We start from the raw sequence: 111,491 nt of genomic DNA on the forward strand, positions 1-111,491 counted from the left end.
TAGATATGGGGTTATGCACCGAGTGTTTCCGTTTGTTGTCATCTTCCCTTTAGCCTCACCGCTGCCTCAAGTAACTCTAAAGTCCGCCCTCTACGGGAAGCTTGAAATTGAAATGAGGATCCTTGGGGATTCCATGTTACCAAAGACTTTCGTACTATTAATAGTGGCTTGATTCCCGTTTGAGGAGTGATCTTAGCATATATGTTCGCGCGTATAACGTTTCACAGATGACAGTGCATGTAGGCGGGGTACGGAGGAAGTAGCGCGCAAGCGAGTGGCAGCGCATGCGCAGACAACTCTCGCTCGCCGCCCGCCGCTTGCGCGCGCAGCTGTTCCAGCCGCAACTGGTTCTGACGCTTCCATTTTGTTCTAAAACAAATATACAAATGTATATATATATATATATATATATAATGATAATGTGACAATCATAATGTAAACACAAGGAACAAAACTGAAAAAAAAAATACAATACGAAACAAACAACACAACAGAGCAAGCGTATGTTTATTGACATTTGTTATATGACAGTGACATGTAAAAGTGTATAATTATTAATTTTGTGAAGAAGAATAAATACTAAGTAACTAGATATGTATTAACTGAAACATGTTAAGAACGGCGGATAGATTATTACATTATTTTATGTTCTCGTGTAAGTGACAATATTATGTTTTTAATGAGAAATAAATATCTTTAAACGTAACCTAACAAACATAAACTTGTTTGCCCACTACTCGGTTAAGTCGAGTTAGTTAGTCTTGCGATCCGGCTAAACTTAGCCGGATCGCAAGTATTGCAGGCAAGGCCATTCGAAAATCTCCATTTACTGACTGGATCACTTGGCGTTGCGTAGAGATGTCGATTCATTGTGTGTCTTTCTTCCGCATTTATCACGGGGAGTACTCCGAAGAGCTGTTTCACCCGATTCCTGCCGCCGAATTCCACTTTCGCACGACACGCCACAAGTTTGGATATTATCCCCCGCATCTGGATGTGTGGCGGTCATCCACAGGTTTTCAAGGAGCTTTCTTTCACGTAGTACAAACCTGTGGAATGAGCTTCATTGTGCGGTGTTTCCGGGACGATACACCATATAGGTACCTTCAAAAAAAGCGCGTAAAGGCCGCTCCTGTGATTCCTCTGGTGTTGCAAGAGAATGTGGGCGGCGGTGATCACTTAACACCAGGTGACCTCGTTTGTCCTTCTTTTCCATAAAAAAAAGGTGAACCAAGTCATCCTTTTCGAATAGATAGGGATGAAAACAAAATTTTAATCACACTTACGTGGGCGCTACATTGAACTACGAGGTCTAACGGCTACGGCGCGACGTGGAAAAAGTATTTGTCAGTGCCTACGTTAGCTCTCGGCTATTAGATTACCTACAGGATGTTCCGAAATAATTTATTTGTATGAATAAATTGAGCTGAATTTTTTTTTTTTTGAAAATTTTTTTTCATGATCATTTGAGATGATTTCATTTTTTTTATGATTATGATTATGGCTAAGTATCTCTATCCGTGTGTTCATTTAATGTCGCCGTTGAGCGCCACGTTGTATAAGGACCTATTATTTCAATTTATCATCTTGGGTTTTGTATTGGTTGACGTATTTTGGTAACGATGCTACGACCCCTACCTCCTATTTTGGTACCAGGTCTTCACTTGCGTCTCACTCAGGTTAAGCGCGTCTGCCACGTCGCCACGGTCCGCCACGCTCAAGTACTTCTGGCAGCGGAACTTCCGCTCGAGGTACGCCAGCTGCGCGTGTGTGAATGCGGTCCTGCGCCGGCGTGGCTTGCGGCCCGATCCTGACGAGCTACGGGTTACTTGTTGCCGATCTAATTACATAAACACATATTAAACTATCAATTTCAAATAAAGAAAAATTCGAGTCCAGCATCATCCATGAATTTTGGTATATTTTAATCCCAGAAGTGAGGAACATCACTTAAAGCGACATCTCAAGTCAATTTCCTAAAACGCAATTATTGGGGTTGAGCAGGTTATCAACTGTAAAGCAGATTCTGTAGATGAAGCCACAACCTAAGAGTTGAACAAGATATACCAAGATTTACGAATCATACGTCACTCGAACGGTTGACTCAGTTGGTAAGAGCGCGAAGAAAAATTACCTGTAAATTTTAAGTTACATTGTTCTTATTTATCACTTATTAGTAAAACATGAGCTTTCAAGAAAAATCGTAGTCCATGACAGCATCCAGCAGACACAATAAGAGGCTCTCGTTTACGAGATGACACATGAAAAGACGTCGCTACCCTCGCCTTATATCTTATATCTTAGGGAAGGTAAATTCTTGCCCCACGACGTGGCCACGAGCAATGCCATGTAAGCGAACATGATAAACCCTGCAACAGGAACTCAAGGAATCCACAATATTTTAAACGCCATCACGGGACAACTGTATTGCGTATTTATACGAATTATCTACATATTTCAGATAAAGGGGCTTGTTAGAGGCCCTAGAGAGAGATAGTGATGGTAGAAGCTAAGATAGCACTTAATTTCCACCATTTTCACAGTGATTGTCTCCTAAAATTGCAATATTTAATATCTCTTCAGTGAACATATGAGAAACGATCGCATGGTTGAATCCATAGAGAATCAAAGATTATTTAACCTCAAAAGCAAAAAATAAAACAATAAATACCAGCAGTATCCTGTGCATCATTTTGGGACCCTCCAGCGATAACTGATGCAGCAAAACCAGCCAGCAATTGGTTCTGAAAACTAGTCTTCGTTAGATCCATACTCCGTCCATATATGCTGTTAGAAATAGAGTCGGGCACAAAAGCTTCTTCATCTTTCCCTCGATCCGATCTATACAAGTGGAACAAGGATGGGTCATATATCTTCATAGGTTCATCAGTCCTTTCAAATTCATCGTCTTTGAACGGTGAATTGAAATCTGAATCTAGTCTATTAGTGTTGTATTCATTGTGAAAATCATTATCTGAATCTGTAGCTTTATCTTTTCGCTTATCTTCAGTGTCAAATTCATAATGTCTCTGAGGTGTAGAAGTTTCTGAACGGTTATCGCCGACAGATATTTCGTCATCAGAATTGTCTTGATTATGCGCAGTTGAATCACATCTACTGGCATTTTCCTCGTCCAATGCTTTAACTGTAACAAAGTTAATAATAATTAATGATTAATTTCTAATAGTTTTTGTTTTATACAGGTCATGCAGTCCTAGTTAGTGTATTACAGTTGTCCAAGTGATTAGAATTAAATTGCTGATTCAGTGATATAATTTCAGCATTTACCATTCTACCATGTGAAGTGTAGCGTCCTGTTTTCAAATACCATTATGCAAAAAACAATAAAATTTTGTTATCCAAAATATTTACGGTTGTTCCAGATCGATTTCACATGGGTACTTCTTAAAAATACCCTTTAGGTAGAACTTAAAGGCTGGCTCTTGTAATTCTTCTGGTTTTGCAAGAGAATATGGATGGCGGTAATCGCTAATCACCAGGTTACCAGCAGACAGCAATGTATTGAAATTCATAATCAATTTCGACAACACGTAAAGGGTTAATTATTAACAAATTTAGATTCATCAGTCCTCTCAAATTCATCGTCTTCTTTGAACTGTGAATTGATTTCTTAATCTAGTCTATTAATGTTGTATGTGTTGTGAAAATCAGCATTTGAATCTGTAGCTTTATCTTTTCGCTAATCTTAATTTAATTCTAATTATACAATAAGGCTACTGGAATCCCAAGCACTGGCAGTTATTTCGGTCAATGGATCAGCCTATCCAACGCGCAAAATGCTGCCAGTATTCTTGGTACACTTCCTCGTAGTGATTGTTTTAATTGAATGTAATCATAGTATTGTTAATGAAGTTAAAAGTTTGTTTTGTTAGATCATATTTCTATAAATCATAAAGAAAATCTTTAAGGTAGGTGATAATTAATGATTTGTGTGCTAAGATTTACTATTAACAATCCGAAGAAATAAATACAAAATCAAGTTTTCGTCTCTGCGTTTTTGGTTTTCAACAAAATACAATTGCGGGTGCTAACAGTCATAGTCATAACTAACCACGTTTCGTAAACAAAGCACAACACATCGTAAGACTTGACACTTTAACTAACAAACAGCTTTCACACAAAGGCGACCTCATAAAGTTTAAAAAACGACCATAGACACGAGTTTCTGCTCTAATTAATGCCCGGGGGCGTTCCGTTTCACTCGAGCAATTGAATGCGTTCACGAATCGTAGGTTTAGCGCGGGAAAATCTTCTATGGCGTTTGTGTCTTTTAATTTGCATGAAAATGCTGAGGAGTGGGCATTCACCATTCACGGGTCGCTTTTCAAACCGCGGAACTAAATCGCAGAGTCAGTAATGGTGGCTGGCGATTACTTGTTACCGGCGTGAGGGCCCGCTTTGAGTGTTTCTCGTTATAATTTCTGAATAAATATGTTTTAGCGAACCCTCTGAATGTCGGTTAGAGAGGTCTTAATGTTTTCACGTGAATTCCTCCAACCAAAACATTGAGATGAATACCTTTCCAGATATCTCTTTTGAATTGCTTGAACGAGCTTTCGTTGTGGAGTTTTATATGGGAGTCATTATTTTTATTGCGTGGATAAACAAGGAGGTTGTACGGTTCTATATACTTTACGGGCCACTAAATTATTATATAAGGTTTGCTTCATTATATTGTTATTATTTTTTTAATTTTGAAGAACAAATATACAAAGATGTAATTGAACTTAACTGTGAATAGGTATAAAGTACCAATAAAAGAGTTTTTCAAAAATTATAATACATGAGACATTTCGTTTGTTTCATTATTAACAATTGAATAGCAGTGTGTGTTCATTTAACAGATCAATTAAAGTTATAACTTAAATAATCCGCCGTCCGAAGCAAATTTATTAAAATTATATATATCATAACATAAGTGTTTAGATGTAAAGAAAATGTCACCTAAAATATTTGAACAATATGCAATTAAATATATAATTTACGTCAGAGGTTAATGTAAACATGAAAATGACTTGATCATTTAGCCGTTAGAACAAAAAGGTAATGCAGAAGAAATGCCTGGAACATTTGCAATGGAGATTATGTTAAGTTATTGAACAGAGGGGCCCGTTGTCGAACAGACTCATTTATTCCAAAGCACAAACAAAACAGAACGAAACGAAACGTGCCAGAAATTAAAAGATCGTGAATTTCGTCGGTTAGTTTGAATAAACAACTTATATTAGATCGATGTACCTTTTCTTGTTTTATTTTTACACAAAAAATTAAAGGAAATTAAAGTTACTTATAACCAATTACCAGTTCAATAGAACAATTGGAGTGGGAGGCTCCTTTGCACAGGATGCCAGCTAGATTATGAAGAAGGAAAGAAAGAAAGAAAAAAAGTTTATTCATGACGATATAGTACAATAAAACATAAAACAAAATTGAGAAATATTATTTTCTATACGTCACAAGGTACCAACTCAGCATATTTGCTGGTCTGAAAAAATGCACTGGTCTTCCGTTGGGTTTGGTTATGGGTACCAAAACGCCGCCTATTTCTGCCATGATGCAGTAATGTTTTTTTTTTATGGAATAGGAGGACAAACGAGCGTACGGGTCACCTGTTGTTAAGTAATCACCGCCGCCCACAATCTCTTGCAACACCGGAGGAATCACAGGAGCGTTGCCGGCCTTTAAGGAAGGTGTACGCGCTTTTTTTGCAGTAATGTGTAAGCATTACTGTTTTTCGGTCTGAAGGGCGCTGTAGCTAGTGAAATTACTGGGCAAATGAGACTTAACATCTTCTGTCTTAAGGTGACGAGCGCATTTGCGGTGCCGTTCGGAATTTTTGGGTTTTTCTAGAATCCTGAGCGACATTGCATTTTTAGGGGTTATACAATTACCATCAGCTGATTCTGATGATGTCCTGCCCATCTCGTACCTTATAGCCATAAAAAAAAACACTCAAAAAGTGAGAATGATTTAGACGAAGAGGAGTCAACTCTGATTTTATCAATCGCCCAGACATTATCAGCTGTTAGTGATTTAATTAATTAATTAATTTGATTTATTTACTTCTTGCAGCTTTTTTAAATCAAAGCAAAGACGCATGCAAAAGATAGATTATGTTGAAGATCTTGTAATTGCTAATGCATCAATAATTTTTCTGTCAAACCAAAGTAAGTGATTATTTTAAATAACTTAATTAAAATTACTCTGCGTATTAAATTGTACTTATAAATTGATAATTTAATACCTACATAGACGCTATTAGAACATTCGTGAAGCGTCACTCGAACGGTTATCTCATTTGGCAGAGCACTGGCACGGAACGCCAGAGGTCGTGGGTTCGAGTCTCGCAACGTTCATAAAATTTTGTTTTCAAATTTTATATTTTGTGTATTAATCTTAGAAGTGAGGGTGATCACTTAAAAAACATAACTAATTGACTGCTGAAATTTAAAATTAATTATGAAAACATTATTTAATTTATTAAAATAGTATTTATTCGCTGAAAAATTCATGTGAGGGGATAATATAAATAATTGTAAATAAGACACGTTTTGGAAAGCTGTCAAGTGGCCAATTTTGGGATTTGGCTACTGCAACATCTATCTGTCTATATCTATAGATATTCGAAAGATTTCAGTATCTTTAGATAACTGTACAATACACTGAGAGCCTTGTTAGATATATTTTGCTTTGTGAGCCAAAGTGTAACCATAAATATTATATATTGTACACACTGACCTCTACTATATACCACTGGACTGGTGGCTGTCAAAGTGCTTTTCGCCTATTTGATATTCGCCATTTTGGCGCTGTTAGCCATGTAGCGAGAGTCTGCGATACTAAAACTAGCGATGACAACCTCAGCAAACATCGATATATGGTGGGACACTATTTACAAAAAAAAAAATGTATTCTTTATATTCACGTTGATTCCTGAAGTATAAATAACACGGAATGCGAACGAAATTAATTTAAAATGCAAAAAAATACTTCAGAGTATTGTACGCTTCACTCGCAGCCATCTGTATTATACGTCAAAATTAGTTCTCTGGACGCTCGCGAGTGGCGCTTCAAATAGGCACAAAAAATTTGCTGTCAAACATATGGAACAGCCTTCCAGTGGTATTTATACAGGTCTGTGATTGTATATATTATCCCCCATATTCATAATAGTCTGCTAACTTAAAGCATTGCTAATTCTCACTCTGTCTTCTTCTATTGACCTAAGTCAGAATGAGAAAAAACACTAGGAGTGTTTTTTTAAATTAACACCCCGCTAATTGAAACAGAATTACGAAGATTTTCTTGCAGAAGTTTGTATGTGGCTTCGGTCATTTTCAAAACACTTCTGTCAAGACACTGTTTCAAGATTATCAGTCCTATGATACGTAGCTTCTAGCTTTGTATTGTAAATAAGACAAACTGATAGTCATAGGCAAGGTGGAGGGCAAAAGACCATGCGGACGCTCACCCAGCCGCTGATCGCAGGGCCGGATTTAAACTTAATGCCGCCCCTGGGCACCGGAAAAAAATCCGCCCCAATACTGGAATTTTACTTAAAGTAAAAATATGAAATACTAATTAAATTTCCTTAATTCCACAAAATAAAAAAAAATCGATTATTATTTTAAATCTCCAAGGAAATAAATTGATTAAATCTTTTTTATTATTAATTTTGACTAAACGTGCCAAAATTATAATTTACGAATAATGGAAGTGCCCTGCCCCTAGTGTAAATCCACCGCTGCTCACTGGCCTACCACGACTACCTACGACCACAATAAGGAAAGCCGAGGACCGAAAGGAGTGGAAGGATTTAGTGACCAACTATTGGAAACTTTTAAGTACGGACACGACCTTCAGAATTGTAGAATGCAGCCAAGAAGAAGAAGAAAAATACCTTGCTTAATATTAATGTAATGTACTATCGATAGATGTTTTAAAAGGCATAAAAAGCATTTATTTTCTCAAAATTTATTCCTTTAGAATTCTTTTTGATGTCATTTCTAATAACTACTAATTACTACTACCGCTTCGGAAACAAATGGCGCTCTGAGAGAGAAGAAGCGGCGCAGGAAACTCTCCCAGCATTCTTTTTTTGCGCTCTTTTTAATAAAAAATATTCAATATTGTACAGTCATTTCTATCGCTATAAAATAATCACAATCTAGTCTCAGGCTGTCCGATCATTTAGATATTCAGCAGTGGAGTAATAGGATTTACGACAGAGCCATTTTTTATAAAATATTTAAATTTATTTATAGATAATGCCTGAACAGTGGCTGGGACTTTATTATAGAAATGTATACATTTACCCTTAAAGCTATGATGTATATTATGAAGCCTACTAGAATTAGTTACAAGCAATCCCTGATTTCTAGTGTTATAATAATGAAAATCACTATTAAGAGCAAAAAGGTGACGATTTTTGTGAACGTATATTAAATTTTCATAAATGTACTGACAATGAACAGTCCACCAACAGTATACCAACTCAACCTATGCCGAAGATCATAAGAGATCTGGGCAGCTGCTTGCTACTAGAACTGAACAAAGTCGCTACTGGTGTTAAAGATATTCACCGAAATTCTATACGGAAAAATTGATTTCTGTTAAAACATTGCAAATACGTTGTCTAAGTATGTGTGTTTATGTCTGTTCCAGGTAACAAAAAAGTTTAATCAATGTAGTTCATTACATACAACCTCACCGAACTACAAATGTAAGAGCCGTAGTTAGGATCGAATTAATTATGAAATCTATGTATATTTAGTTGTGATTTCTAATAAACAAGAAGCAAGAAAGAAAGTTTCGAAAAATAATTTATTTATAATATTCAAAGCAATTAAAGCGGTAAGTATGAGAGAGGTGTGGGCTGTGGGGTTGAAGCAATTGGTTGTGTAAAGGTTGTGAGTTGAAAGTGAGTGTCATAGCTCTGGGCAAGTAAACAACAGCCGATGTAATATTAGCGAGAGCCCGCTGCGTGTACCACGATTGGCTCATTTTGGTACTACATTTATGTTATACTAAGAAAGCCGAAAGGTAGGATTGGTTATGAACATTGAGAAGACTAAAGCTATGAAAAACGATGTAAAACACCCAATTACTATTAACAACAACACCATTGAATATGTCAATGAATACGTTTATCTAGGCCAAATAATCTCGCCGTCAGACCTCACTTCAAAGGAAATAGAAAGGCGAATAGGCAATGCTTGGAAAAAGTACTGGAGTCTAAAAGAAGTGATGAAAAATAGTTAAATAAGCATGACCATCAAAAGGAAACTTTTCAACACCTGCATCCTCCCTGTCCTAACATACGGATGTCAAACATGGGCCCTTACAAAGGCACACGCTCGAAAATTAGAAGTCTGTCAAAACGCTACAGAGAGGAGCATGATGGGGAAAAGATTATCAGACAAAATAAGAACATCACCAATCAAAAAGCAAACGCAAACAAAGGATGTTTCTGTTATAATAAGGAAACTTAAATGGAAGTGGACGGGGCATACTATAAGAGGACGAGAGAAATGGTGTAAAACTATAATGAACTGGTATCCGAGAGACAGAAAAAGAAACCGAGGTAGACCATTTAGGCGAGATTAAAGCAGTTGCCGGTAGTACATGGACTAGAACAGCTGAAAACAGGAGTCAGTGGAGGCAGTTGGAGGAGGCCTATGTCTATAATAGACAAACAGACAAAACCCATAATTATTCAACTAATTAAAAAAAAAAATATATATAACTTATGAAGGAAAATACTGTCAAATTTAAATAATAATAATGCATGTAAAATTAGATTAAGTATTTTATCTGAATAAAGGCTATTTTATTTATTTATTTATTTATTTGATACTTTTCGAGATATGGACATAACGTAGAATGCTCCGCATATGTAGTGGAATCATTTATATGATGAATATGGATGTTTGCTTCCGAGTCATGGATGTTTATATGTATTTATTTATGTTTATGTAAGTATATTGTATTGTATATATAGTATATCGTTGTCCTGTACCCATAGTACAGGCTATGCCTAGTTTGGAGAAAGATAATTTGTGTAAGTGTGTCAATATTATTATTATTATAAGTTTACAGCTAAAGTGTCTAACGCAGAGGTCCTTGTCCGAATGCAGAAAAACATCGAGTGGGTGAGAACTATCAAACAGCGTAAGATCTCGTACCTCGGTCATATACTGCGCAATGATAGATACCGCCTGCTTCAAACTATTTTGATGGGGAAAATATGCTGTGAAAAGAGGTATTGAAGAAGAAAGAAGTCATGGCTCAGCAAATTAAGGGAATGGACTGGCATCAAGATAGTCCAAGAACTATTCCGCTTAGCCATGGACAAGGAGAAACTTAAAAAGCTGACTGCTGAAAAGCTTAAAATTATAATAAATAATATCTTAAAGCTAAAAGCTTTCACGCTTAAATTAGACTAGCTGCCCGGAAAGACTTAGATCTGTCCTAAGTTAATAGTAAAAATTAAATAAAAAATAATGTCACTTCCGAGTGATCCCGTTATTAATATCTCAACAATAAGCAATGATAACATACAAAAATAAGTTTCGTATACTTCAATACTTTATAAACTTGATGATACTCATTCTAATGCTTTCCGGCCGGGACCGCCGCAACCGCTAAGTCCCTGCATTTTAAATCTGTAATATCTTCCATAATATTCATTTAAGTTACATGCTGTAAAGGGCCGTATTGATATGAAATTAACAATGTATTTATCCATCATTTCTCGTAAAAATGTTGTGTTATGCCAGGTGGAACTATCGCCCACAGAAAAGAATAAAAAAGACGTGTGGCACTCGGGGACTGCCGCGGTGAAGCTATTGCATAGCATTTTTTTATCAACTTATGCAATTATAATTATTTATTTATTTTATTTATGCAGTATATTTTTTAATAATTTTAAAAAAAGCAAACGGGAACTGAGTAAAATTTAACTTGCAAGATTTGATTACAGACAGACAACGGGACAGGTGAAACTTAATAAAAATGCTTGTCATAATAACAAAAATTAAAAAAACGTCATACAAAAAATAAAGAAATTAAAAAAAAATCAAGATGTACCCCAGGCTCGAACCAGTTCTGGGACCTTCTGCACAACTGGTTCTACTACTAGCATATGTGATAACCGCTGTTCCACGGCAACTGTAAAAAGCGTGCCGAAATATCTTTATACATCTAGTAAGGAAGTGTTAGGTTATTTTCGTTACGGAATTTCTGGATTCGGTCCCCACGCTCAAGGCCCGCGATAGAAGCTATCCAATAGCTTAAAAATGGAGATGTAGAACTTATTAAGATGTTCAATACTGTAGTACCTACATTATATTGTTATCTATCTTATAGGGTTCAGACAGCGTTTGCAATGTAAGCGCAAAAATGTGTTAATTGACGACATCACATTAGAAACCTCTAAAATTATCAGCGCGTCTCTACTATATTATGCATGTATTATACATATAAAACTTCCTCTTGAATCACTCTATTTACTTAAAAAAAACCGTATCAAAATCCATTTCGTAGTTTAATGATTTCAGCACTATGTTTGCTGACAGATAGCAGGAAGCAACATTGTGTTATAGTATGTGGTGATATGAGTAGCGTTTCAAGTAAAATAATTGATTTAAAATCATTTTTTTTTAATATTAATAAAGTATACATAAGGAATTGTAAAATAAATAATCATATTAAAACTACGTTACATTGACGCAAACCGGTCAGACAGTGACCAACAGCATAACCCCGCCACATAGTATTCAATCAAAAAAAGGTAAGTATCAATATTGTAGTTCGTGGTACAATCGTTAGTCAGTTATTAAGAGTAAGCACTCGGCACTTGGTACTGGTCGGGGACAGTCGCTTGCAGCGATCATTTGTTAACTTCGTAGAACCAACCCTAACTACAAATTGGACAATACAGAGATCGCTGCGAACTTCGCAACAATAGATATGACAATTGATTAACTGAGATTTGTTATAAGTAATATGTATTACTACTATCTATGAATAATAAATAAAATCCATAGTGAACGATTGGCGAACAGACTTGGTTCTGCAGCATACGCGGTTAAAAAGATTAGACAAGGATATTGAATTGAATAATTAACTGACATAGATGCGGCTTTTTTTTTATGAAAATACGGCACGAGACGAGCAGGACGTTCAGACGATGGTAATTGATACGCCCTCCCATAACAATGCAGTGCCGCTCAGGATTCTTGAAAAGCCCAAAAATTATGAGCGGCACTACAATTGCGCTCGTCACCTTGAGACATAAGATGTTAAGTCTCGTTTGCCCAGTAATTTCACTAGCTACGGCGCCCTTCAGACCGAAACACATTACTGCTTCACGGCAGAAATAGGCGCCGTTGTGGTACCCATAATATAGCCAGCATCCTGTGCAAAGGAGCCTCCCACTGGTAACTGGAACTGTAAGACTAGTTTACTTTATTTATTTCCATAGTATTGTGCCCTGTGGTATATTGCTATGGGGCAACGCTGCCGATATTAATACAATATTTGTGCTACAGAAGAGGGCTATTCGCGCTATTTATAACCTAGGTCCTAAGGAATCATTGAGAGCTTTAAAGAAATAAACATCTTGAGTGTTGCTTCTCAATATATTCATGATAATGTAATAAATATTCATAGGCATATAAGTGAATTTGCTAGAAACTGTCATAACCATGTCACTACATAGCTGTGGAATGAACTTCCTTGTGCGGTGTTTCCGGGACGATACGACATGGGTACCTTCAAAAAAAACGTACGTAAAACGTGCATACACCTTCCTTAAAGGCCGGTAGCGCTCCTGTGATTCCTCTGGCGTTGGAAGAGATTGTCGGCGGCGGTGATCACTTAACAACAGGTGACCCGTACGCTCGTTTGTCATCCTATTCCATAAAAAAAAACATAATATTAACACCAGGAACGGTCATAAGTCGAGTTGGTAAGTCTTTTGTGGGGCGATGTATGTATATGCTTTCACAACCAGATCCCAGAAAATGTTCAAAACAAAAGTATTACGTTATTCAAAAGAATTGTTAAAAAACGTTCGTGTTGCAGGCTCTTTTGATTGTATCGAAATTTTATAAAAAAAAAACGAAGAAGCTGAGTTTCTTGCACCCGTCATTCTCAGGTCTGAGGCATTAATTTCCGAATAGGAGGAATACTTTTCTTTCAATAAGTCATTTCATATGATTTCATAAACAAAAGTATTACGATATTCAAAAGAATTGTAAAAAAACGTTTGTGTGGTATATGTTACTATAACATAAACGACTTTCTAAATGATACCACAAATTGGGAATGGATGGACCGCCCTCAGAATATAATAAGTTTAATTGTACAATATTACTTTGTAAACATATTTTTTTGATGAAAAAAAAGCGTGCTGAGTTTGTTGCGCCCATTCTTCTCAGGTCTGAGGCAATCGTTTTGGAACTGGTAGTTTTTGACTATAAGTGAGGTCACATCCTATTTTGAATAAATATGTTTGAATTTGAATGATTTTTTGTTGTTGTGTTGATTGATTGAACTGTTGATGAATGTGTCGATGTGATTCTACTACATAAACTCCGATACTAACGCTTATTCCGGCACTCAACCTAAATGACTTTTATGTAAAAAGGCGTAGTGTGTAGGCAAAAGTTTGACGGGAATAGAATTGAAATAAATATTTCTATTTACCAGTGACAATATTGAAACAACACTTAGTAAACGTCATGAAGCGATATCAGTTCGTAAACATGGGGAAAATAACTACTAGCAGTGGCGTAGCGTGACTTGGCGGATAAAAATTTGCTTGGAAGCCCTCATGAAAGGTAAAGATTTCTCACAATAGAAAAAAATTGGGTTGGCATAAAATGAAAACAAATATTTATTCATCATAATTATCACCTTTTACAAATTTTTTACAAACAATTCAAATCAATTGTAGTACACTCTCCTTACCTTTATTCGGCAAGCAACAAAAGTTTTTATTATTTTTTGCTTACGACGGGGGTCTCCGTGGTCCGGGGGTCCCATATAATTGATATTGCAAATACGGCGGTAGCTACGCCCCTGATTACCAGTCCATCTATTATATCCTATGATCTATGTTATTCTATAATAACAAATTGATTAACTTACATAATATGTACAATTTTAAGTGACCTGCGCGGATCCAGTCAAGCACTATGCATCTTCTATACAATCTGCTATAAACCTTATTTGTCAAAGTAGCTTTAATATATTCCTTAAATTTGTGCTCAGTGAATCCTAGTATACCGTCTGGTATTTATTATAAAATTTTATAACAAAACCTATGAAGGAGCCCTTATCTCTAGAAAATCATAGCCCTCGTCCATCCGATCCCTGAAAAAAGTGACAGCTTGAATCAAGCTAACACTACTGTTAGCTACGCCTACGCTGCTACGCCTACGCTAGGCCTACGCCTATTTAGGTCTATTTCTATAACTTCCCTTCCCTCTGAAATTATTGTAAGTATAATTAACTGTCAGCTCTTGGTGTACTTAGAGGCCAAGACCAAGCGATAGTTTTGCTTTCGCCATGGTCCGTCGGCTGGTGATCTTCTGGTACACCTATCACGTTTACGGGTGAAGACCACAAAACAAGGATTTCCTAAAAATGGTTTCATAAGTTCTTAGGTATAATATACACGTGAAATACCAACCTTACTTGGTAATATGGATTGAAGGTACTTTTAGTGCTGGTTTAAAACAATTAATATAACGGTAAATATATTATTTGTTGCCCGTGACGTTGTCGCCTGCACGGACAATATAACCATGCATCTACTAGTGTGGTAATTTGTAGGGTACAAATTCAAAATATTATGTTGTGCCAACCTCTTATTAATATCCATGTTAAATTGAATCTTTTCTGTAGTTTTTGTGTTTTGCTCGGACTTAAATAAATCCCTAATAAACAGAATGCTGTGAGAAATAATCTTTAAAATAAAACTAGATATTTTATAAATAAATTATTCAATTTTTTCAAGGCAAGACTATTTTTTAAATAAGGGACGAGATGTGAAGGACACTACAATTGCGCTCGTCACCTTTAGATTAAGATGTTAAGTCTTGTTTGCCGAGTAATTTCACTAGATACAGCCCCCTTCAGACTGAAACACAATAATGTTTACACATTACTACTTCAAGGCAGGGGCCATTGTGGTACCCATAATCTAGCCGGCATCCTGTACAAAGGAGCGTCCCACTGGTATATTTAATTCACATATTGATTATTTGAATTTCATTTTCTTTGGATGCATCTTCGCCAATATGAAACATTATTCAGCATATTTTAATCTAAATCCTAATTATCATTAGAATAAATAGAGTCTAATATTGCTCCTTAAGGTATTAATTACCGTGTTAGCTTCTGACCATAAATATATGAATAAAAAACCCGAAGTCAAGAGATAGTGAGGAGGTAGACTGGCACGTGCTCGTCGCGTGCACGCACATGCAAGCCACGTGCAAACACAAGAGGCGGCATGCTGGGTTGAAGAGCATATGCAGTGCCTTTGTCCTTTGATTGCGACTTGATCTCGCTAAGGGTTAAAGACGGTGCATTACAACGCCATTTACGTACAAACAAGTTTAATCAATTAACAATAATTGTGTTGGGGTTTTGATAACGAAATAATGCGTGCAAAGGGAGACATGCAATGAATGCACAAACCTGTGTTTTCTTGGGGCTTAATGCTCCAGAAATTATGGCACATATAATCGAAAGGCTTAAAAAATTGTTGTTGGTAAGTATTAAGTAGTTTTTTTTTATAAAAAGGATATTTCAACTTATCACGCATATGAATTTTTACTTCTGTACTTGATATTCGTTAAAAATCTTGGGGAATGGGAAGAAGTCTATGTTAATTATTTTGTTAATCATAATTTTTTAATTTTAGACATAAAATCGAAAATGAAAGATGTTTAAAACAACGTGTATGTACAACCGTTGTCCGGAACACCACTATCTTATTAGGGATCAAAAGAGCGTTGCCGATGAAAGAATGTGGTGGGATTGAATGGGCTTGGTTCATAGGGCTTTTTTTTAACTTATTTACCATAATATTTTGTAGGATCGTACAATAAAATTTATAATTAAATATCCAGAGGGCGGTCGCTCCATTCCAAGTCTGTGGTATCATTAAGAAAATAATTTATGTAACAGTAAATTTACCACACAAACGTTTTTTAAAAATTCTTTTAAATCTCGTAACACATCTGTTTTGAACATTTTTTGGGATCATGTTGTAAAATCATATACATCAGCCAATAAAAGACTTACTAACTCGACTAAACCTAGTATTATTTTGAATTTAGTAACACAAGATTAATTAAAAGATTAATCGACAAAAATTTATAGTCTTAAGGATTTTTTAAATTTTAAGTAAGTAAACTTTTTGTATGCTAATTTAAATTAGCCGAAGACACTACAATAAATTTATGATCTGATATATTTATTGAATATATACCGATATAATGTATATCGACGCAATAAATAAATTTCATTTCAAGATATTAACCCCTGAGGTGCAAAGCGCGTGGCGCTCATGCCCGTCTTAAGCCGCCGCGCGTTACCGACGCCAATTTCAGCAGGCTCGTGTTACAATAAAATTTATTGCTTTTGAAGTGTTTCGGCTTGTTTATAAAAACGAACGTCAATGCGTTTGAAGTATGTCATGCATTTATTATTATTTTTTTAGATTTACCTACAGATTACATTTCGATTTTTACTAATGAATGTAGTAATTTTTTATAACTAAAACATACTTCAAATTCAATGGAAAGTGATCTTTAACACACACATCTTCAGCCATTCGGCATATAAAGAGTTTGGTTGGGAGTTGTTAATGCGTACGCCATATAACACTAATCTTGCACCTTCAGATTTTGACCTTTTCCTGTCTCTTCAGGATTCTTAAGGGAGTAACATCAAGATAGGACTGCCAAAACAGTTGCTTATTTTCGACAGGTAGTTATGTGTTTGATCAGAAGTCCCAAAATTTCTACAGCACCATGATGTCTTAATCAAATCAAAATAACTTTATTCATGCAGGTCACGGAAATGACACTTATGAATGTCAAAAAAATATTTTTCTTATTGAATCTATCGCTACTTCGTAAAGGGTTGAGGTAATGAGAAGAAGTAGCAAGAAACTCATTGCCACTCTTTTATATCAATATTTACATTTGCATCGATTTACAAGTCATTACAATTACAATATAATATGTAAAATGATGCAACAAACATACGCAAACGTCAAATAGTAAATGCCTTACTCGAGTAAGACAAAAAAGTAAATGTAAATTAATACAAAAGTTATTGAGTACAGTAGCTGCATCATCCACACACACCGTAAATAAATAAAGGTATTCTGTGAGCATTTTATAAGCGATTATATAAATATTGTTAATTGATATACCAGTGGGAGGCTCCTTTGCACAGGAAGCCGGCTAGATTATGGGTACCACAACGGCGCCTATTTCTGCCGTGAAGCAGTAATGTGTAAGCATTACTGTGTTTCGGTCTGCAGGGCGCCGTAGCTAGTGAAATTACTGGGCAAATGAGACTTAACATCTTATGTCTCAAGGTGTCGAGTGCAATTGTAGTGCCGCTCAGAATTTTTGGGTTTTTTGAGAATCCTGAGCGGCACTGCATTGTAATGGGCATGGCGTATCAATTACCATCAGCCGAACGTCCTGCTCGTCTCGTCCCATTATCATAAAAAATATATATATATAGGGTTTGCTATACGATAGTATATATCCAATAGCAAACCCTAAGTGTAAAGTTGTGTATAGATACGGCGCGACTAGTATACTTTAGTTATTTCCATAGTATTATGTCCTATGGCAGGGGTGCTCAAACGGTCGATCGCGAACGACAGGTCGATCGCGAGTGCTTTTTAAGTCGATCTCGAGAAAAAAATCCGATATAGAAATATTCGCAGATTTTATTTTAGGTTACTAAAATCGGTAATTTCCGTACTATCTTATGAAAAGTATGCTCAGGACATGCAGTGTCACACTAGAACGCTTTGTTGAAGAGACAATAAACTCCCAATTTTGAATAATTATGAGTTTTTTCATTGATATTTTAGAGCAGCAAGACTAATATCTATGTCATCGTGACACTTTGCATAGACGACAATCCTTCATCACACATACTTGATGCCTCTCAGAGTCGATCAATCTTACTGTAACAATTTTGAGGTAGATCGCGAGCAGTTCAAACTTGAGCATCCCTGTCCTGTGGTATATTGCTATGGGACAACGCTGCCGATTAATTATTGTATTAATATACAATATTTGTGCTGCAGAAGAGGGCTATTCACGCTATTTATAACCTAGGTCCTAAAGAATCACTGAGAGCAAAATTCAAAGAAATTAACACCTTGACTGTTGCTTCTCAATATATTCTTGATAATGTAATGTATCTTCATAGGCACATAAGTGAATTTGCTAGAAACTGACATAATCATAATGTTAACACCAGGAACAAACATAAACTTATAATGCATACAACTCGGTTAAGTCGAGTTAGTAAGTCACTTGTGGGGCGATGCATATGCTTTTACAAGAAAATCCCAATAAATGTTTAAGAGAAATATATCACGAAATTTAATTGAATTTTTAAAAATCGTTTCTGTGGTAATGGTAACATAAATGACTTTCTTAGTAATACCACAGATTGGAAGTCCAGCTACCTACCTTCGGCAGGCTATTTTGATTGTATCGAAATTTTATAAAAAAAAAAAAACGAAAATAGACCGACGAGCTTCTTGCGCCCGTTCTTCTCGGGTCTGAGACATTAATTTCCGAATAGGTCGTAGTTTTTGACTTTTAATAACTAATTTCATATAAGTACTATTTTCCGTGTGTGATTATGATAGTACCGAATTACATTTAATTAATTCTATTCGAGGAGACACTCATGCACAAATCACACGAACACAATATGAAAAAAACATATTCTGAATATTTTTAGAATATATTTTTCAATACAACTATCTAATCACGGTTGTAATTCGCCCCCTGCGATACATGTTATCCTAGTAGCTACGTAATCAGTAAAGAAAGAATAAAAATAAATAAATTTAACAATAAACTGTATTTGCAAGATACAATTTTTAAAAATACGGTGAAACGCTTTAAAACCGTGGTTCGCGAAATTTAGATTCCCCAATAAATCAATAATATCAACAGTTTGCCGGTTACGCTTAAACCACTCTTGCACTCCAGTATTCCTAGCCAAATTAAGAATTAGTGATCATTCTCTATGTGACTGTGGACTTGATGAGGGAAATGTAGACCATTTATTCTTTAATTGCCCTTTTATGAAGTCTTCCTTGTACAACTTTATACCTCCTGAAATCCGCCCCACGTCCATGAAATGCCTCCTCACCTTTGTTTTCACTCCTTTTGTAAATACTTTATGTAAATATATTAAACAAAATAATATTAAGTTATAACTAACACAATAAATGTTTTATATAAGTAATATTATCAGAGTTTGTCCATTATAATATAACAGCATGTATATTTGTTTCAGGTATAATAAGAAAATAAATCTGTTTTGATTCTGGGCACCGGTCATTACTATAATCACTTGTGAATTCGTTTACACCGATCAAATGACACACTCTAAGCTTGTTGGTCTACTGAAACGTGACATTGGCGAGTTGTGGTGCCCCTTCAAAGAATAGAATAGAATAGAAGGTACAAATCTTTCATTTTACAAATGGGAGGCAACTTTGCACAGGAAGCCGGCTAGACTATGGGTTCCACAACGGTGCCTATTTCTGCCGTGTAGCAGTAATGTGTAAACATTAGTGTTTCGGTCTGAAGGGTGCCGTAGGTAGTGAAATTACTGGGCAAATGATCTTATGTCTCAAGGGTACGAGCGCAATTGTAGTGCCACTCAGAATTTTTGGGGTTTTTCAAGAATCCTGAGCATAATTATTGAAGAATTACTATCAGCTGAACGTCCTGCTCGTCTCGTCCCTTATTTTCATAAAAAAAGTCATTATATTAAAAATATTGCTTGATCGGCCTGGTCCTAGTTACCATTACACATTCGTCTATAACCATTACAGGACCGGTCCGAGTAACCATTTTAACTATTGTTATCAATTAATAGTACAGATCCGCGTACTCACAAGTAGAACCATTAATTAAAGTTATTTAACGTGTCATAGATTAATTTAGTGCCATAAGTAAATAAATATTTTACCATAAAAACCAATATATATATCTTACCTTTTCAGTAAAAAAACAAATCTCTTAAAAAAAAATCTTCGTGCTATTTTAGGTTTGTAGAGAAATTAATATTTTTTTTATGGAATAGGAGGACAAACGAGCGTACGGGTCACCTGTTGTTAAGTGATCACCGCCGCCCACAATCTCTTGCAACACCAGAGGAATCACAGGAGCGTTGCCGGCCTTAAAGGAAGGTGTACGCGCTTTTTTTGAAGGTACCCATGTCGTATCGTCCCGGAAACACCGCACAAGGAAGTTCATTCCACAGATTTGTAGTACGTGGAAGAAAGCCCCTTGTAAACCGCACTGTGGAGGAGCGCCACACATCCAGATGGTGAGGATGATATCCTAACTTGTGGCGTGTCGTGCGAAGGTGGAATTCGGCGGCAGGAATTAGGTTAAACAGCTCTTCGGAACACTCCCCGTGATAAATGTAATAAAGGTTTTAAATACAACCAATGAAATTATTATTATACCGCATAATTTTGTTAAATATCATTAAATTATGTTTATACATTTTGAGAGAAATTGTTTTTTTTTATTTGAAAACTTGTATATAGAATTAAAATTATACATTGATTTATGAACTAATTCTCTTCCATTGGTTGTGGTTTAGTAGGCATATGAGTTACAAGAGGCTTGGTAGCTGAACTATGATACAAATAGTCTAGTTGACCAGCTAACGTCAGGGTGTCGAATTTGCGTGATATCGGGCATCGTAAAAATTCACTCTGATATTTCCTTAACATCCCAAAAGATTTACAAAAAGTCTGCGACAATTCAAAAGTAAATAAAGATATCTTAAAGTTACAGTGTCGCAGGTGTAGACCGAGTGCTTGTTAGCTGTATGGACAAGGGGCTAGCAGGACCTCTCCAACAAATAAGGACCTCGCAACTTACTCAACCTCAACAACTGAAGTCCGAAGTGCTTTTAATATTGAAACTGTTTTTCTTAACGACACTCGTTAAGTAAGAGTTCTATGAGTTTCTCTATAACTTATATCACAATCTCGCCACATATATACATAGCTACAAATTGTCCAATTTGCTTTTTTTACGGCCAGGTTATCAGTTAACGAGCTATCTATAAAAATAAGTTATATTTTATTGAGAATTTCATATCGAAATTTCTCACTAATTCCTATTATTTAGTTAGATTCTTATTTATTTTTTTGTATTAATTTCAGTCTAGGAATTTTATTTTTATTTCCGGAATTATTTTTTAAGGATAATGAGTAAATTAACAATCGCTACGTACTATTTTCGTAGTACAAAGTAAGATACTGATCTTAGTGTTCATCACTGATTATCAAAATGCTATGATAAACATTGCTTGTAAAAAAAACCAAGTCTCGCAACTCAGTTCTTCTACCGTGAAAAGTTGTGAGATCCATGTAATACCAAGTCGGTCAATTTATGTTATTATTATTATAATTTATTTATGTACTTAAGGGTCCTTCTGTATTAAGTTATAGCGTAATTAGACCAGGATCGATAATTTTTGAAACCAAAAAAAATTACAGTAGGATGAAACCCATTGGTAAAGGACGAGCACCAAATTTAGTAGATTTTTTTTTTTTGGAAAAGAAATAAAAAACCAAAAACTTGGTTTTTTGACTTTTTCACCAAAATTTTGAGGTTATGTGAAAAAAGTGTAATTACAAAAGTTGTAGATCTCTTTATTACCTACAACTTTTCCAATTAACTTTTTGTCATAGGACTTGTAGTTTTGCCGGAAATCGAGATAAACCGTTTTTTACCCTAAAACACCCCCCCTTTTCCACTTCCCGACCTCAGACCGCCCGTAATTTATTTTTCCCTTAATTTTTGTTATATTCTCGTCCTTTTTCAATGGGTTTCATCCTACTATTATTTTGTTTCACTTTTTATCATTTTCAAAGGCTTCGGCACTGGTCTAAATTAGCTAACCTAACAACATCTTATCGCGCAACTAGACTTTGCGCGAGTGTGGCAGGCTACGCAAACATTTGAACACATTCGTATTTGAACACTTTGATGTGCGCTAAAAACCGTTACCGCATGGCAAATTGCAAATCTTTGAACGAAATTTGAATACATACTCAAAGTCTCGTGCCACAAATAGTAATCAAACCAGTATTCAAACAAATGCAGCTACTCGTATGTCTGGCGCCGGCATTAAAGTGCTATTTAACACCTAATCATTCTATCAGAAAGTTTCAACTAAATATCAGTAACATACATAATATTGTATGTATATATAACTAATAATAGTTTATTCACTAAAAATATTGTCTCAACTTAATAACATAATACCAACCTTTTATTGGTACATCTTTTCAAATGGTTGCACATACGATTATGAAGCTATACCTTCTAATTCTAATCTGAGTACTCTTTATTAGCTGTTAGTAAGTTTTCCTGTTATAATAAAATAAAATAAAAAATACATTTTGTTTTATTAATAACAAAAAAGAGATGATATTATAAATGTCACTCAAAATAGGAATACCATTACTGTTAGAAAGGAATAAGTAAGATAAAGTTCTACCTTTATCCTTTCTAACAGTTGTACTAATGCAGCTCATGCCCTTCGAACTGCCTGTAGAGCTTGAGGTGAAGAAGCGGCTGATGAAGAGGGAACGCGCCTGCTTCTTTCAGATTCGAGTTCATCTTCTGTCAACTCGGGAATATCAATACCACCCCTTATACATAACTTATGTAAAACACAGCAGCCTATAATTTATTTTAATTTCCTTCCAACTCTGATACGGGAATGAAATAGCATACATAGTGGTGGCTGGATGATCCTCTCACGGGGAAATCTGATGTTTTTTATTTATTTCTTTTATTTATTCTATATTTTTTTGAATCATAATTATTTTTTTTTTTTTGTATAATAGCTAATAAAATGCTCGCATAATGCCTTTATTTTATTAATTTATCTAATTTAATATAATATGTATTACTTGTGTTTTTAATAAAAAAATATGGATGGCCAAGTTAATCTTTAAATTTAAAACGTAAAGATTTTTAATATTGATATCACTATAATGCCGGCGCCAGACATAGCTTTAAGGATTTGCACATTTCTTCGAAGTCTTTGCAAGACTTTGAAGACACATATTGACACAACTTGCCAGATATACTTCGCAAAGACTTCTCCACAGTATGCTTATGGATAACAAACACGATGGACGGCGATTTCGTGGACGCAGTGTGCCTATATTATTTATGTGCATGAAATATTTATTGTTCTGACCCACGCGTTATTCCAGTAACTATGTATTACCTAGGATATTAAATACATTACCTAATGATCTAATAGATATATATCTGCAAAAGAAAAATTTCAATAATTTGAAATTTTTCTTTTGCAGATATATATCTTTAGCTTTACTAAGCTAAAAAAATACTATCTAGAAGCTAATAACCAGGGATACCTATGATGTATATTTTTAATAATACTACTACATGCTATATTAAGTCTTATGTAATTAAAACAATTATTGTAATACGAACTTACCGCTCGCACATAAACCTTAGAGGTTTTGCGAGTTTGTCTCTATTGTATATATATTAAGATAATTTTGTTCATTGAATAAATAAATAAATAAATTCACCAAGATAATATATTTGTGCTTTTGGTTTTCTGGGTTCCATATACATGGTTCCTCTTGCAACTACTCAACAAATTCAAGAACGCACAGGTGTTAATTTGTTCAGTTACTTCTCCAGTTCATTTTGAGCAATCAAGCACGTTTTTACGTGCACGCAGTATTTCATAAAACCGTTCCGTTCTACAACACCATTCGGTCACGAATAATCTCTATGGTTCCGAAATTCGTCGGTGTATCCGAAAACAAAATAGAGTAGGGTCACTACCGAATCTTCGTTTAAACATCGTTCCTTTACGAAGTTTCGTTTCGGAGAAAGAGAGTAGACTGAGATATTAACTTAAACTTGATTCATAATCTACCGTGATATGCTAAGATTGTAACTGTTTCTATAGTCTTTGCACTTCTTCTTTCAATCCTAATCAGTCACAAATATATCATTATCACATAACACAGCCTTATCCTGTGTACGTGCTCAAGTGGCCGCTCTCCACATAATAAGCTGCTAATTTGCAAATGTGCGCGCACCTTTACCATGTAGGTGCATATATTATTCACAATCCTTCAGTGTCTATCATGAATTTTTCATTAGGTATTGCCAGTTGAGAAAATACAAAAAGCCAATTATATGTACAACATGCATATATTATAAATATGGTAATACTTTCTAGAATGTATAATTAACTATCATAACATCAAATGATGCTCTTCAGGCCCGCTCCTCAGACCATAGATAACTTGATATAATATGGGGGTTAACGAACGGTTTATTAATAAATAGTTTTGTCACTCTTAAAGGATGACAAGTTTCATTTGATAATTGATAAACATTTTTCCCCAAAAAGATATTGCGACATCCTAAATGATAAGACTTTTTAATACAAGCACACGTAATGGTGGCCATATACGCTACGAGAAATCGTTGCGATCAGACGGTACAATAAGCGGCGCCGACGCACAGGTTTCAGTGATGGCTTCGACGGACGACGGTTTAGCAATTATTGGATTAATATTCGCCCTGAAGCAAAAAAAAGTGAAGCGGAAAAATCGTAGCATCTGGTGTAAAGAATGGCTAATGAAAAGAAGAGTCCATTCTCATGTCAATTTGTTGGCGGAATTATAGCTTTTTCCAAAAGACTGGCATAATTTTCTAAGAATGGATCACAATACGTACTTCTACTAAATTTGGTAGCACCAATTATCGAGAAGCAAGACACTATTCAAAAAAAGCGCGTACACCTTCTTAAAGGCCGGCAACGCTCCTGTGATTCCTCTGGTGTTGCAAGAGATTGTGGGCGGCGGTGATCGCTTAACAACAGGTGACCCGTACGCTCGTTTGTCCTATTCCAAAAAAAAAAAAACTATTATGAGAAATGCTATTCCACCCCACGACAGGCTTGTAGCTACTTTGAGGTTTTTATCAACAGGAAGAAATTATGAAGATTTAAAATTCTCTAGCATCATTTCATCTCACGCCTTGGGTCGCATAATACCGGAAACCTGTGAAGCAATATATAAGGTTCTCCGCAAAGACTATTTTAAGGTAAGAAATAAAAAACTACTAATTACTTTGAATGTAATGTTTATTAATTTGTAATTATAATGATGGTGGATAATACATTAAGTAAAATTAGACAAAAAAGTAGCCGCTGAATTTTGCACTTGTTGGGACTGATCTTGTTGAGAAGTTTGCATTATTGGGGTTTGGAGAATTGTCTGGGAGCCTGGATGTGTTTGGAAATCATAATTTGAATTCTGATAAGGTACTGGGCTAGGATTGTTTCCTACAGGGCTGGGAGTATGTGCAACGGGGCTGGGAACGTTGTAACCATAATTATTAAAACGCACACTGGTTGAATCCATCACTTGGTGTGAAATAGTAAAATTTTCCATCTCTGCCAGAAATAATGTTTCGTTAATTATTTTTTCGGCCAAAATACGTTGATGTTTTGTGAGGTCTCTCAGCTTAGCTGCGACGTTTGCTCCATAAATATCAAATCGATCATTAGTAATTGCAGGCCTTTTAATATGATTTTGAACAGACTGTAAAACTTGAGTAGTTAGGTTTTCATTTGCATTCCTTTTTGGCCAACTCCTATTAAACAATGTGTTTGTAATTGAACGAGTATCGGGAGTTGACTGTGAAGTTGTTTGTGTGGCTGGAGGTGACTGTTGAGTTGACTGCGTGGCTGGAGGTGACTGTGGAGTTGACTTTCAATTTCCTGAAACAATTAATATTTTTACAGTTCCCACGCTCGGAAGAAGAATGGAAGGATGTGGCCAAAGTGTTCGAAAAGAGATGGAACTTTCCGCACTGTCTAGGCGCGATGGATGGAAAGCATATAGCAATTTTTCTTACTGATGGATGTGGCTCAGAGTATTTCAACCATAAAAACCATCATAGCATGGTGTTATTGGCAATCGTTGATGGAAATTATCGATTTCTTTTATGTGATTTTGGAACAAATGGATGAATTTCAGATGGTGGCGTACTCACAAACACTAAGTTTTTTGAAAAATTTGATAATAATCAGATGTGTATTCCAACCGACACAGTTGTCGCAAATAGCACTAGAAAGTTGCCTTGTGTGTTTGTGGCTGACGATACGTTTCCACTAAGAACAGATTTAATTAAGCCATTTCGACAAGCAGACTTGACCACAAATAAAACCAGAATTCTAAATTACCGCGTATCACGAGCAAGGCGCATTGTCGAAAATGCGTTTGGGATCTTGGCATCTCGATTTAGAACTTTTCACACAAAAATTAGTCTTGATCCGAAAAGAATAGAGTCTGTCGTGATGGCCAGTTGTGCTTTACATAATTATTTAATGAAGACTTCAGAAAGTTCTTACTGTCAACAAGAATGCTTCGACGTAGAAAATGTTGATGACGGGTCAATAACCCAAGGATATGATACAATGAATTCAGCGATAGTTAATTTGCAACGAAGAAATTTTGGTAATACTTCGATTGCCGCAAAAAAAAGTCAGAGAAGAGTACATGGAATATTTTGCAAGTGAAGGCAGCGTTCCGTGGCAAAATAATTTTATACGTTAACTCTTTGAGGATAAACGATTTGATAAAAAGTTATTTACTTTTATTTATTATTTATACATGTAATAATATAAATAACTATGAAGCATTCTCAATATGGCCGGATTTACTTATCATATTCACATAACCATATTAGTGCTATTCTACTCTGCTGGCACCACAGTATAATAACACGCAAATGACTTACCTCGTTGTCTGTTGATTCGTCGTCCATATTAGAGCGTGAACGCCTTGGTTCTTCTTGGTCATCCAAAAACAGCAACATAGAGTAATACCATAGTTTTGGTTTATACACTTCTTGGGTTCCTGCTCCTGATTTTTTTTGAATCAGCGATCTTCTTACGCTCTTTTTTGTAAGTAGAGCGAATGTTGTTTATTTTTTTACAACAGCATCTTTGTCAGCCCTAGGGTCTACTGTTTTCAATTTTTCAACCAGCTTAGTATATGCTGAACGTTTTAAGTCACGATTGTGATACTCTTTGCCTTTAATATTCCAAAGACAAGGTTCACTGCGATATAACTCAATAAATTCTTCAAGCCATTCGCGATTAGTGTGAGACGCCATGACGCGTGCGCACGTCTACCCGAATGTCGATCGACGACAAAACTGAACACGAAAACGGAACGAGCGCATACACTTTTCGATCAGTTGGCACAGTTCGTCCGATTCCGATAAATCAATTGAAATTTTTGTATTGTTCCGTTCAACTGCACAGTGCTAAATATCGGACAAAACTGCACAGTTTTATAACATACACGTAGTGATTTATAGGTACCGTTCGAACGGCACAGTCTAATCGTAACGATTTCTCGTAGCGTATATGGCCACCATAAGATTCACCTGTCCACATGAAAGGCATAAGAGGCATTTATTTTCTCAAAATTGATTCCTTTAGAATTCTTTTTTATGTCATTTCTAATATACTAGATACTACTACCGCCTCGGAAACAAAAGTGCGCTCTGAGAGAGAAGAAGCGGCGCAAGAAACTCTCCCAGCATTCTTTTTTTGCGCTCTTTTTAATGAAATATACAATATTGTATTACTATTATTTTACGGAATAGGAGGATAAACGAGCGCAGGGTTCACCTGGTGTTAAGTGATAACCGCCGCCCATATTCTCTTGCAACACCAGAGGAATCACAGAAGCGTTGCCGGCCTTTAAGGAAGGTGTACGCGCTTTTTTTGAAGGTACCCATGTCGTATCGTCCCGAAAACACCGCACAAGAAAGCTCATTCCACAGTTTTGTAGTACGTGGAAGAAAGCTCCTTACAAACCGCACGGTGGAGGACCGCCATCCAGGTGGTAGGGATGATTTCGTAACTTGTGGCGTGTCGTGCGAAGGTGGAATTCGGCGGCAGGAATCAGGTTAAACAGCTTTTCGGAACACTCCCCGTGATAAATGCGGTAGAAGACACACAATGAAGCGACGTCTCTACGCAACGCCAAGTGATCCAGCCGTTCACAGAGCACTGGTTTCCCGACAATTCAAGCTGCTCTGCGTTGCAAGCGGTCAAATTGATCGAGCTGATACTGGGGTGTGCCAGACTAGAGATGACAGCAATACTCCATATGTGGCCGGACTTGCGCTTTGTAGAGCGCTAGAAATGTGGGCCGGCTTAAAGTGTTGCCATGCTCTATTAATGACACCCTGCTTCTTCGAAGCCAAATTGGCATTGCCCTCCAGATTCGATAAGGTCTGACATATTTTCTGGATGAACAAACTCAGGGAGTGTCAGACAGTATCGTGTTTATCATACGGGCCAAACCAACCGACCGTTCGAAGCTATGGACCCACAAATCCACACAGAAGATAAACAATATATTACCAAGTTCTGAAGGCTGCCTCTAAGATCATTCTGGTTTATACACCAACTTTAGTAGATCCTATCACAAAGTTCGTGGTAACTGTCCAAGCCGTAGGGTCGAAATACTATAAGACCCGATGCAAATCTAGAACTCTAGCTACGGCCACCTTTAGACCGAAACACAGTAATGCTTACACATTATTGCCTCACGTCAGAAATAGGCACCGTTGTGGTACGCATAGTCTAGTCGGCATCCTGTGCAAAGGAGCCTCCCACTGGTAAATGTCATCAGTACACCGTTCGGTTGGTCTGCCGACTCTTCGTTTAACTAATCTTACTAAAAACTTAGAATTTTAACTGAACTTACCTACTAATAATTTGATAATTCGTTCTGGTTAAAAAAGAGTTATGGAATAAATGAGTCTTTATTATTATGATTAAATATTAACTTAGTAAAGTAGCAATTATTGCCTACATGGAAGCCTTCTATTATACGTATTTGACGAGTGAGATAATATATGAATAATGATTTTATAACTACCCTCATCTTGTCAAAATGACAGCTGTCAACGATAATAGGTAGATCGCCGGAATACGTTGGATGAGGGCAGCGCAAGACCGGTCGTCTTGGAGATCTTTGGGGGAGGCCTTGTCCAGCAATGCATGTCTTCCGGCTAAAGATGATGATAATGATGATGACTGACGAAAAAAAAATTATATGGCTCTCGCGTTACTTGATTCAGGATTACTAAGTCTCGAAAATCCGCTTGAAAATGTGCCTTTTAAATGGAACAACTAGAAATAAACAGACTAAAAATTTAGTAAAGATAAAGAAAAAGGAGAAGACGAATTTATTACAAACAGTCAAATGGGTGTGCGAGAAACATCAAAGATCATGAAAAATGAGCGAGCATCGTTTATCACCTAACAGGCCACAAACATCATCAGCCGGAAGACGTCCGCTACTGGACGAAGGGCTCCCCCAAAGATTTCCACGACGGTCGGTCCTGCGCTGCCCTCACCCAACGTATTCCAGCGATCTTGACCAGATCGTCGTCCATCTTGTTGGTCGCCTACCAACTTTGCGTCTTCCGGTAGAATGCATTTGGGTTAAATAATAAATATTATGAGTGCGCTTGATTCTTTGGTGTGGTTCGATCCGATAAATACATAACAAAAAAAGCATAGAAATCGGTTATGATTTTCTTCATTCTAGTTACTAATAAAAATTTTGGGCCTCCGCTGCAGCAGTGGTCCTACTGTATATGTTTTTTTACTGTTTGTTTAATTGCCGGTTGAAATTTGTATTGCAAGCCTTACCTACTACTACTACCTGCGAGCTAAATTTAAACTTTTATATTATAACGCCCTGGACTTAAATTAAGCATTGGTCTCTGAGGCGCTCCAACTGGACCGCGCTACCTAAGAACAATAGCTTTTTATTATGGCAACTGTTAGATACTATTGTGCGTGGTATATTGACACTCAATGACATCTTTCAAATTTTGTAACGTACGCTTAGTGTTATTTAACATTGAAATTAATAAAATACACAATAAATACTGATGATATATGACACCAGTATCTTTCTTATTTCTTATAGTATTATTTTTACAAAGTTATACTACGCAACCTGGCATTTTAGTTTTAACTATTCGAGACTGGCTCGAGTTGGCAGTAGTAATAATTGCCGCACTCTGCGACTACTCCTGCGGTATCTAGTTGGAGCGCAGCGGACACCAATCCTTAATGTAAGTCCCTGGATTTCGTCTGCGCGTCAGTATTAAGGCTTTGACACTCGGGAACTAATTAATGAACAAAAACACTTTATTGCACTTAATTTTTTTAAAAGACAGTAAAAGTTATGGTAGCACACTAAGGCGACCTTATCGCTATCCAAAGATCTCTTCCAAGTGACCTAAAGATGTAGATTTGATATATAACTTGACATAATTAACGTAGTATCTATAGGATATATATACACACATATATACAGCATGTTACAAAACTACCCGTAAAGCCGAAAGGTGGATAAATGGGCCTTATAACGAGTCCATTCACAATATTTAAGAAGCGTAGTAACGCCGTATAACATACCCCAAAAAAATAAAAAACTAAAATATATTTTCACTGATGTGCAAAGCCTATTTCAGTAAAATTAAAGAGTAAATGGCAGAATGTACATTTCTACCTAATTCGCGGCACGACAAAAGTTTTAAAATAACGAAACAACCTAAACAAAGTCAAAGTCAAAAAATCTTTATTCGCTGTAAAACTTTATAAGTTATTTAGTGCAAGTCAGGATGAAGTACAAAAGTTACAATAGCATTCAAATGAGTATAACAATATTCATTAACAAAAATTAGAATTTCAACTATCTTTATCATTCAAATAATCTTTCACGCTATAATAGGCCTTAGATGTTAATTTATTTTTTACGATACATTTAAATTTTTTAATAGGTAACATTTTAATTTCATTTGGGAGTTTATTATAAAATACAACACAATCCACTTTAAAAGATTTAGCAATTTTACGGAGCCTAGTAGATGGAATTGCGAGTTTATGTTTGTTTCGAGTATTGACACTGTGTACATCACTATTCTTTTTAAATTGGCTAATATTTTTATGGGCGTATAGGAGGTTCTCGTATATGTACTGGCAGTACTTTTACAGTCATAATATTTATTTCACTAAACTTTTCTCTCAATGAATCCCTTGAACGCATTTTATAGACTGCTCGAATTGCTCTTTTCTGCAGTACAAATATGTTTTCAATATCTGCAGCCCTACCCCGCAATATAATTCTGTAAGACATGACACTATGAAAGTAGCTGAAATACACAAGTCTAGCCGTTTCAACATCTGTCAGCTGCCTAATTTTTTTTATCGCAAATACTGCAGAGCTAAGTCGATTACATAAATTTTTTATGTGAGCACCCCATTGTAGCTTAAAGTCTAATGTAATGCCTAGGAATGTTGTCGTTTCTACTACATCAAGTTTTTCATTATTAATTTTTATAGGTGTTGGTTGGTGCTTTATATTTGGAAGTGTAAACCTTACACATTTTGTTTTCCTTTCGTTTAAAAGTAAGTTATTAACATTAAACCAATTTACTACTTCAGCAATGTCGTCATCAACCTGACAGAAAGTTTTTTGCTGGCGTTTTATTTTAAATAACAAAGATGTATCGTCAGCAAACAGTATAATATCATGTTTATTTTGAATAAGGTATGGTAAATCATTGACGTAAACTAGGAACAAAAAAGGACCCAAGATTGAGCCCTGCGGTACACCCATCGGTATGATAGAGCCAGTTGATCTTTTCCCATTAACGTCTTCTCTTTGAATCCTATTACACATGTATGATTTTATTAAATCTAGTGAAACATCCCTAACACCATAGTGGTGAAATTTTTGAAGTAAGGTTTCATGATGATCGCAGTCGAATGCCTTGGATAAATCACAAAACACTCCTAACGCATCACATGAATCCTCCCAAGCATCCAAAATATTTCTTATTAACTCGATACTAGCATCTGTGGTTTAAAGACCTTGAGTAAAACCATATTGTTTATTATGCATGAGGTTATTATTGTAAAAATGGTTAATTAATTGCGTTAACATAATTTTTTCGAAAATCTTGCTAAAGGTTGGTGGTACTGATATGGGTCTAAAATTGGTGGGGTCAGCTTTATCTCCCGACTTAAATAGAGGAGTGATCTTGCTCTGTTTCATTTGGTTTGGAAATATACCGCAATCTACACACTTATTGAAAATAAAAGCTAAGTCTTTGGCTACAATTTCTATTACAGATTTCACTACGTTAACAGAGATTCCCCAGAGATCTTTACACGAACACTTACTTTTTCATAATAAACTTTAAACGAACACTTACTATTTCATAATAAACTTCAAATTTACAGAAACGGCTCAAAGTGTGTTCCACCTTACTCAATACACAACCTCGCTCGTGGGGATATGGCTTATGTGGCATTTCGCACCATCGTCGGTATTATGATGAGAAAACCGATCCAAACTGTTCCGTCTCGGCAACCGTTGGGCAATCGGGGGAAATACACTGTACTTCACATAACCTTTTTTGGAGTTTACTCCTTTAGAATAGATTTTCATATAAGGCGCCCGGTATGAGAAAAATATGGACAGTAAAATCTGCTCATCAAAATTTGATAGTAACGTTTTTTTCATTTAAATAAAAACAGACTTTGTCAGCTTACAAATAAGGTAACAATTAGCATTGTATTTTCCTGTCGGCCACCTATCGTTACTTTTGAAAATTATTTTTTTCCAACTTGACTTTTTATTAAGCCAATACAAAAGTATAATGACATCCTTGTATTGAGGTAGGAAACATTTACGAATGTAAAATATAAAAAGTATTAAAGTAGACAATTACTAGATAAAATAGGTTCGTAGGCCTTTCTGTTTAATAATCTGGTTCCTTGACATGACAGCTTACTAGAATTGACAAAATTTTTGGCTTTGATTATATTTTTACGGGGTATTTTGTAACACGTTGTATATTTACCTACAACTTATATGTATACTATAAGATATACGCATAAAAGAGGAGAAAAATCAATTCTTTTTAGGTATATTATTTTGAATGCATTGAGCACCTGAGCTTTTCTTATATAAATAGGTAGAGCATTTCACAGTCTGATACCGTCATCCGCAAATGAATTCATAAAAAGGGGGTAGTGTGATGAGAAACACATAAAATTCGGTTAGCTTCAGACCGCAGCTTGTGCTCATGAGAATCGCCCAAATAAACAAACCTTTTCTTAAATATTGGGGAGTTTTTGAGTCGAAAAGAATACAGTACAGAAATAATATACACTACGTGATCAGTGATCATATTTGCGTAACCCAAATATGAACCTAATTGCAAAATTATGAATATGCAAAAGTTTGTTGTTGAGTTGCTTGTAAACTAAGCTAAAGGTTGCTTGTAACTTTTGTATTATTGTGATAGTTATCGTATTAAATTTAATTATAGGATGTATTTTACAAAGTCGAAATTAATTTAATCAATTTTAGAATATTTAGTTTAGAGAATAGAGAAATATTTATGAACTTGAGCACCTACCTGTAACGCTTGCACCTGGTCTCAGAACATCACCCAACAGATCTTTTATGAGAAAGGATTTGTGACTGTCCTGCATTCCAGACTCCATTTTTTTTTTTCAAATTAATCTAAACACATTTTATTTTATTATAATTATTGTTCTCAAATTATGAGCTAATGATTTTAGTTACACTTTAATTATGAGTCATTGCAACACTTAACTGGTTAAAGATGTAAATGTAGGACACTGATCCGACATAGAAAAAGAAAAATAATGACTGCACTTTCCCGCGCTTCTATCATAACTGTCAGCCATGTTCAAATCGCTGAAGCGGGAAAATCTTTTCATTTAGCAACGCCCTACCCCTAACGAACATTACATACATTTTCTTGTGGTTTTCACCCAAAATACTGCTTAAACGGGGTTTAAATCGCGTTTAGCATGCGCGGGAATTGGTGGGCGGAGTCTGTGGCTCCACCCCGCGTCATCCGTCGAATGAGGGACGGATAAAGTTTAGCGCACGACTGATTCCTAAAGTACACATTGAAACGGGGGTTATTGAGTTGATTTTTAAAAGACCGTTTTGAATGTAAATCGAAAAGTTAAGCGAGGTAAAGAGGCTGCCTGCGGATCTCCAATTAAATTGATAGTTCTGCTTTAGAGAGCGCGCTTTGTTATGAGATGACAGGGTGAAGTGACAATTAATATTAAAATATCGGTTGACTTGCAATGGAAACATAATTCGAAGAACTTTGATATTACCTACCTATTGTGGCACTTACAATGAATAGATTCAAGTTAAGTATTACATTTGCTTTATTAGGTTGATATGATTTCTGTTCACATTTGGTACCTACCTACCTATATAATATGTAAAAAAAAATATATTTAAAGAAAAACGAAAAGTAAAGCTTTCATCAACTTTTTTTATTATATTATAGGTTCTATTCTAATCAGTTTATCAATTCAATCTACTTACACTTGTTATTAATCTCACTTAAATCACAGTAAGATAGGCGGAGAGAAAGAAAAAATTTTAGTAGATACTATGAATGGTCAAAATAAAGTTTATTATTTCTGAAAAATTCTCCTCTAGCGCATACCTATACTCTTTATAATTAGGACAAACAAATTTTGTTAACATTTATGCCACTTTTTCGTAGTGACCTCGTAATAAGGTTTAGATACTTACCTACATACCTATTGATTGTGTGCGGAAATAGTTCAAATATGTTTTTTGTTATTCTCATCACTCTGCCGAATGCTGCTTAAATGTTTCTAGTTACAACATCCGCCCTGTACCATCTGAGTTTGTTAATTGCCAAATGGTCTGCATGGAAAACAGAAAACTTTCTTTTGAGATTGTGAAGAAACCAACTAACGACGATGTCCCGTTTCATCATTATTTAGTTTAAGTGCATATGATTGTCATTTTCGAGTTAATCGCAATGCATGTTTACAACCGGGCCCCCAAGGACCTCGAGGCCTTAGGCGGTGGCCCACGTCGCCGCCTCTGGCCGGATCGGGTCTGTATACAGGTTTGCCCATGAGGTATACGTTTATCACCATCAAAAATTAATTTGTCTGTCTGGCTGTACCAAAACAGTGATCGCGCGGCGCAAGATGATGCGGCATTATCTTACGCAGTTCGACAATACCTTCCGGCGACCAAAGGGTCGTGTGTCAATCACTACTTTTACCAGTGGAATCCTTTGCACAGGATGCCGGCTAGCTTGTGGGTACCACAACGGCGCCTATTCCTGCCGTGAATCAGTAATGTGTAAGCATTACTGAGTTTCAGTCTGGACGGCGCCGTAGCTAGTGATATTACAGGACAAATGAGACTTAACATCTTATGTCTCAAGGTGATGAACGCAGTTGTAGTGCCGCTCAGAATTTTGGGTATTCGTCCTGCTGGTCTCGTCCCTTATTTTAAGCACACGCGCGCAACTTTGGATGGCTTCGGCTATCTTAAAAAACCATAACCTGGACTTGCTGCTTTATTTTGGTATATAACAACAATAGGTCCATATTTCTTCGCATGTTACTTTATCCCAAGCCAAATTTGTCGCCGCTTCGTTGAACCAACAAGCATGACAGTGCACCAAGTGACTTGGTTTGTTTTTGAGCCGGAAGAGCACAGCTTATTAAGGATTTATATATTAAGGATTGGTCTCCGCTGCGCTCCAACTAGATACCGCACTACGTAGGAACAATATCTTCTTGTGTGCGTGGCATCTTAACACTAATGGCATCTTTCAAATTTTGTAACATACGCTTCGTGTTATATTACATTGAAATTAATAAAATACAAAATACTTACTGATGATAGATATGTGATCTTTGTGTCTTTCTTATTTTTTGTTGTATTATTTTTACAAAATTTTACTATGCAACTTACGTCAACGTCACACATTGTTCGAGACTGGCTCGAGTACGCATAGTTTACCGCACTTTGTAATTACGCTTGCGATAACTAGTTGGAGCGCAGCGGAGACCAATCCTTAATCTAAGGAGCACAACTTTTCATATCAGAATGTGTGTGTAGGCCTGATTGTATTTGACTCTGGTCTATGTATAAGATGGCCGAATTTAATGGCCATATAATATTATATAGTTGCCAGGGCCGGATTCAAACTAAATGCCGCCCCTGGGCACCTGGAAAAAATCCGCCCCAATACTGGAATTTTACTTAAACTTATAGTTTATATATTATATTTTTCAAAACTAAAATAACTTATTTATTGTAGAAATTTTATCAAAAAGAATACTTATTAAATTTCTTTAATTCCAGAAAATAAAAACATCGATTATTATTTTAAATCTCCAGGGAAGTAATTAATTAAATCGTTTTTATTATTAATTTTTACTAAACGTGCCAAAATTATAATTTACAAATAATGGATAAATTGAATTTCTTGAATTATCAATATAATTTAAATTATCAATTATCAATTTAAGTAAACCAAAAATTATTTAATTAATTAATTATATTAAGCAATCTTGATAAGACTAAAAAAAAATATTTTCACTTTCAAAATTTGCCGCCCTAAAACATTTGCCGCCCTGGGCACTTGCCCCAACTGCCCCTAGTGTAAATCCACCGCTGATAGTTGCTCAAATAATACCTTTACTTATTACCAGTGTATACGAATTGATTCACCTACTTCACTCGTTACTCTTTTGAGTTTTTTTGAAATAACACTTCTTTTTTTTTAATACACACGAGTTAGTCTAAACATTTTAATAATTTTGGTGTATCACTTTACATACATTGTAACTTAATATATATAATATAATGTAAAATACTGGAACTGTAAATATAGAAAAGAGTGGATTGCCAATTTTTTTCTTACTCATCGGAGTTAGATGAGAGTGGCAATTATCAATCCTCCTCTTTCCGATTGGCAAAGCTCATTGGAGTTTCTAACCACTTCATTACAGCTCAACTTTTCCGAAGTGGTGGTAAAATCGTAAGTAACATTCGTAAGTATCATTTGACCTATTTCTTTCATGCCTGTCTGTTGCGATCATACGGCCGCAGAGGACTTTATCGATGGTTTTATTGTTCACAGCGTTGGACAGACGACTATCTCAAAATTCATCAATGACACAGAACCGACGTTAAAAAACACTTAAATTATTAAAACGCATGTAATTGTAACTGTTTTTATGAACACAGATCATTATAAAGTTTTAAGTAGAAGTTGAAGTAATGACAACTATGACAAATACTATCTTTGACTCATTTCATATGCTGCCCCCTGAAAACGAGATCTGCGGGCCTACCATGAACTCTTATTGCGATTCAACTGACAACCTATTTCATATTTCGTACCACGCCGTGATTAGAGCTATCTAATTTAGGTTGACGTCAAATCAATTGATTTAATCGCAATGATGTCAATTGAATGTCAAAAATGATGTCAATTGAATCGCAAACTGATTAGTTCGTTCATTCATTCGTACCATGAGGTAATATTTCAACGTAAACTGGATACCTTATGTGTCAAAGTGAGTGATTCGAAAAAAGTTACTACCTACTTCCTTAGAGGAAAGTGAATCGTGTTGTTAATAACTTTTAAAAAATAGTGAAAACATACAGAAAAGGATAATTTTATTGATGAAAGAAGAAATGAGAATACTTTATTGGACTTTTTTGTAAAACAAATTACTGAAAATAAATACCAAAAATGAAAATACAGACGAGGCAGTAAGGGCCCGGGCCTGTATGCAAGAACGAATTAAAAAAAATGTACTCTGTGCTCCTGTCAAATCAATTATCAAACATCAATGGAGGTGAACGTAGTGTTTAAATTCTCTTTGAATGGAGGTGCGTTCATAACTCGTTATTTTTACGAAAACACCTAAGCAAACATTTAATTTGTAATTCAAAGACCTATATTTATTTATATTACTATTATTTAATAAGTAAAAAAAAGGGCTTAATGGTTTATAATTTGACGCTATAAAGCGTCAGACATCGCTTATTAGAAGTTGATGGTAGGCCCTCTGGAAAGGTCTTGAAACGTCGGGTTAACTAAAATAAAAATGTAACTTTTACGCAAAAATCTAATGTTAAAACAGTTACAATTTACACGTGTTTTAATCCTTTAAAAGTGTAACACTCGCGTTAATCAGGAAATACTATGTTTTGTTTCATGCTTCGTAGCTAAAATGAAAGTTTGCAGCAGACCGGAATTATGCGAAGCTGTCCAATACTTAGGCTGAGATCTATAGAGCCTACTTAGACTTTGCTCAGACTTTACTTGCGAGAAACTTCGTCGAGTGTTTTAAATGGCAAAGTCGAGTTTTGCATTGGGCTGTCTTAGCTTAAGCTATGCATAATTTCAGCTGTCAAATGACTAACGGCCGTTTTCAATAACCTGTCTATCCTTAGTTTAACTTACTAGAGGTAGAAAAAATCTATATTTTTACGCTTATGTAATTTTCAATAACCTATCGACATAATGCATTGGACTAATGGCCGTTTCCAATAACCTAACTATCCTTAGTTTACCTTACTAGAGGTAGACAAATCTATCCTTTTACGCTTACTTACATTCCAATAACCTATCGACAGATAGCATTGGACTATAACTATATTAGAAATTACTATGGATAGATAAGATCTTGTCATTAAACGGTGTTAGCAATGTATCCGTTACCAGAGATACGTTATAGAAAACGGACGTATAACTATATTGGACATAACTATGGATAGATAAGATCTTGTCATTAAACGGTGTTAGCAATGTATCCGTAACCAGAGATACGTTATTGAAAACGGCCGTATATAAATACCAAATTAAAGTCTGTTCTAAGCTTAAAGTCGAGCAAGTTTTACGTAAGTTCAGACTTCTACGTACGCTCAAGTCGGTGTCAGCCAAGGTATGTTTGTACATACATACATTAGTTATTATTATAATTTAGTTATAGGCGAGATGAGCTTGAGTCGCACGCGCGACGTGAGGAGGCGAGACACGAGAGCGGGGCCGCGGCGGAAGGACACCGATTCCAAAAATAACAATAATCGTGACTAGAATTAGATTAATTAATTAGATTGTATAAAAAAAAATGCCAGTAGAGACTACCGGTAGAAGTGAAAACTTACAACTTTTAGTATTCAATATTGAACTTTTAGTGCGTCTTAAGGTGACGAGCTCAATTATTGTAGTGCCACTTAGAATTTTTGGATTTTTCAAGAATCCTGAGCGTCGCTGCATTATAAGTGCTCGTCTTATCCCTTATTTTCATAAAAAAAAACAAGGTTTTATATCAAATCATGGTAGCCACCTGCGCCAAACGGCGATTTCATACTCAAACGTCTACTATTACTACGTTTTTAGGGTGAATTGACTTTCTTTGCACTCCTTCTCCCTTAAACTAAACTTCTCCAAAGTGATAACAGATAGTTCATAGCTTTGACATTCCTAACTGTTGTTGCTGACTTAGATTTACTAATTTTGATTTGATTTATAGCATTTAAAATTGAGTAGCAGTTACTTTAAGTTCAAAAATTCTACTAGGAAAAGGTAAGATATGAAACAAAACACCAAAGAAATTACAAAATTTATTTAGTACTTAGAAATATATCGCAACTTCCAAATATTTTCACATAAACAACAAAATTATTCTTTTTAACACTTATTATTACCAAAATTTTTACAATTCAACAACTACCGCGAAACAGATACATTATTATTATACAAAGTGAATAAATCTACGAAGCTTAGATTCTTGTTTGCGAAAATATTTAGAAGAAGCCAAATTAAATTAATATCTTAAATAGTTAACAAGCATTTCCTCCCTACGCTTCACAATATATCTAAGGATCAGATCTTAGATCATCTATACGTCGAGATAGACTGTGACAGCTGTCAAAACATCAAAAAAAACATTGAGGTTACCTCCTGAAATCCTTCCAAACCTTTGTTTTCACTCCTTTTGTAAATATTTTACGTAAATATATTAAACAAAATAATATTAAGTTATAACTAACACAATAAATGTTTTATATAAGTAATATTATCAGTGTTTGTCCATTATAATCTAACAGCATGTATATTTGTTTCAGGTATAATAAGAAAATAAATCTGTTTTGATTCTGGGCACCGGTCATTACTATAATCACTTGTAAATTCGTTTACACCGATCAAATGACACACTCTAAGCTTGTTGGTCTACTGAAACGATACATTGGCGAGTTGTGGTGCCTTCCACAGAAGCCACTAGAAAGAATAGAATAGAATACACAAAGTGACATACAAATCGCGAGTGTAAGACGTAGCTTGTCACGCACACTAAAGTAATTAACTTGGCCTGTATTCATCGGTTGTCTGGACGTATAAATGATCTAAGGATCTGATATTACTGTGACGTTTTAGGTACCTATGATCGCTATTTGAAAAATTATGATTCATTTATTAACATTAATAAGATAATGAAAATTTACTTTTTGTGTATTTAATAGTAACGCAAATATAGAAAAATTATTTCTCGTGTTTGTTCTAGTACAGATACTTGACCCTTAGATAAAATATTGTATTGAAAGAAGTGGCCAGTAAGCTTCTTGTGCGTTTTTCTCACGGGAAATTTATTAAAAATTTATTGTTAATTAATAAAATATTAGTTATTGACATTTAATAATACTTTCCATACAGGCAGAGTTGAAGCGAGAATTGGTCAACATGTTACTCAAATAATTATAAATTAATAAATCATATTCGTTTTGTTATGGAAGACGTACAATAAACAGCTAAACTTACAATCACGCTCAAAAATTGTCCGAAGCAAAACTCTGCCTACGCGTCTTAATTGACAGTCTGCCTAATGGCAGTGTTTTCGTTCAGTTGTGTTTAGACCGCGCTTTGAATACAACACCACGCAATGATAAAGTGTTCAGTGAAAATCTGTTCAAATAACAGGATATCCAAACTATAGTCGTATTTCAGATAATTGTGTAACAAGCTTGAAGTTTTTAATAATTTTTCTTATTTCATTTGCTAAAACAAAACGTTCTTGCCTCGTGTTCGCGTCTGTCTCTTTCGCACCATAAACTCTAAATTAAATCCTAATGAGTGTATACAATAGACTTTGAACATTAATGCTACCGAGTAAGGTGTTCGTTCGAAAGATTATTTCAATGTTACAGTTACAATATCCGAGCGGTGTTCTGTGTATACGTACATAGAACATCGCTCGGATATTTTGTGACGATTTACTAGGCAATTAGGAGTCTAGTAGTTGTTGTTCTTGTTGATTTATTTATTTAGAGCATTGGTAACAAGACCATCATCTTATATCAAAATACAATAAAAGAATAATGAAATAATTTTTTCAATATACTCGAAAACAAAAAAAACCCCGCAGTTCTTTTCGGAGTCTTTTTTTATGAAAAAGCGTACGGGTCACCTGCTGTTAAGTGAAATAAAAGGAGTAAAGTAAGTTAAGTTTAAGTTTTTTTAAGGTCTAGTTGATTTTTGTACGTCAATGATACAATATGTTTTTTTTTGGTTGAACTGGAAACGTAGAGTTTGACACGGCGATACATGACACACTGTAACAGAGTTAGTGCGGCGTGAACTGCACCATCAGCTTGATGTCCTTCACCAGGATCTCCAGGAAGCCTCGGTCCACCTCCGATTGTTTCTGACAATTAATAAGAAATAAATTAAAAATCGTATATTATTTTTAAAAATAATGAAATATATAATTATTGCACACCACGAAATAAATTTATTCATTTTAATACTAAACAAATCTTATATATTTATAATACTATTATTACATTAAATTAAAACTATCGTTAGGGGGAAGCGTACCAAAAATACTGGCAGCATTTCCGCGTTGGATAGCTAGGCTGATCCCTTAACCGAAATAGCTGCCAGCGCTTGGGTTGGGCCAGTAGCCTTATTGAGGCGCGAAGCTAGTACTTTGAACATCGCCCTTCAGACCGAAACACAGTAATGCTTACACATTACTACTTCACGGCAGAAAAAGGTGCCGTTGTGGTACCCATAATCTAGCCGGCATCCTGTGCAAAAGAGCCTCCCACTGGATTTTTATTTTATTTACAAAACTTAGACACGAGTGCGGTGCCTACTTTCTAGTTTGACGTCACCGCTTCGGTTTGCATTCTCCATGCTTCCAGTCGGTTCGCATTCTCCATGCTTCCAGTTCGGTTCGGTTTGCATTTATATTTGACAATACCTTGAGTACCGCTTGTATAGTGACGTCACCAAGAGGCGGCTAGTTTCCATGTATAATATCGCGGCGATGTGAGTTACCTTGGCGAGGTCGAGCAGTTCGTCGGTGAAGCGGTCATTGAACATGGCGATGAGAGCGCTGCGCAACTCGGCCGCCGCCTCCGCGCCTACTGACGTCACACTCAGCACCTCGCTCCGGCTCACGTTGGAGTTGTCACACCACTCTGTACGAGTAACGAGGTAATAGTTATTTTTGGAACTATTGTATAATAAGGGGTATCAGAACTAGAATTTGATAATAGTATCCCATGAGTGTTTTAATACCTTATTATCAACAGTTGCATACAAGACTTTATCTACACCCATAATATGAATCCTGTGTTGTAATGAAATTCAGTACAACATTACAACACTTGTTTGGATGATGTAATGGTTATTAGGACATCGGATGTTTTAATGTTGGCAATAAGCTAACTGTTTTAGAATCTTTAATAGAGGATTTAAGGCATGGGTGTACATAATAGTTATTAATGCAACTGTTGTGTAATAAGAGGTATTAAAACACGAATGTGGGTTTATCTGATTTTTAATTTAAATGATAATAGTATCACATGAGTTTTTTAATACCTAATTATCAACAGAAATTGCATACAAGACTTTATCTACAACCATAATATGAATCCTATATAAAAGATTATGAAACTAACATTAAAAAAGCCAGTCCTATTAACCATAATATCAACCAAAGGAGTGTTATTGTGAAAACGGATGAAAAATTCATTACAACACTCGTTTTGATGATGTAATGGTTATTAGGACATTGGGTGTTTTAATGTTGGCAAGCTGTTTTAGAATCTTTTAGAACTGTAGTCTACAAAACTTTCGACAGCGAGTTATTTGTAATAATTTTGATCTAATTGTCTTAACTCAAAAAAATGGCTGAACAGTAGCGTTTTTGATTCCGAAATCCTTGTTGATCGATATGTGGTTTACAGAAGGGATCGCGAAACTTCTGCCTTAGCGAAACATAAAAGTCGGGTGGAGGAATTCTCATAGCTGTATCTAAACTGCTCCAGTCTCAACGGCAGCTTGAATGGGAAAGTAATAATGAGGATTTATGGGTCTCAGTCAGTATAGGAGGAATAAAAAACTTAATTTATGTGGCATTTATCTTCCACCACCTGTTAGCAAGACAACAATTGAAGCATTTATTGAAAATGTCAATATGGTTCTAGATTCCCTTCCCGAATCGTATGAAGACTCCACCTTAATACTAGGCGATTTAAATTTGAAATCAATCACGTGGTTTTCTGAAGACGGTAGCACAAATATTATCAACAATGGAAACTCTGCCATTAATAGGTTATTTATTGATTTTCTCCAAGTGAGTGGTTTCACTCAATGTAATGGTGTGCTAAACTTTAAGGGCAATTCTCTCGACCTCGTATTGGGCAATGAACATACAGTAACAGTAACTGAATGCGTATCTCCATTGCGGGATGTAGACCCATATCACCCTCCGCTTCATATTAATATCCGTACTAGCTTACCAAAATACAACAGTTTCCTGAAATCTCGATACAGATACAATTTCTTCAACAACAACTTTACAAATATTATAAATAACCTCAACCAAGTGAATTGGCTTGAAGAACTGAACAAATGCAAGAATGTTAATATAATGATTGAAAAATTTTATATAATTCTAGAATCTGTAATTAATAAGCACGTGCCTAAAACCAAACCACGCAGCTGTAAATATCCTGTTTGGTTTCCACCTAATCTCATACGCCTGCTTAGGCTGAAAAATAAATGTCACAAAAGATTTAAAAAAATACAATAACCCAATGGATAGAATTGAATTCCAATATTTAAGAAAAGATTGTGACCACTTAATAACTACCTCGTACAATAATTACATTTGCTCAATCGAACAAAAAATAGCTAATAATCCCAAATACTTCTGGACTCATATTAAGAACTTGCGTAGGAGCACTAATAACTATCCCTCCACAATGAATTTAGGTACAATTACAGCCTCTAACACTCAAAATATCACTGATCTTTTTGCATCTCATTTTTCTTCCGTCTACGACAATAGCTCAACTTAAATAATAGAATAACCCTAACTAACAGTGAACCTAAGACATATGTTGGAAATATATATCTTACTGCTGGTGCCGTCTCTAAAAAACTAAAAAGACTTGATTGTTCCAAAGGTAGCCTGGACAATATCCCTCCACTCTTCTTTAATAGGTGTTCTGAAGTTCTCTCGGTTCCGCTAGCAATCATTTATAATTACTCCTTGAGCACCGGTACTTTTCCAGACAAATGGAAAGAAGCAAAAGTTGTGCCTATATTTAAAAAAGGGTCCAATAACTCTGTGTCTAATTATCGACCAATTTCAATTTTAAGCGTAGCGTCAAAAGTTTTCGAAAGCCTAGTAGATGAGCATATCACTACAGCTATTAAAAACAACTTTACTCCTCGTCAACATGGTTTTATCAAAGGTAAATCAACGAATGCTAATTTATTTAGCTTCACCAATGAAGTAATTAATGCACTAGACAACAATCAGCATGCAAATGCAATATACACAGACTTTTCAAAGGCTTTTGATAAAGTTAACCACAACTTGCTACTACCACAGTTAAAGAATTTTGGGATAACAGATAAAAAGTGTTAAACTGGTGTGAAACTTATCTTTGTAAGCGACCCAACACTGTTGTTATTAATGGATTTATCTTATTTTCAAAACCTTACCTTGCAACATCTGGAGTTCCTCAGGGATCAGTGCTCGGACCGTTATTTTTCAATGTCTTTATTAACAGCATAAGTAACATATTTCAATTTTCAAAAGTATATTTATTTGCCGATGATCTCAAACCTGTAGTACTCACCCGCGTAGCGCAACGGCACGCTGGTGCGCAGGTAGAGCCTGGCGCGCGCCCACAGCACGTGCAGCGCGGCCTGCAGCACGTGCTCGCAGTACGCCAGCTCCTGGCGCCGCGCGCGGTGTGATAGTGTCAGCAGGTAGCCTGTAGTACTCACCGTGTCAGCAGGTAGCCTGTAGTACTCACCCGCGTAGCGCAACGGCACGCTGGTGCGCAGGTAGAGCCTGGCGCGCCCCCACAGCACGTGCAGCGCGGCCTGCAGCACGTGCTCGCAGTACGCCAGCTCCTGGCGCCGCGCGCGGTGTGATAGTGTCAGCAGGTAGCCTGTAGTACTCACCCGCGTAGCGCAACGGCACGCTGGTGCGCAGGTAGAGCCTGGCGCGCGCCCACAGCACGTGCAGCGCGGCCTGCAGCACGTGCTCGCAGTACGCCAGCTCCTGGCGCCGCGCGCGGTGTGATAGTGTCAGCAGGTAGCCTGTAGTACTCACCCGCGTAGCGCAACGGCACGCTGGTGCGCAGGTAGAGCCTGGCGCGCGCCCACAGCACGTGCAGCGCGGCCTGCAGCACGTGCTCGCAGTACGCCAGCTCCTGGCGCCGCGCGCGGTGTGATAGTGTCAGCAGGTAGCCTGTAGTACTCACCCGCGTAGCGCAACGGCACGCTGGTGCGCAGGTAGAGCCTGGCGCGCGCCCACAGCACGTGCAGCGCGGCCTGCAGCACGTGCTCGCAGTACGCCAGCTCCTGGCGCCGCGCGCGGTGTGATAGTGTCAGCAGGTAGCCTGTAGTACTCACCCGCGTAGCGCAACGGCACGCTGGTGCGCAGGTAGAGCCTGGCGCGCGCCCACAGCACGTGCAGCGCGGCCTGCAGCACGTGCTCGCAGTACGCCAGCTCCTGGCGCCGCGCGCGGTGTGATAGTGTCAGCAGGTAGCCTGTAGTACTCACCCGCGTAGCGCAACGGCACGCTGGTGCGCAGGTAGAGCCTGGCGCGCGCCCACAGCACGTGCAGCGCGCCCTGCAGCACGTGCTCGCAGTACGCCAGCTCCTGGCGCCGCGCGCGGTGTGATAGTGTCAGCAGGTAGCCTGTAGTACTCACCCGCGTAGCGCAACGGCACGCTGGTGCGCAGGTAGAGACTGGCGCGCGCCCACAGCACGTGCAGCGCGGCCTGCAGCACGTGCTCGCAGTACGCCAGCTCCTGGCGCCGCGCGCGGTGTGATACTGTCAGCAGGTAGCCTGTAGTACTCACCCGCGTAGCGCAACGGCACGCTGGTGCGCAGGTAGAGCCTGGCGCGCGCCCACAGCACGTGCAGCGCGGCATGCAGCACGTGCTCGCAGTACGCCAGCTCCTGGCGCCGCGCGCGGTGTGATAGTGTCAGCAGGTAGCCTGTAGTACTCACCCGCGTAGCGCAACGGCACGCTGGTGCGCAGGTAGAGCCTGGCGCGCGCCCACAGCACGTACAGCGCGGCCTGCAGCACGTGCTCGCAGTACGCCAGCTCCTGGCGCCGCGCGCGGTGTGATAGTGTCAGCAGGTAGCCTGTAGTACTCACCCGCGTAGCGCAACGGCACGCTGGTGCGCAGGTAGAGCCTGGCGCGCGCCCACAGCACGTGCAGCGCGGCCTGCAGCACGTGCTCGCAGTACGCCAGCTCCTGGCGCCGCGCGCGGTGTGATAGTGTCAGCAGGTAGCCTGTAGTACTCACCCGCGTAGCGCAACGGCACGCTGGTGCGCAGGTAGAGCCTGGCGCGCGCCCACAGCACGTGCAGCGCGGCCTGCAGCACGTGCTCGCAGTACGCCAGCTCCTGGCGCCGCGCGCGGTGTGATAGTGTCAGCAGGTAGCCTGTAGTACTCACCCGCGTAGCGCAACGGCACGCTGGTGCGCAGGTAGAGCCTGGCGCGCGCCCACAGCACGTGCAGCGCGGCCTGCAGCACGTGCTCGCAGTACGCCAGCTCCTGGCGCCGCGCGCGGTGTCGCTGCCGCAGGAGCGACACGGCGGCGGCTCGCGCCTCCAGCGGGGACGACGGCGTCGCCTCCTCGCCCAGAAGATTCTTTATTTCTGTATAATAATAATTGTTATATTTTTTTTTAATGACAATGAGACGAGCAGGAATTCGGCTGATGGTAATTGATACGCCCTACCCATTACAATGCAGTGCCGCTCAGGATTCTTGAAAAACCGAAAAATTCCGAGCGGCACTATAATTGCACTCGTCACTTTGAGACCAAAGATTTGCCCAGTAATTTCACTAGCTACGGCGCCCTTCCGACCGAAACACAGTAATGTTTACACCTTACTGCTTCACGCCGTTGTGGTACCCATAATCTAGCCGGATTCCTGTGCAAAGGAGCTGGTGAATTTATTCAGGAATATCCGCATAGTCGCCTTCTTTGGACACGTATCGAGACGAAGCAGCTAGTCCATAGAACGCCTTATCGTCCAGGGTAAAGTAGAAGGAATTAGACCGCTCGAAAGTTAACCTATGCAACCAATCAGATCAAGTCTGCTGTGGGCGGCCCCTTGCATGAGTGCCCTACAATGAACTCTATCAGAGAGAGAGATGGCGAAAAATTGTGAGGCGCGTATATTCTGCCCCTATTGAAACTCCTTGACAATCACAACCGTTCTGTCAAGAGAGTATTGAACGAGAAGATTCAGGAATCATAGTGCTATGCACATAAAGTTTACAATAACATGATAACAAACAGATGTCCATTAATTTACTAGTAAGAAAAGATAAGACATGGTTTTGAAGTGAATAGCTTAAATAAGATAATAAGTAAAGTTTTTAAGTGGGTTTACTTGTGACAAGTTATACTGGATCAAAATATTTTTTTAAATTGATGAAAATAATATTTCAATATCAGTGTCACAATGTTAGTTACCTTACACCTCCGAAACGGCTTTACTGCTAATTTTATATGCATATTCAGTAGGTCTGAGAATCGGATAATATCTATTTTTCAACCCCCTAAATGTTAAGAGTGGTCCGGTCCACCCCTAAATATTTTTTTATTTTTTGGGCGGCATTTTTTGTTTTAATTTCTTATGATACAGCATTAAAAAATACATACAACCCTAAATTTTCAACCCTCTATGATCAACCCCTATGTTTGCATCGCAATTTTTATATTATTCTGTTCCATCCACAAATCCGCTATAGGGTTGCAAGATGGCAATGGATCAATACTTACAATAATTGTAGTAAGATAAATTTGGTAGGTCTGAGAATCTACTTTTTAAACCCCATAAATTATTTTATTACTTCATATGGCAATACAACGTTTGCTGGGTCAGCTAGTTTCAATAAAACACTTGATCTGACACTAGTTGCAATATTACTCTTTTTACTGTCCTTATAGAATATATTATAAAAAAGTAGCTGACCCCGCTAGCATAATATCGCCATATAAATAAAAAAAACGCAAAATATTAACTTTCTTTCACCCACAACCAACCAGTGGAATAAGTTTCCTTGTGCGGTGTTCCCGGGACGATACAATATGGATACCTTCAAAAAAAGCGCGTACACTGCGATTCCTCTGGAGTTGTAAGACAATATGGGCGCCGTAGATCACTTATCACCAGGTGACTCGTACGCTTAAAAATTTCATAAAAAAGGTATTTAAATTTTAAAGGCTGACCCAGCGGCGTCATGTCAGTGACGGCGGCGATCGCGGGCGGCTTGTCGAGCGCTCGCAGGCGGGCCGGCAGCTCTCGCAGCAGACGCACCATGGACGCGCCCAGCCGGCTCGACGACGAGCTCCACTCGGCCTCGGACGTGTTCCGCGCGAACAGCAAAAGGTTACACACTATCTGTATACAATATCAAACATTAACGAACACACGATACATTGATATATTGTACACAGACAAATTGAATTTGTGTGTCACTTTTTTTATAAAAATAAGGGACGAGACGAGCAGGACGTTCAGCTGATGGTTATTGATACGCCCTGCCTATAACAATGCAGTGCCGCATAAAATTCTTGAAAAACCCAAAAATTCTGAGAGCCACTGCAATGGCGCTCGTCACCTTGAAACATAAGATTTTAAGTTAATTTGCCCAGTAATTTCACTAGCTCCACGCCCTTCAGACCGAAACACAGTAATGCTTTCACATTACTGCTTCACGGCAGAAATAGGCGCCGTTGTGATACCCATTATCTGACCAGCATCCTGTGCAAAGGAGTCTCCCACTGGTAATGGATGGTACCTTGTAGCAGTGCGGGTTGTCGGGGGCGTGCATGCGGTCGAGCAGCGTGCACATGAGCGCATGTAGCCGTTGCAGCGCCGCGCCCGCCCGCTGCAGCGCCGAGTCAGCAAGGACACCGGCAAGGACCTCGCGCTCCGCCGTTCGCGCCACCACCGACGTGAGCGCCGCGGCCTCGCACAGCAGCCCCTCGGGCGAGCTCGGGTGCGTCGCTCTGCGGACACACTCACACTTAGGCTAGGGTTACTATGGATACGAGTTCTGACAAAAAATTGTTCTGACGAGTTCTGACGGATTCGTCAGAAGAACAAACACCTGGTATCCAATAACAGTGTTTACACTGGCAACGACGAACGCGTCAGAACATGCACGACGTCGTCAGAACCACTCGAGCGTTCAAACGCATTTGATTTTTTCGCACGACCTGCGTCTGTGAATTTCGAGTGATTAGGTTTCCACCATAGATAACGATAAATTGATCAGTCTCGTGTATGAGAACAGGGATATGAGAGACAAAAATTATCACAACAGAGATATTTCTCGGCAAAAATGGGGGAAAGTTGCTACAGAACTCAGCAGTAGGTACTATTTTTTATTTTGATGTGGGGTTTACATTAATTAGGTACATGAGCAATTAGAATTAATGTTTACATTTTATTTATCAAGAACATGACTTGTAGAGCTATAGATTATTACAGTAGGTTGTATTGAAACGGAATTTCACCTGCTGGACTAACAAAATAATTTTTCAAGGTTTCTCTAGTCTCATTCGCGCTTCTTCCGTAGTGCATATATTATCTCCGTGAAACTGGCACATTGTGTAGGGACTCAAAGTCCACCTCGGGAATATCAACGGAAGTAAGAACTTCTTTATCGATGTCAAATCAAATTCATCAAATTCGTCCATCTTCGCTGGACGGCAGAAACGAACTGAATATCAGAATAACAGAAAACGCGCACAGTGTAAACGGTTTATTCTGACGAGGATTTCGGACGTACTCGTCAGAACAAATTTTCGTCAGGACTCGCATCCATAGTAACCCTACCCTTAGTTACGTATTCAACGACTATTTTCTGCACTGACCTAATATAATAGTATAAATACCACTGGACAGGCTATTCCATATGTTTGACAGCAATTTTTTTTCGTGCTTATTTGAAGCGCTACTGCGAGCATCCAGACAACTAATTTTGACGCATAACACAAATGGCTAAGAAAGAAGCGTATAATATACTCTGAAGTATATTTGCATTTTGAATTAATATCGGTCGTTTTCCGTGTTACTTATACGTCAGGAATCAACGTAATTAAATACACATTTTTTTTTTGTAAATATTTATAATTTTCTTATCGATATTTGCTTAGCTGAGATCGCTATACTGGTTTTGGTACCGCAGACTCTCGGTACAAGGCCAACAGCGCCAAAATGGCGAATATCAAACAGGCACAAAAGCACTTTGACAGCCGCCAGTCCAGTGGTATACAGAACAGGTCAGTGATTTTCTGCAACTGAAAGTCTGTAGCCAATATTTCTATTCAAAGCCACCGTGGTTTTAGGCTCTTTTGAGCCTGTAATTTTTACATAATCGGAAAAAAATCAATACCTCACCAGGACCAGCTAATGATAATAGTAATAATAATAGGTAGCTATTAATAATAATAATACTGTAAACATCATATCGCGGCGCGTACATAATATACACAATTTCAATTTATATTGGATTTATTATTAAAGTTTTATTTTTACATTTAGTGTTTTATTTCATCTTTTGGTCCTTCGAGCCACCGGAAGCGAATATTAAGTAAGACCTGGTAGCCATATAACACAATATCGAACCTGAGCACCAAGTCGACACATTCCAAGTGGCTGAGCAGGAAGTGTGTGATGTGCATCGCGCAGCTGTGGTTCTGTGTGCCCAGTGTCGTCAGCAGTGCGTCGCACAGCGCCAATGCGGGCACTAATATCTGACGGAACCTAAAATCAACATAAGATCGTTTTAAAATAAAAGTATAACTCCCAGAATTAAAAAAATCATGAACCGGTCATGGCACCTCCAACAGGAGCCGAAATATACATAAACCTTTTTTTTTTTATATGAGAGGGGGCAAACGGGCAAGAGGCTCACGGGATGGGGAGAGGTGAGGCAACCGCCCATGGACATCCGCAACAACAGGTGTGTCAAGAAATGCGTTGCCGGCCTTTAAGGTGGGAGTATGCTTTTTTCTTGAAGGTCAATAAGTTGTATCTGTTCGGGAAGACCGATGCCGGTAGTTGATTCCAAAGTGGCTGTGTGAGGCAAGAAATTTCGAACAAAACGCGCGGTTGTGGAATGCCAAACGTCTACGTGATGCGGATGGTACTTTGCACGTAATGTCCGATGGTGGAATCAACCCGAACAGCTCCTCTGAGCACTCCCCGTGATAAATGCGGTAGAATATGCAGAGAGAACCCACATCTCTACGCAATGCTAGAGAATGAAGCCGATCGGAGATGACTTGACCGTCGATGATTCGAGCCGCTCTTCGTTGTATGCGGTCAAATGGAAGAAGCTGGTACTGGGGAGCACCCGCCCAGAGGTGAGATCAGTACTCCATGTGAGGCCGAATTTGCGCCTTATAAAGTTGCAGGCGGTGGCTTTTAGTGAAGTACTGTCTCGCCTTACTGAGAAGGGGAGAGGCGTACAAAATGGCATAGGCGGGTAATAAAATATTTTAATATTACTAAATAAGTTCCAGAATGTTTTGAAATCTCAAAATTCTTGTTACATTTTTATTCGTTGATTTCTAAAATTGGAGGTTATGAAGTGGACAAAATGGCATACACCTTGTTCGGGTAAAATAGCATACTATGTCATTTAACCCACCTTTTTATATTTCTAGGAATCATGCCTCGCAACTATTGTAGAAAAACAGACAGACAGCGTTGGGATAATCTCCATGGAAAAGGCTATTCAGGCTATAAATAATAATGAAGCCCGAAGAAGATTCAACGGCAGCTGATAATCTATGCATACCATAAGCAGGTCCATCTCAGGTAGTAGCAGGCAGTTCTACGTCCCTGGTAATTGCAAGTACATCAGCTGCATAAAACCCAAGTCCAGTCTCAGTTGCCGAGTCTACAGGCTCAGTTACTGCAGGACCTATGATACCTACGTCATCAAGGATACTCCAAGACGTGAATATCAATGTTCCTGTTTGCGTGCCATCTCCAGTCCCTAAAGGAATATATGTGACTGGACAAAGCAAAAGAAAACCACGCAAGAAACCCTTAGTATTGTTACTAACTTCAATGCGAAATATAGAAGAAACAAAAGCAAAATCCGCTCCTCTACCTCCTCCAAACAAAAAGACAAGAAAGGTTACAAAAGTTTTAGACTTTAGTTCTGATAGCGAAAATGATTTTTCTTCTTTAAATGCTTACACAGTAACCATAGACGATGACGAAGGTTGTCCGTGTATTTATTGTAATGACCTCTTCTCAAGATCCAAGCCAAAAGAGGTCTGGCTCCGGTGCTTGAGCTGTAAAAGATGGGCTCATGCATCTTGTGCAGATGTTCCGAAAAAGACAAAGCGTTACACGTGTGAACTCTGCATGTCGAGTCGATGCATGCAATCGACTGATTTTGTTCCTAATTTAGTATGTCATTTTGTCCACAGCACGTGTGTCATTTTACCCGCCGAGGGCGGACAAAACGGATTTTTCTAAGTTTTTAAAAATATTTTTTAATATTATTGTTTTTGAACTCAGATGATTGATCTCCATAATTATAAGTAGGTAATGAACCAAAGAATACATAATTACTTAAAGTGTTGAATATTAGAAATAAATAAATATGATTATGACTGATTTTATAACTAGTATGTCATTTTGTACGCCTCTCCCCTACACCAAGCTTTTTAGAGGCCAGTTTGGCCTTCTCTTCCAAGTGACCACGAAACTGAACGTCGCTCGATATATCGACGCCAAGTATGCCAATACAGGCTGTGGCAGTTAGAGGAGTGATCTCGAATCGAGGGGATACGACAAAGGGAGACTTTTTATTGGTGAACGCACAAACTTGGGGTGTCTTCTTGGGGTTGAATTGGACTAAATTATGTCGGCCCCATTCCGAGACTTTGCAAAGCATAGTCTCGATTTCAGACACAAGTTTGTTCCGGTTCTCGTCGACGCTATCCCGGGACATGTTGGCACGGCCGGTGTAGGAAGCATTACCTGTGCTGTCGTCTGCATAGCAATGAATATTGCTGATTTGCAGCATATCATTGATATGCAGAAGAAACAGCGCAGGGGATAGCACGCAGCCTTGCGGGACACCAGCGTTTATGGGTTTTAAGTCGGAGCATGCACCGTTGATAACAACCTTGAGGCTCCGATCAGCAAAAAGCTAGTGACCCATTTGCACAACTTCTCGGGAAGCCCATAGGATGGCAGTTTCGCTATAAGCGCTTTATGCCACACCCGATCGAAGGCCCTCGCTATGTCCAAACTCACCGCCAACGCCTCTCCCTTCGACTTAACCGCTTGCGCCCAATTATGGGTGAGGTATGCAAGAAGATCACCAGTTGAGCGACCCTGACGGAAACCGTACTGGCAGTCGCTGATAAGCTGGTGCCCCTCTAGGTATCGCAAGAGCTGGCAGTTGATGATCGACTCCATTACTTTGGAGAAAATTGAGGTAATGGCAATGGGGCGGTAGTTGGACGGATCTGAGCGTACACCTTTCTTAGGGATCGGGTGCACTAAAGCCGCCTTCCATAATTTCGGGACTACGCCTATGAGTAGGAGAGCCGGAAAAGACGGGTAAGGACCGGCACCAGTTCCGGAGCACATGTCCGCAGCACTATCGGGGGAATGCCATCGGGCCCGCTCGATTTGTGAATGTCCAAGGTGAGAAGCGCATTAAGCACGGCACCATGCCGGATTTTTACCTCCGGCATATATGATTCGCACCGCGGAATATGCGGTGGTGGTGCACCTTGGTCATCCAGAGTCGAGTTGGACGCGAAGTGGGCCAGCGAGTCATCATCCCTGTGCAGTGGCGGAATGGCTGGCTGGCAGAAGTTTCCTTGGACAGCCTTGGCGAGCGACCAGAACGCACGAGTTCCCGAGGGAAGGCGTGCAAATCTCTCGCCAATTCTGCCAATGTGCTTCGACTTCGCGTCAGCAATAACTCTTTTGAAGGACCTGGAGGCATGATTGAAGTGTTTTTAAGTTCGCTGGAATTCACACCCTTAGATACCACCGCGTTGACCCAAGCCTGATAGCACTCCTGCTTTCGGCGAGAGGCCATTTTGCAGGAGCGGTTAAACCATGGTTGGAACTTGCCACCGATAGGCACAGAGGAGGATGGAATGAAGAGTTCCATACCTTCCATACATTGTGTCACTCAAGCCATACCTGTTAGCCACAGACGGTACGAATTCGGTGTCTTTATGATTCGCATATCCAGTGTGGACATCGGGGTGACAGTCCAGCGCCTTCAGGTTGGCGAGACACGATAGAGCCCCCTGGGCCAAAACAGTCTCGGCGCCGAACCTGGTCCCCGCTATCTTGATTAATAGCGTTATTTTGGATTCGTACACATATAGTACTCGTAGCGATTTCGGTGATGGTTCTAATGCCTGCAACAGAAATACAGGTGTCAAAAAATGATTACATGTAAATGGGCAACGGTAAGCGGCTATAATGAAACTGTTCTTGCTAATGGCGAATTATCCCGTGTAATCTTGATGCCAATATCCTCATGTTTCGGCTCATACACTTATTGCTAACACCTGTCAAAGTCACTTAAACTTACTTAGATACCCAGTGGTACTCATATCTATTGTAATGCAAAATGTTGTTAACTCTCTGTAATATATTCGTACCTACTGTCGAGATAAAACTGTCCAGGTCAATTAAAATAATTGTTTTAATTAATTAATTTGTCTCATTATGTTCACGACGAGACACTTATAAATTACTAGCTGACCCGGCAAACGTTGTTTTGCCATATAAAGTATAATTCACGCGATAGTTTTATAAGTAATAAAATATTGCCTATATTATAGCCTGTACATCATTTTGTTCTATTGTCAATAGTTTTTGCAGCGCACGCAAAAATAGGTTTTCGATTTTACACCTTGTGTTACAAAATAGCAATTTTATTACGGATCCCTAATTTTGAAAAAAAAACATAGCCTATAGCCTTCCTCAATAAATGGACTACCCAACACTGAAAGAATCATTCAAATCGGACCAGTAGTACCAGAGATTAGCGCGTTCAAACAAACAAACACTGCAGCTTTATAATATTAGTATAGATAATAATCTGGAACTGTCCTTTACTACGAACCAATAATCTAATTTTATTTTATTCTAGTTTCACAATAACGTCACAACTCAAAACATCACATAAATAATTTTGTAAAACTCACCTCTTTCAAACCTTCATCGTCCTGCAGCAGGCCGTCGATGAGACTCCTCAAGTAGCCCTGGTTGGTGAGAGTGTTCATCCAGTCCGAGGCCGGGTTGATCTCTATCAGCGTGTCCAGACACGAGAGCGCCACCATCCGACACACGTCGTGTCCGCCCCCCACACAGTCACTGCACACTATCGAGCACAGATTGTCACCGAAGTTATTAATCACTTCCACCACCATCGACTTCAGTGCAGAGGTTTCCTTATTCGGTCTCGATTTGGAACTGTCTAGGCGACTGACGTACGTCGAGTTGATTTCCTCTTCGGGGTCCGCGGCGCTGGGCTTCAAATTAACAATGTTCAAGAAGTTGAGTAGCGCTCCGTACAGATTGACTCGCATCTTCTGAGTCGAGCCACCAGAGACCAGAATCCAGCTTAATATTTTGTGCAGTATAAATTTGAGCGTAAGTGATTTCGTTTGTATGATCTGATTGGACGGTCCGAAGAATGATGATTCGAATTCTGAGGATTTTAAGTTGGACTCCCGCTTCTGTAAGATATAGCAATGTCGCAGATTGACTAGTAAGAGTAGAACTGTGCCGGATGCTAAGTTTCCGATCTGCGGCAGAACCTCAGCGGGTGGGATTTTGTTTAGCAGGTCTTGCAGGATGTTGAGGATGAGCGTCTTCCTGTCTTCAATGTTGAGGAGGTCTTGTGGCGCGACGCAGAATATTATCTCGGTGAGTTGCCGCCACGAGTCGTAGTAGTGTGTGAGCGTCGCTGCCAAGTTGCGTTGCTGGTTAACTTCAGTTACGTAGTCGAGCACCTAGTTGACACATTCATTTCATAAATTTGTGATTATTTACCAAAAAACAATGGCCCGAAAACCAAGCAAGTGATTCAAACCATCCAAGACTAAGAATTAAGACTATTCCAGAGGTGGATACTTAAATTTTGACACCTGCGAGGCAATATAACGACTACAAAGAAAATCGTTTTTTACACTGACTACAATTATACGTTTCCAGGGTAATTTTTTCCCTAGAAATATAAGTAATCTCATTAAATAGTAATGTGCCTAATATCACTATTCGTATTTAAGCACAAATTAATAACGTTATAAACCATTACTTTGGTAGCACTTTCTATACCTTGCCTCGCTAAAAGTACTAAAAGCACAGTCTTAATACATTCAGGCTTACGTACTCTCCCCATACCAGCGATCAGTTAAGACAAAGACAGATTTTTTTTAAGAGCAGGTGTGACTCAACATGTCCCCTTTCTTCATAATCACGCCACCTGACTAGCCATGCAAGGTTTAGCCCAGGAGCAAAGTGTCTTCTATATAATACATACGCTATGTTAGCGATGCACGTTGTGCGTTATAAAGATGTTAGATTCAGGTATACACTTCAAAAATGAGCAATTTAAACTACCATTTGAAAACAGACACCTTCCTTAAAAGCCGGCAACGCCCTTGTGATTCCTTTGGTGGTGCAAAACAATGTAGGCGGCGGTGATCACTCAACATCAGGTGACGCTCGTTTGTGATCCTTTTCCATAAAAAAAAACCGGACAAAAGCATAAACTTAGGATATAAAAGCGTATAGATGACCTGACCGCCCCATAATGCGTGAACAATTTCGATTTGTCAATGAGTGTGTTAGCTACTGAATTAATATCCAAAATATTATGGAGCTAATGCCAAGCGTGGCTGACTGTTTACGACTAATCAATCAAAATCGGTTACAGCAACAATAGATTCGCTTACCTTTTCTATCTTGCTGTAATGTGGAGAGATGTTCTTCTCTCTCGCTCGCTTTGTTTGTCTATACGCTACCAAATCGTAAGGCTATGGACGAAAGCTTGCTGACGTCACACAGAGGGCGTGGACGTTTAGGGGTGGACGTGACTTTACCTTAGATCATTTATACATCTAGATAGCTATGATATAGCTATGAAAACGTCGAAAACAAATTTAGTTTAGAACAAACGTCTATTTTGAGCAATTCACGCACACTAACACAAAATGTCATACATAACGCGAGTGTAAGACGTAGCTTGTCACGCACACTTAACTAATATTCCTGGCCTGTTCTTATCGGTTCCCTAACTCGGTCGTCTATCTAGACATATAAATCTAAGAGTTATACCTATATATATATAAACAATATTGTATATGAAAAATCTTACTATGAATGCAAGAAAATAATAATGGAGTGGATAAGGTGATCTAATTATGAAGACACAGAAAACCTACTTATAGTTAGGTACTAAATCTTTAAGTTTTCTTTCAAACTAACACACACACCCACACACACACACACTCACCAATACACACAATCACACTCGTTCACATACATACATACATATACACACCCACACACACACAGCACATTAAGTTTAGATTACAAATAAATCAATTTTTAGTATGTTATTATTGTTAATATGTTTCTTTCCCTTAGTTAATTAACTTGTTTATTATTAAACCTTATTATTATGATTTTGCTATGGAAGAGCGGGGCCTCCTAGTACAGGCAACTCTTTGCTTAAAAGGAAATAAATATTTAAAAAGTAAATATATACCTTCTGTATCTCTTCAGCCACGAGCGAGCGTTGCGGCGCGGACGCACGCAGGGCCGCCAACTCACGCGCCAGTACTGCGTGCACTCGCGTCACACTGATGCGCTTACACACGCTGCCACCTGCCCGCACAAGCGTCGCACATGCAACAAACATATTATTAAACATTTATTTATTTATTTAGAAGTTTAAAAATGTGAACACCATTTACACCATAATTTATAGACCAAAGCATTAGATTAAAACTTAGGGCTGGTGATTGCAACTGGCAGTCCAATTGGACCGAAGCCGGTGTTAGGGCTGTCCAAATATCCTCGACCAAATTGTGAAAAGAATATTAAAATTTTCTAATTTAATCTAAAATTTTAATTTTTATTAATCTCTCTCATATCATATATATAAACATAAAAATATATGAAACAATAAGTAAATATATATATATATATATATAAGTAATATTAGTACATTTACCACAATATTCAAATACTGAACTAATACGTAATAACTAACTTAACGTTATTTGTGGGTAGGTACAACCTTCTAGTGTGGTAGGTAATAGTCAAATATTGAGTACGAATATATATATATAAATGAATTGCTGTTCGTTAGTCTCGCTAAAACTCGAGAACGGCTGGACCGATTGGCTAATTTTGGTCATAAATTATTTGCGGAAGTCCAGGGAAGGTTTAAAAGGTGAATAAATATGAAAATGTTCGGAATTAAATAAAAACAACAATTTTGTTTTTCCTTTGATGTGTCCCCCGTCGTCCGATATTTGTTTTGTATGGACATATTTTCTATGAGAGAATTTATTGACGCACGGTTTGACAGTTCTGCTGTGAAACAATTTCATTACAACAAAAGGGAGCATATTTTACGAAATAATTCTTGATGTTATGATATATTATTGACAAATTAATAAAAAACATTATTTTATTTATTATATACAGAACAACGTCTGTCGGGTCAACTAGTATTTAATAAATATAAATTAAACAAACAATCATTCAAACATGTGAATGGTGAAGTATTAATGGCACGCTTAGGCCATAGTTTATTATTTCCAATAAAAGAAAAATAACTTCTATTATCCGTGAGTTTGACGCTTAAAATAACATAGTAAATATCCCTTAATTAAATGTTCAAATCTAAGTCAGTTAAAGCACGTTATATTATTAACATCCTTTTTTGTGCGTTGATTTTGGTGCGTTAGGCCAGGTATCCAACAAAGCGGAGAGGATTATTAGTCATTATTAAGTTATTTATTTATAAGGTTTTACTCACGTTTTTGTCGGTGTCGGTACCGACTAGTTTCGCTAACCCACCCCTGATGAAGGACCTCCGAATGGTCCGAAACTAGTCGGTACCGACACCGACAAAAACGTGAGTAAAGCCGTATAAATAAACAATTTAATAATGACTCACGAAAGTTTTAACAATTTAAAAGCGGAGAGGAGATGTGAGCTGTGAGAGCTCGAAATCAGTGATGTGATGTTTACAAAAGAAAGACGCCATGTCGTTACAAAAGTTATATTTTAACTTACTTAAGGAAGAGGTATTAGAGGTTGAAGAAACACAATTAATTCTTCAATAATTAAACTATCAAAGGAAAATTAGATTCTAGAAAAAATCGCGCGCCACCTGTCTGCAAGCCTACATGCATCTCCACTCTACCGTGCCGCTTGATCGCTCGACGCGGCACAAAATTCTATAGATAAACTAGCTGACCCGGTAAACGTTGTTTTGCCATATAAAGTATAATTCACGCGATAGTTTTATAAGTAATAATATATTGCCTATATTATAGCCTGTACATCATTTTGTTCTATTTTCAATAGTTTTTGCAGCGCACGCAATAATAGGTTTTCGATTTTACACCTTGTGTTACAAAATAGCAATTTTATTACGGATCCCTAACTTTGAAAAAAAAACAGCCTATAGCCTTCCTCGATAAATGGACTACCCAACACTGAAAGAATCATTCAAATCGGACCAGTAGTACCAGAGATTAGCGCGTTCAAACAAACAAACAAACACTGCAGCTTTATAATATTATTAGTATATTAGTATAGATGAGATATCTCCTCTCCTCTCCACTTGATCCATTTCCACCGAAGCTAAGCGGAGAGGAGATGTGGAAATAACGAAATTTGATTGGGCCTAACGCGTGAGCGTGGTAACGTGCGTACCCGAAAGCGCGAGCGCGGGCAGGTCGCAGGCGGCGATGACGTCACGCAGTTGCTGCGCGTGGAACACCTCCCAGCGCGGCTCGGGCACAGCCTGCACGCTCACCGCCAGCCCTTCCAGGCACGTGCGGATCACGCATGTCTCCCACTCCTGAAAGAACGGATTGTAAAGATTGAGATCCTTCACGCCCAGTTTACACCAGGGCCATTTGCCCATTTGAGCTCTTCTAATATAAAAAAATGTGTGTGTATTAGTGTACACAGGTAAAAAGTGAAACTTCTCTATGATATATTATTTTTCAACTATTTACAACTTAACAGAAATTGGGTACATTAAAAAATTGCCGTATTAAATTAAAGTTATTATTTGTTATAGACAAACAATGCAAATAAGTAGTTTTATCACTTTCAAACTGATAAGTAAGCAAACACATTGACAACACTGGTAAGCCCAGAAAGTATAACTGCAGCTTAAATCATGCTATACAAAGCATTAAGTATGCACGCACTTTTGCACTAACCCGTAAATACAATATAAAAATAATAGTTAAAAGTATAGAGATAGTAAGAGATATATAGGAATAAATCGTATCGGATCGGTAATACAGTTGTCAGCGAATGGTTCAACAAAGTGGCTGTGCGAGACAAAATGTTTCCTTGCTTAATCCAACAGCACATGCTGATTTTTTATTTTTTTATTATAAACAAAATTCATAAGAAAATAGGCAGAAATATTTTTTTCAATTAAATATTATTCTCAAAAGAATTATCCATTCCAGCTTAGTAAATTTATCTATATAATATCTAATATATAATAATCTAATATATAAAATTCTCGTGTCGTGGTGTTAAACTTTGAACTCCTCCAAAACGGCTTGACCGATTCTCATGAAATTTTAAGTGCATATTGGGTAGGTCTGAGAATCGGACATCTATTTTTCATCCCCTAATGTTAAGGGTGGTTCACACGAAATTTATTTTTATTTTTTTTTTTAAATTTGATTATTTATGAGGCAGCATTAAAAATACAACTTCAAATTTTCATCCATCTACGATCAACAGTTACTTTTGTATCGCGATTTTAATATCGGTAATACAACGTTTTCTGGGTCAGCTAGTATATAAATAATAAACTTATGTTTGTTAGATAAGGGGGTGTCCCTAAATTAGGTGAGGTGTATTATTAAATTTTCTGTACCTCCCCCCCCCCCTTGGTGAGATGTCGTGAGATTTTATTCAACCCCCCCTACCATCCCCCAATCTCAAGTGAGATTTTTCAAAATGTGAGTTTCTTACATACTTGTACTCGTTGGATAGTTATTGTAAAAAGAAAAAAAAATCCCTCGTGCTTTTATTTACGACTAGTTAAGACTAGTCATCAATATTGCTGACAGTTATAAGTGTAATAATTTTTTTACAATAGAATACTTAAATCGTAACTATTATGATTAAAAAAAGGATATCTACTCTAACTCAGTCGATGGAGGATCAAAATATTATATTTTTTTTTGTTCCAATCAGAAAAAAATTGCGTGACATTTGCCGAGACCCCCCCTCTCCAACGTAAGATTAGGTGAGATTTGACTCGACCCCCCTTAAACATCTCACGTAATTTATGGACGCCCCCTAAGTTACTGAGTTATACGAAAAGAAAAAATACTTTGTGCCTAACTTTTACCAAAGGTGAATAAATAAATACAGATTAAAGTTTTCAAAATAAAAAGATGTAAGTGAGAGTGAGTGCAGCACCTGGTCGCCGGCGCGCGAGTCTCGGTGCAGCGCCGTCAGCAGCGCCGTGAGCGCGGCGTGCTGCGACGAGGCGGCGGCGGCGCCCGCCTCGCACGCACACGCCCGCAGCGCCCACGAGCGGGCCGCCAGCGACAGCGGGCACGCCGTCTGCGAACATACAGCTACATTAAGAAACTACTGAATACATACTTTTTGAGTCACTTAAGTGTGTATAAAATACACAATTTATTTAACTGGCACTAATGTTCTGTACTTAACTACGTACCTAGATTTAACTCTTTGTTAATAATAATAATAATAATAATAATAATAATAATAATAATAATAATAATAATATATTTATTTGCAAAAAACATAGTATACAATGGTGTTTAAATTTAAATAAATAATAAGAGCTTACATGTTTTGCCAGCACTATTCCTAGCATGCAAATATTTAAACACAATGAATATAATCAGAATTTCATTTCCATAAAGTCCTTAATACTATAAAAATTATAATCATTTAGCCAACTATATAGCTTATTCTTGAATAATCTAGAATTTAAATTTTTTATGCTACTCGGTAACTTATTATAAATACGAACACAATTACATACACAACTTACTTACTTGTTAGCATATTACAAACCCATGTAGTTTTCTGATGCTAGTAGTAGTAGTTTAAGTATTTTCTTTTGTAAACTTTAATGTAAATAAATAAAAAAATATTGCCAGAACCTTAGTTCTGGCAATATTTTTTTATTTTATATATTTATATTATATTTATATTATAGATAGATCGAACTGAAAAAGAGTTCTTTTAGATGTCACATTAACACTACCAACGCTTTGGGAACAAATAGCGCTCTGAGAGGGAAGAAGCGGCGCAAGAAACTCTCCCGCATTATTTTTGGTCTCCTTTTAAAAAAATGTACAGTCGTTTTTTAAATAACTTATTCAACTTCAAAAACTACCACCCATTCGAAAATTTATGCCTCAGACCTGAGAACGGATGCAAGATATTATTAAGCTGTGCTCTTTAAAAAAAAATCCATTTCAATTAAATTTATTCACTGACATAATTTGGCATAGCCTAGCTTAGAATGGTTACATTTAGAAAGTTATTTATACATCAGTAATCGTTATTACATAGTTAACATTTTTAAATAATTATTTACAATCTCGTTACACATGTAAATAGTACATTTCTGGAAAGGTCCAAGAAGCTGTAAAAGCATTTCCTTGGCCTAAAAAGAACTTATCAAAGTCAAATAAGCTTTATTCAATTAGGTTTAAACTAAGCTCTTTTGAATAGTTACTTTAAATATTTATTTTAAATTACTAAATCTACCAAATAATCGAAAAAAGTTAAGTTTGTGAGAAGAACATAAAAGAAACCCAACGGCCACTCTTTTCAATCAAATAGAGTATTTTACAATGGCTGTAATATGAATCGTTTAAATATTATAAATTATTTCATTAAAAGATATAAAGAATAAACTGTATAAATACAAATTATCGTATACTAGATGCATCACCCTTCAGAGCTTGAATTCATTGTTTGTATAAGGATGCTTCGTGAACATGATGGAATTGATTACCGTCATAATTAGTAATCGCATCCAACAAATACACTATTTTACTAACTGTAACAGGTCGACCTGCCACCACAAGCAGCAACCGTTCACGAGTTGACGCATGGATCAGCCGTCGTTCCCTTCTCACATATCTGTGGGAAGGAAACGACCAAGCATACGACTCCTTCGCAAGCAATGCCATTTCAATGAGCATGACGAACCATGTTATAGCATACCTCAAATTACCTTATATACAAGCGTGTTATCTGATATGTTTGTGATACCTCTAGATTGATGGTTGCCTTAAGATGTCGTGCGAGGAAGTAGTCCCGGGCTCGCAACAAGCGCAGCGCGGGAGTCGAGGTGGCCGGCGAGGACACCAGGCAGTACACTAAGCGGTAGCAGCTCTCCACTAACGGAGTCGCCTCCCTGTAATACCACATCGAAAAACGTTAGATCATTTTTTTTATGAAAATACAGGACGAGACGAGCAGGACGTTCAGCTGATGTTAATTGATAAGCCAATTACAATGCACTGCCGCTCCGGATTCTTGAAAAGCCAAAAATTTTTGAGTGGCTCTACAATTGCGCTCATCACCTTGAGACATAAGATGTTAAGTCTCATTTGCCCAGTAATTTCACTAGCCACGGTGCCCTTCAAACCGAAACACAATAATGTTTACAAATTACTGCTTCACGGCAGAAATAGGCGCCGTTGTGGTACCCATAATCTAGCCGGCATCCTGTGCAAAGGAGCCTCCCGCTGTCCAGTTAAAAAGATGTTTGAATTAGAAGGAAGAACGCATGTCCGTCACTCACCGGTTCTGGTCGTTGAGGTGCGCGTCGAGCAGGTCGAGAGCGGCGTGCAGACACGTACGGGGCGTACCGGCCACGCCCGCTTCGTGCAGCGCGCTGCGAGATATCTGCCGACACCGGACGATAACACATTACAATGTATGACGTTTACACAACACATTTAACAGTTAAGAATCAAGCGGTGTTATTACAATAGTTATTTATACAACCGTTGCGTAATAAGGGCTATTAAAACACGAATGTGGGTTTTAATAATTGTATCACATGAGTGTTTTAATACCTAATTATGAACATTTGCATACAAGACTTTATCTACACCCATAATTTGAATCCTATAAATATTATGAAACAGTTAGCTTACTGCTAACATTACAAAAGAAAGTCTTAGTAACCATTACATCATCCAAACGAGTGTTGTAATGAAAACGGATGATGTAATGTTGTACGGAATTTCATTGCAACACTCGTTTGGGTGATGTAGTGGTTATAAGGACATTAGGTGTTTTTTTGGCAATAAGCTAACTGTTTTAGAATTTTTAATAGAGGATTTAAAGCATGGGTGTAGTTAAAAAAAATAACATGGCTTAGACACGTGTTTTATAAAACAGTGACCTAACAATAACGACGTCTAAATTGGAGTTTATCTTTCTATTACAAAACAGTGTTAACTAAAACTTAACTAAAATTTAACTAAAACTTCGTTAAGCATAACATAAACTGAAGTGTACAGGAACAATTTCAGGTACGGAACACAATTTTTGTGAGCTGTCTACCTGTCATCATATAATTGAAATCCTCCATATGAATGATGAATGATCTATTCCTTAGACACACCTTCGACAAACTTCGACTCGTAATAGAACTTTTTTTAAACTTTTTGTAATAACACAGAAAGTGTTTACAGTTAAACACAGTAGAGGTACAAGCCAACGTACTTAAAAACGACGATATATTGTGACTGGTACACACTGCGGTCTTCTTAGATATCACTATAGACAAAAAGCTGCATGCAAAGCACATGTTGTCCAATCCGCTAGTTGGACAACATGTGCTCTATCTAGATAGACTCATATAAATTATTTTTTTAACCAACATTTATGAACGATGCGGTACTCGAACCAGCGACCTCTCGGGTTCCGTCCGAGCGCTCTTACCAACTGAGCCAATCGTTCGAGTACGCATGGGTTGTAAATCTTGGTATGTCTTGTTCAACTCTCAGGCTACAGGATCTACTTTACAATTGATAATCTGCTCAACCAATAATTATATATAAGGAAATTTACTTGAGATGCCGCTCTTTTGCTAAATAATTGGTTATTTTTAAAGTGATATCCCTCACATCTGGGATTATAATAAGTATAAATTAAATTTGTAATTTTATTTTCTCCCTGAAGGTTTTTATATAGGTGTATAAAGCAGGAGAAGCTGATTGCACATTTATCCATCGAGTCATGTGAACGTTGTTGGTGACAGAGCGTATCCAAGACTAGATGTTTTGAAACAGTATCATTTTCTACAGCCTTTGACACAAGTGCAGCCACTTCTTTATTTTTACCGCATATATACTCGCCTCCATCAGTTATTTTTCTCGAAAAGGTTCATTTTAATAATGGAATTTTCAACTCCCTTAAAATATCTGCCCCAGTTGTCGTGCCATGAATACTATCAATATCGATACACTTAATAGCTTTTACCTACTCCGCGAATAAAAATCAACACCTGAAAACCACGCAAGTTGTCCATTTCTGTCAGACAGTTGAGATGATATCTTTTTAGCGATTTCTTACTGTTCACTGTGCCACGTTGTTTGCAGACAAACTGACACTTAAATAAATTTACTTTTCGGAGCATATTTCTTCGGTTACTGCAACCAAACGGTTATGGTTATTTTACATGTTAAACATAGTGCCTTATTACTGGACTCAATTACAAAATACTGAAAGTTCCATTTATCTTTGAACATTCTGCATTCACTGTTTATTTCTCGCTTATTTTCAATTCTAATAAATCAAACATTAAAAACAATAAGTCAAAACAAAATACTGTCTGTCATGCACGTTTCATTTCCTTTGCCTTTTCTACGCAAAATTACTGGTGGTTGAGCCGCTAGCCATGGTCTATGCCTCAAGCATCGATCAAAGGTGACGAGCGCAATTATAGTGCCGCTCAGAAATATTGAGTTTTTCAAGAATCCTGAGCGGCACTGCATCGTAATGGGCAGAGCGTATTGATTACCATCAGCTGAACGTCTTGCTCATCTCGTCCCTAATGATAATAATCATAAAAAAAATGTGAGCCGTCACGGGACGCCTGGCAGATGTGAAACATCGACATTATTTTGTAAAAGTAATATGCAGAAAAGAACATATTGTGATAGGAACTAAATATGTCATAATGATAAAATGAAATATTACGATTTTTTTCCAGATAACGATGACTATTTATTGAATAAACATTTATTTTCATTAAATACAAAAAATTACGAATTTATTTCAAATCGTGACTACTTAATTCGTTTAATCAGTGACTTTGGTAATAGTTATATTCGATGTTGCCTCTGAGGACGGTATTACTGTGACAAGGCGACGCGTCGCCACGGCATGCGTCGCCACGCCAGAAATCGGTTTTACGTGCGGGTATAGATGTTTCACATCAAAAAAAGTGTAAGTTGTACGGCTATTGAGCCGAGCTATAAGAAACGGAAAATATGTTTAGTGAGCCACTCACGTCATCGTGTAGCTGATAGCCGAGCAGGAAGTGTGCGAAGTTGGGCGGCGCCGATGGCAGCAGCTGCAGCAACAGTTGTAGCACGCCCTCCTTGGCCGCGCGGATGTCGGCCACGCCCTCCTCGCCGCAACACGACTCCTCCGTCTCCAGACACTCGACGAAAGCGTGTCTGAACCGACAAACGGTATTGGTTGAAAACGAATGAACATTTTCTTTTAGTGTACATCTTAGTTTCGACCAGAATTCAATCGATCGTAATGTTAACTCGAGGAAAAAACATAAACTTGTTATTGCTACCAAGTCGAGTAACGGCCGTTTTCAATAACGTATCTCTAGTTACCGATATATTATATTGCTATCACCGTTTAATGACAAGATCTTATCTATCCATAGTTATGTCCAATATAGTTATAGTTCAATGCTTTATGTCGATAGGTTATTGAAATGTAGAAGCATAAAAGAATAGATTTGTCTACCTCTAGTAAGTTAAACTAAGGACATATATGTTTTGTGGGGCGATGGATATGCTTTTACAACATGATCCCAGAAAATGATAAAACAAAAATGTTACGAATTTTAAAAGATCTTTTTAAAAACGTTTGTGTGGGAAAGGTTATTATAACATAAATGATTTTTTTAATGATACCACAGACTGGGAATGGAGCGAAAACCCTAATGCTCTTTAATTATAAATTTTTATTGGACGAGTTTCTTGAGCCCCTTCGTCTCACGTCTGAGACACTCTATTTTGAATAGGTGGTAGTTTTTCATTCATTTATATTCATTTATTTGCTATTAAATAGGGTGGTAAAAATTTGGTCTAACAATAGCTTAAAGTATCTCCTATTTAGCCATTACCAATAGCATGCAAACTTGGTCTTGAGCAAAAAATTTATTACAATATAAATTAATTTATTTTATATAACACAAAATTATAATTTTATACAATACAAAAGAAATATTAAAGTCAAAATAAGAATAATCAACTGAGAATGCAATGTCAAAATCCTTTACTCTTTGTGGTCAAAAAACTTTTCCATAGAATAAATTGTGTTTTGAAGAAGCCAATTGTGTAAGGATACTTTAAATATTGAAAAAGGTAACAACTTAAATGAATCAGGGATCTTATTGAAAATTTACATGCCCATCCAGAAGCAATTTTTCTGAAATAAAGTGCTATGCGGAACGACTCTAGTCACTAACCTATCAGCTTTCCTAAGTATTTTTGAGGTTTAATAAGTGTTGGCACATGAACACTTGTATGGATTGGTGCATATGTTAGATATATTTCAGATTACCTAAGTCACCGAAACAAAGAATATCAAAACCTAGTTGGCTTCAAATAAGAACAAATATAGTGGCTCCAAAACTGGAAGTTTTGGAAGGAATACTCACTGGTCAAGAGCACACCTCTTTTGCCAATTCACACGTCACAAATACTAATTGTTTCGGTAATGGTAACTACTGGTAGACTTAGCACTATAACTTGAACGTACACTCGTGTCCAGGCGATTGATCAATCGTAGACCTTAGATTTCTATACTTTTCGTTTGCGTCGATGCGGTTACGCACGCGGCCATTCAGAGTTCTCTTTTGACAGTTCGCCAGATGGCGCACATCACGGATGTGCATGTAAGGAGTGACAAGTATAAGGGATTGTTCTGAAGCCGCAACAAAGGCATTAAAGTTCTAAATAGGACTCTCCAAGATATAATGAATTGTAACCGACTTATGGGCGGAGTCACGGTACTATTGGCTGGTGACTTCAGACAGACGTTGCCTGTTGTCTCACGAGGTTCACGTGCAGGTGAAGTGAAGGCTTGCCTTAAGTCATCAGTTCTATGGCCTTAAGTTAATATTTTGTCATTAAAAGTAAATATTATGGGCGCCTCGTGTCCAGGCGATTGATCAATCGTAGACCTTAGATTTCTATACTTTTCGTTTGCGTCGATGCGGTTACGCACGCGGCCATTCAGAGTTCTCTTTTGACAGTTCGCCAGATGGCGCACATCACGGATGGGACAGGGAAAGTTTGAAATTGGATTGAATTTATGGCTTTCAGGACAAGTATAAGGGATTGTTCTGACGCCGCAACAATAAGTGATTTTAAATCGTATTTTGAATGAACACACAGCACGCGTGTGTAGATAGTGTACCTGAGCGGCAGCGCGTGGTGCGGTGGCAGGTGTCGCGCGGCCAGCAGGTGTCGCGCGCAGGCCGGGTGCAGCAGTGCCCGCGACAGCAGCGCCACGGCGCGAGCGGCGGCCGCAGGCACGCTGCCGCACACGCCCGCCAGGCGGCACACCGTCAGCAGGCGGTCGCGGGGCGCGCCCTCCGCGTCTACGCCGCCCGGACCTGACAAACACATACCATTATTATGATAAAGGGACTCCTGTTTAACCCCCGAGGTGCCAATCAAAACTACGGTAGCAGATATTTTTTCGTTAAATATACACAGAGTACGACAAGCTACACGATAAACCACAAGAAAAATAATTTAACAGACTATAAAAGTAAGAATATTGGAACGAAGTTCCTTACGGCAGGCTTGGAGGAGATAGGGATTTTGCTGCGGGACCGAACTGGAAAAAATGTGATCGTAAAACCGTAAGAAAAAGTCCGTGGAATAAAACCGTTAAATGAGACGTGCGCAGGCGCGACAGTCGTATACACAAGCGAGTAGTGTATATTTTGTAATTATTTCTATCTCTATGTAATTTTATGTTGTCAAACAAAAATAAAGAGACATATTATGTTATTTTAATTGATAATTTGGATTACGATTGTTTTTTATTTTACGTAATTTATTATTTCCTAAAATACTGAATTTCCTAAATACTTTCCTGTACTTAAATAAAAACTAATCTGCAAAATAAGAGAACAATCAACCTACATAAAATTGAACACGATTTTTTTTTTACAAATTGTGTCGATTCTACATTAGCCGAAGGAACTTCGTTCCTACGTGGTGTCCCACGACACCACATTTTTTAATTTTAAAACTTTATCTGTGTAAAATACGACAAGCCGTCAAAATGCGGTCAGCCGTAAAAATTATCTGTAGCAGTCGATTTAAAAATTCTTTTTGTATTATCTATGATATTTTAGTAACTATTCCATGACTAATTAGTAACTTTGTAGTATGTTTTAGTTATAAAAAATTACTACATTCATTAGTAATAATCGAAATGTAATCTGTAGGTAAATCTAAACAAATCATAAAAAATGCATGACAGCCCTACTTTAAACGAAATTTGTTTAAATTACGCAGTATCTATTGTTTATGTAATCTAACAAAGCGCTAGCTTGTTTAATAATAAAAGCATTGACATTCGTTTATATAAACAAGCCGAAACACTTCAAAAGCAATAAATTTATTGTGTAACCCGAGCCCGTTGACTTGGCGTCGGTAACTCGGCGCGGCGGCATAAGACAGGCCATCGGCTCACGTGTTTTGTGGCGGCTTAGCCACCGACGGGTTAAGCAATTGGACGTAATTCCAGAAAAACGTTCCGTAAGAAGAGCACTGGCGAACTGTGCAGTTATGATATAACTATGTTGAACATATTAGTGGTAAAATATACTGTGGGCAGATATGCGACGCATATTTATCATCACATGCTATCGCGCTATTGCTCATTCGAAAATACAGTCGTACATATTTTTTAGAGAGAAATATAAATATTTATTTATCGTAGGGAGTGACAATAAAATAACATATTACAACAACACTTGGTAAACGTTATGAAGCTACATCTCCATCTCATCATCCAGCGGGAGGCTCCTTTGCACAGGATGCAGGTTAGATTATGGGTACCACGACGGCTTCTATTTCTGCCGTGAAGCAGTAATGTGTAAGGATTACTGTGTCTCAGTCTGAATTTTTGGGGTTTTCAAGAATCCTGAGCGGCTATTACCATCAGCTGAACGTCCTGCTCGTCTCGCCCCTTATTATATAACATTATCTTCATACGCAAGCCGGGCTTCTTACAGCCTTTAAAATTTCAACTTATCTATAACTATCCTCATATCTATCATAGGAAATTATAGCAATACGCTAGCCTCATAAGAAGCCAACATACTCAAAAGAGACGGCGCGATACGCGGTCGCCACGATTTCCGCTTACACCGAAATCGCGTCGATTCCCGACCGCGAGTACCGTGCTCGACTGACGACTCATAGGTCATAAGCAAACGGCGCGTCGTTAATGGTGGACACATATAATATTCTGATCAGTGAGAATAATTGCACAATGTTTTATAATACGCGCGGGAAAGACAATAATGTGTATTTTAAAAAAAATGTTTAGTCAATATATGACTCATATACTTTTACTAATTCTTCTGATTTACTAGGGCAAGCGGAGCCACTGACCTCATGCTTCTCACAACGCAATGGACACAAGGGTCGGTCTATGTGGCTCTTATATTGACTCCTTGAGAACAAATAGAACTCTCACAGCCTTTACCGACTAATGGCCGATATGGCATACCTCAACAGAGGTGTAGGTTACGGACGAGATCCTTTCCAACGGGAGGCCTGGTCTGCGCCCGGTGCGTTCTCCTTCTGCAAAAAGTATCGCTCATAGCCTCACCCAAGATCAGTTTGGACAAGGGCAGCAGAAGCGGTGCGCGGCTTGCGTCGGCAGCGGCGGAACTCAGCGGCTTCTCCAGCACCAGCGCTCGTTCCAGCAAACGCAACACGCTCACTAGCGTCTCCTCCACATAACGCTAGAAAAACAGAAAACATACATACATACTACCCGGTTGTATTATCTCTAGACCTGATGTCGATGACGGCACATCGTCGCTCTGTTACGGTGTGCAAAACAAGCATCACTATATAACATCCTAATATACTAACTCTGACACAACGTAGGGACATATTGGATTTACTTTGCTTTTACAAAAGTATTAACAACATTTATGACAACTCCTTTTTTGTGTCTATGTTTAATTTTAGAGTGCCTAGAAGCCCACGTAAACCTGTGAACTTATTTGAAAAACCTTCTCGCAGAACTATTTTGGGGATCAATTCACCTGTGTCGCGATTATGCAGAATTATAAACGATTATAAATGCTTAGACCCATTCAGTGATTTGCTGCCAAGGTTTCGCAAAAATGTAAAAAAAATGTAGTGTAAATAAATAATTTATAAGTATTCTTGATTTTTTTAATACGTTTATTTTGACTTGTTTACTAGATTTTGTTAATTTCTTAATTTCATTACATTATAGAATGGTTGTTTTATAACTTATACTTACTTTATGTAACTATTTCACACATAATTTAGCATACGGTATTCACCTTATAAGGTAATGTATTTAGTAATAAGACCCTTGTAAATTAGCATAATAATTATAAATGTATTATTGTAATTACCACTGGTGAATCTAAATAAACAAAAAAAAAATAATATTATTATCCTACTAATATCTTCCCTTTCTTGGCGTGCGTCCGTGCAGAATGGGATGTCCTGCCCTGCATGTTTCAGTATGACAACTGTCTCTGTTAAATCTACTTAAACAGAAAATAATCTGTAATCAGAAGACGAATGACATTTGCTGTCACAGATGTAGCCACGTCGTATTCGATCCGACCAAAGGCGTCCCTTTGAAATATTTGAACTTTCCACTATAATTTTGCACTAAAATCAAACCCATCTTCTTATCGGAATGTATAAGCTACTAGATATATACACAAAAATATTAATACCTAGAAACCATGTTTTCGTACTCAAATAGATTTTGTATGTACAACGAACCTGTTCAGGCATTGGCTGTCTCTCCATCAGCTCGTATGTCTCATCCAGCATACTAAACACGAGCCGCAGCAGCTCCGACTTTGTGTGCATGCTCATGAGGATCCTGAAGCCAGGCGGTGGATTAGAGTCCGGGTCTTGGTTCGTCGGAGGGAAGTCTGCCGGCGACGGCTCGTACTGATCCAACCAGAGTACGAACAATCGGAAACATAGCGACATCATCTGCAAGATTGGAAATAAAGATATTATTTTTTGTTTACTTATTATTGATCAACATGCGCTGGCATTGAAATGGAAAAGGGCAGGCCACATTTAATGTGAATAATTGGGCAACAAAGTGGCACGGACCTATGGACACGTTTCAAGGTAGACCCAAAAGATGATAGGAAGATGACATAGTGGCTGTTGTTGGTAAAAACTGGCTTGAGTTAACAGGCGATTAAGAGAATTCGATTGAAATGGAGGAGAAGGGTTCTACGATTCCATAGGGAAAAAAAACCTTACCTTTAGTTATTAGATTTAAGAATAGTATTGTAACCTCTTAGAAAATAAAGCTTAATGAGTATTATATTATTGACTTGCTGACCCGACAGACGTTGTTCTGTACATAATAATAAAATAAAGTTTTTTTTTTTTATAAATTTGTCAATAATATTTAATAACATCGAGAATTATTTCGTAAAATATGCTCCCTGTTGTTATAATGATATTGTTTCACGGCAGAACTGTCAAACCGTGCGTCAATAAATTCTCTCATAGAAAATATGTCCATACTAAATAAATATTGGAAATAAAAATATTAATGGGTCCCAAATCGAAAGAAAAACTATCCTATCTTTAAAGTTGGACTAAACTGCTTTCCATGGAGTAATTCCCATTATAATCCGTTGATTAGTTTACGAGTAGTTGTAGACTGGATACAAACATCAGGAAACTGGATTTACATATATAAAGATTTTAGACAAAACATTTATAAAGTTCTCACACACGTATAATAACGTAAGAAGAGCACTGTGCAGTATTGATATTATTATGTCGAACATATTGGTGGTAAAATACACTGTGGGCAGATATGCGATGCATGTTTATCATCACATGCTATCCCGCTAGCAGATCTAAAGTCATTTTTATCCTCAAAAGCCGGAAAGAAAGACACTTCGACCCCTAAATCATATAGTCCCATCTGTCTCACCTCCTTTGTACTAAAAACATTGGAAAAGACAGTAGACAAATTCCTAACTTCTGGGATTAAGTATACAAAATTAAATTGTTAATTTCTTTTTTAAGATTTGATTTAGTAAAGAAAATCAAAAAAAAATATTTTGTATAATTTATACCGGAAGTGAGGGATTTCACTTAAAAAATTACAAATTATTTAAATTTGAAGGAGCGACATCTCATGTCAATTTCCTAATATGCAATTATTGGAGTTTTGTAGGTTACTGGACGTAATTCCAAAAAAACGTTCCAAACCACAATCTTGTCGAAATTGAGTTAATAACACAAAACTGGTCACGTGATTCATATTAACGGACTGACAAAAAATGGCAGCCCTACTGTCACTCTTTAAATGACCCAACCACCAGCCATTTTAGTAGCCCAACCTACATGTATGAAACACACTAACATTTATTAAACTTTAAAACTAACTTGTGGCTTGGAACATTTTTCATGAACCACGTCCAACTGTAAAACAGATCCTGTAGATGGAGCCACAGCCTGAGAGTTGAACAAGACATCCCCAGATTTACGAACCATGCGTCACTCGAGTGGTTGGTTCAGTGGAAGAGCCCTCGAACGGAGAGAGCCGAGAGACCTCGGGTTCGAGTCCAGCATCGTTCGTAAATTGAATTCACTAACCTGCCACTTGTCGGTCAGGTTCTGGTACAGACGGTGCGGCGCGGGTAACGCCAGCCGGGTCACCACGTGCTCCACGTACGGGTCGAGGCCGGGCTCGCGCGCGCCCGCGCCCAGAGTACGCGGCAGCGGCGCGCTCGCACACAGCGACTCGAGCAGCTTCAGAAACGCTATCGACAGAGGATACTGCTCTATCCGACACTCCACCTGACAATTATTTAATAGAAGTTTAGTACCTGAAGGCCTACCATCAACATTTAATTAGCGATTCAATTCCGATGCAGTTCAAATTTCAAATTCAAATTCAAATATTTTTATTCAAAATAGGATTTATAATCACTTATTGAACGTAAAAATCTACCACCCATTCAAAAGAGACTGCCTCAGACCTGAGAAGAATGGGCGCAAGAAACTCAGCGGGCTTTTTTTTTTATATAAAATATGGATTACAATGTAATATCGTATAATAAACATTAATAATTAAAGAGCCTGAGGGTGTTCGCTTTAATCCCAGTCCGTGGTGTAATTAAGAAAATCGTTTATGCTATAATAACCTTTCCCAACGTTTTTTAACAATTCTTTTAAATTTCGTAACACATTTGTTTTGTACATTTTCTGGGATCATATTGTAGAAGCATATACATCGCCCAACAAAAGACTTACTAACTCGACCCAACCGAGTAGTAGGCATAACAAGTTTATGTTTGTTCCTCGTGTTAACATTATGAATGTCACAGTTTCTAGAAAATTCCTCAATGTGCTTATGAACATACAAAACATTATCAAAAATGTATTGAGAAGCAACAGTCAAAATGTTTATTTCTTTAAATTTTTCTCTTAATGATTCTCTAGGACCTAGGTTATAAATCGCGCGAATAGCCCTCTTCTGCAGCACAAAGATAGTATTAATATCGGCCGCACTGCCCCATAACAATATACCATAGGACATAATACTATGAAAATAACTAAAGTATACTAATCTCGCCGTATCTATGTCAGTTAACCGTCTGATTTTCTAAACCGCATATGCTGTAGAACTAAGCCTATTCGCCAATCCTTCAATATGGGGGCCCCACTGCAATTTAGAATCAAGAGTAATGCCAAGAAATATAGCAGATTCCACTGGTTTTACCACCTCTCCATTTAATAAAATATTCGCATCTACATTTTTGACATTTGGCGCGGTGAATTTAATATATTTGGTTTTATGATTATTTAACAATAAGTTATTGGCGCTAAACCAGTACACGATGTCAGATAGAGCATTGTTTACTTCGTCATATAAAACTTGGCTTCGTTTCACTTTTAATATAAGTGAAGTGTCATCCGCAAACAATACCACCATGTGTTTTTTTTCTACAAGGTTAGGTAGATCATTTATATAAATTAGGATGAGGAAGGGTCCAAGAATAGACCCTTGTGGTACCCCCATACCGAGAGGAGTCCCAGGAGATCTCCTGCCATTCACCTCGACCCTCTGAATCCTATTATTTAAATATGAGATCAGAAGATCGAGTGCAGATCCTCTTATACCATAGTGGCATAGCTTCCTGACCAGCGTTGAATGTTGAACACAATCAAAAGCCTTAGATAAATCACAGAAGATACCAAGTCCATTCTGTGATTCCTCCCAGGCCTCAAAAATATTCCTGATGAGTTCAACACCTGCATCCGTAGTCGAGCGTCCCCTAGTAAAGCCAAATTGTTTTATATGAAGTAACTTATAAGTGTTAGAGTGAGTAAGCATTTGGCTTAAAATAATTTTTTCAAAAATTTTACTAAGGGTCGGCAACACCGAAATAGGGCGATAGTTATTCGGGTCAGAAGTGAGTCCCGATTTAAATATTGGTGTAATTTTACTATACTTCAGAAGGTCAGGAAACACGCCATGTTCAATACAGCTATTAAAAACTAGTGCTAGATATGGTGCTATGACGTCAATAACAGAACTTATTATTTTTACAGATATGCCCCATATATCAGCAGTTTTTTTCATTTCTAAGGATCTGAAAGTTTTAATTATTTCTGCTGGGCTAACAACACTGAATTTGAAATTTTGTTTACATTCCAAAAGAAGTGACTCGGCAACACTGGTGGAGGAGACAAGGGTGCTTGAGATGGAAACTGGAATGTCAGAAAAAATTTCTCAAAAGCAGAAGCTACTTCCTGCTCAGAGTGGATTTTATTATATTCAAAACTTGCAGTCTTTCGCTCTTCCAGATTCCCAGTTAATAAATTTCCAAGTCATTTTTATTTTATTTGAAGCATTTTTAATTATTTCTCTAATATGCATTGACTTAGCAATAGTACATACTTTCTTAAATAATTTTGAATAATTTTTCACATATACAAGGAAAGATGCATCATGATTAAATGATGATCTCTCATCATATAGTTCATATAACCGTTGTCTGCTCCTATGAATACCAGCTGTTGCCCAGTTGTTAAATGACAAGAGACCACCCGAGTTGACTGTCTTTGAAGTAAATATAGAAGCAAACTCTGTTTTAATTATTTTAAATAACTTACCATACATCTCATTTGGAGTACTGTTATAATTCAAATACAAGTTTGAGAGTTTTTCTGAAACATTGCCTCTATATTTCTCCATTCGCCTATTGTTTACCGGAACAAACATAAACTTTTTAGTTGAAGTACATTTGTTCCCTTCAATATTAAAAGAGGCTAATTGACCAAAGTGGTCTGAGCTCAGTTTACTAATTATTGATTGAGAAATAGGTTTATAATTAGTAAAAATATTATCAATACAGCTTTTAGAGGTGCTGGTTACTCTAGTAGGTTCTAAGAAAATATTTGATAAATTATATGATTTAAACAACTATACTTGAATCTAATACTTGTGGTGGATTTTTCTAATAAGTTAATATTAAAGTCACCACAAATCATAATATATTTCTTAGATTCTGATAATTTTGATAGAACCTCCTCCAATACACTCTCAAATAACTCATATAATGCATCGGGGGGCCTGTATATACTTACAACAATGGCACACTCAAGCTCTGCACAGGCTATTTCAATGGTACGTTCAACAGAGAGGTCCACAATATCTTTACGGTCTTTGAATTTAAATGATTTACTTATAAGTATAAGAGAGCCGCCACGTGTTGCCTTTTCTCTGCTAAACACACTTGCCACCCGATGACCACTGGAGTTAAAAATGAGCTCATATTTTCTAAGCCAGTGTTCAGTAAGACATAAGATATCAATATTTTCATGGTTCATTAGTAACTCCAGTTCCAGTTCTTTACCTAACAATCCTTGCATATTTTGGTGCATCAGGTTTATAACTTTACAATTATTATGTTTACTATTATTTGTACATTGTGTATTTATATTGCTAGAGGAGTCCCCTATTGTCTTATTGACTAATTTAAATAATTTGGAACATATTCCAACCCAGAAACTAAACTATAACACTGCTCAATAGAAGCAGTGTTGAGTTTGGGTATCCTAACTGAATCGTACCATGAAGTACCTATAACTCCACCAACCGAGTATCTCTAAAACCTCATGGCTGATTACTTTACTCGGTCCAATTCCTAGTCTTTGTGATTGTTTTGTCAATAAAAGATAACTGAATGGCGTTTGAATCGCTTATGGAAGAATGAACGAAATAAATTTGTCTGATATTATTTTAGCAGCATTTTTGCGACTTGATTTGACGTCAACCAAAATTGGACAGCGATCTATAAGCTAATCACGCATGGCGCGTTTAACAGCACAGTTGTACTCTGTGTAACACTACATCTATTGTGTTATTAATAAAAACGAAGTAAAGTTATTTTTATAACTTTTTGACTTTATCTTACCTCTGTCACTACAGTTAATTACATGACATGGGAGAAGTAATTTTAAACTTAGAGTAACTTCACATTGCGTTTATTAATAAGTCAGTATAAGTTTTTTTAACATCATAGGCGCTAAATGAATTGAGCTCTCAATTCAACATGCCTCTTGCGGAAATCTATGGATACATGAAGTGAACCCTGATACATTTACATAGATGATGTAAGTGTGTAGCGTAGTTTTCTTACTAGAAGACTACTGTTATATCTAATTAATTATTATATCTAATTAATTTTAATTTAATTTTACTAGGATATTTTATTATTATCTTAACTATATTTCAATGATGACGTGACATTTCACGGTAAACATACTATTTTAGTATCTAAAGGTTTACGATGAGGTATAATTTTATTTATTATTTCTTTTTTTTTGAGCATTTTTCCATAGTAGTTTATCTTCTAATGTAGAAATTGAAATTTCATGACCACCTACAAGAATTATTCCATTTAACCCATTTCAAATTCCTTTATAAAACACTATTATTTAATTACTTCAGGATTAACAGTAACCTGAGCTAATGAGCTAAGCCTATATAGAAGAGTTCGACTTCAATAGCTGTTTACTAGAGAGAAGTTACTAACGTCTATAAGCTCCGCGTTAAGCGCTCGTTTGTCCTTCGAGGTGGACACGAGTTGCGCCGCCTCCAGTGCGGCCCACACTCGCGGCGCAGTTGCCGCCGTACCGCCCAGTGCGCCCAACGTCGTACACAGCTCCGCCTTCAGCTGCAGCGGCACGTGACAGCAGATCAGACCTGCCGCAACACATTACTACTGTCACAAAATAGAAATGAAAGGATACAATAGTTATTTATGCAACTGTTGAGTAATAAGAGGTATTAAAACACGAATGTGGATTTATCTCACGAGGCGAAGCCGAGTATGATAATATCACATGAGTGTTTTAATACCTAATTATCAACAGTTGCATACAAGACTTTATCTACACCCAAAATATGAATTCTCTAAAAGATTCTGAAACAGTTAGCTTACTGCTATCATTAAAACAGCCAGTCCAAGTAGTAACCTAATATCATCCATTACTGATTATATACAAATAAACTAAGTATTAATGAAATAATTATTTATTTTAGTAATTTACATTTTGTGTAATGCAATAATTAAAATTCACATGAATATTATGTTCTTTTGGAAATTAATCGCTCTTTTTTTGTAAACAAAACAATAAAACTATCGAAGAAAAATGGCGGGGATTCGAATAATCTACTCTTATTTACGGCGCGCGACGTTCTGGTGGTGTGGAACGCGCGTAGACTAAAATGTTCTTTTTTTGAAATTCATGCAGATGCCACGCATCGAGCAATAAGAATGTGGCTGTCTTTTAAAAGCTTGAGCATGAAGGAAATGAAAAAAAATTCGAGTGTTGTTATGAAATTCAGTACAACATTACAACACTCTTTTGGATGATGTAATGGTTATTAGAACATTGGGTGTTTTAATGTTGGCAATAAGCTAACTAGGATTTAAAGCATGGGTGTAGAAAAAAGAAATTTACGAAGGCCTTAGGTTACAAAACGGGTAAAATATATATACTAATTATGTCAAACAGACATAAAATTTATAATCTTTAAAAACGACGTCATAGTGATAACCCTCACTTCTAGTTCTTTCCTAATATACAAATATTGTGGTTGAGCAGGTTATCAACTGTCAAGTAGATCCTGTAGATGAAGCCAAATCCTGAGAGTTGAACAAAGCATACAAGATTTTATGACGATACGTCACTCGAACGGTTAGCTCAGTAGGCAGAGCCCTGGCACGGAACGACAAAAGTCGTGGGTTTGAGTCCCGCATCGTTCATAAAATTTTGTTTTCAAATTTTATTTGTATATATATAAATTGCAATGTATAAATATAAAAATACCTCGCCTTCTAGAACGCACACGTCATTCAAACGAATAATTAGTATTGTAGTATGTATATATAGATATAGATTCTTGTTCCAGTTGTTACGTAGGAAATAGTTTTGTTCGTCGTGTAATTATAGTGTAGACATAGCCTCCTGTTCCATTCATCAAAATTTATAGGATCACTTTAAAGTATATAATAGACTGTTCGCTATTAAACTTGTTAATTGAGGAAACTATTATAGGTCTGGTATTTGTTAATTAATTTAGTAATTCATTTGTGAGATCTGTTTCTAAGTAAGTAAAAAAAATATAGGTGAAGAAGTCTTAATTTACTCCAACTTTAAAAAAAAATATAGTTTAGCCGCTCTATGCGTGCTAGAATTATCTAAAGTCTCCCCCCAATTGACTGGCTGATTTGAACAAAAAAGCTAAGCTTCTTTATCTGCAAAATACAGCGTGGAGCTACAATGGAGACATTTAAGAAGACCATTATCATTAAAAATACATAATTCACCTAAATTAATAGATTTTCAGAACACCCTGTAAGTAATATAAGGCATAAGTATGGAATACTTGTTCCATACCGCGCCGAAGCCGTTCAGAACCCGTAGGTGAGCATTGCCCACGTAAGGTTGATCAAAAATTTTGTTTATTAAATATATAATTTGTTTGTTTTCTCTATTTTAATTTTTAGTATATTTTTTTATGTTTATTTATTTTTAAATTTTAACTAGCGTATTCATTCCGTATGAAGAGCTCACCAAAGAGGATGTAAATACTACGTAATAAGAGGCGGTACAGCCTAAGTAAAATTTGATATTTAGTTTAGTGTGAAACTTAGATATGTCAAATCAGTTTTAGTTTAGTACGAAACGTGCAGTGATTTGACATAAGTTTGAAAAAGCAGTTATAACAGTATGGCGATTGGCGACGAAGTTATAATCCGGCTAAGTTTGAAAACGAACTGCTTTGTATATTATGTTGTATTCGACTGTGGTATGTGGCTCACCGAACATGCAGTTGACGGCGTCCCACTGGAGGTTCTCACAGATGGTGAGGCAGGCTGTCTCGTCCACGCGGGCCACGGCCGCTATCAGCTTCAGAGCTGCGATCATGGCATCCACCTTCACAACGTATTTTTAATAATTAAAATTTTTGAACTGACATGAAACTAAAGTATCAAAATTAACTGTAAGTACACAGCGTTGGTCGACTTTTTTGCTCATAATTGTGATTCAAATTAAATTTGTAACCAAAATAACAATTGTTTAGATTTCGATAGTATATATTATGTATGTTCTTAAAAGTCGGCAAGTTTTCTCAAAATAATTAATTTGGAATCATTTTTAAGATTAATTAACACTTACCACGATTTCGAAAACAAATTTCACCTTGATAGTTGAGGTCGTTTAGATAATCTACATTTGAGTAAAAATATTAACAGCAGATGATGTTTTTAATAAAACCTTTCTCTCATTACTGTCGATAAGATTCCCAAATCCCCCAACTAAGTAAAGTCAAGTCCCCTAACTGTTATCCAAGTAAGTCCATGAATTTGTGACCAGGCAAATTAAAACTTTGTATCAAAACCAAAGGTGGCTATTTCGTATGGAATAATTATTATGTATGGCTGAATTTAATAAAAATTTCTATACTTCGATTGGATCGAAATAGTCGCATATTAATTTGTAACCGGACTATTTATTTATTTTATTTACTTATTATCTGAGCTAACTCTACAGAATTTATATTTTACAAATTAATACTATAAACTATATACATGTATTGTCTATTACAAAGTTTGACAGGTTAAATTACAATGAAATATTCGGCCAACTTCCCTTAAATGTCTCTTCTTACTAGTTTTCACTCCTTTTGTAAATTTAGACGTTTATTTAACATTTAGTAAAAAACGGTTATTTCAATATTACAAACAGACACTCCAATTTTATTTAAATGTATAGATAATTCACACAATATTTTTTATAAATTATAGCCTATATGTTATTCTGGTGTGTAAGCTATATTATTGCAAAGTTTCATCAAAATCCATTCAGTAGTGTCTGCGTTAAAGAAGTTCAAACATACATCCAGACATACAAACTTTCACATTTATAATATTAATAGGATTATATTTGTGTATGTCATGTATGTGTGTGTTCATGGTGTGCAGATTAGTCGAACTTAAGAGATAGGATACTTTTTATTTCGATTTGGGACCCATAATTATTTTTATTTCCAATATTTGTTTTGTATGGACATATTTTCTGTGAGAGAATTTATCGACGCACGGTTTGACAGTTCTGCTGTGAAACAATTTTATTATAACAACAAGGAGAATACGTGAAGAAAAAACTTGATGTTATGAAAAATTATTGACAAATTCATAAAAAAACAATGTTTTGTTTATTATTATGTACAGAACAACGTCTGTAGGGTCAGCTAGTTATTATTATATTCTATAGATTGTTACTATTATGGTAATTATATAAAAAATAAGTCGTGCGTGGTGTGTATGAATAGTTGTGTTATGAGTTGTGAGTAGTGTTCAGTCTAATGGGCATCATTCTGAAATTGGGACATGTGCTCGATCACCGAGTTAATAAATAATGTATATCAGCATTATAGAAAGGTACAAACCTCTTCCTGTCTGACGAGCATCCTGCCGGGGCGGTTGGAGGGAGCGACGGGCGCCACAACGGCTGATGCGCCCATGGATGCGTGCGCGTGCTCCGAGAACGGGGCCGGGTCAGCGCGGAGATTACTGCTCGAACAGAAATTAATAAAAATATTAAAAAAAATAGCTTAGCTTTTGGTCAATGTGATGAAGCTACATCAGTTCGTAAAGGGGCTATGACATGGGGAGAAGAAGTTATAAGAAATTCCCAGCCCATCTTATAAATCATATAACAACCTAGCCTATTTAATATAATATTATACAATTTCAGGTGGCCTGCGCAGAACAAGACAATAACCAATATGTTATGTTTTTAAAGTGATAACCCTCACTTCTAGGATTAATACACATTGAACGGTTAGCTGAGTTGGTTAGAGCACCGGCACGGAACGCCGGAGGTCGTGGGTTCGAATCCGTTTATAAAATTTTGTTTTTCAAATTTTATTTGTAGACAATAACCATGCATGGTTATTGTTAATAACAATACATTCTATGACAAAGAAGCTTTAGTATATTTCTTGAATTTGTGCTCAGTGAGTCCTAATATAATCTAATAATAATGGGATTTATACAATAAATCCTGCAGAATAGATGTGGTTGAGGATATTCTCTTTACAAAAATACTTGTTGAAATTGTACTGTGCAAAATATAAGATAATTATTAAGAAATTAAGGTTCCAATCATCTGTTTCTATTGCAAATAAATAAATGGAAACTTCAAACGAATAAAAAACATGCTATTAAAACGAAACCCAACAGATTGCTTGTTAATATAGAATAACACCAAAAACATACAATTTAAATACATTGAAATAAATACAAAAAGGTATATAATACAATGCGCAAAATGTAAAAGATTAAACCTAGATAACAAAGAAAACGAATGAAGAGCCCTATTCGGTAAGGCAAACCTTGCAAATAGTTATATTATATTGTAAACAGTTAAATGTGTCCAATATTGAATAAATATAAAAATGAATTGCTGTTCGTTAGTCTCGCTAAAACTCGAGAACGGCTGGACCGATTTGGCTAATTTTGGTCTTGAATTATTTGTGGAAGTCCAGAGAAGGTTTAAAAGGTGAATAAATATGAAAGTGTTCGGAATCGTGTTTTAAATAAAAACAACAATTTTGTTTTCCTTTGATGTATCCCCCGTCGTCCGATATTTGTTTTGTATGGACATATTTTCTGTCAGAATTTATTGACGCACGGTTTGACAGTTCGGCTGTAAAACAATTTCATTACAACAACAGAGAGCATATTTTACGAAATAATTCTTGATGTTATGATATATTATTGACAAATTCATAAAAACATTATTTAATTTATTACTAGCTGATACCCTGCGACGTCGTTCCCAAGGTGTAAAAATACGTAACTTTTACACCTTAGGTTACATTACTGGACTTTTAGTAGGGATCCCTAATTTTTTTGAAAATGTTATATAGCCTACACTCGGGGATAATGTAGCTTCCCAACAGTGAAAGAATTATTCAAATCGGTTCAGTAGTTGCGGAGCCTATTCAATGCAAACAAAAAAACAATCAAGTCTTTCCTCTTTATAATATTAGTATAGATATACAGAACAACGACTGTCGGGTCAACTAGTATTGAATAAAAGACGATACTATTATCATTATTATTTACAACTAGAGGCATGATTATATTGAATATTTTGTACATACGCCACAAACCAAAGCAGTATAGCAGTCCTGTTATTGCTACGAAGCCATTCTGCAGGAGCATTCGAACTAATACGGAACTCTACGGACAACCAAGAGATGGTCATCAGAAACAGTCGGCAGCTGTACATGTTTTTTATTATGATTTGCGGATTAGGATACAGTTAAATCCTAGGATGTATTGTATACCTTTCTTGTGCTAACACGCCTGAATTCCCAATGATTAAAAATGAGATGTGGAAAAATCGAAGTTATTAACTAGGGAATGTGTCCCTTTACTATGCCGAAGTTAAAATTATATCCTCAAGACATATTTCTTATAAGAGCCGTAGGATCCGCTAATGAGGGTAGTTTAAGAACCCCAACTTGATTCTGGCAATGATTCCGCATTCCAGTAGGATGTGTTTGGGTTTGTCAGCGGCTTCGCAGAAGAATCTGCACAGGTTTGATTCAATGAGACCCGTTCTGGCTAGGTGCCCATTCAGCTTGCAACGGCCGTAGACGAACCCCATTGGCACTCTTACGTTGATGTACGATGCCTGGTAGTTTTTTTTTATGACATTACTGTCCCTCAGGGATTGTAAGGGACGAGACGAGCAGGAAGTTCAGCTGATGGTAATTGATACGCCCTGCCCATTACAATGCAGTTCCCCTCATTCTTAAGAAACCCAAAGTCTCAGCGGCACTACAATAATTGCGCTCGTCACCTTGAGACATAAGATGTTAAGTCTCATTTGCTCAGTAATTTCACTAGGTACGGCGCTCTTCAGACCGAAACATAGTAATACTTACACATTACTGCTTCACGGCAGAAATAGGCGCCGTTGTGGTATCCATAATCTAGCCGGCGTCCTGTGCAAAGCAGTCAACTGGTGAGAACCAGTAAGTGGTCAGTACTACATACGTACCGGTGGTATAATGCGAGTGCGGTTAGCAGGTGGTGTGCCGAGAGCGCGTCCCGTCGGGCGAGTAGCGCCCACGTGTGTCGCGGCACGGCCAACGCCGCAAGCGCGCGCAGGTACGACCCCAGCAACGTCGGCGCCACAAGCGCACCCGACAGGCGCACGAACTTGTATAGCGACGCAGCGCGACTGCCGCACCTTCGATTACAAATATAGCCTCAATTACAATCAAATAAATTAAGCCTACGCAGATCCTTAATTTAGATCAAATATACGTATAGAGACTGTTACAAATTCAAATTCAAATATTTTTATTCAAAATCACTTATTGAACGCCAAAAATTACCATCCATTCAAAATAGACTACCTCAGACCTGAGAAGAACGGGCGCAAGAAACTCAGCGCGCTTTTTTTATATAAAAATATGGATTATAATGGGAATATCGTACAATAATAATTTATAATTAAAGAGCCTGAGGGTGTTCGATTCATTCCCAGTCTGTGGTGTCATTTAGAAAATCGTTTATGCTTATTTCGTTTTTAATTTCTTTTTTACATTTTCTGGGATCATATTGTAGAAGCATTATACATCGCCCAATAAAAGACTTACTAACTCGACTTGACCGAGTAGTAGGCATTACAAGTTTATATTTGTTTCTCGTGATAACATTATGAATGTCACAGTTCCTAGCAAATTCCTCAATGTGCTTATACTTATACTTATAAATACCTGTGAAAACGTCGAAAAAAATTGAAGTTGACAGTTAACCTCTGTTTTGTATAACACTAACACAAAGTATCATACAAATCGCGAGTGTAAGACGTAGCTTATCACGCACACTAAATTAATTAACCTAGCCTGTTTTCATACCTTGTCTAGCAGTAAGAGGCTCTGTCAAGACGTATAAATTATCTTATAAGATCCTTCATACAATCATAGCTATTATTTATTAAGAAACATAGTCTTACAAATTTATTTATTTATTATAGACACACCAAGAAGGTATTATTACTATACAAAAATAAAAAACAATATGATATGGAACATTATGAACAGTATCCTTCTTACAGGCATGTACAGCTCTATTCTATTAATAACTATAATTACATACAAATTTTACAATTTAAAAACAAAATATACAAATTTTGCGAAAATTAATTTGCTTTTTAATCTTTTACAAACTTGAACAAGACGTCTACACTATAATAGTGATGGAAATTATCTACAATTACGATTACGATTGGAAATTAAGTACAATCAATTCACACGACGTAAAATTCGATTTGTAAAGTCTCTCTAAAAATTTTTCTTAAATCAAAGACAATAATTATATCCTTTACGTTTTCATCTATGTAAAGCGTGTTTACATTGGACGTTAGGCCTATCACAGACGACGCACTTTTTATGCTATCGAGTCTGCGGCAAACAGTCAGCATTGCGCGCAAAATGTCTTTGGCAGATATTTCACAGACTCAACGAATACGACGGTCATATTGTCGGCAGAACTGTAAAGATGTACACGCAATAGAGATTGCGGTGTAGTATTTCGTACTTGAGATACAAAAAAGGAAGAAGAAATAGAGAATTTTGGGTCCTATTATTTCTGAAAGATTATTAAAGGGCCGTTTCATAAACATTCAATTCTAAAACTATATCCAAATAAGTTTTTCAAATTTTATAAAACGTCTTTTAATAAATTTAACGAGCTGCTAATTATTTTGAGACCAGCTTCAAAAAGTTTAGATATAAAGCATTTGGAAATATAACTTTTTCGCGAAATAAATACATATTATCGAATTATGTATAAATAATTAAATTATTTAGAATGTGGGCGGCGGTGATCACTTAACACCAGGTGACCTGTACGCCCGTATGTCCTCCTTTTTCCATAAACAAAAATTTAAAAATAAGAGAACATTCATTACGGTATGTTCTATGTTTTTCATACAATGGATTTATATTTATTTATATTATGATAAATGCAAACTTGGAAATTAAATCGATTTTTAAGATGTTGATATTTTATCCCAGAGATTTATTTGTGAATCGATTCATCAGCTAACGATTCGAATCGATGTAAAAATCAATCTTTATCGGAAAGAATCGCTATCCCTAATTAAGTGAGCGTCGTCTGCGTTAGCGCGTATTGACGCGAACGTTATACTTTGTTGGCGCACTTTCTGTACGGCGCGGTCTGTAAGTACGACGAGGATATTTTGTGTATCAGACTTATTGCGCGCCGTATGCGGTACTACATATATGTTTTACTATCACAGACTAAAAAGTGCGTCGCGGATAGTCTGTCGTCTGCGATAAGCCTTAATGTAATATATAGAACCAATATTGGGTTTCGCGCGCCTTTCACAGAATGTGTACTTCATTGGATTCTCACATTAATGTCGACCTGTTTTCGCACTCCTCTACTGCGTCATTTTTTATTTATTTTTTTTATTTATTATTATTTGGGAGACTTACAGCTAGCTTACAATTATAACTTATGAAATAATTAAAACTAATGAAGGCTACTTAAAAGTTTCCACATTTATGTAGAACTATTGATATTATTTAATTTTACGCTTAAAACTATATTAATACAATTATTTAAATTGGAAGAACTTATTAGTTAAAGTTATTTTTAATTTAGTACTAGATATAGAAAATAAATCTAGATCTACGTCATTTGACAAGTCGTTATAACTTCTGCAGGATCTAGTAATGAAGCTATTTGCACGATAGTTACACCTCGCCATGGGAGTATGTAAAAGGATAAGGAAATTTAAGAATAAGTTAAAACAACAATTACAGTCCTTACCTTAAACCTTGTATCTTTATTCATTATTATATCCACTAGTATGTCTGTCTGTCTCTTGATTTATATAATATTATTCGCCTAAATATTCTATTGTTCACATATCTTAACGTTATGTTGTCATGTCTGTATAATTGTATTAATTTGTGTTCTCAGTGAAACTATTCTAGGTTTATTCTATTGTAATTTTTATATTTTATTTAACTTCATTTTGCACTATAGTGATGTTCGAAGTAAATCCATCGAACAGCATTATATGACAAATATTGCTTAGTAGATAATATTAATTACTTATAACCATGTGTTGCCTTTAGTAAGGCAGTACGCGAGTAACCGTTGATCGGTCCGGTCCTAGTTACCATTTCAACCATTTAATATTAGAAATCCGCATACTCACAAAAAGAACCATTAATTATAGTTATTTAAAAAGTGTCATACATGCCGCCGAATTTCACCTTCGCACGACACGCCACAAGTTACGATATCATCCCCACCATCTGGATGTGTGGCGGTCCTCCACAGTGTGGTTTTCAAGGAGCTTTCTTCCTCGTACTACGAAGCTGTAGAATGAGCTTCCTTGTGCGGTGTTTCCGGGACGATACGACATGGGTACCTTCAAGAAAAGCGCGTACACCTTCCTTAAAGGCCGGCAACGCTCTTGTGATTCTTCTGGTGTTGCAAGAGAGTGTGGGCGGCGGTGATCACTTAACACCAGGTGACCCGTACGCTCGTTTGTCCTCCTATTCCATAAAAAAAAATTTAGTACCTTAAGTAAATAAATACTTTTACCATAAAACCAATATATTGCAACCCTAAGTGCAACCCTTTTCAAGTGTTGTATCTCATTGTTTTCTTAATAAATAAATAAGAATGTATAAATACCTGTGCGGCGCGTCGCACGCCAGCCAGTAGTCGCGTACCAGTTGCCGCGGGTCGCGGGCGTACAATCGCTCTACGCAGCGCAGTAGCGCGTCCAGCCGCGATCGGTGCGTCGACCCGGCCGGCGGCGCGAGGCCCTCCGCCGCGTACATCTGCGCCGCACGGGCATTCTCATCCGCTCTGAAAATTGCGTTTTGTTTCTCGTTGTTGAAATGAAATGGACAGGCCACTATAATCGGCCAACAGTGAGTATGCCGCGTGGTTATCGATTAAACAAACTAAAACTGTATGAAACTAGTGAGGCCAAGAGACCGGTAGTGAAACTATGTGGCGGCAGCAACGATATCTATAATATCGACACTATTGAGAGACGGACTATACTATACAGGAACTCGTTATATAAATAAATTTCTTTCTTCCTGTCTCGTGGAGGAGTTTAGAAGCATCTTTATGCTCTTTAGCTGTATGTCTGTCTGTCATTCTGGCCGTACATTATATGAACGATATTGTACGATGATATGCCCTATTGGGAGAACATCCACATCCACTTTTTCTTCATTACATCTTAAGGCTGTAAAGCCATAAGGTCTTTGACTTCGGTCTTCTTTATTAAAATTATAAATCTTAATTTAAAAAAAAAACTTTATTTACAATAAATTATAATTCTATTTAACATAAATTACGAACTTTTGTCATTATTAAATTAAAATTTTCGAGAATAGGTGAACATATATATATTTATATAAAGGTTGAATTTTTCAAGTGGGTGTGATTGGCCAAATCAGAAACTATGTGGAACAGCGAAAAATAATCAAATTGATAGAAACTAAAACTGGATTTGCATCATGGGATTTATGAAAATGCAAAAATTCCTAGGCGGGAAGCGAATCCGTTGATTTTTAAAAAAACACCTGCAATATTACCCCACTTAAAGTATCGAATTCTAAGAAGTAATTCAAAAATCGACTCTTTCGTTATTCATTTATTTATTAAAGCAAACAAAATAATAACACTAATAATAATATTCTAAACATTGTTTGAACTATTATTTTGATTATACAAAAAAAAAGATGTCATTAATAATTCCTCACAGTTTCCGATATGGACATACTTTAAAAACTTATCATGTATAAAGTTTTCCTTTTATCCATGTTAAATTGAGAACAATCTTGGTTGCCATGAATTTTTACCACATTATAAATATTAAAATGAGACAAATACACAAGATTTAGTTCAATTTTGGCATAATGCTAAAACCAAGACCCAAACGGAACATCACTTACTTGACTCTCATCTCCATCAGTTTTGAATGCATCAGAACAATGAAATCAGTGATCAGTGAATGGATCCTCCGCTGGTAATACTCCTCATTGGCTATCACGTCGGAAGACAGTATAGCCTCATCCAAATACTCAAAGACCTGGAAGAAGCAGGTTTTTGTTATGAGTATGTCACATCACTATTGTTGTGGGACATCACTAGAGCGTCTTCTAATATGGCGTCTTGCACCGCAGTCCGTTAGTCGTAAGCAATTATATTAAAGGCATAATTATTCAAGTCTGAGTCTATTATTATTAATTATATTATATATTCATAATGCACCGACCATAACAGGTTTTGTGTGAATGACAACATTAAGAAAACAAAATTAATTGAAGTAGGCGTTACTTTGCGTAAATCCATAATTATACAAATGATTTAAGTTTTCTTTAGACTTAGTTCCGCCAATATTTGTTTTTAAACAATTCGACACATGTTTCGCCTCTACACGAGGTATCCTTAGGACGTGTTGTCTCGCCTAAACCTGGCACGAGACTCATAGTCTAAATCAATCATTTGTATAATTAAGAAAACATTCAGTTTCAAAAGTTTAGTGTGTATTATCACTTTATACACAAAATTATCACATTTTAATGACATGCATCATCAATCAATCGACCAAGCTTTATAAACAAATTTTCCAGATTCATAACTCCATAAAAATAATCGCAAAGCAGTATTTTAAAGACATTGACTAATGCTCGCTTAAATCAATTTATGCGTATAAGATAGGACTCTTCTATTATTGGATGTACTGGTGAGGCGCGAACCTAAATTAAGAAAACCTACACAAACCGATTAGTACGGATAAATAATATAATAATAGAAGATCCCCACAACTTGCGGAAAGTGTTACAGAGCAATGGCTACAACTAGCAACGGAGTTGCCAATTGGAAAATACGACCTAAAAGCAGCGACCAAGCATGTATGGTCTGAGATATCTAACAAACATGAGACGAGTAACGGATATAATTGGACACCTCTTACGCCGTAGGTGTAGCATTAGGGCAATTGTCCGCCCCCTGACATAGATTGGTAATCTTCTAAGATCGCATAATGACCGGAACCCTCTGGGGAGCAAAAGCTACATTGCAGAAGCGGGACGAAACATCTCGGCAGTGGCAGAGAATGCCAACTTATATTACATTCCATAAGGTGAAACTATTGGCCCAATACAAGAACTTTGTGTCTCACAAGCTTTTTGAAGCTATTGATATCGACTAGCGGCCTAATATTAATAGACACAAGGGATGGACCTCTGCTACCTATTTGGAAACCCGTGTTATTGAACCCTTGTGCATCCTGGACCTGTGATACTACTGTGCTCTCTCCCACCTCCACCTTGTGGTGCCGTGCACTACGAGCTGAAATTCGCGGCGCTAGACAGGACGCAGTTGGTCCGATATTGGGTGATACCAACACCGTTTAGTCGTGAGTAAAGTCAATATAAATATACTTCATCTCATCATCAGCCGGAAGACGTCCACTGCTGGACAAAGGCCTTCCTCAAAGATCTCCACGACAATCAGTCCTGCGCTGCCCCCATCCAATATATTCAGTTTAGCAATCATTTGGCTTAGGTCGGTGACTTTAGTCCTCCTACGGATCTCCTCATTTCTGATTCAATGTCGCAGAGAAACTCTGAGCATAGCCCTCTCCATTGCGCTCTGAGCGACCATGAGCTTTCTCATCAGGCCCATAGTTAGCGGCCACGTCTGCGTACCGAAAGTCATTATCATCATAAAATATACTTAATATCACTCAAACCAAAGTTACCTCTCCATCAATAGCAGCGTCCACCAACACCTCGTCTTGATCCAGCAGCTCGCTCTTAGCTTCTGCGCCGCGCCGTAGTACGGGCGCTCGCTTGAGCGCACTGAGCGCCAGCCCTAACGCCAGCTGGCACAGCGCGCGGAGCCCCCCGCCTTTGCCCTCATGCGGCGTGCCCGGACTCAACTCGTCGACAAGCACTGATATCAGATCCGCGTCATAGATCAGGGGCAGCTTCTTAGCTAGCTCTTCGCCATCATCCCTCCTGTAAATGGAAAAATACAAATAAGATAAAAATGTCTGAATTAAAAAGGTTAAATGAGCGCTTCCTTGTCTCTAGCTCTCTTTTGTCTCTGCCCACATTTACTCCTCTACATAAGGTAGTTTTCCAGTTACAGAGCATAATGCGACTCAGTGCCGCAAAATGCCGAATTGTGCTGATGCTTAATTTGAATGTGAATAAGTTTTCAAGCGCACAGTGCGCTAAGTTCAGTGTTGAAAATAAAATTCGTTAGCAACCTCGAGTGGTGTACAAAAATAGTGAATGTTTATACCTTCATCCATACTTATATTAATTTTTATTATGTCCAGAAAACTACGACGAAAAGCTTTAAAAACTTTTTCAACAATAAACAGTATTACTAAAGATAATAGACCAGTGCCGAAGCCTTTGAAAATGATAAAAAGTGAAACAAAATAATAGTAGGATGAAACCCATTGGAAAAGGACGAGAATATAACAAAAAATAAGGGAAAAATAAATTACGGGCGATCTGAGGTCGGGAAGTGGAAAAGGGGGGGTGGTTTTGGGTGAAAAACGGTTTACCTCGATTTCCGGCAAAACTACAAGTCCTATGGCAAAAAGTTAATCGGCAAAGTTGTAGGTAGTAAAGAGATCTACAACTTTTGTAATTACACTTTTTTCACATAACCTCAAAATTTTGGTGAAAAATTCAAAAAACCAAGTTTTTGCTTTTTTTATTTATATCTTTTTCAAAAAATATTTTTTTTTCTACGAAATTTGATGAAAACTTACCTTATTATGTCCCAAATACACTGTAATTTATTTGATTTAAAACATTCATTTTTCGCCTTATTTTAACTTAATAACAAAAAAGCATCCTAATTTTCAATCGAAAATTCTGACGTCAAAATATCAGCTTTTTTCAAAAAGTTTGGGGGCTTTTTGTTCGTTGAAATATCTACTTTCTGATGGTATAAAAAAATTATAAATTACAATTGTAAATGTTCGGAAAATTTAAGTGCAACAAAAGGTATTTCATAAAGAATTCATAGCTGTTGTTTCGTAGCAGCAAAAATATCTTCCCTTTTCCACTTCCCGACCTCAGATCGCCCGTAATTTATTTTTCCCTTAATTTTTGTTATATTCTCGTCCTTTACCAATGGGTTTCATCCTACTGTAATTTTTTTTGGTTTCAAAAATTATCGACCCTGGTCTATAATGTATGAATAAATTTTCGATCAATGTCAACTTAGAGAAAAAACACTTGTTAATTTAAACTATCACTTGTTAGCTTAAATGATCATTGTACATCGGAAAGTGCTTGATTGTGCGAAGCGTTCTGAAGTTGGAACATTCAAAGTTGAGCAATATGCTACATAATGCTCGCTTTAGTGCTGTTATTGGAAAAGATCTAACAAGATTAATATCCAAAAACTATTAAGGTGGGGAACCAGCATCAGAAAATACATATTTTTTTATTTGTAATTTTAATAAAAATACACCGAGTGGCATTAAAGTGCACCATGCATGAGTAATTTTTTTATTCATGTATAAATACTGCTCATAAAAACGCAGCCAGTAAGAAGAACTGGCTGTTTGATAATTAGACCCAATAGCCTTCCAAATGTAATGTTGTGTCACGATTAAAACACATCGGCCGCCCGTGTTATGGTGGTTATGTTTATTATGACACCGGGTTGATTTAATGCATATAATACGCTTACTAATTGCTAAGCAATCGCTTAGTAAAAACCTGTGCAACACGGAGAGATCCAGCGCATACAGCAGTGCCATCTGTAGCGCCAGGGACGTCTCATCTAGAGCGCCACTGGGACCGCGCTTCGCGGAGCACATCTCCTGAAATATAATCATAGTATTGTGAAATCTGTTCAATTTTTCCCTTGGACATTGACTTAGCATTCTACATGACTGGCTTTCAGTCCAGTTAAAAAAAATTTTAGCTGCATTTTACACATATAGAAGATTTTTATTGAATGTCATTTGTTGCATAAATAAGCATGTTGTTTTTATTTTATTTCTTTTTTTCAATCAAGGATGCGTTGCCTTAAGTTGGAATAAAGCTTTATTTTTGAATGTCCCTAAGTCGAATTGGTTCGAGACAACTGCAGCTGGTAATAAAAAAGAAAGTGTGCCAAGGGAATAAAAACAATTTATGTATTTGCACTTCTATAACCGTGGCCAAGCTGTTTGTTTGTAAATACTTATCTTAGAAACAGCTAAATCGGCTTGATAGCAATTTCTACTGATGTATTGTGGCAAGCTTCCCAATATTGTATAGTTCATTCCATTGTTCACAAACAAAGAAGATAGTAGAAATAATACACAGATTCACACTACGCCGCCATATTCTCAGGCACAAGGTTGTTTTGAATTTTTTTTTTGTCTCCCCTTTGCTATTTAATTCAGTCTCCTTTTAATGTAATTATTTCTGCTTTAATTTGATTTTTAAATAATTAATTATTAGAGATATATATTAATTTTAAGTTCAGAATAAGTGAACTCGCTATTCCTCAAATAAATACTTAAAGTTTCATTAGGATGGCTTAAATTGTTTGGTACTTTGGTTTTTGTATATTATGAATAATATAAAAAAAAATAACCCGCACCTCTGACAACAGTCGCAATAATATGTCCCTCTCTAGGCCCCGTTGCGCTGATGCTGCAAATATCACACCAGCCAATAGCTTTCTGTAATTATAATTCGACATTAATAAAGAGAAATTTTCATATAATTTAAAATATCTTCTACTCATATTATAAGAAAATGAATATGTTTATGCATATACAAAAAAAAATTCACCCCAAAGTTTATTAAATCAAAGTCAAATATTTATATCTAACAAAGTTTAAAAAAACACTTGAATTATTTATTTTTTTACATCACGACCAAAGCAATTTAACATTTACTCTAATATGACTGACATACTTTTTATATTATTTGTGGTAATCTGCAATTAGTAATCTACTAGTCAATTACACCCTTTAGCGAGAACAGTGTCTATATCACACACAAGGAATGACATCTCTCTTGAGACATTCTTGATAGTTCATTCATCCTAAGTACATTTGAATGATTTTTCAGCCGCTTTTGGTATTTTGGTGTGTCAAAATTTGGTGCTCCTTATATATTTTGTGTACAATTCTTTAAAAGAAGTATATTATTGGTCAATGTGGAAAAGATTGATTTAGACAATAGACTTAGTTCTGCAGCATAAATGGTTAAAAGGATTTTACAATTAACTCTGACATTGAAACGGCCCAACTTGTTTACTGTAGTTATTTTCATAATACATGTATATTGTTATTGAGCAGTGCAGCCAATATTTATACTATCTTTGTTATGCAGAAGAGAGTTATTGGCGCTATTTATAACCCAGGCCCTAAAGAATCATTAGGAGATAATTTTAAAGAAATAAAACTTTTTAACTATTGCATCTCAATATTATATTCTTGATAATGTTATGTATGTTCATAAGCACATTAGCACATTTTCTAGAGACTGATTATCATAATGTTAACACCAGGAACAAACATAAACTTGTTTTGCCTTCTACTGGGTTAAGAAAGTTTAAATAACATAAATAAATGACATTCTCAATGGTTGGACATACGATCAGATCAGAGACCACCTTCAGGCAATTTAATTACAAATTTTATCATACAAAATTATATTGTGGCGAAATTTTATATTAAAAAAGAATCCCCTTGAGTTTTTCCACCCATTCTTTTCAGGTCTGAGGCATAAATTTTTTAATGGGTTTTTGATGTTAAATAATTGATTTACATTTTTGAATAAAACAATTTGACTAAAAATATTATTATTGAGCCGTTTTAAGTTGAGATGTTACCAATAAGTCTTTTGTAGCTGTAAATTCTTATAATGTTGAAATCTCATTATCTCAGAAGTTTACAACATTGCTTTTGAAATGTGTGATTCCAGAGTATTTCGCTGTATGACTTAAGATATGGTCTTATAGATTGAAGTAAGAGGCAGTTAAAATGAAGATAAATATCATTCATCTACCTGGTAGTAGTAATAGTGGCTACAAGCCGGACATGATGTCTTCGTGGTGGCAGAGCCCGGTTCCGTCTCAGCAAGTCCAGTTCATTGTCCAAGGTAAAACATCTTATTGAATCTAGTACACTCCCCAACAATCCGTCTGCTATAAGCTGGTCTACATAACGTGACACATAGGAAACTATCTCTTCACGAACATTTATTGACCTGAAATCAAACCTTATGATCAACTGCGGTTATTGCAATTATAAAGCATTTGAAAGTTTTACTGAGGATGTAAATGTCTATAAAAAATTGAGTCTCCACATACACTATGCCACATCTTGAGTGAGTGAAGTGTGCTCCAGTTTATAATAAAAAAGTATTGTGGACCAGTTATGACCAGTTCCACTTTTGCACAGGATGCCAGCTAGATTATGGGTACCACAATGGCACCTATTTCTGCCGTGAGCAGTGATATGTGTGCAAGAATGACTGTGTTTCGGTCTGAAGAGGGCTGTAGCTAGTGAAATAACTTGTCAAATGAGACTTAATATCTTATGTCTGAAGGTGATGAGCACAGTTATTGTGCATAACAGAATTATTGGGTATTCAAGAATCCTGAGTGGCACTGCAGTGTACTGGGCAGGGTGTATCATTTACCATCAGCTGAATATCCTCCTCTTGTCCCTTATTGTCATAAAAAAAAGGGAGGACATGAACTCTAATGATTGAATAAATATAGCTGACAGTAGTAAAATATTTGGCAGTGTTTATAGCAAAGAAATAAGATTATTAATAAAGAAATTATATGATTACAATTTACTTAAAAACCTATACAGATTGAACATTAACATATTATTTACCATGAAGAAAGTTACACAACAATAAGAAAAAAAATGTATGTTACTATTAAAAATATCATGAGCCTTGTATAGGATTACTTATAAATAATTTAATTCATAAGTGCCAATAAAGTGTGGTTTACCCTATGTAACGACGGCTGTGATATAAAATGATTCAGTATCTAAGCTTAAGCAAATCTATACATTCATTAAAATCAAGCGGATTTTTTTATCATCAACAATTATTTCACTATGGTTCTGTTAAGTATAACGGCCTTACAAATAAAATTGGCATAAAGTTATAACTAAGCCAAGAATACGTAAAATGTTTACAAATAGACATTTTGCTTACTAATGGTTTGTTCGGACGTTTAATGTTGGCCTGGTTTATTTGCAAGGCAGCCTGTCATTAGGAAACCTTCAGAATTATTATTGTATTGACATTGCTGTCAACGATATTGTAAACATTTTGCATTTTCTTTGTTTATCATCAGTTATAACTTTATATTATAGATAATTATAGATTTTACTTTACCAAGTTTATTTGTAAGGCTGTAGGTGTTTAAGTGAATGTCAAGGATGTACATATAGAATTAAACAATTATTGATATATAACGAATAAAGCTATTATCTCACCAAGAAACACCTTCTCTAGCCATGACCAATTCTCTTAGTGCCTGTATGAGAGCTCTCCGGCCATCATAGTACAGTATAACAGCCAGCAGTCCTCTCGCTAAGCCGGGGTGACGGGAACTTTGTTGTTGCGCTGTATGCAGTAACTCCAAACATGCAAACTCATTTGCATTGTACATATCTTTAAAAAACAAAAAAAAAATAGCTAATTATGTTCTTTAATTACTACAACTTTCATATATTTTTAAAATCAGGGCCCCCAACAGTTAGCACTTTTAGTTAAAGTTAGTCAAACAGTTTGTCCAGAGAAGTATATTCATTTCAACCAGAAGATGTCCATTGCTAGACAAAGGCCTCCCCTAAAGATAAGTAAAGTATATATTACCGACAAATATAATTTAGTTGTCAAATCTGAGTATTTCCATCTATGTAATATAATATGTAGTTAAATCATTATTAACTGATGACTATTACTTATTCATTGAATTTTTATCATGTTAATATAAATTATAAACATAAGAATATAAGATCCATATTATTGATAAGGCAAAAGTTGGTATTAGTCTTATAGTTCTAAGATTTTTAGTTACCTGATAGTATGATAGCTTCATCTACAAGCTCCTTGGACAAAAGTGTCCGTCCAATGCTAGGTAGGTTAACACCTTCGGTAATTCCGCGTTTAATTTCCTCTCTACTGCCAGGATTCTTTGCCTAAAATATGATAATTTAAGAAACTATGATAGAGTTTAAGTAGTAATTGATTCTATTCTATTCTTCCTACTGTGGCTTCGGTGGAAGACACAGCAAAGATTTGCCAGAATCACGTTAGACTACCAAGCTTTGAGTATGTGTCTCCTAAGTTTAACGGTAATAATCAGTGTTAAGATTACATAAAGTTTAGTAATTGATTCAACATTTTGGACTGATTCTACATTTTGACAAATAGGATATTGTAATTTTTAGGCTTCTATAATGAAGATGACGGTATAAAAGAGTGATTTTATACAGTAATATACATTAAGATACTTACAGGATTTTTTAATAAAGATAAAAATGTTTGTTTGTGTCGTCTCAGGACTGATTCGAACGTATGGACAGCGTATGATGCTTTGTCGCTTTCATTTGTAAGATAACATTCTACGACAGCGATCAGTTCTTTGAATGGGGTCCACAAGTCTTCGGCAGTACCTGAAAGATTGATAATGATATTCAATCACAATATTTATTTGTTAGTCAACTTATTTAATTTCATAAATTATAACATTTCCCAATGTATTTAGCAAATACCAAGATTTTCTAGGTTTAAATAGCATAAAATCAAATATTTTGTGACTTTAAAAGTAACCGACGAGCTACGCTAAGGTTATGTTTACCTTCGTTTAAATTCATGATGTTGTGGAATCTTTTTATTACGAGAAACACTAAGCAAGTTATTTCAACTTTAACACATAGCTTCAACTTCTTTTAAAACTTTAATATAGATAAATAGAAATATTTAGATTTTTGCAACATTCAAAACAAACTCTAACTCATGTAAATGAAAGGTTTTTTTTTAACAGTTTATGGCGCGGACTTAAAGGTCTTTTGTTTTTTTCTCTTCTACCAAGGAGTTTTTGGCTCGCGAGTTCCGCGCATCCGCTCCTTTAATTTATAAAAGCTTTCAATATCATCGTCTCTAGATAGGCATTATATGAATGACATGATTTTGGAGATAATCAATCAAACTCAAGCCCTAAATACGACCGAATTTCCCTTTCGCTAGTTAAATTTATCAGTGTCAAATGTCAAAAGGCCTAAAGCCGAGCCATTAACACAAAAAAAATAGTTTTAATTGTCAAATATTGTAAATATTGATTTTGGTTTTTAAAGTATAACAAAAAATATCTGAATTATTTTTATTTAATTAAAATGGTTTAAATTATTAAGCCACATCAGCTTTCCAATAAAATTAGTACACAGTAAAATTATTTCTTTTAGCAGTTTACATGAATAAATATTTAGTTAATTGTAAACAAACTAATTTTGCTCAGACGGTTGTGCGTATTGCTTGCTAAATATGTTTTCTAACTCAGGCAATATAATATTACGCGATAAACCTTCTAGAAGTGATAATTCTGAAGATGAGTTGCATGATTTGTTCAACAAAAAGTATCAATTCCGATTCAGCGACGAGTGGAGGCTACCGGATCGCGATTCCTGGTTTAGTGCGCCACCATGGACTATCAAGATCTTAGATACAATGAAAAGTCGTCTAAACTTTCACAAAAGCCAACTGAATGACTTTAGTATCGAGGAGTGGAGTAGTCACACACGGCGCCGCAACCCTGCCGGTGAAGTGAGCTGGAAGATCAGGTGTCTCATTAATCCAGAATTTCTAACGCAAGCGTGGACGAAATTCTATGAATGTCTTTCGACTTATAAGATGATTCCAGAAGAGGCATGCATTACACAAAAAATGGTTTCACTACACTTATGTGAAGCACCTGGTGCTTTTATAACATCACTTAACCACTATATGCAACTGCATCACAGAAATATAGAGGTGAGTTGATTAGTGTATGTAACATTTCATTAAATTATTTGTTAAATTTTGTTGGTACAATCAGTTTCATTCCACTTATTTAAGAAATAAAACTGTTGTAGAAATACATTTAATTTTGCTTTTATGCTAAAAAGTTTCCATATGTTTTAAATATATAAGTATATATACCTGTCACTAACAAAAAAAATATTGTATAACTTATCTTTCCGAAATAGGCAGTGGCCCAGGGCACTAGATTTTTCATTTACACCAAAACAGTATGCCATACGAGACCCTACTCCCTCATCAAGTTCTGACCCTTATTATGTTTATAAAATGCTTATTTTGCATGGTTTTATAGCTTGTTTCAACAGCTTCAAATCATTCTAATTATAAGCAATCTATTGGTACACATAAAACAATATGCATTTTTTTTTTATGGAATAGGAGGACAAACAAGTGTACGGGTCACCTAGTGATCACCGCCACCCACAATCTCTTGCAACACCAGAGGAATGACAGGAGCGTTGCCGGCCTTTAAGGAAGGTGTACGCGCTTTTTTTGGCCACTGGTCCTCGACACTAACCTATGCGAAACATAGCGGCACTAGGCCGCTACTTCACACCTGTATTCTGTGCGAGTGTGGTAATTAACCCGGACGAGTCTGGCCCGATTGTGCTGACGTCAAAAGATGGCAGTGTGACTCTCCCACTTCTAAAAAGCCCTTAGTCGCCTCTTACGACACCCATGGGCCTGGGACTCCCCTATTCTTTTTATACCCCGGGGAAAGTACAGCATTGACAGAACACAGTGTGAGCGCCAATTTCGGGCCACCGAGCGCCGCGCACGGTTCAGAGAGTGCCAATTTGCTTAAGTTAATTAGAATAGAATAGAATAAAAATTTTTTGGTAAGAAACCACCACCACACAATTATTAAATAACAAACCAGAATGAGTAATTAAACTTATAAGACCTATTAAATAATACAATTTATTGCTAAATACGAAAAAGGTACTGTGTGGCAGTGAATGTTACCAAATGGAGCTAACTCATTAATAAACTGCAATGGCGTGACGCCAATACAGCACTGGTTTTCAGTAGCCCCAACATTATTGTATGTCTTTAGTACGAAGTGGTTTTACTTATCATCCTAATTATGAATGTTTCAGTGGAAATGGTTGGCAAACACTCTTAACCCATACTATGAAGAGAATTCACCATCAAACATGATTAGTGATGATAGATTCATGTTCCACACATTATCAAACTGGGACTTTGGTGTGGACAATACTGGCAATCTAATGAACTGGGATAATTCACAATCTATTGTTAGTAAAGCTAAGAGTTTGGGGAAGGTTAGTACACATAGCTGAACATTATGTATACATTCTCTGATTTGTGACTGTTTGAATATGAAAATTAGTGTTATGAGTGAAGTTTCATACATACATATTTCATACATTTTGCAATAACAATTGGCGAGGGACTTGCGCCAGAATGCTCTGTTCACTCATGGGTCTTAGCTTTTTGGGTCATCAGAGCATCAAGGTTGCTATCGACTGTGCATGCTCCAACTTAAAACCCATAAATGCGGTTGTCATGCAAGGCTGCATTCTATCCCGTACTCTGTTTCTTCTGTCTTTCAATGATATGCTGCAAATCAATGTCATTCATTGCTACGCAGAAGACAGCACAGGGTAAGCCTCTTATACCGGCCGTGGTAGCATCACTATCGAATAGCGTTGACGAGAATGGGAACAAACTTGTGTCTGAAATCGACACTATGCTAATCAAAGTAGGCAAAATTAAGTGTGGTATAATTTTAAGAAGACTGTTTGTGGGACACAAGATTCAAGGATCTTCAATCTTAGAGCATACTCCCATCTAGTGTGTGTTGCGGAAGCACATGGGCTGTTGCCTCACAACTTCACACATCAGCATCTTACCCATTTGCCCACTTTATATAAAAATCTAGGCTTGTTTAACTGTGAGGCACAGCCTCGAGCTCCCGTGTAGAAATACTCCAGACATTCCAGGACAAAATAATAGTTTTAGCATATTTGGAGGAAATATAATTAGTATCTGAACTCGTCGTAAAAAAAACACAAAACAAGGGCATGGGATTGAAATAAAATTCAAATATTTTCTGCTGTTGAGAATAACGTGTAGGTATCTAGTACGCAAAAAAATTACACTGATTGAAACCACAGATATACCTAATGACGAGTTGTTTCGATTCGATTTAAATTGGTTAACGAGATATATTTAATACATAAATCGATGGTTTTAAATGTATTGTGAAGATGACACTCATTATGATTCGATTAATAGCGATCGAATTTATTAATTCAATGATATAAAGTATCTATCTATATCTATTAATATGAATTGCTGTTCATTAGTCTCGCTAAAACTCGAGAACGGGTGGATCGATTTGGCTTTGGTCTTGAATTATTTGTGGAAGTCCAGAGAAGGTTTAAAAGGTGAATAACTACGAAAATGTAGGGAATTAAATAAAAACAACAATTTTGTTTTTCCTTTGACGTGTCCCCCGTCGTTCACAAATCAAATCGAAAGAATAATTTAAAATTAATAACTTATTAGAATCTTTATATCGTTCTCCGGAGGTAAAAAAACTTAATTTTAGCTACCTATAGTTGGTAGATTTTATGTACGATTTAATATTTGGTAGTTCTGAGAATTGGTCGTCATCTATTTTTTATACCCCCTTTTTTTTCTTATTACTTTATATGGCAATACAACGTTAGCTGGGCCAGCTAGTTTAATATAAAAAAAATACTCGAGATAGGAAGCAATTTATTTTTAGTCCCAAGCTGAATGTGAAAATGTCACTTAAATTGTAAAATATATTATTGTCTGACATAACCATGGACTGTGTATGTTTAACATCCTACCTTTAGTTGTAAACGTTTCTTGCAAGTGAAGAGCTTTGAACTTATGCTGCAGGTGTTACTTGTGACAGCAGATGGGTCCATTGACTGTATGCAGAAACCAGATGCTCAGGAAGAAGTAACATCACCTCTTCATTATTGTGAAATTGTAACTGCCCTACAGGCACTTAGTAAGGGTGAGTATGACAATGCGAGATATGCAGTATTAATTCTCAACATCTGATGTGTTTTAATGTTTATTCAGTTTAGCATTTTTTTATGAAAATAAGGCACGAGACGAGCAGGATTTTCAACTGATAGTAATTGATACGCGCTGACTATTACAATGCAGTGCCGCTCAGGATTCTTGAAAGACCCAAAAATTCTGAGCGGTAACAATTGCGCTCGTCACCTAGAGACGTAAGATGTTAAGTCTCATTTGCCCAGTAGTTTCACTAGCTACGGGGCCCTTCAGGCCGAAATACAGTAATGTTTACACATTTCTGTTTCACGGCAGAAATAGGCGCCGTTGTGGTACCCATAATCTAGCCGGCATCCTGTGCAAAGAACCCTCCCACTGGCTTGGATGCAAGCATGGACGAACACTGATCTAAACCTATAGTGGTGTAATCACCATGGTCCCTTACTATGAGGCCAGTCAGGCTTACTAAAAAAAAACGAAAGGAGAATTATTACAAGTTTTTTTTTTTTATTTATACATAATCCACATCTCTTAAAAATATTTAATTAATACATATAAATGTGATCTGACAGCCAAAATTACTAATAAAAACATTTTAAAGGCAAAATATATAAGTATATATCTATTGTTCATGTAAATGTGTCATCACCTGATGTTAAGTGATTACCGCCGCCTAAATTCTCTTGCAACACCAGTGGACCAGTGGTACATTTTTTTTTATGGAATAGGAGGACAAACGAGCGTACGGGTCACCTGGTGTTAAGTGATCACCGCCGCCCACATTCTCTTGAAACACCAGAGGAATCACAAGAGCGTTGCCGGCCTTTAAGGAAGGTGTAAGCGCTTTTTTTGAAGGTACCCATGTCGTATCGTCCCGGAAACACCCCGGATCTCCCCGTGATAAATGCTTTTTTTTTAAGATGCGCATGTCGTATCGCCCTGGTAACACCGAACAAGAAAGCACATTCCATTGTTTGCTTTTGGTTGAAAGTTTCCTGAAATCAAATTAAATTTGTACCGAAATTCATGGACGATGCGGGACTCGAATCCCCGCCTCTCGGTTTCCGTTCGAGCCGTTTCTCTTACTAACGAAGCCAACCGTCCGAGTGACATATCGTCCATGAATTTTGATAGAAATAATTCGCTTATTAAATAGTTGACTGGGATTTATTTTGTTTTATTATTTATTTGATTTTATATTTTAACTGGGATTAAATCCCAGAAGATTCTCAACATGCACTTTGAGTCAATTATTATTGACTTGTTTTTTTCAGGTGGCACTTTTATCTTTAAACTCTTTACAACATTTGAGCATTCAACAGTTAGTTTATTATATTTGCTCAATCATCTGTTCAAAGAAGTTAATATCTACAAACCAATAACATCCCGCCAAGGAAACTCTGAAGTGTACGCTATTTGTCTTAAATACAAAGATAATTTGCCTTTAGATGACTATCTACTAACCCTTCGGTCTACATATGGCACGGAGCTGTACAGCAATATGTCCCTATTTCCTCTCGAACTGATACCGGAATCATTCATAAAGCAGGTGGAAGAATGTGCTTATTATTTTAGTTCTCTTCAATGCCATGTAATTAATAATAATTTACAAGCATACCTTATGCAGAATAATATAGCTTTACACAGAGATATAAAGAAAATCAGGTCTATGGTTGCGGCAGAATTTATTTGGAAGTATGATCTCAAGCCTATTGATACTGACCAAGAAATATTGAAAGGTGTATTACATGAAGTAAACAGTATCAATAATAACCCACGATACTGCAGGGGTTCCTATACAGAACGGCAGCTGTACTGCAAGATGTCGACGAAGGAAAAATTAAGACACCTGAGCGCTTACTTACAGGACGAGCTGTTGTCGAACCCAATGGTCTTGATCAATGAACCTGTCAGATGGATTAACAGGGTCAAAGATGCCAAGTTAGAGTTGTCATTTACATATGGCAGGCCATTGATGAAAATCAACAGCTCGAAATTTATACTGGTCCCTATATTCAAATTGTACCAGCAGATACTGAGTGATGATGATTTTAAAGAAATCATTATGTATAAATATGAAAGCGGAGAGGCTATGAATGTGTCAGAATTATGTGATGACTCGGCAAAAGTTCTCTTACTACCAGATTGTCATGCCTATGACTTGTACCATGCTTATGAAAAGAGTTGCTTCAAGTCTTTGTTATGCTATCTGAAAGGTATGTCGAAAGGAGAATCTCTAATCTTAAAGAATTATAACACATTGACACATTTCAATGTGAGCGTATTGTATATAATGTCAAAAGTGGGCTTCGATAAGACTGGATTTGCATCATCGGGGCATATTGTTCTTCGTAATTTACAAGATATGACATTGTTGGAGATACTGAATAAGATTGATATAGAATGTGATAATTTAAAGATGGAACAGAATAGAGATGTGTTAAACTCGTTACCGGTACAGATTACAAATGTTGGTGACTTTTTCAATAACATTGTCTTCTATAATAACACAGAGTATAGAAACAAATGCACAGAGTACCTGAACACAATAGAGCAGTCGTTATAAATTTTTAAATGTCTTAATAACTCTCTAAATGAAACTATCGCTATAATTTATTTTTATTTATTTATAATGTAATTATATAAGATGCATTTACATTTTATAGCAATGTGGAGACTATTTTTCTAATATTTCTCAGAACAAATTATTATTGTATGTTTCAGTGTTATTAAACTGTCTTGATGTTGTTCTCCGATTATTTAATATCCCAGCTTGTACCTCTAATAGGCTATTGGCAGGCTTGTCTCACTCCTCGTGTAGGTATAGCCGACCGCAAAAAAAGTTTTGTTATTGTTAATATAATACCAAAGAGGTAGTGTGCAAGTCTAGTTCGCGAGATGATTATGGTCAAGCTCGTTTGTAATAAATAATGTAAAATAGTTCCTACATTTTGAAGGAAAAGTTGACTATGTCGTGGTCTTCCAACGCGTACATTACTATCTGCAACGAATGTAGGTTTGACATTTACATACATTATACACACATCAAAAAAGTCTAAGCAACATGTACTAATTTAAATTTTAGTAACAATTAAAATAATTTGAAGGATATATACAAAATATATGCGTCACTTTCGAAAAGTTGGAATAGGATTGGCTAGGAATTGACCACAAAACGGGTATGACTCATTTGAAAAAACTATAAAGCACCATCAAAGAGCGCAGAATACATATTATTCTCAGAGCTGCAGAGGAAATTGGGATAATATAGGAAATAATGAGGGAAATTAAAAAAAATACATCAAATGATATAATTAAACTCAATCAGACTTCGTTTATTTTAATTTATTAATCACATATCAACCAACCGGTCAGCCAGATTAACACCAGGTGACCCGTACGCTCGTTTGTCCTCCTATTCCATATAAAAAAAAGTATGCTTCAGAGCTGAGAAGAACGGGCGCAAGAATTTCAACGGGCTTTTGTCAATTTCGTAAAAATATGGTGTAATATCGTACAATGAAATTTATAATAATATTTTTTTTTTGAAAAGGGGCACAAACGAGCGTACGGGTCACCTGGTCTTAAGTGATCACCGCCGCCCACATTCACAACACCAGAGGAATCATAGGAGCGTTTCCGGCCTTTAGGACGGTGTACGCGCTTTTTTTGTCGTATCGGCGGTGTTTCCAGGACCGTACAAGTAAGTTTATTCCACAGCTTTGTAGAACGCAGAAGAAAGCTCCTTGAAAAACACACTGTGGAGGACCGCCACACATCCAGATATTGGGGATGATATCCTAACTTGAAGCGTGTCGCGCGGAGGTGGAATTCGGCGGCAGGAATCAGGTGAAACAGCTCTTCGGATAAATGCGGTAGAAGACACACAATGACGCGATGTCTCTACGCAACGCCAAGTGATCCAGCCTTTCAAAGAGCACTGGGTCCCCGACATTTCGAGCAGCTCTGTATGGCACGTGGTCAAATGGATCGATCCAGACCAGACATGATAGCAATACTCCAAGACCGGACCTGCGCTTTGTAAAGCGCTAGAATTTGGGCCGGCATGAAGTATAGCCGTGCTCTGTTTATGACGCCCAGTTTCTTTGAAGCCAATTTACCTTTGCCCTATTAATGAGCGCGTTCGCTCCATTCCTAGTCTGTATCAATAAGAAAATCATTTATGGTCATAGTAACCTTTACCACACATACATTGTTTTAAATTCTTTTGGATAGGGTATGTAACACTTATTTTCTTTTGCACATTTTCTGGGATCATGTAACAGCATATGCATCGCACATTAAGACACTTACTCGATTTAGCCGAGTAGTAGGCATTATAAGTTTATGTTTGTTCCTGGTTACTGGTTGTTATGGTTATGACAGTTTCTAGCAAATTCATTTATGTTCCTATGTACATACATAACATTATTCCCCCTCCCCCAAAAATTTCCACGACGATCAGTCCTGCGCTGCAGATCGTCGGTCCATCTTGTGGGGGGCCTGCCAACACTGCATCTTCCGGTACGTGGTCGCCATTCGAGGACTTTATTGCCCCACGTCCGTCGAACTACGAGGGGAGGTCAAAAAGTTCGCGGAATGACTGGGAAAAAAGATGAAATGATACATTATGTTATTTTTCCTTTTCAATATATTCCCCCTTAACACGAATACATTTTTGGGATCTGGCATATAACTTATTAATACCGTCGAAAAAATAGGTTTTGTCTTGGGCGTCAAAATACGCCGAAATCGCCGACTTGACTTCATCATCGTCTCTAAATTTTTTTCCACGCAGCTCTTTCTTCATCTTTGGGAATAAATAAAAATCGCTAGGGGCCAGGTCTGGACTGTAGGGTGGATGGCGTAGTTGTTCAAAACCGCATCGATGAATGGCAGCCGTCGCAACATGACTCGTGTGAACGGGCGCGTTGTCGTGCAAAAGGAGTACACCTTTTGTCAGTTTTCCTCTTCTTTTTTCTTTAATAGCTTCTTTTAATCGGTCCAATAGGGAAGCGTAGTACTCTCTCGTTATAGAAACACCACGTTCTTTATAATCGATCAAAAGAATACCTTCAGTATCCCAAAAAATAGTCGCCATGATCTTTCCGGCCGATTGCGACACTTTAAATTTTTTTATTGCCCGTTATAGAAACACCACGTTCTTTATAATCGATCAAAAGAATACCTTCAGTATCCCAAAAAATAGTCGCCATGATCTTTCCGGCCGATTGCGACACTTTAAATTTTTTTGGGGGTGGTGTGCCTTTTTTGTGCCACTGCATCGACTCCTGCTTTGACTCAGGCTCATAGTGGTGAACCCAAGTTTCATCACCGGTTACAATTCGGGCCATAATTTCTTCCCTAACTTCTCCACAGCGGTCCAAATACTCGCGGGAACAGTTGACGCGCTCACGTTTTTGCAGCGGCGTGAGCATTCTCGGGACCCACCTTGAACACACTTTACTCATGCCAAGATGTTGATGAAGAATATTTAAAATTGTGGTTTCTGATACTCCAACTGATGCTGCAAGTTGTTTCTTCTTCAACCTTCCGTCTTCCAATACAAGTTTTTCAACTTTTTCAATGATTTCCGGCGTAGTGGCCTCAATGGGCCGTCCAGGTCGAGGATCATCTTCAATTGACTCCCTTCCTTGCTTGAAAAGGCCGTGCCATTTGTAAATCATGGTTTTACCAGGAGCAGAGTCTCCGTAAACAGCTAACATCTCTTGCAAAATAGTTTGAGGCGTTTTTCCTTGTTTGGTGAGGAACTTTACGACGGCGCGATGTTCAATTTTCTCCATAGTGGCTAGTTTGTTCCCGATTTACTTGTTCACTCGTTTGTAACTCGAAAGCTAATGACCCAATTAGGCTAGAAATTGGCATATATAGTAATTATGAGTTACTCAAGTAGCGGCTACCTGGAGGAGCGACCTCACCCCCGCCAACCCCGCCATTCCGCGAACTTTTTGACCGCCCCTCGTATGTGCCCTGACCACTGCCACTTCAGTTTCGCAATCGTTTGGTCTATGTCTGTTACTTTGGTTCTCCTATGGATCTCCTCATTTCTGATTCGATCTCGCAGGGAAACTCCGAGCACAGCCCTCTGAGCGACCATGAGCTTTCTCATAAGGCCCATAGTTAGCGACTACGTCTGTGTACCATAAGTCATCGCTGGCAACACACACTGTTTGAAAACCTTCGTCTTCAGACACTGCGGTATTTGGGACGAGAAGATTTTACGGAGCTTCCCGAACGCTGCCCATCCGAGTTGGATTCGACGAGTGACCTCCTTCTGGAAATTGGACCTGCCTAACTGGATTGTTTGTTCGAGGTAGATGTACTCGTCAACAATTTCGAGATATACAGTTCCCAATTGTTATGGGAGTAGGTGCGACATGGACATTTGACATGATGTTCGTCTTGTCCATGTTCATTTTGAGCCCTACTATTACTAAGTAACTACCCCATTAAAACTAAGTCTATTAGACATCCTTCAATTGTAATAGGAATCAACAGTAATGCCAAGAAATATAGCACATTCTACGTGTTTTATCACCTCTCCGCTTAACAAAACATTCATATCGACATTTTGCGCGGTAAATTTAAGATATTTAGTTTTATGACTGTTTAACAACAGGTTATCATAAATTTCACTTTGAAATTTTGAGGTTTTTGAAATGTTGAGGTTATCATAAATTTCACTTTGAATATGAATTCAATTTGGAGTGTAATCCACAAATAATACTACTACCTTGTACTTTTTTTTCTAGAAGGTCAGGTAGATCATTTATGTAAATTAAGAAGAGGTACGGTCCAAGAATAGACCCTTGTGGGACTGAGACTACTGTCGGAATGGGTACCCCCATGGGTAGTCCCAGTAGATCTCCTGCCATTCACATCGACATTCTATCATTTAAATATAAGATCAGAAGATTGAGCGCAGATTATTTCACACCATTGTGACATAGCTTCCTGACCAGCGTTGAACACAATCGAAAGCCTTAGATAAATCACAGAAGATACCAAACGCATTCTGTAAT

The 111,491-nt window shown here is 37.1% G+C and overlaps 3 protein-coding genes across 4 annotated transcripts; 1 reads left to right on the forward strand and 2 right to left on the reverse strand.

The window, feature by feature from the left end:
* Positions 1–221: 221 nt before the first annotated feature.
* LOC126964712 (NK1 transcription factor-related protein 1-like) lies at positions 222–33,975 on the reverse strand. Its single transcript, XM_050807989.1, has 6 exons — positions 33,895–33,975; positions 32,050–32,062; positions 12,211–12,228; positions 2,672–3,139; positions 1,639–1,840; positions 222–369 (listed from the first exon to the last, which is right to left on the reverse strand). Exons 1-6 carry the CDS (start codon positions 33,973–33,975, stop codon positions 222–224), a joined length of 930 nt encoding a protein of 309 aa, XP_050663946.1.
* A 5,952-nt stretch (positions 33,976–39,927) lies between these two features.
* Positions 39,928–100,371, reverse strand: LOC126964483 (nuclear pore complex protein Nup205). Its single transcript, XM_050807629.1, has 32 exons — positions 100,208–100,371; positions 99,865–100,022; positions 99,425–99,545; positions 98,838–99,015; positions 97,384–97,584; positions 95,966–96,047; positions 95,092–95,195; positions 93,102–93,360; positions 91,288–91,424; positions 90,008–90,184; positions 86,322–86,513; positions 83,695–83,818; positions 82,064–82,178; positions 79,769–79,938; positions 75,318–75,521; positions 73,461–73,679; positions 72,292–72,427; positions 69,853–70,051; positions 67,697–67,865; positions 64,973–65,076; positions 64,438–64,582; positions 62,596–62,742; positions 60,850–60,997; positions 58,664–58,782; positions 56,094–56,903; positions 55,075–55,298; positions 51,514–51,651; positions 49,679–49,889; positions 49,107–49,278; positions 47,317–47,520; positions 42,657–42,799; positions 39,928–42,018 (listed from the first exon to the last, which is right to left on the reverse strand). Exons 1-32 carry the CDS (start codon positions 100,221–100,223, stop codon positions 41,938–41,940), a joined length of 5,607 nt encoding a protein of 1,868 aa, XP_050663586.1. The 5' UTR covers positions 100,224–100,371; the 3' UTR covers positions 39,928–41,937.
* A 306-nt stretch (positions 100,372–100,677) lies between these two features.
* On the forward strand, positions 100,678–107,199 carry LOC126964501 (cap-specific mRNA (nucleoside-2'-O-)-methyltransferase 2). 2 transcript variants are annotated; one of them, XM_050807663.1, is made up of 5 exons: positions 100,678–101,376; positions 102,525–102,710; positions 104,323–104,443; positions 105,723–105,734; positions 105,776–105,961. In XM_050807663.1, the coding sequence occupies exons 1-5, from the start codon at positions 100,891–100,893 to the stop codon at positions 105,811–105,813; spliced, it is 843 nt and encodes a 280-aa protein (XP_050663620.1). In that variant the 5' UTR covers positions 100,678–100,890; the 3' UTR covers positions 105,814–105,961. The 2 variants fall into 2 exon arrangements, with proteins under 2 accessions (XP_050663620.1, XP_050663619.1); XM_050807662.1 differs by having other exon boundaries at positions 100,680–101,376; positions 105,723–107,199.
* Positions 107,200–111,491: the final 4,292 nt, after the last annotated feature.

Source organism: Leptidea sinapis, chromosome 5, assembly GCF_905404315.1.
Source record: "Leptidea sinapis chromosome 5, ilLepSina1.1, whole genome shotgun sequence".
NCBI classification, from domain to species: Eukaryota; Metazoa; Arthropoda; class Insecta; order Lepidoptera; family Pieridae; genus Leptidea; species Leptidea sinapis.

Excerpts from the sequence above, each read along its gene's own strand:
- LOC126964501 (XM_050807662.1), top strand. The coding sequence starts at position 100,891 with ATGTTTTCTAACTCAGGCAATATAATATTACGCGATAAACCTTCTAGA. Across the intron at positions 101,377-102,524 it reads TGCATCACAGAAATATAGAG|TGGAAATGGTTGGCAAACAC; the intron begins GTGAGTTGATTA and ends TGAATGTTTCAG. Across the intron at positions 102,711-104,322 it reads AAGCTAAGAGTTTGGGGAAG|GTGTTACTTGTGACAGCAGA; the intron begins GTTAGTACACAT and ends CTTATGCTGCAG.
- LOC126964483 (XM_050807629.1), bottom strand. Across the intron at positions 82,179-83,694 it reads TGCTCGTCAGACAGGAAGAG|GTGGATGCCATGATCGCAGC; the intron begins GTTTGTACCTTT and ends TACGTTGTGAAG. Across the intron at positions 65,077-67,696 it reads GCTATCAGCTACACGATGAC|ATATCTCGCAGCGCGCTGCA; the intron begins GTGAGTGGCTCA and ends CGGTGTCGGCAG.
- LOC126964712 (XM_050807989.1), bottom strand. The coding sequence starts at position 33,975 with ATGGAGTCTGGAATGCAGGACAGTCACAAATCCTTTCTCATAAAAGAT. Across the intron at positions 1,841-2,671 it reads TGATGCACAGGATACTGCTG|ATCGGCAACAAGTAACCCGT; the intron begins GTATTTATTGTT and ends TTATGTAATTAG. Across the intron at positions 370-1,638 it reads ACCTGGTACCAAAATAGGAG|AACAAAATGGAAGCGTCAGA; the intron begins GTAGGGGTCGTA and ends TATTTGTTTTAG.